Source organism: Gordionus sp. m RMFG-2023, chromosome 2 (assembly GCF_954871325.1).
Source record: "Gordionus sp. m RMFG-2023 chromosome 2, tfGorSpeb1-WG-v2, whole genome shotgun sequence".
NCBI classification, from domain to species: domain Eukaryota; kingdom Metazoa; phylum Nematomorpha; class Gordioida; order Chordodea; family Parachordodidae; genus Gordionus; species Gordionus sp. m RMFG-2023.
In genome coordinates this window covers 25859903-25989483 of record NC_088776.1, presented here as the reverse complement: position 1 = coordinate 25989483, position 129581 = coordinate 25859903, and the positions used below count along the sequence as shown (strand labels likewise).

General features: G+C 26.5%; 2 protein-coding genes and 1 long non-coding RNA gene across 7 annotated transcripts; 1 reads left to right on the top strand and 2 right to left on the bottom strand.

The window, feature by feature from the left end:
- The first annotated feature begins 42964 nt into the window (after nt 1–42964).
- LOC135925070 (uncharacterized) lies at nt 42965–85083 on the top strand. 5 transcript variants are annotated; one of them, XM_065460229.1, is made up of 38 exons: nt 42965–43316; nt 44507–44747; nt 45653–45757; nt 46034–46118; nt 46286–46378; nt 46514–46680; nt 46837–47049; nt 47210–47492; nt 49036–49155; nt 49483–49736; nt 52099–52390; nt 54278–54349; nt 55999–56155; nt 56290–56524; nt 58745–58818; nt 58877–58997; nt 61212–61669; nt 61935–62143; nt 62238–62630; nt 64526–64701; nt 66542–66661; nt 67834–68166; nt 68570–68779; nt 69050–69147; nt 69222–69347; nt 70997–71150; nt 71305–71364; nt 71468–71512; nt 73616–73842; nt 73951–74130; nt 76252–76574; nt 77753–77898; nt 78718–78998; nt 79130–79637; nt 82312–82466; nt 83627–83887; nt 84108–84262; nt 84568–85083. In XM_065460229.1, the coding sequence occupies exons 1-38, from the start codon at nt 43251–43253 to the stop codon at nt 84701–84703; spliced, it is 7332 nt and encodes a 2443-aa protein (XP_065316301.1). In that variant the 5' UTR covers nt 42965–43250; the 3' UTR covers nt 84704–85083. The 5 variants fall into 5 exon arrangements, with proteins under 5 accessions (XP_065316301.1, XP_065316303.1, XP_065316302.1 ...); XM_065460231.1 differs by having other exon boundaries at nt 71468–71542; nt 79130–79601; nt 82315–82466; XM_065460230.1 differs by having other exon boundaries at nt 71468–71542; nt 79130–79601.
- Nucleotides 85084–88874: 3791 nt separating this feature from the next.
- Nucleotides 88875–107455, bottom strand: LOC135924217 (uncharacterized). The gene is made up of 9 exons (XM_065459264.1): nt 107391–107455; nt 105875–106014; nt 100054–100125; nt 97909–98041; nt 97735–97825; nt 96460–96843; nt 96363–96403; nt 96195–96295; nt 88875–89221 (listed from the first exon to the last, which is right to left on the bottom strand). The coding sequence occupies exons 1-9, from the start codon at nt 107396–107398 to the stop codon at nt 88875–88877; spliced, it is 1317 nt and encodes a 438-aa protein (XP_065315336.1). The 5' UTR covers nt 107399–107455.
- Nucleotides 107456–108613: 1158 nt separating this feature from the next.
- LOC135924614 (uncharacterized) lies at nt 108614–109718 on the bottom strand. Its single transcript, XR_010571339.1, has 3 exons — nt 109697–109718; nt 109517–109579; nt 108614–109178 (listed from the first exon to the last, which is right to left on the bottom strand). It is a non-coding gene; the product is annotated as an uncharacterized LOC135924614 (long non-coding RNA).
- Between the last annotated feature and the right edge of the window lie 19863 nt (nt 109719–129581).

The window sequence follows — 129581 nt, the reverse complement described above, 5'->3', positions numbered from 1 at the left end:
CAGTTAAAAAGCAAGTAAAGAATTATAAAAACAAAATAATAAAATAAAAAGAGAATAGTAAGTAGATTTGAGAAATAAAATATTGAATAGTGTTTAAAAACCACGATTTATATCTAAGCTTCGAGATTTTGTAAAAAGTGGGCCCGTCCTTTCTGGCATTGGCGAAATCTTGAGGGTTAAATAATATTCTTTGGGTAAAATCCTTATTTTGCCGTTTTTTTAAATCGGTTAAATAAGGACACTACTATTGAGTTATGGTTTCCAAAAAGAAGGGAGAATATTATTTATCTCGGCTATTTGGTCTTTTGTTTATTTCAATTACCTTTTTCGATTATTTCTTTTTATATTGATATGATATAGTTAAAATGTTTCTATTTATGAAATTATGCTCAGAAATAATGATGGTTTTAGATTTTCTACAGAAATTCTCGGAAGTTCATTTTTTTTATTTTTCTACAGTTTATCTAATGTAGAATAGCAAGATTCACGGAATCTAAAATGAAGTCAATTGAGGTCAGGGGCCTGAGCATTAACGAATATGGCTTCATATAAAAATGACGGTTTAGGTTTGATTAATAAATAATAATATAGGTTTGGTATGAACCTCTAAAATCCAGTTTGAAAATTTTGTCATACAAAACTCTTTATGAGTATTCCATTCATGGAAACAACGAGGAAAATATTTATTTATTTATAGGATCAAAAAAATAAGCATTAAACTTGTTTAATTGAATTAGAAGCCAGTGTGGGTCGGCCTGTGGAAATTTTTCAAATGCAATTTTTGTCTGTAATTTTTTTTGACCAGCCATAAAATTTTTTTGTACAAGTTGTCTAACCCTGCCCATATTTTTTATGGAAAATATGCATAGTTGTCGGGCTTGGCTCAATTTATTTTTGCCTGGCTACAATGACTTTTTGATAGTGAATAGACAAGGGTTAAAATTAAAAGATTAGAGAGATATAGGATAGGGTTAAAATTAAAGAGTTTGGGTACATGGACGAACTTTTTTACTAAAATTGCAAGCATCTAGATAACAAAAATAGACAGAAGATGATCATAATTCTTACTGAGTGTGAGCTATCGTTTGAGAAAGTGAAGGAAGCTGCAACTGAAGAACAACTTTAAACAAGAAATACTCTTTTGAGTGCAATAATCGAAAAAATTGATGACTGGAATTTCGTAAACTTGGGTGAAAGAACACAGTAAGATTATCAAGTAGATGTTACAACGCTTAATGAACAAACTCCCAGCACCTGGGGAAAAGGAAGGGCTTTTCTTTTTGCTAAAATTTATATCCTAAAATAAAATGACTACGATAAAAATGAAAATATGCTTAGCAAATAATAAAATGATAATAAAAAACGCTCTCCAATATTAATAATTTAAAAGAAGGAGGAGTTCTCAAGATTTTCAGGAAGAAAGTGATAACGATTGCAGATTTCAAAATAGAGGGAAAATATTTTTAAAATTCTCTTAAATTATATTTTTAAAATTCTCTTAAACCAAATTATATAGATAGAATAAATTTAAGAGAATATGGTAGCTGGCATTTTCAAATAGCAATGTACAAAACTCTAAAAATGGCGGCCAATATATCAATCAAAATTGATTGATAATAATATTTGAAACAGTTATGATATCAAAGGGTTCACAGATATTTTAAGTTTGGGTGCCAAAATTTTTAACGGTTCAGGTTTTGTAAATAATACCCGTTTAATGATTCAGATGATAGGAATTTGAAAAGTTTTGTTTGATTCTATTTGTAGGTTGGAAGAGAAGAGTTACCAGGTCAAAATTATCAAATTATGAAAAAAAATTTCCCCGACCCAAAGTCTCTCAAAGTGCCAGCCTTTGCCTGGTTAGGGAATATAGCTTATTTGACTCTTTCCTTTACTCTAATAATTATTACTTTATCGTTCTTAAAAAGTCAGTATTTTATATTTTTCAAAATTGGTAATATTTCATTCTTATTAATTTTATCCTAAATGAAACATAGTTTAAAAAAAATTAGGTCCGACTCAGGTAAATTTAAAAAATATAATACGGCCTGCAGGTCTCTGTATTTATATTATTCGCATAAAATTATCTATTTTTTATATGCAATTTTTTAAAATTTTATAAATGTTTGGTCTTTCTAATCAAATTAAAGAATTACAAAAAAATAAAGCAAATCACTACAAAAAGGATCTAAATTTTCGAATTAAAAATTACCAACGTTATTGATAAACTTATAAAATTAGTGGCAAGGCCTATTATAATTTTGTTTTACTAATCGTTTCTCCCTTTATTTCAGCAAGCCTACTTCTTTCTATGGGTAGTCCTCATCTGGCTAAAAATGCCCTCCGATGAGGCATTCTAGTACTCAAGGTTAATACATTTTTACATATTTCTTCTGCTTTGGTCATTTATCGTTATTACGAAAGAATTCGACCCATATCTCCTCTGCTTAGCCAATTTATTTTTAAGTATTACAGGAAATCATAAAAAATAGAGAATATAATAACTCTTCAAACAAGATATCAATATTTATTTGTACTTTTAATATAATTATTAAATTGCAAAATTCATCAACTATTGTTTTCTTTTCCAGAGTTATTTTATTGATAGGATTAGTAAAATTATATTTTGATTGCAAATATTGTAGAATTATTTTAATAAATTTGCTTCGTTTAAAAGGCCATCAATTAAGGTTAAATTTACAAAATTTAAATCGCGTTTTTAGCAATATAGCCATGAAATTTATTCCCTATTTTAAGCTGTAAGGTCGAACAATGGTGTACCATTATTTTGTCAATCTTATTAATAACCAATCTTCAGATTGCAACTATATATTGACAACCATTAATACACTTCCTACGTGAAACTATGCCTCTGCGATAATTTCACCTCCTCCCTCCACTACTTGGAAATTTGCAAAGTTTCATAATTATGATTTAATATCAAAATAGATACCCCTACATCCCCTCCAATAACTTTTTAAAATAATGACTAATGATTTCTTCCAGAAATAAAATTTAAAAAAAAATAATTTAAACCCAATATTATTATTATAATATGTAACCTAGCTTAAAGATCTGCAAAAAGAAGGCATAAACCCATCCAATAAAATTATACTGGAAAAAGCCGTCAATTTTCTCTATTCAAGATAAAATTAATTTTCTGTTTCATGTCCATATTTTCAAAGTTATAAAAATAAATTTTCCGAGAAGCATCATCTTTCAAATGAAATAAAAATTTTCTAACTGTGTCATAGGTGGGCTTAATTTAGATATTTAATTGCTTTTTAGTATAAGCTAAAAAGTATTTGAAAAAGGACATGTTTTGTTTTAAATGTGGCTTTGTTATTTTTCATATTTTATTCCCTTTTATCAATTCTTTTTTTGGATTTTTTTTTCTTTTTTTGAGAAAATTTTTTCTTTTGCTTTTTTGGCTATTTACCCTGGCCTACTATTTAGTATTAAGCCGTCCTTTGAGACGGTCTAACTTCTTTATTTGTTAAAAATAGACTAAATTAAAAAAAACGCCCTTCTAAACACAATTGGAATAAATGGATATGATTAGACCTGTGCGCCGGCCGGCCACCTTTTTTGGTTACGCCGAAAGCGCCGCCGTTTAAGAAAATCATGCCAGCGCGCCGCCGATTTTCATATTCTAGTAATTGGTCAACATCACTCCTCTTGTAATTTTTTAATGTCAATCAGGATATTGATGAATTTTTATTTTTTACTATTTTAAAATCATAATTATATTAACTCATTATAAAATTCAATCAATCAAAAATCTAAAATTTCAGAAGTTACCATAATTTTACATATTTTTAAAATGGATGTATCAATATTTAATAATTCTATAAATAATTTTAGTATCCTAACTCTGGATAATAAAACATCCATAGTCTGGAAATTTTTTGCAAAAGAATTAGATAAATTATTACCACTCTAAGATATAAAACTGCAGAGGTTGAATTTGAATTCTAGGAATATCAAAGAAAATGTCTAAGTGCAATAGATTTAATATAAGACATGTTAGATCTTGACAGCATTGATCCATACACGGGTACCCGTTTTCAAATTAGCAATTCCAATGATAATAATAACAATAATTCCACGTATATGAATACCTTAAAATTAAATGTCCCAAACCCAACACATTGGCATAGTATATTAATTATGCTAGAAAGCATATCTGGATTAAATAAGGATTTAATTAATAATGTTTTGAAAAGAATTGGGAAGCACTTTCTCAAATTATGAATCTGATCTGGTAGAAGAACTATTAGTATTTCTTTCAAAATTTAAAGAAACTGTCGAATTTCTTTCAGTACAAAAAGGGCCTACTTTAAACTTGGCGTTACTTTTTAAAAGTGAAATTGAAACACATTTAATAGTAAATGATAGTGATAGTTCTGAAATTATTTCACTTAAAGAAAATATACTAAAAAAACTTGCGTTACGATTTCCGGTTTATAATCTGCAAGTAATATTATATAAGTATATTCTTTCTCTTTTAGATCCAAGATTTTAAAAATTGACAATTGTGTCAAAGTATTTAATAGAGCAAAATTGCTCAGCTTCAGAATTTATAATAAAACATCTTAAACTTATAGAGAATGATGATAATCAGGTAGTAAATATAGCTAATGAGGATGAAGATGAATTATTAAATTCAAGTTATTTGACATAATTGGCAAATAAACATTCAATAAATATAAATTATGATTCCAAGTTAGGTAACTTAGAACAAGAATGCCACAGTTTTCTATGAAAACGACATTCACAAGATATGGACGTTCTAAATTTTTGGAGAGAAAAGAAGAGTGAACTTCCCAATCTTTCCAGGCCCGACAAAAAATTCTCTGCATTCCGCGGCGACTCTCTACCGCTGGATTGACGTTAAATTCAAGGAGATCATCATTATGTCCAGAAAATTTAAATAAAATAATTTTTATACATGATATTATAAAATTACTAAATCGATTTTGGATATAATAAGTTTTCTATTAAATGAATATTAAAAAATATGCCGAGATATCTGTAGAATAGTGTATATTTATTATTTTTTTTTTAAAATTAATAAGCAATTAAAAAAATTTATGTTATAAAAATTTATAACTGCGCCGATTTTATTGACGGCGGCTAAAAATGCGCCACCAGCCGTCGATTAGATTTTTGAAAATTGCGCCGGCCGCCGATAGTTTTGTCGGCGCACTCAGGTCACAGGCAGGGTTGCCAGGTAAAAATTTTCAAAAATATAAAAATTGCTAAAATAAATTTTTTTCCAGGCCCGGGATTTTGAATTGACTTAATTATCCGCTTATTATTTTTTATAATTAGTTTATATAAATACAAAGTCGGTAACTATTTTTCAAAATAAAATAACATCTTGATTAATTAAAATTTATTAATTAAAAAAAAACCAATGATCTTTTTTAAATATAAAAGAATGTAAACAAGATAAAATTTTATATAAAAAACGATTTTAATTTTACAATTAAAAATATATTTTATGCGAATGTCCCACAAAACGACCGCAATTGGAAATCTACCGTGTGTGTGTATAACATTAGGGATGTGCGCTTAATTATCACGTATCACGTTTAAATACATAATAAGGTACTCTAAAAATAAGAAATAATACAGATGCAACTACAGTTGCGGCAATTGTAATCACTTATCTTGTAGTACAATCACAGAGATACTTATCATCACAATGTTGGTAGAATCTTTTTCCCATAATATTTAACGAACTCTAATATAAATTACAACTATACTTGTTGAACAAAAATGAGCAAGGCTATCATCAATGTTTTAAGACCTAAATCCAGGAGGTCAATTCTTGACGATTTGAAAGATGGTCATACAGATGCAATTCTAACAGATACATCTAATAAGGGAAATATTAAAATATCTCCCTTTATACTCCGCTATTTCAACAAATTTAAGGTCGTTTCAATAAAACTCTTAAATTTTTTCCCCTCAAATAGTGAAAAATCCAATGACAAAGCTAACGATATAATGGTAAATATAGCAGATTCGAGATTATCAATAAATTGCATGTCAGTTTTCTGATCTGTTAATGCCTCAGTGAATTTGGTAAAAACAGAGTGTATTTACAGAATTGAGTCAGCACAATGTTGGTTGCGATATGTTCCTATTACCCGCCATCGATAAAATTTTAAAATTTTATAAACCTTTAAAAAAATATTTCTTAAATAAAGATTATAAAGCTGTCCTAACATTTTCAAAACTTTTTTCAATAATGAATGGCAGAGATATATTTAGGAATGATTTCACATGTAGGAAATCTACTACATGCTGTTAATGTGTAGTTGCAATCAGAAGAATCTTAATAAAGATTCACAAAATTATTCTGAAGATGTGTTCATTACAGTTAATAATTGACAATAAATTTCATAGAGCCATTGCTAAAACTTAATTATATTTTATTTGAGATTTAAATAATAGAACTAAATATTTACCGTCGTTATTGAGATATTTATAAAATTCCTGGCATAACATATTATATATTTGTTTAATCATTAGCTCGGCCTCTAATGTTGTTAAAGCAATCCGATTTCTCTCCTTTTTCCAGGTAGTCCTCATCAGTCTAAAAATGCGCTCGGATGAGGCATTAGAATGAGGTAAGGAGAAGACATACTCGCATATTTTTTCCAAGCATACGGATTTATCGTTATTACGAAAAAATTCTACCCATTTCTCCTCTGCTTTTAGACCATCTAACTTTAAGTATTTTGGCGAATAATAAAAAATAGAGAGAATTACAATCTCCTCAAACAAGACATCAATGTCTTTCGGTATTTTTAATATATTTATTAAATTATAAAAACCATGAATTGATGGTTTCTGTTTCAAGGTCATAATATTTATACATTTGTAAATAGAGTTATTAAAATCAAATTTTGATTGTAAATTTCTAAAATTGTCTTAATAAAAATATCTGCTTCATTTAAAAACGTATTAATTAGAATATTATTTGAACATTTTAATATAATATTTTTAGCAATAGCGCCATAAAATTTATTATCAATTTTTAACTGTAGAGATGAACAGAGCTGTAGCGTGATTTTGTGAATCTTTTTTAGAATATTTTGTGCAACTGAATATTAACTGCATGAAGTAGATTTCCTACATGTGAAACGAATCCTAAATATGCTTCCGATTTTTCAAAATTTTAGGACAGCTTTTAAAGTCTCTATTTATGAAGTATTTTTTTAAGGGTTTGTAAAATTTTAAAATTCTATCAATGGCAGGTATTAATGACAACCACCTGATATGGCCCCCTTTCTCTTTACCTCTAGATTAAAGGCTGTATACAGAAATATTCACAAAAGGTATTGGTGGGGTCGATTTTTTGCCGTTATTTTACATATTTTTAGGCAGGGGTTAGAACCGAACCCGGAGAAGAAAACCCGGGTTTTTAAAAAATCTGAACCCGAACCAAACCTGAACCCCGTTTATAAAATTTTCAAAACCCCAAACCGAACCCGGGAATTTTATTTGAACCCGGGTTCAACCGGGTTCAGTGTATTGTTTAAATTAATATAAATAATTTAATTGACATTTTATTTCCATTTAAGTGAAGTGTTACTAATTTTACACAACTTAATTCATTTACTAATTTTTAAATTTTTTAAAATTTATTCTCAAAGATTCCTATTTGATTGTTAATAAATTTTAAACAATTAAATTCATTTACGCTTATTTTTAATTTTTAACTTATTCTCAAAGATTATTAATTAGTGGAAAATGAAAGTGAACAAGTCAAAGTAAAAATTATTATATTGGATATTGTTAATTTAAAGAAATACGTCTAATTTTTTTTAAATCTATACATGACTATGCTTTGTATTTTTAACTATATTTGCCTATAAATTTTTTTATTTTTTATACCAAATTTATGTCTAGTATTTTAATTATGATTTAAATATAGAATATTTTTTTTATATTAATTCAAAAATTCTTAAACCCGAGCTGAACCTGGAACCAAACCCGGGTTCAAAATATCTCCCTAAACCGAACCCAACAGAATCCACTTACTTTTTTAACCTTAAACCGAACCCGAACCGATCCCGGGCAAAAATCTTGCCGGGTTCGCATCCCTGTTTTTAGGTCTCTATTAGGTTAAAACTACTTTTATACTAATTCTTATCTAAGACTAGGTTTATAATATTCCTTTAATTTTAAAACCAATTTCAAAACATGAATTAAGAAATATTCATTTTATATCATGATAGTAAACTGATAAATAAATTGTTGTAAAAGGTTAATTAATATTCGCTCATTTTTTAAAATTAAAATATATTTATTGCATTTATAATTGCATAAATGATTTTTTTTATCCTGCAAATATTATATGGGAAAGGGGTGGCTATCCTCAAAATTGCTCTGTTACGGCTCAGATTAATGGGTCATAATGGAATCCAATACGACACGGGTTGATATAAAATTTTATTGATATACTTAGATTATATTATAAATATTATTTGGATGGATATATAATTTCCTTCACATGAATTATCTCTTATGCAAGGAATGAGCATCTTTAAACCTGCAAAAATTATATGGGGAATGGGTGGGTGGCCTCATACAACCACTCTGTTACGGCGTTGTTCATAATGGAATCCAATACGACACAAGTTAACAGCTAAGCGATTTTAAAAATCCTTTAATGAGATTAATTTTTCTTTATTAAAATCAATTAATAAATTAAATATTAATAAAATCAGCTGTTAAATCGTGTCAGATTGGTTCTCACTATAAATCTAGCCTAAATTACTCTTGTCATCAAATTCTTCATAAATATTATATTTATAATTTTAATTACTTTATTTTAAGTTGTGTATTTTAATTCAAGTCATTATCTTAAAAAATTTTAAGTAAAAAAAACAGTAAGTGAAGAGTAATCTTAAAATGTTGTAACCAATATTTTTCATGTGTGTGGGGAGGGGGGGGGGTACACATTTTTTATAGCTCCCCCAAACTCCTTATTATAATTACAGCTTTTTGATTTTTGTTTAAAATAATTTTCCTTTAACCCAGGAACATCGTTGGACCTTTAAAAAGGAAGTGCTAAGTGGTAATTTTTTAAAAAAACTCATGCATGAAAAAAATACTCAGGAATAATTTTTTCCATCTAGTGACAACTGATAGGATTTTTTCGAGTTGGACCGTGATTAGACCATGGTGGTTTGGGCTTGGATTAAACCTTTGTAGTTTAGTCAAATCGGATTCGCGATTCGGTTTGCAATTGAGTTTTAGCTCGTTTCGGTTGAGGATAGAAAATTTATATATTTTCATTTTATAATTATCAAATAAATATAAACATTATCAACATTGGCGTATCCAGGATTTGCTATGGAGGGGGGGGGGAACTTCTAGGTGAATTTATCCTCATAAATTTTGTTGGAGACCTTTAAGTCCACTTATTGTAGTCCTTTGGCTATATTAGATTTTTATAAAAATAAATTTGGGTTTTCACTTTTTTTTTGTTAAAATGCATTTCTTCTAAAAATTTTGAATTATAGTCGTTATTTAAAAGTGATTAATTTTTACTAATTTTTCTTTCAAATTCTTCCTTATAATTTTGGGGAAGAGGAGATGGGGGCTGTGAAATTCTTATTAGCCAAGATGATATTTACGAAAACAGGAGAATTTGCGACCCCCACTTTGGTTGCGCCACCGAGTATCAAGAAGTTTTTGAATCTATTCAAGTTTTATTTAAATGCAAAACTAGTTTCTACATTTTATTGATATAAATAGAATGTAGGTATTGGAGATCTGCAATGGACCGGTTTTTACGCCCGTCCTTTATTAAAAAAAATTTAACCCATCCGCCCATTAGCCTAAAAATTTTCTATTCCATGCCGTCCTTGAAACTTAAATAAGCTCATTTTTTTTCAATTTTTTTAAAATCTAATTTAAAAAAATTATTTAGTTTGAGCGCTACACCCCTACAAAAAAATTTTATAATTTAGGAAGTTTGCTATATTAAGCAAAAAAAATATTCAATTTAAATTACGGATAAGGAATTTATTTGATTTTATAAAATATTTATGTAAAAAATATGATTAATATTTATTGATATTATTTCTAATTATAATGCAAAAATAATAATGAATCCACATTTTCTTAATTTACGCAAGTTCCTATTTATTATATTAACATTCCAATAATATTAATTCCTCGTTAAGAAGTACTGGTTAATCTTGATAGCTTCGATAAATCTTTTTCTTGTCGTTTCCACCAAAGTTGGATATTCTTTTGAAATATATCCTCTACTTAAGTGTGATATTAAAGTGAAACCATTAATAATAAATTTTAAAGAAGTAATTTAAATTAATTGTTTATAAATAGTAAACTTAAACTAAACTTACTAAAATCTTGCTAAATTATCCTCGCCACTTTAAGATCTAAATATTTTTTGATGTCAATAGGTAAGGTGCTATTAATTTTGACGTGATATTATCTATTTCAAACATTCCATTTATAATTTAATACCTTTAATTGAATTCTCTTTGCTTTTGGAGAAACGGGTTAAATCAGATTTTCACCCATGTTTTCGATATCAACACATCCTCAGATATCGATTGGTATTAATAAATGTTGAAATTTAATGGAGCATTTTTTTTAATATTTACATAAATGATTATAAATAACAATTAAAAGTTGTAAATATTTTAACCCGCCCACCCGCCCGTCCATAGTGTAAATATTTTTCTTAACCTGCCCGATCGCCTACCCGTTCTCTAAAACCCGCCCAATGCAGACCTCTAGTAGGTATGCTCTTTCTTACTAAAGATTATTCGGCAGTAACGATGTTACAGGGTTTTCATAAAAGAAATGTGTCAATCGTAAAAGGAAAAGTGCCAATCAAAAAAGGAAGAGATCTAATCAAAAAAAGAAAAGTATCAATCAAAAAAGTATAAGTATTGATCAAAAGGAAAATTCCCATTCAAAAAAAATCGTTATTTTTTTAAATATTTAAAAAAATATATTTTACTTTTTCTTGTGAATTTTTCTTAAATTTTTAGTTTTTTACTAGATCTTCAAATCATTTTTAATTCCTATATTTCTTAATCTTTTTTCTATTTTTTTTTCTTCTCATTTATGGGTAGATTAGGTTTATGAGCCATAATTACTATTGGTTATCTTTTATTTATTTATATGTAATATGATTAGTTGAATTTTATTTATTTAATTTTTAAATAATTTTTTGTTGAAGGATATTTTATTATCAAAACCATTGGTTGTTAATTTTTACACAAATAAATTTTTTAATTGTTAAAATAATTTTTTTAATAATATTTTTTGCGGACCCGATAAATAGAATCATAAATACCCAGTCCATAGAGCGTCTTTGGTGTGACCTCAAAGCAAAATATGTTAAATCTAGGAGGTCATAGTAAAAGATTACATCATATATTTATTTAAAGAAGAGTATAAATATAAATCTATTGAATATCTTTAATCCTTCATTGCACAGCTGAAAAAAAATCCCTCGTGAATAGGTATGGTACCTGTAAAAACTCCTTCCTTCACTCCTGCCAATACTTAATCGGAAATTTATAGCAGTAACTAAAACAAATGCACTACAAAAACCCCTTCAATTTCTTTATTAAATAATACCAAAAATTCATAACATAAAAATTCATAGTCATACAAAATAAATAAACAATAATTATACACTACATTGTGGTGATCCACATTATTTCATACTATTCATATTGATCATCATTACGCTTCTGACATCCATCTCTCCACACAAAGGAACATCTATTGTTCTCCTTTCCACTCCCCTCCCCAAGGAAAAAATTAATAATTTTCGTATCAGAAAAATGACTGACATTTAGTATATTATATTTAATTTATTTCTTCTTTTTTTTCAACGGCTACAACAGGGCCACCCTTCACAGGCCCAACGTCCCTTTCTCTCTGGTGGCCCTGTATCGAATCGTCCATTTAAATTGTATCAACTTTCGGTACGCCTTGAAAACGTTCAGGGAATTTATCGAATCACCTCCTTTTATGATGATTTATAGTATAATATCTCCGATACATTTCAATATATAATCGCTGAAAAAATGTTAACAATAATGACATTTACATCGTGGTATCCATATTTATAATCTATGGAGCAGTAATATTAACATTATAATATACAAGCAAAACATACTAATTAATTCCTTTTAATCCATTTGGAAAATATGAGTTATAATATACATGGGGTCTGATTAATGGGAATTAGGAAATAATGATTTTACATATAATACTGTAATGTGAACAAATGGTTTATGTGTGAAATGCAATTTCTTTCCTTCTGTCATGTAAAAAAAAAGTACATTTTTTATAAATATCTCTTAAAATAGATAGAAAAATCCATTTTTAGGTATTAAAAATAATGGTGAAAATTTGCCGAACAAAGATTTTAAATAAAATTACAAGGAATATGTATAGACATAAACTTAATATTTGGAGGAAAAATATATAATATGTAGAAAATAAAATATTTTTCATCTAGGAATTACTCAACATCCTAAGAAAAATGTACCATTTCTACCTAACCCTGCCATCACAATTAGCACGGATTCACAAAAATGTAGAATGCAAAGTAATACAAATTGAGAATATAATGGTCTATATGGTATACATGTAGAGAATTTTTAATATAACATTCAAAATATAAAATAATCTGATTTTTTTTAAAAAAAATTACATGTTCATAATATATACAGTAAAATGTGATGTGCTATAAAATTATTACAAAGAATAATAAATTGTAATAACCAAAATACACCTACAAAAAAAAATTAAAAAAAAAACTTTCTCAAATATTCAAACTAAACGATATTTCCACCTTAAGGCATACGCATACCCATCAACCCTTAAGGCATACCCATCAACACATGGCTGACCTTATCCATAAAAATATTTTCCTTTCTACAATAAAAATAGTTTAATAAATGCACATAAAAAATTTTATAATATAAAATTTTATAATTTAAAAAAAATATATATATTAAATATAAAGATTTCATAATTTAAAAAAAAATATATATATTAAATATAAAGATTTCATAATTTAAAAAAAAATATATTAAGCACCATATTTTCCACCAATATATCATATAAATCCGTGCCAAATTTATATATATATCAAAAAAACTTATACCAATATATCATATAAATCCATACCATATTTATATATATTTATCAAATTCATATTTTACCCATAACCCCCCCCCCCCCCCCAATATAATTTTTTATAAAGTGAGTTATTTTAATTTATTTATCTTAATAAAAGTAAAATATAATTACAAAACTATTGATAAAATTAAATCATAAATAAAATAAAATTAAATAATTAAAGCCCAATACAAACAGTGGAATATTATATGTCGGTAGATTTACAGTATATCTAATTTTATCAATCTGTGTGACAAATCTCGACTTGATTTTTTGGGAGGAAATAAAATAAACATGTTTTAAGACAATTTTTTATGCATATTCTAAATCCGCTGTCAGTTTTTTTCTAGTACGTCAGGTTTTTTTTATTTATTTTAGGTTAAAGTGGCCAAAAAGGTCATTTTTAACACTTTTTGAAGGTTTATAACTTCGGTTCTAATGATTCCTACAACTAAAAAAATATCTTAATTTTTGCAGCAAACCTTCCTTATTATTATTATACATTTTTTTTATAAAATCCTTACTCAATTTTTAAACAACCTATATTTTTAAAATTTACCTTTATTTATAAAATTTTTTTTAATATAGCTTACATTTAATATATTTATTTATTGTGGCTTTCGTTCTCAAAATAATTAATGAAAGAAATTAAATGTTTATGAAAAATTAAGCGCGAAAAAAACTTATCCTTTCTTCCTACTCGTTATTTGACATTATTATTTATTGCCCATACTACGGGTTCAAGGTACTCCATTGGAAAATCATATATTTTGATATAAATTGATTAATAAAACAAATATTCTCAAATACATCTAAAAAAGATAAATATTAATAAATTATATGAAAAAATTACCAATTATTGATTTTAAATGAATATTGCTTCAAAAATGCTCAATTCAAAAAGAGTATAGTACAAATTAAAAAAGTGGGTACAGATATCTGATTTTGGTATAAATTGATCATAAATGCATAAAATATTACTAAATACAACTAAAAAAGATAAATATTACCTTAATTTTCCTTTAAAAATGCTTTATGCAGAGAAAATTCAATAAAAGTGTACAAATTAAAAAGTTCGAAAATATCTGTACCGACTTTTTTAATTTATAGATTTTGGTTGAATTTTCATGGTATAGAGTACTTTTGAAACATAATTAGAATTAATATATAATCTTGAGCATATTTGAAGCAAAATAATATAAAATTTATCTTCTAAAGTTAATAATTTTGATAGTAATTTAAATTGAAAACTTAAGACCCCCAAAACGAAATTCTTTACTATTTTTCTCAAGAACCAATCTATAAAAAATTATAAAAATTAGTAAATTTATAAAGAAATATAAGTTTAACACTATCACCAATTTTTAGGGATTTTTATTCGATACTTTTTAAAATATATCCGTATAAAGACCTAAAATTTACCATTTTTGAGATTTCGAAAAGTTGTCTTTATACGGTAATATTTTTAAAACTTGACGTGTAGAGAAAATTTGGAAAATGGATTCGAACTCAGCGTCAAATTCTGCACCAAAACTTGTTTTTATGTTCTTCTCCCATTGTCACACACTGTTATCATATGACAATCAAATAATTTTTACCAATATAGCGAATTATATATTTTACAGAAAACTATAAAATATTGATAAGGAAATCAGAAAATATCTTTTAAAGACATTGTGCTATGAAAAATATGAAGATTAATTTTTAATATCATTTTTTTATTTGAAATAAATAGATGGCGTTAAATTAATGAATGCAAATTGTTACTATATTTATTATCAAGAGCATTCATTAGTAAAATTTGTTAAAATATTAACTGTAATATATTCTCTAACTGTCAAATATGTCTGTAAAAGTGGAATTTTACCTAGTATTTAATAAATTTCTTATACTTGTTTGGAATAAATTATTACCATGCTTTTATATTATTTAGTCCCCCCCCCCTAAGGAAAATCCTGGCTACGCCTATGTATTCATATATCATATAAATCCAGCCAAATTTATATATATATCATAAATATAAGACTTATACCCATATATCATATAAATCCATACCAAATTTATATATATAATATATATCACATTCATACATTAAATCAAAAAAAAATATCCTCATATAACATTATAGATATTATTCTGACTTCATCATAATTCAATTCCTTTAATTTCAATGTATTTCAAAATGTTATTACATAACCCTGCAGACACATTACCTCATATTTTCACCAATGATATCCTTTTAAATCTAAATATATCCTATATATGTTTATCATTAATAATTAAATATATCATATGTGTAATTCACATTACACCATATTTCATAAAAATAGTTAATTACTTCAAAATAAACAACATTAGCACACTCCCAATAGATCCCTTAATAATATATCAACCTTAATAGATACTGGATTACATTTACAAAATAGCAGAGTATCTAGATATAAAAATGTGGTATCTGTATCTAGATAGATTTTTGATTAAATAATCTGATCTAGATATTATTTTAGACATTGTATCTGTATCTAGATCCATTTAAAAAGTATTTTTTAACAACTCTGCAAAATAGAAACATTAATTAATAATAAAGTCCATCTCTTTAAAAACCCAAATGCATAATTATATAACAAATATTTTATTATAAAAATCCACTTCTATATATATTTTCATAAACCCTCAATTACACAAATTTATACCTTAATAACACTTACAATCACTAATTTAATATTTTTCTAACCCTATATATACATATATATCCCTGCTTATTATAATCCCTAACGTTTAAATATTCAGCAATTTTTTCTGTCCTGCATTACGTGAGGTCTGTTTTCCGGATGATGGAAACCTATTCGCCATTCATTGAGTCTTAAGGCCTACCAAATAATAAACAATAACTTATTGTCAAACTTTGGATGTAAAAATGTAAAATTAGACATATAATACCACAAATATCATTGTCTTAAATGAGCCAAAATGAATCAAATATCATTAACTCTTAACAGTAAGCCCCTTTTCGAAGTAATATATAATTATTATACCTTATATATATAATAAATTCATATTTTTATTTTTATTTTCAGTCCTAATACTCATTATACTTTCTATCATATTCCTTATTTGCCAAATATCTAAAACAAAATGCTAAAATCCCTTAATCTCTACCCATATCAAAATCTCATTTTCCCCACACTTCTTTCTGACACATCGTATTAGAGATCTGCAAAGTTAGGCCCGGATCGTACCCGTCCCACGGGGCCTAATTCTATTTAAAATAATCGGGTTCGGACCGGGCCTAATATCTTTAAAGAAATTTCGGGCCGGGTCGGGCTGGACCTTGGAAATTTTATTAAATATATCTAAATTTATCAATTTTATATTGAATTTTTTATGTAAAATAAAAATTTTTGATTTAATTTATTGAAATTAAACGCTATATAACATATGTCTTTTATTTTAAGTAATTATAAAAATTAATATCTATATTTAAATAAATTCATGCCTGGCCGGGCCAGTAAATTTTTTAAAATAAAATTCAGGTTCAGGCCGGGCCAGCAAAACTCTTTTAAAAAATATTTCGGGTCGGGCTTGAAAAATTAGGCCCGATGTAGATCACTACATCGTATAGTAATAATTGCGTTATGTATCAAAAAATAAAATTCCAAATATATGCAAAAATTTTGGTTTTTACCTTTTAATAACGAATAACTCTTGGGTTTCGAATCCTAGGTCACGGTCAACACTAACAAAAATTTAAAAACTAACAGAAATTAGAGATTAACAGAAATTGGAGGGAGAGTCCTTTCAAAAATAAGGCTACGCAAAAACTTACCCAAAAATTAAAGAACTTACCAACAAAATAAGACTCATAAAAATTAAGAAATAATTTTCTTCAACAAATATAAGGCTTAATACCAACAAATTAAAAGGTAAACGTTACAATTTTTTTATTCAATATTGTTTTGATAAACTTCCAAAAATCGTAAAAAAAATATTCAAAAATTTTATAATGATAATTTTTTAAACACAAAAATCATAATGATGAATAAAATTATTTTTCAACAAACGATAAAAAAAATAATGATTTAAAAAAAATCAAAGTTTTCTCATTAAAATGATTGACATTTTTACTAATTTTATATAAACAAAAGAAAATATTGTGAACTACGACAGTACCCTCAGACCCAAATTTAGAAACACTATTAATTTATAGCATTCATATTTTTAAAATATGTTAAATAAATTATAAGTTAATGACTTTAACTTTTTAATAATTTAATGTTATTAAATCACTAGTATATAGCCCGTCAAAAATGACGGGGAATGAGAATTTTCTTCTTACTTTTATGATAGTTGTTACCTGTTACTTGAAAATAATATTGAATTTTTATTCTTTTTACCCCCTCCTCTTTCAGGCCAGGTTCAATCAATTAAAACTATGTGTACCAATATTATTTTTTAAATATTATACTGATCACTTATACCTAATATTTAATATTAAAAAAATTTCCAGGCAAAGTACAAAGCCATAATAATTTTAAAAAATTTTTCTGAAAACTTACAAAATTGTACTAAGACTTATCTATGAACACTTGACGAATAACTGCTGAGATTATACCTGAAAGGCTATTGTATGGAAAGGAAGTGTAAAGGAAGTCATTTATTCTAAATAAACAAGTCAAGAAGAGTAAGTTAAATTTATTATATTAGTTAAAAATACAATTTTATATCAGGGGCGTCGCTAGCCTTTACAATCTCAAGGGGCTCAACTAAAATTTTTTTTATAGGGGGTGCCAATTTGCGGGCCTTCGGCCGGGTTTTATATTAATATATTATACTTTTTTAAAATAAGTTAACTCTGAACAATTATTCAGATTTTCATATTTTGTCATTTATTATATTATGCATACAAAATAAACTGGCATATAAAAAACCACATAATGCAATAATATAATTCTTAGCAACTTACATTGACAAAAGGTTATCAAACTAGTATAACTCTCTTTTACCATTTTAGACAATGTTTTATACAATAAACTTATAAGGAAAAATTTTATAGGTCTCTACCAAATCAACAATTTTTGAAGAAAAGAGTATAAACGATTAATCCAAATCATAAAACTAGGTGGTTAGAGCTTCCTTTTATATGACATGATGGAAGTTAGATAAGTAATCGAGAAAATTATCGTGAGATATTAAATTTCTAAAAGATTATCTTCCATTTTAAATGATATATAAACGACTACACAGTTGACCATTATTGTTAATCTAAAATATGCAATCATATTCTCTCAGCCGTTGTTTTAATAATCTTAAATTACATAGCAACACAAATAATATACACTGGTTAATTTGCAGTAATAGCCATGACACTCACGATGTAAACTTATATCAGAATTTATTATGTTAGATAAATTGATAAAATAAAAACACTAAAAATCTTTGAAAGAAATAATTATGCAAATATATTGCAGCCTGGAGTTATTTATACACAGCAATGTCATATTAGAAATGAAATATTTTCTAACTATAAAATAAGGACCAGAATGATATGATTAGTGATGTTAAAAGTTACTTTTGAAACATAACTAGTTACAGTTACTAGTTACATTGGCAAAAACATAACTAGTCACAGTTACTAGATACATTTTTACAAAAGTAACTAGTTATTAGTTACAGTTATTTTCAAAAGTAACTAGTTACTTACTTTATACATCATTCATATGCGCATTATTTATTTATTGAATGCATTTATTTAATATAAAAAAAATTAGGATAAACAAAGTATAATCAGTTATTTAAAATAATATACAATTTATTTATATAAAAAAATATCGCAAAATTGAATATTTACATCGAATATAAAAATATATATTTGCATTGAAAAAAATTTTTATTTTTCATAAAAATTAGAATCTAATAAATGTTTATTTACTTTTAACAACAAATTAATTTCAAAGTTATTATCTAGGAGACGTGCTCGTTTATCTCCAAAAATGAGCTTATCTAGACTGAACAAGGGCTCTACGGGAGCACTTGATGTTAGAACAACATTATATAATAAAGAGTAATTTTAACTTTGGAAAATCGTTATATAAAGAAAAAGTGTTGTTATTAGATTTGATAAAGTTTTTTATAAGTTCATTATCCAGAATATTTTGGCGCTTTAGGTCAAAAAATCCAACTACATCAAGTGATGTTGGTTTTGAGCATGATTCATTCGTCTGGGATTCACTTTGAGGTATTAAGGTATTTATTAAATTTAAAATTTCCTCCTTTTTTGCTTTATTCCTTTCTTGCCTAATCCAAGGCCAGTCAGTTTTAAATAAAGGGTGAAGAATTGCAGCAATGTTGTTGTCATTATCATAAAGATTATTAAACCTATAACATGATATTTTTGTTAGACTTGGTTCTTGTAAGTAATGATTAATAATTTAATATTAAATTCTAAAATAATCTGTCTTTGTTTTTCCTTATACTAAATTAAAATTTTTTTTTATTACGTATGATATGAAGTTCCAATGCTTGTTACTTGACGGAAAAAAATATATTGTGCTACATTTGTAAATAAATATAATATTAAAATTTATTAAATTACTTGAATTTGCTTACAAAATTATGAAGCCAAGCAGCAATGTAACAATTTAAGAAAAGAAAATCAATTTGAACGGGAAATTATAACAATCAGATATTTTCACAAAATTTTAAATTAATAAATTTAATTTAAAAAATTAATTTAATTTAAAATTAATTTATCACAACATATTAAAAATAAAATTAATTATTTGAATATATCTTTAAAAGTAACTAGTTACTTTTCGCAGTTACATTTCAAAAGTTATAACTAGTTACAGTTACTAGTTACAATTTTAAAAATATAACTAGTTACAGTTATTTTTTAGCCAAAATGTAACTAGTTACAGGTAACTTACCTTAACATCACTAGATATGATGAAACAATTAAGATTTTATATATTGTCGATATTATATTTTAAAATAATAGTAGTTTGTAATAATATCAAAAATATACTTGTATTAAAAAAATTCGAAACTGTTTTTCGAAAAAGAAAAAAATAGAAAAGAGAAGAAAATATATCAAATTTATTACATCTATTGCAGGATGAATAATAAAATGTTTAATTAAAATTATTTATAACTAAATAGATGGCGTTAAATACTTAAATACAATTTGTTATTATATTTATTATCAAACCATTTATTAGTAAAATTTATTATAATATTAACTGTAATATATTATATAACTGTCAAATACGTCTATAAAAATGGCATTATATCTAATATTTTATAAACAACTGTATATAGTAGAGGATTATAAACTATATCTCTACTTACTTTTTATAAAGAAATATCTTATACTTATTTGGACCTTGAAAATATTTTTAAGGTATGATAATAAAATTTAAAAATAAATATACAGTTGATTAGTCATTTTGAACTCGGCTAATTACAATATTAAATTTGTCAATTTTGAAATAATATATGATTATATTTATTTAATTAGGGTTGTATAATAATTTAAATAATAAAAGTCAATTAAACTACAACTGTTAAAGCTAAATTAAAATTTAGTGAGTTATTGATACTATATTTTTAATACAGAATTTGATTGCAAGCTGACATAGTGAAAATATAATTTATATGTATTTATCTAATCTAATAATTAAATAGTACTCATTTAATAAAAATTTAAATAGTTTTATTAATTTCTAAATAATAAAATTAAATCTATATATTACTTAATGGAATTATAAAAGAAATCATTCAGGGAGCTAAAAAAATTCATTTTTAGTTCAAGGGGATATTAAGGAGCCATTAAAAAAAAAATTTTGCTTCCGGGGGCTCTTCAAATTTTTCCCCCTAGCGACGCGACTGTTTCATATATTGTTTTGATCTATATCTAAGAGTGGAATTTAAATTTGACTAGGGCTAGAGTAAATGAAGGCGGATTAAAGTATTTCAAGTTGTAAGAAAATTATAAATAGGTTAACCATTATACTATGAGAATCAAGGTACAAATAGGTTAAATAGGTATATTTAACTAAATAATTATAAAAACCAAAATATAATTTTTATATCTTCTAACTAATTAATTGGTAACAAATCATAAATTAACTAAACGAAATAAAATAATCCTATTAAATAAGATCCTTGCTCATGGATCAACAATAAAAAATAATTTTTATAATAATAAAAAACTATAAATTTGTATTGGATGATACAGTACCTCTTTTTTTCAGTTCTCGCTTGTGAGTTCCACACCTTTAATAATTATATCTGGGTTACAAGGTTTGTTGGTATTCTTGAGGAAAAAAATTGGCATAATTATTATGGAGGATAGGGCCTCTATAGTAATTCACATTCGCTCATTTTGGGCAGGTCCATGACCAACGTGCTAGATAAGATAAGATAAGAAATTAGATTAAAATATTTTATTTTAAGATTTTATCGTCATATCTAATAATACACTTAATATATTCAATCAGAAATGGATAATCACGTAAGAAAATATTTATATTACATGGGTAGGTCCTCAGGAATAAGAATCTAGATACAGATTCTAGTATTTTTTTCAAAATATCACAAAGATACTTGCATCTAATTATCATTACCAATTAAAAAATAGTTTATAAAATACAGTTTTTATTATTTATTTGTGAAGAACATAACATATTCATTTAATAAGAATGAATATTTACAATAATTAATAAAATATTTAATGATGAGTTAATATATCAGGCATTTTGCATAGATAGGGAAGGGAGACTAGTATTTTTAATGGGAGTTGAAATATTAATTTGTAAAATATTATTTAAAATAGATTTATTATTTTATAAGATAATCAAAATTTTCAAATAATTTAGTATTAGACCTTTGCCATTTTGGCATACATAGCATTTTACTAAAACTAAATAGCCTTTCAATTGAAGCTGATGAAGATATTACAGTATTATATTTATAAAAAAATTTCCTTAATGGAAAGATAATAATTAAACATTTATAATGTATTTCAACTTTAATATAATTTATAACCTCCAGTTCAATGTTATTTGTATTATTGAACTCAGCAACACTTAAAGACCCTTTTCATGGTCATTTAAACAATCAAATTATATTACTTTAATGATTAACTTCACAAAACATAATTTGTAGAAAAAGAAATACATGAATGCTTGACCCACCAACAATTCTCATTAGATATTAGCCTACGTTAAAACCCCAAGTTATTATATCTCAGAATAGCAAATCAAAGTCTTTCAAAATCAACTGAAAATTCGAACAAATACACCTACCCCTCCCCCCTCTACATTCTTTACTTAAAACCAATATATCATTTAACAAAAATATCCGGAATCCCATATCTAAATTATATTTTTCCCCTAAAAATGGTAAATCTTTATACATTTTTATGCAGGTGTAAAATAATCTACAAACATTATATGTTCGATAAAATTTTTCTGTGATATCTTATTTATTAGAATGACATTATTGCATGGTAATATTGTAATAATGGCAATAAAAACAAAGTGGCTATTTAGGAAAAATATCAATAGCAAATATGCTGTTCTTGCAATTTTTCGAATTAATTTTTGATAGACAATATATGGAATTTAGCTTTCTTTTTAAGTTATAATATAATATGATTTTAGAATATAATATAACAAAAAATAATTTTAAATTTTTTTATAAAATAATAATAAGCCATTTTGCGGATTTAATATTATTGAAATTTAAAATTTAATTATAAATATTTTTAATATAATTATATTAAAGGATTTAAACGATTTATTATGAGATACAAGAAAATTCAACTATTAATGTATATTTCTTTATATTATTGAATATATCTAATAATTTAATTTTTTTAAGTTATTTATATCTTAGGAAAATGAATCTCACTACAAATAATAGATAATATATGAAAATTTTTACCTAAGCATTTGCAGTTTACCTTAGCATTTGCAGTTTAGTCATACCCATTTTTTTTCATATCAAATTATTTCATTACAATTACTATTAAGAAACAAATATTTATACTTATCATTAACAATTTCCCTTCCTATACATTTTATAATATAGATTTCCATATTTCTTAAATAATTCTTTGCATTCTCATCATATCCTCTCTCTCCATGCTTTATAAAACGAATTAATATATCTGACAAATTCTTTACATTGAAATACACATTTTCAATAGGATTAAGAAGGACTCTATTATTTTATTTTATGCCCTCTCCTTTCTATCGATTCTCAAATTGTATGGTTATGATGAAATGCAGCATTATCCATCCCCATATTCATGTCCCTTCTTCAAAATGATTTAGTATTTCATTTACTGACTGAAGTTTATAACAGGAGCCATCAAGAACCTCGAATCTGAATATTCCCGCAATCATGAAAGCAGCAATGATACTATAATTCATTGTCTTTATCTTATTTTTATTAGCACTTTTATTTATTTATGAATATCCATATAACCATCTCATTGATATTAAAAACCCGCTCTCATCAAAAATAAATTTTTTTATTATATAGGCTACATCTACAAACCAATTTGCGTATTCTTTTCGAATCTCGATCTATATTTATGTTTTTGATGGCTTCTGCAACGTTTAGCCAATTAATAAATGAAATACTATATCATTTTGAAGAAAGTAATATGTAGAATATTCTTTTTGTTATAGATAATGTTCTATTTCATCATGACCATAGAATTAAAGAATCGATACTTGAAAAGAGATGTCATACAATAAAATATTTATCACCTACCCGAAGCTCGACCCGAGCCTTCAGACATTGAAAAATTTTTCTTGTGTCCTACCCGAAGTCCGAACCAATAAATATATTAAAAAATACAAATATCCTTAATAATACAGATATCTTTTGTTTCACTAAAATGTCGATCAGAATAACTGATTTTGATATGTCATTTTAATATGTTCTTTATTATATTTTGTAGAAATTTTTTCATATATAAATAATTTTATCATCTTTTTTCGACAACAATAATGCTTATTATTTTTATATATTCACATTTTATTTTAATTTCGACTGAATTTTAACTTTACTTTTTATATTTAAACTCAATAAAATTTATATTTATACAAATGAACTAATGTGCAACTTTATATAATATTGATTAGATTATGGGGGTTAAATATACTTTTATTTAAGGTGGCAATATGTGAATAAATACACATAATTTTTAATTGTTTCTTAGATATTATAATATTTAAACTATATTATATAAATTTCTTTAATCGGGCTCAGGTCGGATCTAAAAACATGTGCTCGGTAGTTAGGCCTGGAGATTTTGTCCATAGATTACAGAAGGGTTTGAACCTCTATATACCAAATGCTTATACTTAATATTATTTTGGCTAAGATTTTAATCGGGCCGCTTTTAAGAATCGACCAAAACGGGCCGATTGCTCGGGCTCGGACAAAAAAAATTTTAAATTCGGGTTCGGGTCGGACTTGGTCCTAGAAAAAACTACTTTGCAGCAGACCTCTACCATGCCCATTGAATTTCAATTAAAGGTTTTGTCAAAAAGCAAAATCCTAACTTAGTTAATTCGTTTTATAGAGCATGAAGAGAGAGGAATATCTGAGGAGAATGCAAAGAATTATTTTAGAAATATGGATACCTATATTCTAAAATGTAGAAGAGGGGAGATTATTAATGATAATATAAAATTTTGTTACTTACTATATATCGAGGTGCGTACGCAGGAATTCGCTGTGAGGAAGGGTATAATTAAATTTTTTTATAAAAATCATTTTAGGAGTTATTTAAGAATATCCTAAGTTTCATAACTTTATTAAGACTACTATAGTATTGAATTGACAATTACTAATACACAGTATATGAATCATTATAAAATAAATATCTCTAAAAAGAACTTTGTAAAAAAATATAAATTTTTTAATTTAAAGCATTCATAATTTGAGATATAAATTTTAATTATATTCTTTAAAAAATGATGGAAATATACATGAATGCACAAAAATATTTTTAAGAATTATTTCATTATATAAACTTACAAGTATTCATGAAAAAATTTTAGTGTAAAAAATGGGAATTTTTTATTAAGTATACATTAATTTATAATACAAAATTCAATCTTTGAGGCGGTTCCACGTCAATTCGGCGCGGAAAATTCGGCGCACGACAATTTGGCGCAGAAAACTCGGCGCGGCGTCAATTCGGCGCATCGTCAATTCAGCGCGGCGACAACTTGGCGCAACGTCAATTCGGCGCGGCGACAACTCGGCGCAACGTCAATTCGGCGCGGCGACAACTTGGTGCAACGTCAATTCGGCGCGGCGACAATTCGGCGCAACGTCAATTCAGCGCGGCGACAACTCGGCGCAACGTCAATTCTGCGCGGCGACAATTCGGCGCAACGACAATTCAGCGCAACGTCAATTCGGCGCGGCGTCAATTCGGCGCGTATCTAATACAGTTGCAATTTATTATAAATTTATTAGTATAAAAAAAAGGATGATTAAATAGAAATGATTTTGAATGTTGGTCATATTAATTATTTCTTCGTATTTTTTTTTACAAAAATCTCAATTTTATTTACTAAATGTGTAATATCAATAAAAAAAAATTAACAACCAATATTTATACCGATTTCCTTGCTGGACCAATTTACCACATTATAAGTTAGGGGAGACTGGGGTTAGTCGGACCGATTTTTATAAAATTGGCTATAACTCCTGGTTTTTTAGATAATATAAAATAAATATATGATTAGATACTTAAAACTATACTCTATAAAGGTTCCTTATAAAAAATTTTAAGAATATAATCATTTTTTTTTAAATTTTACTTTTTGTAAAAGAACAATTTTGTCCAACAAGCCCCAATAGCGGGTAAATTAAGGCAAGTTATATATAAAAATTGAAACTTAATTTTGGTTAATTTAATAAAAATTTTGTATTTTTTTCATTATTAACTGCCATAATTGACGTGTATGGTTTAGCTAGCCCTGCTAACTCTAAATTTCTGGATATAATAAATACTCATAAAACTTTCCCAAATTATAAAAACTTCATCAATATTTTATTTCTTAAATAAAATTTTTAATAATTATTTCAAAAGATTTTTTGTCTATAGACGTAATCTAGTAAAAACTATATTATGATAAAATTTTAACCTTCTGGTGTATTTAATTTTAAGATGAGATTAAGTGGTTTGTCAAGCCCCGGTACCTAACCCCAGTCTCCCCTACTTTGATTAGTAGCCAATATTATTTAAGCGAGATTTTGCGCTAAATGTAAGAAAAGTTTGGAGTTCTATCTCTAATCTTACATGTTATTATGGTTAAAATCTTAATCGACCCAAATCGGACGTTTAACAACACTAATGTTGATCCAATAAAATTTAAATTAAGACTGATTCATTTTTTAGATTTATTAAAAATCCTTAAAATAATTCTATTAATCATTTAAAATATATATTATGTTTAACTAATTTTTTCTATTATAAAATAATCAAAAACGAATTAACGCACAAAGGCAATTTCGTGGCTGTTTATGATTGGTATTTAGGATTTATGCTAAGAAATCATAATATCTCCTTTATGTCCAAAATGTTTATTAAATTAACCTATATTAAGTTTCAATTTTTATATATAATTTGCTACAATTTATAAGTATTATGATATTTTTAACAATAAAACAATAAAATTATTCTATACGTATCATTATCATTGGCGTACGCAGCGGGGGGGGGGCAGGGGGACAAACCCCCCCCCCCCTTCCAAAGCCAAAAAATGCAGATGCCGGATAAATTTTTCAAAAATATTATTGTTTTGTATTTTATAATATTTAATCCATTCTCTTTCGTTTTAAATATATTTAATTACATTTATTTATCACATTCATTTACTAAGTTATTTTATCAATTAATTTCGATTTCAAGTTTTTCTTGGCGTAATATTTGTCTATTTTCTAGTTAAATAATAATTATGGACATAAAAAATTTTTTAAACATACTGATGATGATGAAAATCCTAGTCATCTTACAAAAAAGCAAAAAAGTACAAATAATTTTATAACATTTCATAATTAGCCTAGAAGTAAAACATAAGCTTCTTAAAAAGGTAATAAAGATACCTAAGATTAATATTTTATTTAATAAAAAGATTTATATTCTACCCCTCAAATTTCACACAAACTTTATGTGCTAATTGAAAGTTAAAATTTCAAAACAGCTAATTGCATGGCCCGTAATTACATGGTCATTGGATTCAGGAAGCTTGAATTTCAATAATAATTATAATGAAGGTAATTTTCATGGTCTTGTAAAATTTCAAGCGTTAGGAGATTCTGTAAACAGAATTATTTCTGAAACTCCTTGTCCAACAAGGAGAAAGACATTGCAAAAAGCTTGTCCAACGAGGTGGAGTCTTTGCCATCAAAACAGCTTCTATAGAGTTAGAAGAGTTGATTATTATGCTCTTACTGAAAAATCACACCTGAAGGAGATATATTCTCAGCAAGCATATCATTGGTTTCAATACTTACTTTTTTTTCTCATTAGAATATATATTATGTATTTTTAAAAACATAACATTGACTTGATTGAAATGATGAGAATAGCGGAGAGCATATTATTAGAACTCAGGGAAATTAGAGCTAATGTTATTGAAGAATTTCATATTTTATATGTTATTTTTGAGTCAAAAGCAGAGCTATATGAGATTAACATTTGCTCCCTCTTGCATCGAGGCAATATCGTCCTAACATTAATATAGGGTCAGTAAAAGAGTATTATAAAATAAATGTCTTTATCCATCTCTTAGATACATTTATAACCCAAATAGAACGGGTTTTAGTTCATCAGGCAGCACTTAGCAGTCTGCAGATATTACTTCCACAAAAGCCTTACCAACTTTTTTCAGATAGTAATAGAAAAATAATAAAATATTTATCAGATTTTTTCATGAAGATGTTAAAGTATCTTATGATGCCTTATTAGCTGAATGTCAACTATAGTATATAAAAGATTAACTATGGTTGATATAGTCCCAAAAAATGCTTTGAATGCTTTGCATCATTTCAAACATCTTTAAGATTATTTTCCCAATGTATAATAAATTATATATATTAGCAACACTTCACATTAGTATGCAACTAATGAGAGAACATTCCCTTCTTTAAGAAGAATAAAAACATACCTAAAGGAGTACAACTTCTGACAATATATTGAATGGTTTGGCCCTTTTGAATATTCGTAGGCATTTGAGGCCAAGCACAGATGAGATAATTGAACTATAAACCCAATCTCAATGAAGATTGGATTTTACATATAAATTTATAATATGCTTCTTAATTATTTTATGTGCGAATTAATATTTTAATTATATTTTTTCATGATACTTTTTAAGTTATTACATACAAAATACAATTATTCCTAAGAAACTTGTGTAATAATTTATATTTTCAACATTTAAATTTATACTTTATATATAAATTTTAAAGGCTTAAATTTAAATTTCTATTTTGGGTCATTTATTTTATAGTGATTTCTGATTTATATGCTGGTTATATTTATTTATTTATAATTCACATTTATATTATAGTTTTTCATATGCCGCCGGTTATATCCGTTTAATATTTTTTTAATTCACATTTATTTTATAGTTTTCTATATGCCGGTTTATATATTTATTTTTTATAATTCACATTAATTTAAAATTCTGTATTAGAAATTGTTATTAGTCCTAAAAATATTTATGCTTTATATTTTTAAATAACAATGATTTTTTTTAAAAAAATTTTAATCCCCCCCCCACGCCAAATTCCTGCGTAAGCGCATGATCATTATTAATAAATAAAAATGCATTTCAATTTATTATGGCTAAAAAAACCAATGATTTAGGAAGCCCCTTGAATTTGCCTCACCCCGCTATTGGGGCTTTTTGGATATTATCTTTACTTTTTCAAAAAGTAAAATTAAAAAAAAATGATTATATTTTTGAAATTTTTATAAGGTACCTTTATAGAGTATAGTTTAGGAGGTATCTAATCATATATTATTTTTTATATTATCTAAAAAAATCAGGAGCTAAATTTTGTAAAAATCGGTCCAACTAACCCCAGTCTCCCCTACCTTATAATGTGGTAAATTGGTCCAGCAAGGAAATCGGTATAAATATTGGTTTTTAATTTTTTTTATTGATATTAAACATTTAGTAAATAAAATTGAGATTTTTGTAAAAAAAATACGAAGAAATAATTAATATGACCAACATTCAAAATCATTTCTATTTAATCATCCTTTTTTTATACTAATAAATTGCAACTGTATTAGATACGCGCCGAATTGACGTTGCGCTGAATTGACGTTGCGCCGAATTGACGTTGCGCCGAGTTTTCTGCCCCGAATTTTCCGCGCCGAATTGACGTGATACCCTTTGAGGCTGAGCTAATTTTCAATGATTTTATTAGGACTCCATCTGCGTATTAATAAGTATTTACACCCATTCAATCAACTTTCAGAAGTTTCTTATTAGTGTTGTTAAACTACTCTATTTGAGCCGATTTTTAAAAATGGTGAACACAATATTTTATCCAGAAAATTATTACGCAAGCCTGAATCTTTTGCTCATAGATAACAGAAAGGTTTTGACATCTATAAGCGAAATCTCGAGACTTAGGCAATATTTTTCTGATTAAAATATTAAGTTAGCCGTTTTTAAAAATCAGTTAAAATCGAGCCATTTAACAACACTACTTCTCATGTATGTTTTTATTTTTGTAAAAGAATAAAATGTTCTTTCATTAGTATATTATATAAAGTACCTATCGCATATTTTATTATATTATCACCCATATTTAACACCCTAGTTTGCATTCAGCTAGGAATGCATCTTGGGATATTTTAACATCCTCACAATAAAACTCTAACAAGATTTGAAATAGATTCGGAAGGATTCTGTGGTAATAATATTTGCAGATTTGTAAGTGCTGACTAATTAATCAAAAACCTTTCATTCATTTGAGTTATAAAAGTGCCAAAGAGGGAGATAAAGAGATTTGTTTTATATTCATCCACTGACCCTATATTAATATTAGAACGATGGACTTGCCTTATTGGTCTATGTACATAGAGCTCTGCTTTTGACTCAACAATGACATGTAACTTATGAAATTTAAACATTTGCTCTAATCCTTAAGTTCCAATTACTCCCACTCAAATCGATGTCATTCTTTTGAAATATTTACTTTCGTTTTGCAGTGGAAATGTTTTAAATGAGGAAAATCGATATAAATTCATAGAATAAATTAGAAGCATATTTATTTCTGCAGTGAATATGATAAATAATGCAAATTGAATATATATTTGATAAGATGTAGGATTCCGTAGTACTTTTGAAAAATATTTTAGCCTGCATCTGGATTTTTTGGCTTGGGGCGGGAGCCCTTTCTTTGTTGCGTACGCGCGTGTTACATTGTAATTGTAATGAAATAATTTGATATTCAGGAAATATTAATAAAAAATATTGATTGTCAAAGATAACTTTTAAAAAGATTTAAAAAAAGATCAAAAATGAAAAGAAAAAAAATCTATAAAATATTGAGAAAAATAAAAATTAAAAATGACTTAAAGATAATTTTTTTACCTTTTTTGAAATGGGAATTTTCTATTTTTGATTGAGATTTAAGTCTTTGGAACTTTTCCTTTTTCATTGACACATTTCCCAACCCTTTGGAACTTGTTCTTTTTAGATTGATACCTCTTTTTTTGATTTCTTTTGATTTTTTTCCTATTTTGTGTGACACTTTTCCTTCTTGATTGACACTTAATCTTTTTTGAATATACATTTTCCTTTTTTTTGATCAGACCATTTCCTTTTTTTTAATGGGAAACCCTTTAAATCTACAATGTAAGTTCAAACTATAATAAAATATATAAATTAGATTTGGGAAATCCAGATGCCTAAAATATTTATAAAATCTCACCAGCCCAAAAGAATAGCAATGCATTCATTTTCGAAAATTTTTTTAAAGTCAATGTACATCAACATGAATATTAGATAAATAATATTTCAATTTATGAATATGCTATAATATATGTATTATATTCTAAATCCTGCTAAACTAAAATTAATCTACCTTCTTCTAATGGTTATATTATATATTATCCTTTATTAAAAACCATTATTTGCCTAAATTAACTTGTAAATATTGTTTAAAGGAATTAAAAATTCTAAGCATCTACAGTTCCGTGTAGACAAGTATTTTTTAAGCCAGGTGATTCCGTAATTAAGAAGATAAATATATTATCAAGCAAAATTATAAAATCTATCATCTGTATTGGCCATAGTTCAAAAATGGAATATTTTTTGAAGAAAATTTTAAATCAAATCTTGAAGATGCTATACTATTCTATATTCTATATTATGTATTATTTATCATATGTTAATATTCCTGAATTTATCAATTTTATGCAAATAATTTTTTGTTTTATATATGTATTCAAAATTTCAGACCAAGGTCGGTTTGGTCTTTATATGTTGCCTTTGTTATCGATTCTGCACTTCGGTCTTTGAAAATCTTTTAAACCGAAACGTGACCGTCACACGACAAATTTTTTATTATTATAAAGTTATATTACTTAATATAATTTTAATTAATATAAACTTCATTATCATAATACACAATTAGACTGCAGTTATAGTGCAGGGTAGATATAAATACAAATAATAATTTAGGTTTAATTAACGAAAAAATGGTATAGTATATTTTATGGATTGATATAGAAACGTTTAAAGGCTTTATTATACATTCAGCGAAATTCAATTTTTAAAACAAATCATTTATAAGCTCCATTTTTTAAGCTTTGAGACAATTTTGACGGAATCGTACTCAAGCATAGACAGGTATAAATTATTAACCTCTGAATTTTTTTGCTTTTGTGCATTTTTTTGATTTATATGAAACATCTACAAAAATGAACAGAAATAAAGAGTAGTTCCAAAGTTTATGATGAAATTCGCAGAGTAGGAACTTTATACATGCTGGCACATGATTCTAACAAAATAAAGTCTTTTAAAAAACTCTATAAATTATTTTAGTTTTAAAAATTAGCTAAAAATCTAGGACACAAAGTCCTGAATTTATAGAAGCCTTACTCACAAAATGTAAATAATGTTTAAAACTGATAAAAATATTAAAAGACGAGTAAAATGAATAAGTATTTATGCAATTCTATTTTCTATAAATTTAAATACCATAGAACCCCTAAACGTTCCTGTTTCATTGTCTAATTTATTAGTTTTAAGATGTTGAAAACTGAAAATAGTTCTCAAGAACAAGAAATGAAGAGCTATTTATTTTTATATTCAAGGGAAAAAAAACTTTTTTATTTATATTCGATGGTGTAACTTTTTAAAATAAGATAATATGTTGATTTTTTGCAGGTTAATATTTATTATGCTTTTGTGGGCGAAAGGAGAAGAAAATTATCATAATTATAAAAATCATTAATCATAGAGGAAAATTTGGTATTAATAATATATATATATAGTAAAAATAAGACAAATTTTTTTAGAAATAAAATAATAATATATTTTACTAAACATATGCTAATTTTAAAAAAAATGTTGGTTAAGGTTTTTTAAAAAATTGGGTGCTATTTATTGACAAATTAGGGTGCTAAGCCATTTTTCAAAATTAGTGCTAATTTTTCAAACAGCAAAACGCCTGCTTTAATTCTTCTATAAATATTTTTTAAATATATATATTATTATTAATTAGTGAAGTTGGCTGAACGATTGAAAAAACGAATTCTAAATGCAAATATTTAGTAACTATATTAGTGCATATGAGAGCTTTAACATATAAACCTAAGATTAAAAATAGATTTAAGGAAAAGCATTTATTCTGTAAATTATATCAATGTTTAGTTATATTTTATATTAATCCGTTTGTAAATATTATAAAGTAAAAATGTTCAGAATGTAAGATATAGAAGTAATACGTATTTATATTATAAATTTTGTCAATCAGCTTTGCCAACCACAAAAAAGTGAAAAATTATACCAACCCATAAAGTAGTGCTTAATTAGTAAATTTAATTACAATTCATTTAGTAGGTTTAATGGGGGGGGGGGGATGGGGGTGGATATTGATAAAAATTTGCCAATTGCAGCTTTCGGAACAGAAATATCTAGTTTCTGCTTATATTCATTATCTTACTTATTAGTTTTTTAAACAGTTCCATCAACCATAACCAAATTATAAGGAAACTGATATCACGCCTTAGCGAGAAGCTAGCCTCAAACTTCCGGAGATAACCCTTAGTGCTTCAACCAATTTGATAGTTTAAAAAAAGTCATTATTGGCAAAATGTGAAATTGTCAAGATTAACCAACATAATAACCATAAAAGCACTTAATATTTGGCTCGCCCTAATATTTTGTGCCCAAGAATACTTATTAGTTCGTCAATTTATTTTGCGTATCACTTGATAGAAGTCGAGTTAGCGAGATAAAAAATTATAAAGTTATGTCATTAGCTACGTCTTAATATTGGATTTTAAATCGCAAATCAAGAATCAATTATACTCAAATACATTAAGGTGATATTTTTCCCATTAAGAAATATCTTTGAATCTTATGATTTTAAGATCTATATAGAAATTCTTTTTTATTTTTGTTTATTTATTAGATATATAATTAAATCTTATATATATAATCTCCATAATCAAAACATGATCGTTTTCGTATCTTCCTAATGTATTTAAAATTTAAGGAGACTATATATTGTAATTTTATTTTTTTTGCTCTCTACGAGAGTCGAACTCAAGCCTCCCGTTTCAAAGTCGTATGTTTTAAGCATGCACCAACTTGAATATAATTAAATTTAAAATATTAATTATATATACATTAAATAATAGCTGATATTTTTAAAATTCTGTCGTTTATTACCATACTAGCTGACGCGGTTGAAGGGTAATTATTTAGTTTGTGTGTATGAATGTATGGTACTAAATATACTTTATTAATAAATTTTATATAAATATTAAAATTTAGGAGAAAAAGAGGTAAAATTGTTGCAATGTATACCGTGAGCATGTATTAAAAATATCGAAATTTAAATTTGTGATGGAAATCATATTGGAAGATGATTTAAGATTTTTTAGTTTTAAATATGGGTTATACATTGGCCTGAATTTTTTTTTTGCAGACATAGCCAGGCCTGATCAAAAAACCAAGTCCCATGAAACTTTCATAAAATTTTGTCATTTATTTTTATTGTAATTTAATGAAAATGTCTTAAATCTAATTTTATATTTAGAATAAAATTTAGATTTGTGATAGAAATCATATTGTGTAAAATATAAAATAGAAATGCTTGAAAATTTTTTAATTTTAAATATGGGCTAGTCATTGGCCTAAAAATTTTTTCTTGCAGATATCGCCAGGCCTGATTAAAAAACCAAGCCGATGCAACTTTTATATTCTGATTTTATTTTTAAATTAATTATAACTTTTATATATTTTATTTCAGTTCTCAACTAACAAAATTATTATGGTCTTTGGCGGGCTTGGGAAATTTCCCAACAATATGGTTTTCAGAGATTTACCTATCTTCAGACTTGGGAAAAAATTACAAGTTTGAGAAAAAAATTTCAGGCCAATGTCTGGTCCATATTTAATATTAAAAAATTTCAAGCATATCTATTTTAAATTTTACCCAATATGATTTCTATCACAAATTTAAATTATATTCTAAATTTAAAATTAAATTTAAGATATTGTTATTAAATTACAAAAGAAATAAATAGAATATAAAATTAAATTTAAGACATTGTTATTATATTACAATAGAAATATATGGCAAAATTTTATGAAAGTTGCATGGGATTTGGGTTTTTGATCAGGCCTGGCTATGTCTGCAAAAAAAAATTTCAGGCCAATGTCTACCCCATAATTAAAATAAAAAAATTTCCAAGCATCTCTATTTTAAATTTTATTCAATATATTTCTATCACAAATTTAAATTTTATTCTAAATATAAAATTTAATTTAAGACATTATTATTAAATTGCAATAGAAATAAAAAAAATTTGGGAAAGTTGCATGAGACGTGGTTTTTTGATCAAGCTTAGCTGTGTCTGCAAAACAAAATTTTGAGACCAATGTCTAGCCCATATTTAAAATTCAAAAATTTAGAAGCATCTCTATTTTTAATTTTATCCAATATGATTCCTATCACAAATTCAAATTTTGATATTTTTAATACCCTTAATGTTCACGGGTTACATTGCAACAATTTTACCTCTTTTTCTCCTAGTTTTAATATAAAGCATATTTAGTACCATATACACAAACTAACTAATTACCCCACAACCCCGTCATTCTTGACGGGTGTTATTAGCTAGTATAGTTATAATCTCATTATATTTTGAATCGAGTTATATTTTCAAAATTTTAATATGATACTGAATCTCATACTAAGTCCCAGCCTTTAAGCATGATATTTGCCAAACTTAAAATTATTCCAATAGGTTGTAGCGTTGATTTTTATAATTTAATAGAAGGAGTATAAAAAGTAGTCAACTAGATTTGTGACATCTTTGGAAAATGTGATACGAAATAAGATAAATTAATTTTGGTGAAAATAAAAACGATTATAATAAATATTTTCTTACGCTCAAACGCTTGGGTAAATGGAAAGAAAGAAATCACACTAGCCGATCGAAAATTTGCCAAAAATCTAACATAGTCAAAGGTTTGCTTATGTGGACTTATAGAACACTAATTAAATTTTTGGGAAAACACCACCAAATATCCCCTACCCCACCCCCTTCCTATTATGAAAATCCTGGCTACTCCTACAATCCCTACCATATTCCATAAAGAAGGGAGGTTTAACCCCTAACTAACCATTTTCTACTAAATTTTAGTAATAAAATAAATCAATGAGGGGGGAGGGGGGGTCATATCTAACCTTCCATTTTACCACTCTTAACGTTGACATATAAAACAATCTACTCTAAGAACGTTAATCTAGGATCTGCCTAAAATGAACTAATGTGAATAGGATCATCCTCTGCATAATTATGCCGGTTTTTTTTATTAAGGATTCAGCAAACCTTGCACTCAGAAATATATAATAAAGGGTGAAACAAATCCAACCAAAAAACTCGAAAGGAGAGAAAATGAAGGGAAGGAAGAGTCTGAGAAGAGAAGACCCGCCCCTTGGGAAAATTTTAATTTTATTTCATCTAAGATAAGGGTAATATAAATAATGCAATTAAGGAATGTCTATTTCCAGATAAATAATAAATAAAAATAGCAGATACGTTGTACTAGTACGTTGTTTCCTATTATAAACTAATAATTTAAAGTTGCAAATACACAAATTTCTGTTGAACATTATTCAGATTAGGTCAACCAGAGACTTAGGATCAAAATTTTAGGCCCAGTGTAAAGCTGAGAAGTGCTCTAAGTAAAAAGGAATCTTGTAGTTCATTTTTAAGAGTTTCTACCTATTGTTTAAAAAAATAAAGCTTATGGTATGGAACAAAAAATTATAGCTATCGTAAATATATAATTATTATATTTTAATTGCAATAAAAAGATTTATAAATATATATAATATTCATAATCTCAGATTTGACAGGTCATATGCAGGGCTGTAGTCAGAGTCTTAGCTCGTCAGATCAAAAAAATGCAGGCCCCCTCATTTTAAAAAATTGTAGGCACGACTACCCTTTCCAAAAAAGTCGAATCTTTTAATAATAGTATTTTAGCATGTAAGTAATTGAAAAACATTTTTATTAGTCAAACCATACAAAAAATTAAGATTTTATAGTAAGCGGAATTCATCTTTGTTTTTTGAATAAAATTTTGATTGATATTTTGCGCATCAAATCTAGCATATTTTAATGAATTTTGCCAGATGATTAATTGAATCATCGACTACAAATTAGTGGTTGATTCTTTATTCTTTGAACTACCTTTGAAAAATTATTCACACCCAAAATTTTTTTATCATTCCAAGCATATTTATTTTTTGAGAATAATAGGCATGACTATTGAGAAATAGAAAATTCACCCAGTAAGCCACTCATATTTTTCATATTATTGTTAAAAAAAATTACATATGCAAGTTTTGATTTTTCAAGTTTTGTAAAATTAGTTTTGATCTTACTTTTTCAATAATCAATTTATCCAAAAATTTTTGTGCTAAATGATATTTTTAATAATATAATTGCAATTAGACATTTTTAATTAATTAATACTTTTTAAAAAAAGAATTTTTTTATTTAAAAAAATGCAGAGATAAAAATATAATATAAAAAATTTTCTTCTTTTATTTATTAAAAAAATAAGCATTTTTTTATTTGCCTCCCCAACGTTTATTTTTTAAACATAAAGTTACAAAAACATTCTCAATACATGATTTTCTCTTTATTTATTTTTTAAAAAATAAGCTATTTTATATTTGGTTCCCCAATGTTAATATTTTTTAAACGTAATATAAAAAATTGCACCAAATTTTTCTTTTATTTATATTTTAAAAAGTAAGAAATATTAAATTTGCTTCGCTCATGTTAATTTTTTTTATAACATAGTAAAAATAACAGTAATTTTTTCTAACGTAAAAATAATGTTAATTTTTTAAAGCTATGAAAATAATATTCATTTTTTTTTAACTAAGGCAGCATTAACATTGGTATCCGAGATCCGACATGATTTAATAGCCGATTGATTTACAGTTAAGACAATTTGGAATGATTATGAGGCATTTCAAAAATTTAACGGAATCTAATGATATTGCAAACGCTCTGCCCACCCGATTGGAAAGCCGACTGTGAATTTTTATTAGATCTCGTCTTGATGTATGCTCTATCTGAAATATCCAATCTTTATTTAAGGCACTGCTGAAAAATCAATAAAGCGAACAACGATTCGTGTTCTACAATCGTTTACAGACATGCTTGGTTAACTACTTTAATAGTTCCTAGATAATGTTTTTTAATATTTCTAAAGGTGAGCATATGAAAATAGAGAACTAAGGAAATAAATAAAGTTGGATTATATTGAAGGATAACAGAAGGCACTCTGGTATCAATGGAAATCAATTGGTAACTGCCTTAATGGACAATATGCAAAATAGGTTAATGGATGTAAATTCCGATAGTAATTAAAAATTCTATATTAAATTATACAAATTAATCCTTTTAGCTTATCTGATCTGGAATATTTAGAAAAAAATAGCTTCACATTTGTAATGGGAAAGGGAAACATCTTTGTTTCCAAATAAAGCTATATGTGGGGTTTGCAATAAATGAGATGAGGGAAGATATTGATGTTAATAACGAAAATAATAAATGACCCATGATTTGAAAGAGTTTAAAAAATGTATTAACACCATTCCGCTTAGTACTGTTGATTGTGAATGCGGCTTTTATCTTATGAATGTCACTATGACGGATTGAGTGCTAGTCTTATGATAAAGAATATTTCCAGTTTAATAATTGATATATATTAAAAAGTGCTGACAAGTCGCAGGTCTACAAACGATACCCAGTCAAGTAGTATTGTAAAACAGTTCGTTTTGAGCTTTTTAAGAACGGCTAGCAATATTTTATCCAGAAAAATATTACAAGCCTGAAGATTTTTCTCACAGTGGCACAAAGGCAGAGTTGTTAAACGCTACTTTTAAAAGTAACGCGCTACCGCTATCGCTATTTGTCAAAAAAAAGTAGCGCGCTATTAGCTAATATTTTTTTAAAGTAGCTTTAGCTACCTTTATAGTAAATATATAAAAATCAACATTTATAAATATTAAAATATAGTTGGTTTTGATTATTAAAAAATTTATGTAAAAAAAATAAATATTTATGGTGATTTGTTGCATTTTATAAGTTTTTACCTTCTGTTATGTGTCCAACTACTTGCCGTGGTACATATATATGATATTTTTGATAACTCTACTATTAGAGCATTTTTTATCACTTTAAAGTTATCTGATATTTTATTCATTAGTGTCTGGCGACATAAAATTGTTGTACCAGGGGATAGAGTTTTAATCATCATGGTAAATGATGAATTATCAACCAAGAACATTGGCTGAACTGCATCAATTATAAAATTAACAATAACTTTATCAGCCAATTTCTGAGAAATATTGGCATTTGTATTATTAATTAATTGGTTTGAATTGAATTATTCTTTTTGGATGTAGAGTCGCCTATACCAAAATTATTTAGATGTTTCTCCATTTCCTTAAAACTATTGGCATGAACAGTCTTATAAAATAAATACTATTAGAATGTAAAAATGACAATTTACCTTTAGGTGTTTCTTGAGGTTATAACTGGATTTATTTGAGCAAATATTTTTTTTTACATTTTAAACAAGTAAATTTGAAGCCAGTTTTGGTTTTTATATTTATTTTTAGGGATGTACTGATAATTTTAATCGGATCGGGCAGATATTTCACCCATTTTAAAATATCGATTATCGGCCAATATTATAAAATTTTCCGATCCCATATAAAATGGCGTCGTTAACAAAAATAAATTTTTTTAAAAAAGTTATATCTAAAATCAATTTATTTTTATAAAAAAAAATCGAAATCCATTTTTATGTATATTTTTTTTAATTATAATAATTAATTAATAAACATTCTGCCATATTGTTATTTTTTTTGCGCATTCTGTTTATTAAAGTGTATGATAATCTCTTCAGAATCTGTTTTTAGTGAAGCTGGTGATAATATTTCTTAAAAGAAATCTTCGATATATTAATGTTAAATATTATTTTAGATATTTATTTCAAATTTCATAATATATTTGTTTATTACTTATTATATAAAAATGATTTAACAATAAAAATTTCTTATACACTTTTAGAATTGCAATTGAATTGAATATAAACTATAACTGATCATTATAATATATTTAAATGACATAAGTTATGGTATAGTTAAATTATAGATGTTATACTAATAAAAGTATATATTAAAAATTAAAACCATTGGTATCTTTACAGAATACAAAATTAGATATAATATAAGATCAGTAATCGGCCGATATCAATATAATATCGGATGGGATCGGCCTCAAAAAGTGGTATCGATACACCCCTATTTATTTAAAAAAAATTTTTAAATCTAGGGAATGGGAAATTTGTATTATAGCTATTAAGAAAATTTTCTTCCCTATCTTTATTTCATTAATATCATTGTATGAATCACTTTTAACGATTTGGATATCCACAGGCAATGACATTTTAAATTATTAATGTTTTTTAATTTTTCCCACCACATTACAAATTAAAAGATTTGCAAAGAATAGAAATCCCTCTTCTTTTTTTAAAACACATTTTATTTAAAGTTAATTAAATAGATCATAGGGATGGAAAACTCTTTGCGTCTGGTCTGAGGTTTCATAAATTATGAGATTCAATTTCAATTTAGCTACCAGTTCTATTTATAAATCATATGGGTATTGTATGGGTTGAATCATTATTAAAAAATAATACTACAGGCAAATTTTTTTATTTTAATCATATTTATTTACAGATTCTATGAACATTAAATCTCAATATTGATAGTAATAAACCAAACATACACTAAAGAATTTAAACTTAAAATCAGCCATCACCCACCTTATTAAATTATACTGTAGTTGGGTATAGGCTCTTTTCTTTGCCCCACTCCTTTTTAATAAGTCTATAGAGGTTTAAGCAACATTTTTCAGAATGTTATGCCTACAAGTATGTGCGGCTTGCCCACAAACCTGTAAAGGGCTTCTCATATTTTTATTCCCCGATTACTTTAATAATCCAATTAGATGGAAATGAGAAAAACCTAGCGTAGCCCTGTTGTTCAACGTTGAGAGGGCGAATGCGCTTTATCAAGTAAATTATTAACACGTGATTTAGGTTTAAAATACAAATAAAAATATAAATTACAAATTGAAAATATATTTCAATTTCAAAATTATAATAAAAATTATAATTATTTATGATATTTATTTTCATGTTTATACTTACCTTCATTATATTTTTTAAAAGTAGCTAAGTAGCGCGCTAAAAAATTAAATAATTATAAAAAAGTAGCCGCTATTAGCTATGGCTACCAAAAAAGATAGCGCGCTACTTTAACAACTCTGCACAAAGGTTTGGAATCTATTAGCAAAATCTCGAGGTTTAGGCAATATTTTTCTTGCTAAAATAACGAGTTAGCCGTTTTTAAAAATCGGTTCAAATCTAGCCGTTTAACAATACTACAGTCAAGGATATGTTAGGTTAATATTTTTTGAAAATATTGAAAAAGATTATGGTAAATATTGTAGTTTTTTTCAACATTTTTTAGATCTATTCCCATTTATTATAATTATTTTTATATAATTATAAAATGTAATATATATATTATATTTCAATTTTTATATAATTTTTTAAATATATTTACACGAAATTTGGAAAAATAAAAATTCGTCTCTATTTTTTGCCCATTTTAGCGTGCCCTTTCTTATCTTTTTAAAATAATATCGTAACCCCGCCTAAATTTTAGGACACACATAAAAAATTTAGTTGACGTGTCAGTCAAAAACATAATTTAAATTCCAGCTAATGATAATTCATGTTATAGGACAATGTAAAGGAATTTATAAAACACTGACCAAATTTTATGAAACCCTCTTTTATTATTGTATTAACCATATTTCAAACCGACGACCCTTCCATATCATAATTCTATCAAATAAGTTGGTTTCTTAGTTTTTAAATAGTTGCAACATTACACCCACCCGGATTTGAATTTAATTTTTAAGATGGTAAAAAATATTTTGATTTTTTTCCCCTGGACTTTTATTTTGGATCATCTTTCTTACGGCCTCGCCTGGGATTTTTAAATTTCGTGCAAGTAAATTGTTTCAAAGGGAGGTGAGGTAATTGTTTAGCCAACTTTAATGGAGCCCATATAATGATATATTAAAAAAAACAGAATAAAAATAACCACGGGAAAATCAATATCTAAACATTTTCATAGAAAGGGGGAAGGTATGAGGGCCAAGTCTCTAAAATATTTTTAACACCCCCCCCCCCCGCCCCCTAGATAAATTCTGGCTATGCGACTTGAAATCGAACATAAATGAATATTAAACACTGCACAATACATTTATTTTTAAAAAATCGGCATAGAATTTTATATTTTTTACCGAATTTTGTAGAACCTAAAATTATATCCTGCCCGGTCAAATTATAACAAAAATTATGGCCCGGCATTTGATTCACGTCTGAAGGTCAACTTATCCAAGTTGCCCTCATTATTGGATCTTGGATGTACTAGATTATAATCGAATTAATATTCCAATGTCACAATATTTATTATTTAAATGAAATTTGAAACATAAAAACCTGTCATTAAACCTACTCAATAAAATATAAAAAATTATTATCTAAAAAAATTGAACTAATACATCCCCATTTTAACTGCTTCTAAGATACAATAATTAAAAAAAAAAATTTTTTTTATTTAAAAAAAGCCTAATTTTGTTTAAAAAAAATATTAAAATAAAAATAAACCAATCAGATATAGATCATTTGTATTAAAATAAAATAAAAAAAATAAAATAAACAAAAATAAACAAATATGATGTATTGAATGATTATTTATTTATATTTTGATTTGTTGTGTAATTTTTTATTTTTTTTATGAAAATGTTAAAAAGAAGGAAAAAAAAGTCAATATATCAAAGAAAAAAATATTTTTATACAAAAATTCAACACAATTTATATAAAAAAAGTGAATTTATAACGATTAACTAATAATGAAATATTCTTTTTATTACGATATAATTAATAAAAATTATATGGGCTCGGTAATAGCGGTTGTAGTGCGATCTATATCAAATTCTTTAAAAATTTTAGTATCAATTTTTATATATTTTATATAAATCTACATATTATCATCACATAAATATCGATAATCTATATCATAAATTATTCAAATAATGACATCACCAATATTCTTATTATGATTGTATATATGAAATGAATAGCAAATATGCTGGAAATGGTTCTAGCCTTGAAGATTGTCACACAAATATATTTGCTTTAGTAAGTGGCATATTTTTATTATTGATAGTGTAAGTTCATCTTAATTATTTAAATATTAATGTTCTAATCTTAAGCATTTATTTTATGCAACTATTTAAATATATATGCTATTATTTTTTAAAATTGCCTTTGAGTTGGATATTGGAAAAAATATTTAAAAGCTGACATATTATCCTTTATTTATTTTAATCAAATTTTAGCCCTATTCTTAAATAAATCATAACTATGATTGTTTTTTTTCAAAGAATATAATTATTACCCATGCATTATTTAATAAATACAACTTCAAATTTAACTTTCATGCTGACATTTTTATTAAATGATGAGAATTGAAAGATATTTAAAAATAACTATTGAAAAAAATATTATAAATTAATAGATTTTCTTTCAGTTATAATTTATATAATTAGTCAATAAATATTCATTAAAATTTATTTTTAATTCCTTTATAAAATTACTTGATAAAAATAATTTAATTAGAAATCATAGGTTTTTGCAAATTAAGTTATAATATAAATTATTGAATAAGTAAAATATATATGTAAATACAGTATTATTTATATTAGAAATCATAGGTTTTTACTAATTAATTTACAATATAAATTATTGTATAAGTAAAATATATATGTAAATACAGTATTATTTATATTATTTTTAATTAAATAACCAAAACAAAAATCAACAAGGTCAAATTTATCAGCTAAAATTTATCAAAATATAAACATATAAATCCATCATTTATTCTGTAATATTGTTATAATTAAATGGCAGAAGTTTATTTTATAAGGAACTATATAAATTTTTCCATTCATAGTATAATTTCTATTTATCTTTGATTTAATCATCACAGGATTCATTATTTTGTCTATTACAATTTATTAAACAAGCAACTTAAAGATTTAAAATAATATTTATAGATTTATATCAGATATGTACACACTTTAAGATTCAGCTAATTAACACAATATTACTGTTAATTAACATAAAACTCTCTAGGGGTTTTAATATTTCTTAATACTGGATATTTATATTTATAATAAAATGTAATTGTTAACAACTTATAAGCAGTAAATCCAAATTGACTTATATAATTTTTATAAATTCCAACAAAATTTATTTTGTTTATGAAATGTTCAATATGAATAGATAAATTTATATTAATATGTAATTTAAATTATCATATTTATTAGGCCGATTTAAATGGTTTAAAATGGAAAAAATACCTGTATTCTAAATCCCTGAGCCCCACAAACTCTTCTTTATTTGGTTTATCCCCATCTTTCCACACGATCGATAAGAATTTCAATCAACCCAATACAATTAATAATGAAAAGAACTATTCCACCATAAGATTATCGCAAGATCCCCTGCTGTCATCTTACTGCAAGTGTTTGGAATCTAGTGTTTTATGTGTTTGGAGACTTAGACCTGGTATTTTTTAAAATAAAAAATGCATTTGCTAGGTATTATAATTATAATTTTTTAGGAAGCTATTAATTAATTTTCAAGATTTTTATTGACTTGGGCAGTATTTAAAATAATGGGGAGTTTAAAGACAATTAAAATAAGAAAATAACAAATCGATAATATTAATTTCGCTAGGTGGCGTATTTTATTTTTAAAAGTTTTAATTTATTTTTTTGACAAAGTTAAGTTTAAGGATTGCCACTCAACTGAATATCATAAACCTAAGTTTTTGGTGAGTAATCCCAAACGTCTAAAATTTTTAAATTACTTTATTTTATATATAATTTAAAAAAACAATAAATCTACCTTCCAGATTAAATATTATATTTGTCTTCTGCTAATTATTTGTTAAAATAGAAAATAAATATTTATAAAAAGAATATAAAAATGAGAACTTTTTTAGTCTATGCTTAAGTTGAGGTTGATTCATTCTATATATAGGATAACTTTTTAATAAAAATCCTGGACAATTCTTAATTAACTGCTAGTGTTGTTAAACGGCCCTTAAGATTTTAGCCAAAATAATATTATGTAAGCTTCTAGATTTGGCAAATAAAGATCACCATTCTGCAATCTTTGAGCAACATGTCAAGGCTTACATAATATTACTTTGCTTCCGGTCGTTTTAAAAACCAACCCTTTAACAACACTAAACTGAACATTTTTTAGTGCTCAATATTTTATAAATACTGCCCAAAACATTAATTTTTTGATAAACAAACAAAGTAATCATAGCCACATTAAAGTATTTATTTAATGCATAAATATTTAGAAATAGAGAAATACTTTCGTTATATATTCAGCAGTCTTATTCATAATTTATTTTTTGGTTGCAAATAATTATATTATTTTTCAAAAATATAAAATAGGTGATAGTCTAGATTCAAATTTCATCGATAGGCCCAAGGAGTTGTGGATATTTTGGCATGGAGATGAACCTGATTTTTCTATATTAATTCATCGAGATTTAAAAGGCATATAAATATTATTTTAATAACATATACCATTTCATTATTCAATAACTATTTTAAAAAAGGAAGAAAGATAGATAGATCGATAGATGAAAAGAAAGAAAGAGAGAGAAAAAGAATATAAAAAATGGAAGAAAAATTTAGAAAGAACAAAATATATAATTTAATAAATATGTTTGAGCTATGTGGAGAATCGTTATATAATTGTTTTATTCTACAGAAGAATGCACTTATTAAAATTGATGGGAATAGTAATTTATAATAATATTATTATTAAAGAATCTGAATTTGGCAATTGGGACAATGGGTTGACTTATGAAGGCAGAACTCTCTTGTTCAAGGCTTTTCATAACATAATTGAAAGGTTCTAAAACATTCTTAACTTTTATTACATTATTTATACATTTTTATAACGATTATTATCAATTTGAATGATTTTGATTGTGTATATAATTTAACACTTAAATATCCTTATAATAACATTTTAAATGTTAAAAACTATTTTTATTTACGAATTATCATTCTTTGCAGATACCTGATGATGCGAGGATTCTTAAGGTTGGGAAAATGGTTTGTGGAACCTAAAATAAAAGGCAACGATTCAGACCTGCATAGTGAAGATGGGTTAAAATTTATAACTTTAAATGTTACTTGTTTAATAGCAAAAAATAAATTAACTTTTGATTTAATAAATTATTTTCTAAAACACATGCAAATAAATATAATTATTTTTATTCCTAAAACAAATTATTTTAATAGGGAATGTTATAACTCACCAACCAACCAATTGGCCTTTTCTTTGGCATTCTTCCTTCACGGGGAAAGTGCTATTTGTGCTAGTCTAATCGTACAAAAATTTCCTTCCATATACCGTCTTATTCTGCCCGAGAATTTGGGACATACTCAACATTACAAACCATTAAATGGTATAATTCATATAAAATAAAATATTTTCCTAAAAATTATGAATGAACGATTTAAAGAAATAAATTAATACAATTTTAAGATTTGATTATATATTATCTTTTAAAATACATTTTAGTATATTTAATGTTTTTTTCAATAATCCTAATTATTTTTAGTAATAATGTGCCCTTACGGTCTCTCAGGCATACTGACTGGAAAATATTTTAAAAGTTCGGACGCGGGAATGGAAGATTTGCTCGAGGAATGGCAGAAATTTTATCCTAATATCCAATCCGATAATAACTCCTCCCCAAATGACAGTAAATATCCCCCCAGTCAAGGGAAAAATTTAAATACTGGATCTTTTCAAGTGGCCGAAATAATGATAGGTTTAAAATTTTTTATTTGTATATAAGTGACAAAATTTTATAAAATTTAAAATTGAATTATTATAGTATGCTAATTTTATTATTATAGATGTAATATTAAAAAGTTACATTTATATAAACAATAAATTTCCCACAATTTTAAATTTTTTTTAAATATTAGCGGACAAATATCTGACATATTATCCTATATGGTACGTGTCTCTAGTTCAGGGCGACTGTAACGATATTATCAATCTGGACAGCGATGAATATCTAACACCCATCTATACTAAACCTACGTTTGATTCAGCCAAGGATTTAAACAACACTAACAATAATTTAACCCCGCCTCCATCTCCTGCTAATATAATTAATAAGGGAGAGTTTTTAAACATCCCACTATGTGCAGAAGAGGCCTTTATAAGATCGAACAATAACTTTAGCGAAATAAACTTTTTTTCTGGGTTAGTTTTAGTTTAATACATTTCTTGCATAAAACACTAATTACTATAGATTCATATCAATACCACTTCTTCCAATACTCAAATACTGCCAGATATCAGGCCAATGCCACAATACCTGGCACCAATATATAAAATAGGGCTGTGCCGATCCACATATTTTTCATCGATCCGATCCGATATTGGTTCAAACCGTACCTATCCGATATTTATATTGATTTTTCACCACCCCCCTTTGAACCAAATGTAATTAAGAAATCAATATTTTTTATGCAAAAAATCAAATTTACATTATATTTAATTTTTTTATTTCTACAATAATTAAGAAAAAATTATATTATAATAGATAAAATATATATATTTAATAATATGTCCATTTTATGTTGGTATGAATTTTAAAATTGTAATTTTTAATATATAAAATTATTTTATAAAGATTTTTTTTAAATAAAATATTTCCATAATTCAGCTATCAATATTTAAAAAATTCTTTTATTTAAAGTATAAATAAAAAAATTGGCATTATTATTTTAAAATATTTAAAATAAATAAAACTTTGGGTGTTCCTTTCTATTTTTATAAAAAAAACTTTTAAAATACTATAAATCTATTTTAAAAAATTAATAAAATTAAGGGGTGTTGTGCATTTGCATTGTTTAAAAAAAAATTATTTAGAAAATATTATTAATGTAAAATAAATATACATAACATAAAATAAAAAAAAAGAAAAGTAAAAAGATCGGATCGGGTTTTTATAGATATCGGCCCGATCCAATATTTTTGTAAAACTCTAAATATCGGTGCCGATCCGATATTTAATATCGGCACAGCCCTAATATAAAATGCTAAAAATATTCAAAGGTTCGCCAATGAATAAATAAAATAAAATTATGAATTTGAAATGTTTTTCAAAATCATACTAGTTTTTTTTTAAAGAAAGACACAAGTCAGACGGAATTATATAATATAATATAATTTTCATTTATTAGAAGTGATGGAAAGTATAATTTAAAAACATTTAAAAAAGTAAAATATCAATGTGAAAAACAGGGAAGCCCGAGATTGGCAACTTTGAAAAATATTATTTTAATAAATAAACAATCATATGACTTAAAAAACTAACAATTTTGACTAAAAATTGTAAAAATATATTATATATTATGCAAGAAAATATAATTATGATTGCATTGAAAATTTATTCAAATAATCTTTAGGAATAATTTGGTATCAGTCCATTTGCAAAAAATAAAAATAAACAGCCCTATACCGATACTAGCGTCATGCATCTTTGCTAATAACAGGAAAAATATTATGAATTTAATTATTAAACGTTGATATCTTGTCATTAATATAAGTTAATTGGTAGTTACTAACTAATTGACTATATTATATTTTAAACAAACAATCCTTTTTTTATATGTTTTTCTTAACATTCTTTAAAATTAGAACTTTACTTATCGATTTATGTTTTTTGAAGAAAAAAAGCATATTAATTTATAAAAGTAAAATACGAATAAAAAAATAATTCTTATTTTGGAAATTTAAGATGTTTAGATTGTCGCGATCTTAAATCTGGATACCCAACCAGGCATGATAACACGGAATGGACTTTTGTTAACGCTAGTACCTTTAAAAAATGTCGTTGTCGAGAAGCTATGCAATTGAGGTAAATTTTTTGATATATCTCTTTTTATTTATATGAAATTATCAATAAAATGTTGTACCTAATTATGAAACGCAATTGATATTTAAATAAAAAGTCTTACCTATTGTCAGACTTATGATGTATTTTATCGAAGATTATACTTTCAGCTCCTTTTTTATTATCTCAAAACCACGTATAAAATAACATATTCCATTATTAATTTCTTATTCTCATCTGAATACTTACTGGGTATATAAGATGATTATAAAGATAAAAAGGTAAAAGTTTTTCAAACGTTTTATTTTTCGGGAATTGAAGATTTATATTATGCATATGATTAACTACTAGATCAGATCACTATCATCCACCCTGTCACAAAGCGCGTTTTAACTTCCCCTTCGGAAAAGAGATTACTCCGAGCATCGAGAAATTACAGTTTAATGTGACGTCTCATTTTCACAGGCGTGGATGTGTGCCCTCTCTATCTCATACACCACAGTTTAAGCATCGACAAAGGCCACGGAAAAGAGTTACAATTATATCTCCGAAAGATGAGATTTACTCATCTTCTACAAATGTCATAAGCATTACTAAACATGAAGGTAACATAGGATCGGTTTATTCATAATTTTAATTTTTGTTTATAAAAAATGTATATTATAATTTTTACAACTATCTTCGTTTGAAAAGGTAATTACTAGAAATTAATAAAAATCTTGTAAGATATTTTTTATCAAACCTTTTCGTTAGCTACAGAAAATAGTTTTGATTAGTGTGTATTCTTTTGAAAAATAAGTGTTTGTGATAAATATTTAAACCGAAAATTTCGGACAATGACATTTTTTTATTTCGTCCCAGTTCCGTCCAATTTTCAGAACATTCTCGGTTCCGAAAAGATCTAAATTTATTTCTTTTTCCCATATAAATCACTTATTATATCGATATTAATATATTAAAAATTTATATTTATTATGCTGGTGTTGATATTAAATTTAGGTGTCAAAAAATATCTTACAACCAGTTTTTAAACAAAAACTAGAACCATCGGAACCGCAAAGAATCAGAAGCTTTAACACCTAAAATTTATAGAAACCGGAACCAGACTGGATTTTGAAACTTCCAAGAACTGTTATTGGTTCTAATGAAAGTGTAACTAATTTAGGTATATTTTTATTCAAAATGTTGTGATTCATTTTAGAAGGTTAATTTATTGCTCCAATTTTTCTAAATTCTCTTCATTCCTTGTTCACAGGGATGGGACTTTGGGTATATTTTGTAATGCAATTATGATTCCGAAATTTATTACTAAAATTTATAAGCATCATATATAATTGCATTGCAGTTTACTTCACCTGACAGTACCATTGTAGTATTGTGATTAAGATAAAATCTTTTTTACAATCATATTATAAATAAATTTAACTAGAGTTGTCAACGATTTAAATGATAACTTAATTACATTTCGCTAGCATCTTTACCTTTATGTTAATCTTTTAAAAGTTTAATGCCATTAGTTACTATACATTTTTTAAGTACCAAAACCATTAATAATAAGAAAAAAGATTGTATAAATTGTTTCCCTTTTATTTCATCAATCCATTATATATTTATTGCGCAGATCCCTAAATTCAAAAAAATTATTGCACATTTTTACTAATATAGTAATAATCTTTTTTTAATTATTTTTTACTAGTAATTGTTTTTCAAAGTTTATCTGATAAAAAATCTCAGCACTGCTTTTTCTGTACTGAACACCCATCTAATAAATTATTCACAACCAGAACCAAGATTTTTTTCGTCCAGCTTTAAAAACCTGCTTGCTCTCAACAACTTAGAGCCATTACCCTTTTTTTTGGCCCGGGCACTGTCCTTTTCTTATTAATTTTTAAGCTCTGCCAGAAATATTTTTAAATTTTTAGATAAAAGCCTGCCGCAATTTTTTTAGGTCTATACCTGGTCCCTTTCGAAATATTTAAAATATATATAAATTGAACGCATTTATTTGAAAATAAAATCACTATTTACTTTATTCTTATGATAGATTTGTTCTTATGATAGATTTGTTCTTATGATAGCTTTGTTCTTATGATAGATTTGTTCTTATGATAGATTTGTTCTTATGATAGATTTGTTCTTATGATAGATTTGTTCTTATGATAGATTTGTTCTTATGATAGATTTGTTCTTATGATAGATTTGTTCTTATGATAGATTTGTTCTTATGATAGATTTGTTCTTATGATAGATTTGTTCTTATGATAGATTTGTTCTTATGATAGATTTGTTCTTATGATAGATTTGTTCTTATGATAGATTTGTTCTTATGATAGATTTGTTCTTATGATAGATTTGTTCTTATGATAGATTTGTTCTTATGATAGATTTGTTCTTATGATAGATTTGTTCTTATGATAGATTTGTTCTTATGATAGATTTGTTCTTATTATTAAATTCTAATTATTATTTTATTTTGTTAGAAAACATTATTTTTGAAACTTATTTTTTCAAACTCGAACCCGGCAAAAAATATTTATAATGGCCCGGGCTTGGGCCCAATTACAGGGCTCTACTCTAATTTACCAACAAAATAATTGCAATATAATTTTATTTAAAAAAAATTATTTGAAATTTGACTTTAAAAAATGTTTTTTATATTTTTAATTACTTAATATTTTATATTAAATGGGTAATGTTGTTATGTGAAGCAAACTATTATAAAAAAAAGAGTATCTATTTATTAAATAAATAAACTTTTATACTTTATTTTCTAGAATTTTTCTGAAAGTTCTGGAAAAATTATTTTGTATTTCCCTTCAAACATTCGTTCCATTCCCTAGTTATAAAATCATTTTATTTTTCGTTTATCATATAATAGCCAAAATATTTTTTTGTTTAAATTATTTTTTACATTTTATATTCTCTTCGATTGTTTTTTTAGTAAAATAATTTTATTCATTTGTTTAGTTGCATCTGAACATGATCCGACTTTTACCCATTGCGATTCAAACTCCCAATCAACAATTCAACCCCTTCGCCCGACTCCTCCATCTTCATTCATGTCTCATCCACCATCTGAATTTTTAGATAGGCATCCCTCAAACCCTTGTCATTTACCCTATAAAACAGAATCAACATTGTCACTAACTTCAAACAATCCAACTCAAATTTTAGATCCGGATCAGTTGAATTTCTCTCCGCTCTATACGGATACCTCAGTCTATAAGAGATGGATGCGCGCTGGGTTGAAAAATTTGAGGTTATTCTTTTCATACATGTTTTTTTTATTGTGACATTTCGAAGAATAGATAGTTTTAGTCATTCTATATTTGTTTGATTCAAAAATTTCTTAGATAAATTTATATAAAATAATAACTGATAAACAATGCAATTTTATTTTAAATTAAAATATATGCTTTTAGATAAAATGATTGCTCATTTAAAAAAATCTAATTTAAACAAATATACGTTCTCCATTATATAAATTAAAATGCAGTTTCCTTAAAATAGTAATTCTTATATTTGGTAAGACGGATGCTCCTATTATTCCAAATCTTATAACCAGTTGTTTGATTGCTAGTGACCTATCTAAGACCATTTTTCAGAATGGCTATGATATTAAATCCATTCACATTTTCACATGTCTTTTTTCTTCGATTGAAATTATCAGATTTTTATTTACTAAAACGTAATATATGATTCATTAGGTTTTTATGATTGATAAAGTATTTTTGTTAGGTTTTTTTTATTTAATAGCAATTAGTGAGAAATTCACAATTTTTTAATTAAAATGTGCACTTCCTAAACTTTAATTTTCACATTTCATAATTATTTTTAGTTTTTTAAATAAATTTTCACATTTTTTATAATAAAATATTTCAAAACATATCAGCTTTAGTCCCAAGTATATTATCATGATATAATTAATATCAAGTTAAAACTCAAAAGCCAGTAATTTAAGTAAAATATAACAAAAAATACTTTATCATAAAAACTGAAAATTTCCATTGATCAAATCAATCATGTAAAAAATTTGAACTGTAATAATTTTGAAGAATATAAATAAAAGCTTTCAGTATATGGATAGTAAATATTTCCAAAGTTCTAGTGTTGTAAACGAACGCGTTCATGAACGAACTTCGTTTTTTTTAAAAAAAATGATGTACGGACGTTCCTTTTATTTTTTACTAACTTTGAATGTGAACGTGTTCCTTTTTTCTGACGAACGCGTTCGTTTTCACTTTCGTTCAATTTTAGAAAATCATCTTATTTTATTCATATGAAAATAAAAAATATTAATCTATTGACTTAAAACTTTTAATTTTAAACTCGGTTTAACAAAAATCCTTAAATGAGCATTTGAAGATTTTTTTTCGCTCAAAATTTGAATATTTTGAGCAAGCTCAAAGAAGATTTTTCAACAAATTTTTTTACAAAAAAATATTTTTTCTTTTGCTCGAAAATCTTCTTTAAACATGCTCAAAATTTTTTTACGAAAAAATCTTCAATTTTTTTGATCTTCATAAGAGTAGAATCTTTTAAGATTTTAGAATTTTGAGCAACTGTTAAACCCTGATTTTAAATATGGCTAATATATTGTGTTAAAGAATATATAGTATTTATTTATATTAAATTAAATATTAAATGAATTTTAAAAAAAATTTATTCGGGAACGAACGGGAACGCTTTTATGAACGTGAACGCGTTTGATTTTTTTTGGAAATGTTTACATCATTACAAAATTCTAAACAATGAAACATGGGTTAGGTATATGTAATTATCTTATATGCACAAACATAACGGTTTGTAGGACTATTGTTAACCTCCAACTCTTGTGAAAGATAATTTCTATATATGTGTTCTCACATGTTTCCTCTTATATTTTTTTTGGGGGAGTCCAAAGTATTATTTCTCATTATAATCTTCAAATCTGGTGCTAGTGATTTTCAGTCACTCATCTTTAAAGTATCTTATAAAAAAACCTGAAACCAATTTAAAAAGCGCCTTTCTATTAATAAACTGCATGTTTAATTTCTTCTCATAATTAAGGGGGGGGGGGTTAATCACGTTAATTGCACCAATGATAAGGATTTTTATCTTTAAAAATTAAATATATATTTAAATTTATTTACTATATTATTTTTAGAAACGAGAACTCTTCTTTTAATTGTAATGATGGATCTGCTAAACTAAAGAATTCTAACAATTTATACGAAAAGTTTGATATTCTGTTACATATCATTTATTTTATAGACAAGTGAGGGGCATTTTCAGACATAATTAGAATACAAATACTTTCATTTTTATTACTAAAATATAACTTATATTAAAACATAAATAATTTACGAAATAAAAAAAAACTAATATATAAAAAATAAGATGATTATAATAGGCACCCGGTTAGAAAATATTCACAATAAAATTAATGGCGGAAATATTTAGAGGTACCACGCCCACCAAAATATTTATATGAGCTAGGGTTACTCTATATTTAAAAAAGGTCTATATAGCTTTTTTTAGAGTGTCCTTTTGCACAGGGATCCGAACCCTTAAACCGGTATACCGTTATTATTTATCGAATCTGAACTATAAATTTTGTCATACCCTGAACCGAATCTTTTAAATGATTTTTAAACCGGTTTAAAGCTTTTAATATCCTAACTGTTTTAAATGTTATTATTAATTAGTTTTGAATGGTCGGTTAATATCAATCACCATTTCTTTTATGTGCAATGTAAAAAAACATTAGCTATTATTTTGTATTTTTAGTGATAAAATTTTAAAAATTGTATTTCTGCTTTATACATATTTTAATAAGTTTATATGCCAAAAAATTATAACCGGTTTTAAAGGTTAAAACTAAGCCTTTATTATTTTTACTAACACCGAAACCTAACCGATATTCGTTACGGTTCGGATGTCTGCTTTTGCAAAAAAGGACACTGAGTTTAAAAAGGAACAATACATGACTAAATACATATATCATTGCTCTTTTATTTAAGCAAATTAAAAAAACCAGTAACCCAAACGACTTTGCTTTTAACAATAACCAGAAAATTAGAATGTTTATATAAAATAATTTTTTCATACCTAAATTTGAATAACTAAATTAATCGAACCTATGCTAGCTAGATTTATAGCAAGCACAGTGCGGCATATCTAGCGATTTAATATTGCTAGAGTTTAATATTGCTTTATAAATATGAATGATCTATAAATTCCAATCATGATAAGTTAAAAATTATTAATATTTATCAGAAACATGCACACTAAGAGTTTTAATTATTTGACCTGGATTTAATTTGCCCTTATCTTTGCTCCCAGCCCTCTTTTTACGACCTCACTCTTTTTTGAAAATTTGGCCAAAATAATATTAAGTATTTTGTAAATAGATTCAAAGTGAAATTAAGTATATAAGCTAATAAAATGTTTCACATAATAATTTTCAATTTATTTTAAAAAAAATTTGGGTCTGGTCAGGTTAATATACCTTATTTTTAGGCCTAACCCAAACCATGGTTGTAATTTTATAAGTTCGCCCAGATTTGTAAAATCTTTACGGGCTAAATCTTCGGGTTTCTGGTTTTTATAAAGCAAAATTTATATTCATTAAATGATCTTATAAACTGGATTAGTTGTTAAATCATTAGCATTTTGCCAAATCGCCTTTACTTTAAATCCAGTCTTAGATTTAAAAAAACGCATATTATAAACATAGCGAACAAATTGAAATAAATAAATTACACATTAATGTATAAAAGAACAAAATGGTGTGTAAACCACAAAAATAACACTTATTTTAACAGTTACATTTATTTACATTTCTGTATAACGAACTAAACTTTATTATATAATATTTACAACCAGCACTTTTTCGGACAGCAACAAGGAATCCATGGAAAATTCTAAATATCAAAAAATAAAATTTTCAAGTGCCTTATCTTTTGATCCATACGAATTCAATGAAGAATTTAACAATCATAATTCCAGACAAAATTCAAATAATCCATACATTGAAGGAAAGGTTTTTATAGTTATACCCAAATATACATGATTATTTTCAAGAGTAAAGTATCTATACCTTTAAAGCTCATTGTTAGTATAATGCTAGATTTACTTTATATTAAACTAATATCCATCTTATTCTTTCAATCAAAGAATTGTCAAACACAACAAAATCCGACCAGCGTCAACGGGTCATACTTTCCTAATTATAGACCCCCTACTTCATCGAATCAAATGCATTTTGTAATATCAGATTCTAATAGCAACGATATGTATCGATTTACTAACACAAATATCGAACAAAATGCTTATAACGTTAGCAATTTTGATAATCAAAATATAAACAATTTCAATAAAAATCAACAAACAACCATACCACCCAGCCAAAGTAATTTATTTTAATACATATTTATACAGTATATTATAGAATTTTTTAAAAAGCCATGATGTACATCTAAATATGGCTATTCTAATTTTTATATAACTCAAATTAAGTGAATTTTTTTGTCATAGACAAACAAATTTGATGATTGAGTTCTTATCGCAATGTTTGAATGAATTATTTATCTCCCATTTTCTGATTTGGGCAGGTCCTGAAAAAAAAAATTTAGAGAGAGATGTAGATTCTTTATAAAATAATCTATCTTAGATACAGATAAAAGTATCTTATTAAAAATATAATAAATATATAAGATATTTGTACATTTTGCTAAATACGAATATCTCAACTTTTGATAAAAAAAAGTTGAGAAGGTCAAGATTATCCCATGGTTCACAAAAAATTAATACTAACCAACAGAAATACATGGAAAAATAAATATATATATAAGTTTATTGTTTTAACGAGCTGAAAGATAAAAGTCTCCTTTCTAATTACTTCTTTATTCTCCACTAACGAATTATTTATTCTGTTCTCTCTGAATGAATAACAATTAGGTCTTGGCAAATTTCTCATTGTCTTGATTTTGGCTTTATAACTTTCTTTTGTTCATTGTCTTTGCTTGCCAACCTCTTTTTTCAATATATATCATATGTTTCAAAAAGATTAAGGTTCAGTCAAGATGTTTACCATTCTAAAACACTATTATATGATTTTAAACCAACCTTTAATCGTTCTTGCTGCATGCCGAGACCTTATCCTGTCAGGATATATAAATATTAGATGGAAACCATTCTTCAATTAAAGCAAATGACTTATTATTGCCTAAAAAGAGGATATTCAATTGGTAGTATAGAGTCCTGCAGAGACGACTCTGGGCCATGATATCTTCACTAATATATATGCCTGGGCTATGGCCCTAAAATATATTAATGTTATATTTCCTTCTTTTTTGCCTGAATATCACAATTATGGAAAAATAAACTCAAGGTGGGAAACATTAATATTTCCTATCATATTTTATTTAATAAATAGAATAAAATATATAAACATCATTAAATTATCAGTTATTTCTGAATATTTAAATAATGCACAATATTAAATTTATCAGAGACCTGAAGAGGTACCATTTGCATGAAAAAATCCCCTGACTTTTTTTTAAATTTTTTGTCCTGTCCCGGATTTTTAAAAAATATTTACATTTATTTTTAATTTTTATAGCTAAAAACAGCGATTTAAAATATATCGCCCGGCCAGGGTATTATTTAAATTTTTTTTAGCTCCGGACTGGGTAATTTAAAAATTAAAATACAGCCCTACCCGTGTACCAGGGCTTAGGGCCGGGCCTGCAGGTCTCAAAATTTATAATAAAATAAATATTTCCAGTATATTATATTTCATAATTCCATTTAAGTAGGGCCATAGGCTTTTAAATTTTGTCATCAAGCTTCAAATGGGCTTGGGTCTAAAAAAATTGATTTTGCATTAAAATTAAAAAACTTTTCATTTTTAGGAGCGAAAATAAATTGTGGTTCGAACAGCGCATTGATAAACTAATAAGAACTAAACTGTGCTTTTGAAATTTATGTCGCTTTTTTAATGACAAGTTTCTTTTTTAAAAAATAAGACTTTTTTCAAAAACGTAGTGTTGTACAACATAGTTAGCATAGGAAATGGACATATGTTTCTGAAAAAGGACATAACAAGTCTGAAAAAGCTATACTTTAAATATAATTTATATTGAAATAATACCTAGATATATTGTTATAATAAATTAAGGAAAGTTTAACCAATTCATTTAATTTTTAATTTGAAAAATTCTGCTATGACAAACAAATTTTAACTTGATTTATGTGTTTTCTCTGTCAACGTGTCATTTCAATTTGAATCATGTATTAAGCACGTTTTTATGAAAAATCTGTTTTTGCTGGAAATATATTCCGATATGCATAAAATGCCTACCCTATAAATATCAGAAATTTGCGATCCAAGTCATTTTTATTTTATATAAAAACAAGATTAGTGGTTGAAAAGTCTATGACAAAATTGTCTGAAATTTTGGTTGGGTATATAATTCCGACAAAATCAGATTATTTACATAAATAAAAGTGCTTAAAAATGGTTTAAAGTTTAAAAATGAACATATTACTTGAGAAAACTTATTGACGCTAACATGCATTATAAATAAAAATCACATTCTTAATAATTTGACATTTTAAATATTCAAAGATGCGAGTCAAAACATTTTCAGCACTTTTGGCATAGTCAACAAATACCAAAATACAGATCCCATTCAATTGGAGGTATTATAAATATATGAAATTTTTTAAAATATATATTATTTCCCAATTTAATTAACAGAAAATCGGATCTCCTTCCTCAAACTCAAATATATCATCTTTGAGCAAAATTTTGAATTTACCTATTGGTTCAAATGTTGCTTCGCTCAATACATCTAACATTTCTCTAAATGGCATTATAAGTTTATTTTTTATTTTTCATCGAATTCATATTATGTATCTATACTTGGCAGAGAAAGAGATGCACCACTAATACTTCTCAATACCACCGATACTTATAAAAAATTATATATAAAATTAATGTATGTGATTTATGGTTTGTTTATTATTTATTCAGGATTTTAATCGCGCTTGTGCCAGAATATTTAAACATTTTGTCAAATGGTATACTTAACAATAATTTATTTAATTCATCAGAATATTTATATTCCATAATAATAATGAATATATGATATTTAAAATAACTAAATTCAGTTTAATAACCATCTCCCGGCCTGCATTCATTTTGCCTTGCAATCTTAATTTTTTAATATTATAAACAAGAATTTTTTTTCAGCATTCAATTTTCCTATTTTTTCTTATTCAGAAAGGCATTAGCAAAATATTCAAAAAAAAAATTTGAGAAAGTAAAATAATTTGTTAAATAAAAATCTCAAAAAATTTAATATAACAGAATTTGGTATCGGCCGCTTGTATCTGTAAAAAAGTATTGGACAAGTATCGGTGTATCTCGCTTTTAAGGCTTTCAATTATATGATATGATACATCTAATAAAGTAGACGTGATATCATATTGAAAATATAAGTATAAGTTTTGTAAGAGTACAGAGCAATAATAGTTTATTATTTTTAATCATATTTTTATTTAAATACATTAAAAAAATATATTTTAAACATTTACTAGATCTCATTATATAATATTAAGATGTTTTTAATTGCATGGTTCAAGTGTGGTTGATGCTTTAAACATGTTGAAGATGAGGAATATTATTAGTATATATTCTAATTTTTGAAATATTTTAATTTGTAGGTGCACTTCGCATATGTTTAACTAGTATTTAGAGATAAAAAGTGTAAAGGAACAAATTACATATTTTAAAAATAATTTTTTGTGCTTTAATCCTAGTAAGAGTAGACAGAACACAAACAGTATCAAACAGATTTAAATCAATGGCTAGTACCATCTAAAATTTGTGAAGAAACCTGAAAAAATAAAAATTATAAACATATATAATTTTGTGATGGCAGCACGGGAGGTGGGAAGTATTTTTAACAGGTCAGATCTTTTCAAAATACTAATTTCAATCACAAAATCCATGGATATATTGCAAAAAAATTATCTAACTTATCAGATCCTATCGAATAATGACTGTCACACCTATAAATAATTAAATAACAAAACAAATTGGAAACGTTTTGTAAATTTTGCGTTCCACGTGTCGATTCTTGATTGAACGGGATTCTGAAATAATTTTGTTGTTGATAAAAGAGAAATAATCCTAATCTTCAATCAACTCTTTGGTGTAGCAGCTGCAAATGTTTTTCTTTTTTGTCTTTGGTATAGCAGCTTCTGTAGGAAGAATGTTTTTCTTATTTAGTCTAGAAATAATTTTGGACTAGAAAAATTGGAAAATTCGTTTTAAAAAATATTTTAATGATAAAAATCCTATAATGTTGATATTTACATTTAAAAAGAAATGGCTTGTCATATATTTGAGTATTGTTTATTAGTGTCACAAATATAAGATTTAATAAATTGATGGAAAATTTTAATATTATAATAATTTTGAGCATAAAAGAGGCCACAATTTTCTTTTCACTTACTAAACCCCTTAAATGATATTGAAAAGATATTTGTAGTAAAATGTCAAGTGATTTGTAGATAATTATTATGTTTAATTGAAATAAAAAGTATTGTTTTAAATCATTATTTCTGCACCCTGAAATTTCAAATATTGCACTACAAGTTTAGAATTATAACCTAAAAGGCAAAACGCTATATATTTTTACTCTTATTTATTAACTAAACTTCACTTTTAAATCATAGTGACTTCCTAAAATAAAATCTTTAAACTATACTTTGAAATTATTTATTTTCAATTAAAATACAATAATTAAATTAATATATGAAATATTGAACGCAGAATTTGGTATAACTTAACTGATGTATAAATAAATTAATTTTGTGAAAATATATAAAATCATGTAAAATAGCTTCTTTTTTTCGCAGGTAACCACCACCGGTGGTGTGGTTTCTGTCGCTTCCACTATCTGTGATTTAATTTCATATAGATTAAAAGAAAATACATATTTTTAACTCCTCTATTACTATTATACCAAAAATGTTTTATACAAAATTATACGAGCCTAAATAAATTCGTTACAATTATTTATTAGCTTCCACAGATTTATCCCGAATATTTCCAACTCCACCCTCCCTCGAGAGCAATACATTATATTCACCTTGCGCCGCACCTTGTAACTTTCTTTTGCAAACCCCAAATGCTACGTCCGGCTTTCAGGCTATCCCCGAAATAACTACTAGCAATAACTACGACAAACCTTTTACCGAAACATGTCATCAAAACAATAACGCTCCACTACTTAATAATTCCGCGATTTCTTATAACAATAATTATTTATCCGCTAAGAATGACTCTTCCTCCATCATCGAAAAAATCATCGACGAAAATCGACCTCTTAATTCCAACAATAGTTTCTCTTGTGGGAACACTACTATAATTAAAACGAACAAACCCAGTAGCTTGTTGTGGATTAAACGGAGGAGATACGAACGAGACAACTTCTTGGGACGTAAACTGAAAGCCTTGCGTCACCTTATCGCTCAATCTAAGGTTCATTTATTACTTTTCATATTATTCGATTTTTAAGTACAAGCGAAAGAGAATGTTTAAATAAAATCATAAAACAAATTGCCTATTTATTCTGTATGGAAAATTATTTTAGCCAGAATTGGAACAGGATTAAGTGCTTTTGTTCCAGGTCCCGCTACAAACCCCCAGAAAATTATTTATCTCAGACATTTATTTGTTTGATACTGTAAAAAAAACAATTTAAAAAATTGTATTACCTATTATACAAGAATACATTTATTTTAAGGTTGTGGTAGATGAAATTGAAACGTTGGATGTGCTAGTAGGCTTTTCTCCATTTTCTAAAATTTCCAAAGAAGCATTGATCTGTGACCAAATGATTCAAGATATGGTAGACGTCACTTGGACCATGCACAAATCTTTGCGTTCTAAATCACCATCCAAAACTAGACCACCTAGGCTCGATTATGATATAGTGCCAGCTACAATTGCTCAGTATATATCAAAACCTATTTGATTGATTTTTTTTATATCAACATTTCAATTTCTTATTTTAAAAATACTATATTGTATCTTCATTTTTCCACAGAAAAAACGAGACCATTATTCCTACCACTCTACCAGTAATTACCTTTAACTCTACCCTTCCCATCGCCTCACATTTCAAGAACGTCCACTCTCTCCTCTTTAGTCTTCATTGCGCCTCCCTCCTCGATACTCATTCAGATTCCAATTTGCGTTCTTGCTCACTTTGCGCCTGCAATGGATCCATATGGGCTCGGCCCCAATTGGAACGTGGTCCTACAGATTTCCAACTTCTAGCTAACCAATCTCAGGCCTTGTTGGACCGATTAAGGTCGTTGGCGGACTCCAGTAAAAGGGCAGGGAAAGCTATGGAAAGGCTTAAACGACTAGTAAATAAAATGGCTATAGGAGAACAAGCCAATTGTAACACGCCTCATTATGGGAAAATTATCAATGGGTGAGTATGACTAATAATAAATTTAAGAATTAGAAATAGATAAACTACCAATTCAGTTGAGAATAAACTTAACCATATTCGAGTCGTTTTTTCATATACAAATCATTAATTATTAGAATGGAATATTTATTTTTAATTTTTTAAACTTATTCTTAAAATGTACTTAACGAAATTTTTTGGTTTAAGATTGAATTGAAAATGTAAATTAGTCTCATGTAATAACCTTGTATAATATAATTATATTTCATGTGATATATTGTTCTATGATACATAATTTTTAAATATATTATATTTATTCTTAATTTTTATAGATAATAATAACTATTTAAAATATTTGGCCCGGCCCGGGTCTTTAAAAAAATTTTAGGCCCAGATTAGGTATATTAAAAAATATCCGGGCCAGCCTGAAGTTATCGGGTCTGCAAGTCTGATAAATATTGAAAACCTTAAGGCCCGGTAATCGCATTTTAAAATCTAGGATCTTTAAATTTGATATTTTACAGCCTGGCCAGGATTATCAAAATTTTGTTATTTTAAATAATTTCTCCCTTATTCTATAAATTGATTCAAAGGGAAATTGAATATACGAGCAATAAATGAATGTTTTAAAAAATCCATTATAATTTTTTTTTCAAACTGATTAATTGATATTATATTATTTAAAAAAAATATTTAAGTTCCTATTTGGGTTAGTTAGAAAATCATGATGCATCTTTTAACATTCATTTGCTGCTCATATTTTTAATTTATAAAATACGGCCAAAATTTTTTAAAATAATGAAATTTTAAACATCCGGGCCAGGACTAGGCAGTAAAATAAACAAAGAAATTTAAAAATCCAGCACAAACTTTAAAGTAATTCAGGGGCAGGGTTATTTTTAAAAAAATCATGGCCAGGCTAGGCTTTGGGATATTTCATATCCTGACCATGTTTATAAATTTAAACTTTACATATCTGTTAAATATAATCATAATATCATAATTCCCCTCAGATTTGTTAATATTATCGTTTGAATAAGTGTATCACGAATATATTTATAATACAAGAAAATTTTATAAAGACTCTGAAATCAGATGAAGAATAGTTTGGCCAGATCTGGCCGGATATTTTTTTGTAATTTATCTGGTCTTGGACCTCCGAATTCAAACAACCTCTTTGAAGTAGAGTAAAAATCCCAGGAATTTTGGGATCAGGGGAAATTTTGGGAAAAATTTTATAAATTTTTTATATAATTTTAAATTTTATGAATTTTATATATAATTTTAAATTTATTTATAAATCTTTATCACTTGAGAACTCTGACATTGAACTGCCTAATGGAATCTTTATTTTTATATTCATTGAACATCTATTTTTTTAATATGTACATAATACTTTTAACAATATTTTCTAAGGAAGTATTATAAGAACTGATAATCGTAAGTATGATATTGCCACTAATATTTATCAGATTTAACCATATTAGAAACTTCGCTGTTATATTGCAAAATGTATAGTTTTTATTAACACTTTTTCTACAAAATAATAAAACCTTATAACTCCGAAGGTCTTTCTAGACATGTTTTAATTTTTTTAAAATCTTTCCATCACAAAATACATTATTTGATGGAAACAAATATTTAATAAAGATTTCAAAAGGCTCAATGGGTATGGAAATGTATTACGGAAGCATTTGAAGTTACCTCGAAACGAAATATTTATGGGTCATATTAGTCAATATTTAAATTTTGACCTATTACTTTTAAGAATATTCAAATTTAAGATCAATGTGTCTTAATGAATTAGAAATAAGAGGCATGAATCTAAATATTCGGAAATCTTTGTATTAACACATCATTTTAACTTAGGAAAATTGGGGTTTTTCTGATTTTTCGTCAAAAATACATATTTACAGGGGATTTAACAATGAAATAAAACCTTACCAAAACCACGCGCATGACAATAAAGAAAATCTACGCCACAAATGTATATGCGGTTTCGATCCCGATGTCAATAGATCCTCTTCTTTTGAATCCGGCCTATTCTTCGAAGATGAGATGTTAGTTAATGGTGAACGGTCTAATGATTCAGGTTACCATCATTTTTATTAGACTATTTTATCATATTTTGAATCAGAATATAATAGAATAGATGAATTATTTTTATTCAAAACATTTTATTTATATTGATATATACGAACACTCAGATATAAAATGATCTTTGATCAATGATAGAATTGGTAATTAAATCTATCTCGCCATCTACTATTTTATTATTATATTAGAATATCTGATTAAAAGTACTACATCTATTCATAATTTTTTACCGATCCGATCCAATATTTGCTGATATCTAACATTAATTTTTTTGTCAATAATATAATGGAATAATAAAAATATTTTGTAAATAAATTTGTAGGGTTTGTATTTATAAGATATAGACTAAATAATGTCTTATTTTATTAAATTATAGCCCCTTAAAGAGTAATATTATATCTACAAATGCTTACGTAATTTTGTGGTATTTATTTTTTTTTCCTTTGCCTCTCGAGATAAGGGCGTTGCAAATAACGCATTTTGCAAAATTATTTTTATCTATTACGAAATTTAATTATCACATTTCTGACATAATAGAAAAAATTAAAGTATTATCAAAATAATATATTGTTACAATCCAAAATTATACCAAAGTTATTAATTTAACAAAATAATATATTGTTACAATCCAAAATTATACCAAAGTTATTAATTTAAATTCGTATAATTTTTATTTTCTATAATTTTTTTCTCTTAATATATATTTTTAAAATGACCACTAATAATCAAATAAAATATTTAAAAATAAAGCAAATAAAAAATTAATCAAATTTCCTGATTCAATTATGATATATGAATAATAAATTAAGTAAATGAATATAACGATATATGCCGGTTTTTAGCTAGAAAAATTTTTAACAATTTTATATTTGGTTCATTCCGATTCTTATCTTTTAAAAAATTAATTTTGAACGAAATATTCAATTATATTCTATTGAACTTTACTGTTTAAATTTTATTGTAACAATCTTATGAATCAGAAAATTCTTATATGTATAAAAACAAATCATAAATAAAATTATTTAGCAGATTCTCTTTAGTCAATAGGTGAGAAGAATTAGCATAAAATAAATACAAATTATAAAAAATGAATACCATTGGATAATTTGATCACGAGATTAAAAATTATATCATTGAATTGAAAAATTTTAATTTATATAAATTTTATGCCAAAGAAAACCTTCGTCTACGATACCAAGGTCTCGGGATCAAATCTGAGACCAAAATTTTATCCCTTTAAGTATCTGGTATAATAGATTGATAGGATTCTATTATTAATCAATTGAATATGATTAATTTTAGAATAGGAAATGCCCAACAAGATTTTGATTTGCAATTTCATTAGGATGGCTACGATTTATATCATTATTTGTTGTATATTATCTTAAATTTAATTAAAAATATTTACGGATAGTTTGTTTTTATTTTTTATTATGATTATAATATTACTATATTTACTTTGAGAACGAATGTATATGTTAATTAATTTGTTTTCAAGCTCTACAATTTTTTATGCAATTTAATTGTTTATTGGATTTAAAAAACCTAAAATCTGAAGAGGAGTCTGTTTCTTCAAAAAATGCTAAAAATTAAGATTTGTATTTTATAAAAAAAAATTGACGGGCTAGCCCTCATTAACATCCTTTAGTGACACCGCTGGATGCTTATCTGATACCTACCAAGGTTTTATATAATAATATCTAAGAATATCATAAATTCGGTGTGGTTGGTTTTTGAATATTCGAATTTTTTAAAACTTAAATAATTTTTTTCTCCTTTAATATTTATTTTTTGTCCCTAAATTCTACCATTTATACTTTATTATTTTTTTTTAGGAATCGTTCCGTTTAAAACGTACACTGCATATACGTCTTTCTTAAACATAGTCTACTCCATTATCAGTAACAAATTTACTGAAGATGACCACAATATTTTTAATGATATTCAAAGATCTGGTTAATATATACATATATTTACTCTTCATTTATATTTGATTAGCTTTGCCAAATGATATTATGTGTAAAATAATAATATAAGTATTATATATTTCTACTAACCGCGATTTTTAAAATTTAAGTGTAATTCCCGAAAAATACCCGAAATTGGTCTTCCTTATCTTTAATATAATTATATTGCAATTCTAATAATATCTTGAGACATTTTGGAAATACAAACATAATCTACCGAAAACATCTTATGTTTTAATAATATTTTATGCACTAAAATAATGCTTAATATTTAATATTGATAATTTTATGATAAATAATCATGCAAATTATTATAATCTATAGACTTATACTCAACGATATTATTTAACTTCCACTTGGATTTCTATTTTGGATCACTTCTCGTGTTCAATTTTTTACTATTATAGTCCTATTTCGTGTGGAAAAGAATTTCAATCTTATAATTTAAATTAGCAACATTATTTATTGTCGTACGTAACAGCATATATTTTCATGACTATTTTTAGTTTTTTTTCCTAAAGGAATACGAAATATCATGTTAATTCTGACTATTCAATCGAACGCCATCCGAAAATGGAATCCATTTATATATATAGGCCACTCATACTTGGTTATTTTAACATAATCATTTTTAGTCTTTATTTTACAAAAATTGGATAAAAGATTATAAAATAATCTCCGACTTACCAGGTAGAAGCAATGATTCACAAATTTAATATAATAGATACTGTATATTAAACTCAAATCATTAGGAGTGGCCGGTATATATTAATAAATTCCACCTTCGGATGGTATTTTATGGGCTCGTCATGATAATACTATCATATTCCTATATAAAAAATATATTACAAATTGAAAATGTCTCTTTTCACAAATATATTTTGTTTAGAAAAACTATGAACAACCAGAAATTACCAAAATAAAAATCCAGTGGGAGTTAATAATATCCTTATGTAAATAGATTTAGATTGTCGACATTACACATTATCTTAGTGAGAATAAGAGTATCATTAAAATATATACTAAGAAGTTTTAAAAATTGTGGATAAATTTTCATAGAAAATAGCATGTGATATTAATCTGCATTATTGAATTAACAAAGAATTAATATCGATTTTTATAATTTCAACATTTTTATTGGGTGCCTCAATAAATGACAGAAATCTGTTTGACTGATCCGGAGACCGTTTGCATGGTTCAATCTTTAGTCGCCAGCGACCCTTATGGCTCAACTGTTTTGTCTCGCTACTCCCCACTTAATTTTGATATTACGCATATGACTAATCAACCATCAGCCCTGCGTTGCCCGCATAATATTCGCTCCATGTTGGATACTAGCCAGTTGTTCGAATTCGTGCTTTCCCACTCAATCCAATCGGGAGAAGTGGACTCCAATCTTTTCGACGAAGGAAAAAACGTCAAATTCACTAAAAGGGGAACCATTTTTTCGCCGTATTTATTGTTCACAGCTCATTTCTGGCCTTTTTTATATGGTAACCTTTATTTCCTATAATTCTTTTAAATGATATTTTATGAATGGCATTCACACTATAAAAAGTAAGGTAAACGGGTTAAAAATTAAAAATATTTTATTTATTTAACTATAAGTATTATTTGTTTTGATCACTTTCTAAGTGTTTTGACTGCATTCCCACTTTTTTATATGCAGAAATACTATGTCGAATTAAGTATATTTTTTTCCATCTGTATTTTGTGATTCACATGTCAAATCACCTGCCAATACCATTTCAAATATCAAAGGACTACCATTTTAAGCATAATTATAAAGAATCTCTTCTTGTTTACTTTGATTTCAAAATTATATATCATTTAACAATAAAAATTGATTGCTTTGTCCTTATTCACCAATTAAAACGAATAATTTATTCTAACAAGATTCGGCACCACCCGCAAATCGTGAATGCGTAAATGCGGCCAATTACCTCAGAGCCGCTTTACGCGATTGCGTCGAGCGACGTCCCGAGACAGTTTGCAGTATCCCTGGGTCGGCTTCTCGCTTCAAATCCTCCCATCTCCTTTTTGAACAGGCCCGTCAGGTGTCCGGACCGCTCACTTGGCAACATTTTCACAAACTAGCTGGCAGAGGTATTGTATTAACCCCCCCCCCTCCACTTTTTAGATAATATTGTTTTTTTTATATATCTATCATATTTCATTTTAATAAGAATCTACATTTTATTATATACTTTAAATCACAAATTAATTACATATTATTAATTGAAAATGGTCACAATTAATTGAAGCCCATTTTATCACTCTTATTATTTACCTTTATTTGAAAGCAAATTTTATTATATCAACTCATTATGAAATTCATTATATTGAAAAGAAACTTTAACTCTTTAATAATTTTAGGAAGAGTCGAAAGGTGCGAGCCCCAGCCAATTCCTCCTATTGTTGTTGGTTATGAACATGAAAGAAGTTTAGTATCACCATTAGCAATCAATTTTTGGGTATTAAACTTATCTCTTTAAAAAATTTACTATAAAATTATATAAAATAATACAAATTAATAATTAAATCACAGGAATTTTGCAATTTCGAACCGTTTAGCTTGCCCAAAGAAGTCAACTTTATAGTCGTTGTACCCGACAATGCAACCTTATGCCAGATAACTAAACGATTTTTTGAAAATCTCAGTTGTTCATTTGAAGTATTTTTTCTCTCAATGCGTCATTTCATGACAAATAGACTAAAAAATGTTATCTTTGACAACCAAACTTAAAAACTAATGAACTTCATATGTTGATTAAATGGGTTGTAAATTTTATCCAAATCAAATATTTAAAACTAGCTTATTTAGATCCGGAGTTATAAGCTTCCAGGGTTGGCGCAATCTTGATAATGAATCTTATAATCTAAAAATATATATGATAAGGTCACAAATAATATATCATTTTGTAGCTCTAAATTCTCCTTCGGAAAATAAAATTCAATGGTGAAGTATTTCCCCTTAAACAATCTTTTTTAATATTTTGAGCAAGCTATATTTTATGATACTAAATCTCACTTATATATGTTTATTTACCTTTATATTTAAATAATTAAGTGGGAAAAATGAAGATAGGTTCTGAATTTTAATTTTAAGAATAATAAAATAGTGTATAGATGGCGCTACGATTTTTAGTGTTAGGGTTAGGGTTCGTAGCCTCCTTTAATTAAACGAAATTATTGAGGTATTAGCCCAAATTTCGTATGCACCAATTTTGGCCGTCTAAAATGTACAAATATTTTTCAGCCCACCTCTCCATTAATACTAAAATATTCCTGGTCTTGTTCCTAAAGATCTCAATTCCTGTCTATTAGTAGTAAACCATGTTATAAAAACATAACTTCATTATATTAATGTAGTGTTTTTTTTTAAAAAAAGAAGTGGTAATTATGTAAAGAATAACATTTAAAAATGACTATTTTGCGTTTTTAAAATGGAAATATTCTCTATTTAATATTTTAAAAAAAGTAAAATGATTTAGCGTAGGATAAATGATTAGAAAATATAGATCAAAAAATGGAAACATGTTTGTTTATTTATAATACATGCCTTACACGAATATAAATTTTTTTTCTGCACCCTCATTTTTTTATCCGGAAAACGAAAAAACGGTATTTTACCCATTAATAATAATCTAAAATATATTTCCAAAAGCCACAGGACACTACAATTTATCCCATCGGGAAATAATCCACAAAATGGAGTACAACTTAAAAATAAAGTTTTAGTTTATGTTTCAATAGGATGCACTTAAATCGATGGTGCCATTGATATTTTTTAATTTCTATTAATGTTATATATAATGTAATTTATTTATATTCAAAAACAACAATATAGGCGTCATCTATAAAGCATTTTTTTATTCTCAAAATTTTAAAAACCTTAAATAAAATTTAAAAAAGTATCTTCAACTTTTGGCCAGCTTTTATTTTAATATAAAGGTGTTATACATGCTTGCTCAAAATATATAAAAAAATCTTTTTCGCGGAAATACTTCAACACTGAAGATATATATTTTCTAAAAAATGTATTCCTAATTAGAATTTTTGTAGACTACAAAATGATATATTATTTATCTCATTTTCAACAATATTTTTTGATTATTTTCAGATTCGTTAAATCAAGATAGCTCCTCACCTGGACTTTGAGATTCGGGTATAAGTGAGCTAGAACTCTTAAAGTCTTATTTGGGTAAAATGTACAATCTAACCAATGTACAAAGATTCATACATTATCAAGAATGTTGGTCAAAACAGCGGTCGTATTAAACTTTTATTCTTATAATTAATATAAATTTAAAAAATTTCTAGCTGTGCAAAATGGGTAAACACACTCCCCTGACGCCATTTAATAAATCCAAAGACGATTATTTTTTAAGAGTTGGTCAAAATTTTCAACTTAAAACGGCATCTATGCGTGATATGTCTTATCTTTCACTATTTCCTGATTGGATCAATTCTTTAGGTAATATTTTTATGGTTTTGATAAAATACTGACTTTAACTTTAAAATTTTTTTAAATACACTTTGCAAATATACATACATATATATATATATATATATATATAATATAATTTTTTAGACTTTACCAAAAATATAATATCTTGTTATCTTTCTAGGGAGTCAAGATGTTATGGAAAAAATTCGATGTTATTACATTGCTTTTAAATATCAACTGGGTAAATTTAATTTATACATAAAATTTTTTAAGTTATCAAGTATTATCTATTTACAATTTAGGCCATATTTTAATATATTTTTTAACTTTGAATTTTTATTTAGCTACCTATCTCCACAATAATCAAAGATCATCTTTTATAGAAGAAGGTAAAGCAGTTATACATCAATTATTAGGGGGTATGATTTGCTTCTATAAATCATAATATACCTTATATATAAAAGCGACAATATCTATATTAATATATTCTCAAATTAAAATTTAACATGTTAAAAATTTATGTTAAAGTAATATACATGTCTAAAATTTATATCTGTATCTATAAAATAATTTTATCCATTCACATATATGATACCACTCTGCCTCAATAAAAACAACAACCTTTATTTCTCATTACGCATAATGTTTGAAATTAAAAAAATGCATATGACCCAATTATTTTTTAGGAAGCCTTAACCACATTTATATAGTACACTCTTTTGCCTATATAAAAAACTTTAAAACATTTACTTTCCTTTGGAAATATTCGAATTATTATAAAATTAAAAGTGGAGGCTAATTTAGTAAAACCCTCCACCTAAATTAAAAAACTTTTATAAGGTTTAAAATTTATTTAAGGCACCCTGTGCTTAAATGACCCTTATTATTCTATCTGAAAAAGTTATTTTATGGTTGGGAAATCTGATATTATTTTATCCCCACATCTGTTAGATATCTACAAATTTACTTTTGTACAAGGACGATGCGTACATAACCCTCTCATAGTTTCCCATATTTCTTATTTGATTAAAGTTGAGACTTCGATAATTCCAATTACAGGTTTTTTCCACTCGAAAGCCCGCGTGTTGGGCAAAAAAAATTGGGCCAATCCGGATTAGGTCAAAATATTTTTACAGGCTAGGTCTGAAATTTGCAAAGAAATGTAAGCTTAGAATTAGGCAAATTGATGTCTTTCTGTCATTGGGTGTGGGGGACAACTTATCCAATATTATTTTTAATAGCAAATTACGTTTCGGGTCAAATACGCGACCTCTAATTCCAATACTTTTATTCTATTATATAAATATCATTTTTTGTAGATTTTAATGAATAAATGGGGCTTTATCCTTTTTAATGACCTATTCCCCTATATAGAATAATATCTATTGATAAACTAATAAGGTATTTTTTAATAGGTCTTGAAATTTTACTATGCCATTAATAATACATGATCTACACACTTCCCAGTCATGTTACCCTTGATAATTACACTTTTGGAACACAGCCATCAACTTCCATTTTTCCTTTAACATACTTCCCTATATAAAAATTTATCTATTGATAAACTAATAAGGTTTTTTTAATAGTCTTTAAATTTACTATGCCATTAATTATTCATAATCTCTAAGCTCTTCCCAGTCATGTTACCCTAAATAATTACACTTTTGGGAATTACACAGCATTATTTAATCAACTCCCATTTTTCCATCTCCTAGCGAGATTATTATTTATCAATGTATTCTCTCTTGAATCGGTTTTCTACTACTATTTGAATCAATTTCTCAGAAATCCAATTTTAATGTTTAGTTATAATGAGCAATTAAATAAGTTAAAGTTTTTTAATATTAAAGTGTAATAGCATGACATTTAAAAACAATTAAAATGAGTTTCTATTCTCGATTAAATGTTGCCACATTTTATTTAATCACGCCCCACTTTTTGATCTTTTCATAATTCTAAATTGGCTGGAGGAAAATGAATTTTTCCAAATTTTACATAAAAGATGATGCTATAATTTCCTAAAATTTCATTCACCTTCATATATTTTTTTAATTTAAAAGTGATGATTCAAGAAAAAATTAAGATGCTCGTTTTTTTATTTAGGCAGGATAGTATATATTAATATATAAAGTAGAATAAGAGTTTTATAAAATGGTGTTCTAACTTTTTTTTATAAATTCTTCCGTAAATGATAGGCCACCTTTCTAACACAAATTTTATTTTTGTTTTGATAAAATCAGTGATTTTTAATTTGAAAATGACTGAGAAGTAAAGAAAAATATATATTGGAAATATCTCTTTTTCATAGGGCTGATCTTATACAAAGAACATTAGATTTTATTTCTATAAAATTTTTATTTAACAAATTAACCCTTACAATACATATAGTCATTTGAAAAAGTTGAATATTACAAATATATGCTTACTACTTTACTTTTATGCTTAAATTCTTTACAACTTTAATCATTGTTATATTATGTATCTTATTGAAGGCTCTACGAATCAAGAAGCCTCACTGTCCATAAAAGTCGCTGCCCGGCACTTTTTTGAATCTTTTGCTAGCCGCTCTCTCGTTGTATATGCCATTGATCCTTATTCCTTTTTCAAAAATTCCCATCGATCACCGGCAGTCAATATTTCCGGTCATAGTATAGCGCGTTGTTTTTATCAAGCTTTAGATTCGTTACCCGGTTCCTATAGGGATAGAATAACCTTTAAGGTACTTGAAATGTCTTTTTTTTTAATAATTGAGATCAAACTACTTCCCTTAAATGAAAATTTTGTTTATTATGTATTTATAATATATATTTATTATTTGCAATATAAGATTATTCCTATTCAATCCATGCTCGATGCGTTAAGTTGTGATCGTTCTATATTTCGAACCTTTTCTCTTTCCATATACGCTAGCATCCGATATTGTCAGCCAGTCATTCAAGGCCCCACCAAAACCTATACTGGTTTCGGACCTAGCGTTCACAAAAATTGCGTATTGGAAAAAAATAAAGTTAATCCATTACTTATAAAATTATATATTTCTATACTTAATGTAAAATAAGGGTTTATTTTCTTTTCTATTTATTTAGATATATAGAAAAAAGATTATTATGCAATTAAGGGAATTGTGTGAGGGAAGATTAATGCAGTGGTGCCTTTTTCCAGTGATAATCGGTTAATTTTAGCCTACTCCAAAACGGCTTAGCCAAAAAACTACTAAAACTAATTAATCAAAAATTAGGTCCTCCATAGTTAAGTTAATTTCAATGTAGCAACTTGCGAATGTAGTAATACTATGAATCTTTATCCTTATGCTACCTCAAAGTTTATTAGATATCTCTCGTGCGTTAAATATCCCTAAATATAACTTGGAAGGGGGGGGATACCTTGTCGGAGCTTAATAAATTATGGTATCATCTTTTACCCTTTGGTATGTATTTTAACTGTTTTTATCAGGGTTGTGCATCTGACCGAATTCGGTCAATTGACCGTTATTTGACCTGTGAAATATGGTCAAATTTAAATAAAAGTTTTTTAAGACAATATTAACTTTTTTTTATATATAATAGTAAAATGAATCTATAATATTAATTTTTTAAATTCATTGTCATTCAATAACTAATGTTTCGATCTCTGTAGCAGAGTTTTATTCTAATTCATATTCAATATTATCATTTTCTTTAATATTTTTAATCATCGATTTCTATTTTCGCAAAAATATTAACCCAAATCGACCAATTTCTTTCCGAAGAAGTAGAAATATAAGATGGTGACCAACGCCCATTCCACTAACTTGAGGCCAGAATTTGATTGTTTCTTATGGAATTTGCTGCTTTCCACATAATATTTTATTAAACATGCCACCTTTTAGTTCTGAAATTTATTATATCACCTAAAATATTTTGATCACTAACACTTGTAAAACATCTATTTCTTGTATTATATCACATACTTTATTAAATTCACTACTAGTAAGATGTTCCATTAGATATTGGGGATCCAATAAATAAAAATTGTTTGCCGTATTTGATCAGGGCAAATATTTCTCTGGTCAATTTACCTACCTGCCAACCCTGGTTTTTATCAATTTTTTAGTAAATTAGCTCATCATATTCTTGGTTGTTGTATTTTGTTTGAGGAAAGAGGTGATGGTATTATTATTGATATCCGGCATTCCCTAATTTCTGGTATCGATAAATTCTCACTATCTTTAGACTGTTTCACCACTAGGATTTTTTTAACTAGACAAGCTATAATATTTTATATCGATTAAATTATCACACTATTATGGCATACGTATTTTAGCGAAATCATTGGATATTATGGCTCGTGAGAGTTAGAATTTTTTTTATATAATTCACTAACGGATGTATATACATTCTAGTCATAAAATTTTAAATGTAATGTTCATTTTAGCATTCTAATAATGATGAATTATAAATAAAATTTTATTCGAATAATATTAATATTTCATTCCAATATATTAGACTATTAAATATATTTTATTTTTAAAAAAATACGACTAAAATATTAAATTAACAATTTTAAAAATTAAAATAATAATAATAAATAATCATGCCTTTTTTAGAATATTAATGTCGAATTTTAACCTGAAGCAAAAAAGATTATAAAATACAAAGATCTCAACAATTTTATATATACCTTAATGGTCATCTCTATAAATGGCTACTTTTAGCCTAAATTTTTATATTTTTAAAAACCCTAGGCCTCAAAATCAGACATTTCATTAACTAGGCTAGGAAATTTCTTTTATATGACAAATATTTCAACTTAAATAATCCGACATAACTACGGCTCCTTTTTGGGAACACAAATAGTCGTTTTTAATTATATTATTTAAAATAAATTTTTATTTAAATACTTTGTATAAAGATGATAGTAGTAATAAACAGAAAAAAAGATCACAAATTTTCATTTTATAACAATTTATTAAAATAGATTCCCTAATTTTTAATTCACTAATTAATATATTATTACCGCATATTTTTTCAAATTCTTCCTTTTTACATATTTTATCAACTTATTCCTTAAACACCCCCAATAAGCTTATTTAAATGTTATAATCCTGTAGACGTGTTTAAAAATTTTAATTATATATATATATTATTAGGCTACAAATTACTACAATAACGCCGACGACTCTACTAGGCTTGTAAAATTTTACGCCCCGCCTTTCATCCTATCCCCCAAAAATGCATTTTTAAATCCCGCCCTTGCCCCCATAAATAAAGGCAATTTCGCTAGTTTCAATGACATGTCCTCTTCCAAAAACATTCCCACCCCGGAAAATTATTCCACACAGCACGCAATTTCTTCGGTACTTTATTGCGGATATTGTTTATCTTCAGACCAAAGATGGTTGTTGGCCACTTTTACCGATGAAACAGGTTCCATGCTCGAGAGTTGTATGGTTAATATAGACGTGGCAAACAGGTAATACAAATCCCATATTATATATGCTTGACATCTGTGAAGCCCAGTCCACGTTTTTTTTAAATTATAATATTACCGGGCAAAAAATTGGGGTGGACAATTTATACATAAAAAATCTAGTCGGACCTCTCTGATTTTTAATTTGATTAATATTCTTTCAAAGAATAATAAATAACAATATTGAACTTATTTCTTTTAATTTTATTAAACTGCCTATCAAATTAAATCTCTAAATAAAATATAAGCATAATTTGTTACAACTTTCATCTCCAAAATATATTTCAGAAGTTAAGAATTGTTTTTAATGTTTCGTATATTTATGATTTTTTTTAGTAACTTATTAGTTAATATTTATTTAATTCCAAATTCGTCAGCTTTCTTTAAAAATACAAAGTTGACTTGCTGGGCAAAAAAGGTTTTATGTATGCTGGCAGAATAAAATTTCCTCTTTTTAATGCATTTTATTTTTATAAAATTATAGTAGTTGTAACTTTATGATTTTCTTGTCCATATTTATATTTCACTGTGAATTGACCTTTGGACACAGTAGCTTGGTAAAAAGAGTAATATTTGGGTTCAATTTGCTGATTGTATTTCTAAAAAATGTCTCTTTTGGTTTTTTTATTATATTTATGTAAAGGATATCGCACGAATATTTTATTTAATCAAAATTTAATGTAGTGGCAATGTTTTCGCTAATTTTAAAAAAAATTAAACAATTTGAAAAATTTTGAGACACTTCTCTGGATGAATAAATCTTAAATTTGATGCCATTTATTTGAATTTATTTTTCAGCTCTTTGGAACAACAATCAACTTCAACATAATATGGTATTTCTCTGCATTTCTTAATTGGTTTATATTATCTCTCCATTTCCACTCTCATTGTTGGATCACAATTCCTTTATAGCTTTTGGGTGGGAAAGCAATGACATTTTTTTGCGAGCCACTTAATTATCTTGACCTCCTCACCCACTTTATTGCTTATTATTCATAAGAAATAGATAAAATATAATATCAGTGTAGAGAGATATTAGCGCCTTAATTGACATTGGGAAACAATTAAGCATATTCATTTGTTTGAAGAAATTTAACGGGCTAGGCTGAACTTTTCGCCTTGCGATTTATCGGGCCTGGCAACTAACTGATCATTATTTTTTAAAAAAAATATGAATCTAGATATCGTAAAAAAGAGATGTCTCTGCAAAAAGCTGCTTTAGAAAAACTTTTAAATTTTGCCGTTTATAAAATTATATGTCGGACCAACCATTCTTGGAGAATCATTATTGGGCGTGTTGGTCGTTTGGGCCACGGAGAATTGAAAGGTATGACAATATTCACAAAACTTGCCTCGATTTTTATAATTTATTTGTTTACATGTTAAGTTTTCGAAATTTTGAATTATTTTTTTAAACATTTTATAGGGATATATTGATATTTTTTTATCTCTCTGATTTTTCGACTTTTATTTGATTCGGTTATCCGCCGATATTATTAAATTTCCCGATATAAGTAAGAACTTCTTTATACAATTTAAAAGTTATGTTTTTTTATTCTAACTAATTGAAAATATGTGAAAAAGCTAATAAAATATCATATTAATCTTTATAAGGATGATTATGATTTTAAAACGAAATAATTTAAAAGATTGAAAAGATGGGCTTTATTACTTTCTAAGCGATAAAAGACTTTTGAATCAAAAATTTTACTGTATAAATAACTGATCAATATTTATATACCTTTTACATTGATGATAAAAAATTGATAGTAGTATTATTTTAAATGACTTATGCTTCGGTTATGGTATACTATTATCATAGGTGGTAGTATACTATTAAAATATAGATTGATATATTAAAAAATTAATATATATTAAAGGAAACAACGAAATCAGATTAGAGATATTAGATCGGTAATCGGCCGATATCAATTTAATATTGACAATATTGAGTCGGCCTCTAAAAAGTGGTTTTGATACACCTCTACAATTCATAACAATCTTGTTATTTAATATTGATTGAATAAATAAATCTTTTGGTTTTCACTGAAGAGAATTATTGCCATAATTTTGACATTATTTCCAAATAATTAAATAGACAAGCATTAAATTAACTTATCGATATTATTATATGGAAAAACATAAGTTTGGTGCGATTTGCTCAGTAAACGACATATTAAACAAATCAATTACAATTTGACTCAATCCTGCAAACCCTGCCATTTGAAGAACAAACAAGTGGCTCCTTGCGCTATTCTCAGCGCATGTCTGGTGTCCATTCAACCTAACAATAATCTGAGAGTTTTTCCGGATTCAGTTGCTCCCGAGCTGGATAGAATGGGTACAAGCAAGTACAGTCCCTTGACAACGCCGAAAGACATCTCCACCACTCATATCCTTGTTTTCCCTATCTCGGCCCATTCACAGGTTTGTATCATAACCTTAAAAACAAAATGTATTTATTAATATTTTTATATTTGATTTATATTATTTAGATCCTATTTTGCAGTTTATTTTTTATTAACAATTTTTTGCATGTAATTATAAAATAATAATAGTCTACTATGAAGATGGGCTTAGAAGAAGACTATTTATATGGCTTGTCTCATCCCACCGATGCACATTATGAATCCTCAACTCGTCAAAATCAGCAGAAACACAATTTCAAGGAAGCGAACGGGTTCGATACATCCAGAACCAACTCTAACTTATCTTCCTTCACATCTCCTCCCATTGCAAACCCTGATATAAATATTACAAATCAATTTACGAATGCAAACACAAACCATAATTCTACGGCATTTTTTAATGGCGATAGACACATTAACATGAATGCTTGTAGTAATGAAACTCATTTTGGTTCGAATAATATGTATCAGCAGAATACCATGATCAATAATCTAAATGATAATGATATCGCGAATAATAATTTACAGATCCCTGGTGGCCAGATTGGTGGTTTTGAATACAATTATAACGTCAATCCTGACTCTTCCAACTTTCAGCGACGATCTAACGATCTTAATAACGGTAAGCAACTATTAGGAGTGGGGGTCGAAGAGGAAGGTTTTAAAAAATACTTGTTGCATAAACAAATTCCCTATATTCGTTTAAAATAACCCATCCGGAATTCTTTAACATTGATTTTTTCTAAAATAATTAGTTTGTTTTCATAATAGACGCAATTTAAATTATTTTACAGCTGATCGAGTATGTCCTTTTATTAGATTTTTTTATTAATATTAATTTTATCTTTAATTTCAATCATAGTGATAATTTTAAGAATTATTAATATTGAATTATTTTTAAACTTAATCAGCTGTTAAATCGCATCTCGCACACTATAAATGCAATCACTGGACAGCTGATTTTGTAATTACATTTTTAACTTGCCATTAAACGTTTCCCAGGAAAAACATTTAACAGCGAGAAAATGAAACCATCAAAGGCTAGCGAGATAATTAAAAATATAATCGGCAGCCAGCGCCCCGCCATTTTTTAACCACCGTTCATCTAAGGTGGTGTGGATTGGTGCAAATAATTATGAATATTAAATTATTTCATTTTATAAATGCTAATTGATTTTTTTTAAGAAAGCTAAAAAATTATAAATTTTAATTTTGTAATAAAAAAAATTAATAGTTATCAATGTAAAAATTTTTATTCAAATTTGCCAGACATAGGGATGATTTCCTTGAATTCAGTGTCTACCTGTTGATAGAGAAAACTTTTTCACAAGGCTTGCAAGTTGCTGAAACTATTGTTAAAAGCCTCGATTTCACTCACTTTAAATTAACATTGCCACAAGGTTTCAAATTGAACCAAACAATGAAGGAATTGTTTCGCTCTATGCTGAAATCTAAGCTATTACCAACACTAGCATGAACACAGTTGGCTATCATGTAAGGGCGCCTAATTTTATTCTTTCCTTTTTGGAAATTTAGTACATCTATATCTTGCGGGTGACGGTTTCCAATAAAAATATGGCATTCTTGTTCCAATTCAATTTGTGTTTGTCATCGAGTACTTGCTAACTTTGTCAGATACTATATTTGATATATCCCCTAGGGTTTCATTATCTACATTTATAATTTTCTATAAGTTCAAGATGTTTTTTAATAAATTCAGCCAATATATAATTTTATTCTACCGTACATTTCTGCACGATGTTTAATTTTAGAAATCGGGCGCCTAATAAAGAAGCCAAAACCTATATAATTTATGAATAAAAAAGTACATTCAAATACTAATTATATCGCTAACAGGGAATTTTAAAGCTAATTTTTTTTGAACATATTTTCCTTAGGTGAAATAACCTCAGAACTAGTATCAAAATGGGCTTCTAACTTCTGAAGAGTAATGCCAAAAAGAAAAACCCTTTTTTGATGGAAGCAATTTAGCTTCTCAAAATTTTGAAAGAAATATTAAGAGCTCTACCGGTAGATCCTGCATAGTTTGGTAATTTAAGATTATGTTTTTTAATTCTTTCTAAAACATTTTTACTAGCACCAGAAATATTTTTGATGAAAATTAATATACTATGAGAGACATTTAGTTTTAATGTCATTTGAGTGTTTACATCAGACTTGCAGGAAATCTAAATTTAGGTCTGGTCTGGATTTCAAAACAATTTCCAAGCCCGGCCTGAATTATTTTTAGGTTTGGCCTAAGATTTTGAAAAAGTTTATCTTCAAGCCCGACCCGGGATAAAATATTTTCTCCCGTATTGTTATTATTCGATCCCACCCGGAATTTTAATAAAATTTTATTTTTTTTGTAAAAATTGAACTGACCCTGATTTTTTAAACTCCGGATCTGCTCAGATTTTTAAAATCATCATTTTTCGTCCCATTCCGGGCCTGCAGACATAGTTGGAGACTTCCGCGAATATTTGTATCTAAGGTAATAGATACACGATCTGTTTGTTTATGTTTTCGTATTTAAAAAATATATACTATTTAAAAAATTTGGTTTGGTTGGTTTATATATCTCCCCATTTTCACTCTTACACAAAATTCCTTTATAGCAGTTGGTAAGAAAACGATGATATCACTTTTTTGTGACATCTTTATGGCCACTTGTGAAAAAGGAATAAACATTTTTATAAAGTATCTTGTATCTAAGATACTTATATTTATCAAAATGCAAATAGTTTATATCTTGTATTTTTTTGATATTTTATAAAGAATATATATCTAGTCTTTTTTTAAGACTTTCCCAACTCTATCTGCAGGTCTCCGGTTATTATTGAAATCACCAATTAGAAACGGTGTCATTGTAAAGATCAGTGCTATGATGTTAGATCTATTTTACCTATAAATATTTTTGAGTTGCCTAGTACTCATATTCAACCTCCGATATTTTATATCCTAAAATAATTATAGCTTCACTTATTCTCTTAATTCGATTTTAAATAAAAAGTACCTCTTTCTAACACCATTATAACCATGACGATGATCATGTGTTTGAATAAAAAATTTAAAATCATTTTATTAATTTAAACGGAGAAGTATAATATGTAAATTTGTATGAAAACTAGATGTAACATTTTGAAAAGATATTTTGTACGCCGGTTCTGGGCTGCTTGATCCTACTTTGGCACAAAAATGGTGGAAAACGGCCAGTCGGATTACGGCTATACGTATACCGCACTTTAAAAAAATATTGACTAAATGTAGGAATCCCTTATTAAAGATGTTTTTTATTTTAATGTATAATCATTATTAATTCAAAAAAAAAGAAGAGGATCTTGACGAAGATCTATTGCTTCTTAAAGCCTTCAACGATCTCCCGATCGACCAATTTCTTATGATGGACGTTGATGATGTCATAGCTATGCAAGACGTCGAGGATACAGTGCCCATGCCTTGTAGACACAGCGGACAAATCAATAAAGTACGCCTCACTTAAATTTAATTCTGAATATATATATTAAAAGGCAACCTTCTATTTCGTTTTAATAATCTTATAATTAGGCCTGTGCCCATCCACATATTTTTCACCGATCCGATCCGATATTGGAACAAAACCGATCCGATACCAATTCGATATTTATATTGATTTTTCTCCACTCCTTTTTGAACTAAATTTAATTAAGAGATCAAGGCTTTTTATGCAAAAAATTGAATTATGCAGTTAATTTAATTTTTTTATTTCTACAATAATTAAAAAAAGTTTACGGATATTGGGTAGTATTAAATGAATTTTTCATTATTTCTCCCCGTGAAATTAAAATTCGGCAGATAACGCATTTTGCAAAATTATCTTTGTCTTTTGTGAAATATTTTCATAATTCAGATACCATATTTAAAAATATTCTTTTATTTAAAATATAAATAATAAAATTGACATTATTAAAAAAATTTAAATTAAATAAAACTTATTTGGATGTTCCTTTCTATTTTTATAAAAATACTTTTAAAATACTATAAATCTATTTTAAAAAATAAATAAAATTTAAGGGGTTTTGTGTATTTGCATTGGTTAAAAAAAATTATTTAGAAAATAATATTAATGTAAAATAAACAAAAGAAAGTAAAAAGATGGGGTTTTACAGGTATCGGCCCGATCCGATATTTTTGGAAAACGCTAAATATCGGTGCCGATCCGATATTTAATATCGCACCGCCCTACTTATAATATACAACAACATCAATAATATAAATTTTTTTAAAAAATGAATAGATTTTTATATGCTATTCTTTACGAAATAAAATAAACATTCTAATTTGAGCCTTAATGAGTTCTTCTTCTTTATTAATCTCCTGAGTAGATCACTTTAAAATGAACAAATATCTTACACGGAAAATTAGTGTTGTTAAACGGTTGTTTTGAGCCGATTTTTAAAAATGGCTGACTCAATATTTTATCCAGAATTACCTAAACCTGAAGATTTCTACCATAGATAACATAAGTTTGAATATCTATTAGCGAAATCTTAAGGTTGACGCAATATTATTATATTGAGTTAGCGATTTTTAAAATCGACTCAAATCGATCCCTTTAACAACACTACATAAATGTAATAATAAATATACACACATATATTTTACAAGGCGGCGAACAATGTAACGCCAGTTTCCATGTTACACCCTCATCCTTGCTCCTCAGCAGCGACTGGCAATATCGGCACCCGCCCTCCAGTGCCCGATGAGCCTCAGGACTCGTTGTTCATGATGATGACATCATGCCTCTTGCAGCAACAACCCCTGGCCTTAGGCTACTACGTCTCCACCTCTCCAGTCTATCATTTTCTACCTCGCTGGTTCGCCTCTGGCCTAGATCCTTGGCCCGTCACCCGCGTCTCTTTCCTCAATGTATTAAAAACAATTTTAAATATAGTACTAATTTTTTTTTATCCCGTGTTGAGAGTTGAAATGAATTGTTCATCAAACCGTAGAAAGGTGATCGGGCTTAGGAATTATAGCCATCAACATCTGCACTGCTCCCTCTGAATATATTTTTAAACTTATCTGGATTTACTAATTATTGCCTTAATTTTTTATTTAAAAACTGTTACTATCCAATAAATATTAGTCTTCACTTCACATCAACAGTGCTTCCGTCATGAAAGATTCAGAAGAAGTTGATTATAACAGGGGAACCAATTTTAGCAGTCTAAATTTCAATACTAATAGTTCAAGTTCTGATAATCACTCTTTGGATTCTGGACAAACAACCGATATTTTGAGGTTAAATATTTTATGGCATCTTATGCTATTTTTATATAATCTTATAGTATTTTAAAACCAGTTTTGGTTATATAACATTTTACCTCATCATTTCAACCCGGAAGTATTTCATTTTAAATATAAAATAGTTCTAAAATGATATTTTGCATGTTAAAATGCGACACATAAAAAGTTTGAAATGATATTTTACAAGTGGAATTCTATAATTTTTTTTATCTAACAAGACATTTTATTATTTTAAAGCTCAATGATTTCAATAATTTATCTTTTATTTGTTTATATTTTTTATCACTTAAATATAATAGATTCGTGCTAGAAGGTTACAATAGATTGTCTTGGTTAGTCGTAGACCCTTATACGAGGGACAGGACTTCTTGTTTACCTATTCACATACAAATACTGCTAAATATATATCATTTATTGGCAACATTTAAAAGCTAATCAAAAGAATATCCCTTATAGATCATTTGTTTATTTTGGTGTTCGAAGCAAGTTTAGTATATATTTTTTTAAATAAAAAGAACAATGCAAAAAAATTTAAAAAAACAACAAAATTACAATTTTTAATTAGAATTAGGACAACACTTAGAAATTATATAAAAAATTTCAGGTCTGGGTTACTTTTCAAATCAATTTAATGGTACTTTTCAGATAACCTATATATATCAATTTTATTAAAATTTGTGTTTGATTTTTAATTTAATATTAAATTAAAATATTAATTATGCATATCCCATCCTATATAGAATTTTGATATCCGTTTTATTATTTATTTATTTATTGTATTTAAATTCAATTCACACAAAAACCAACAATAAATATAATTATATTATTAATGTATTTTTTTCATACATTTAATTTATATATTTTTTGATTTTGTACATATATAATTATTGATTAAAATAAATACAATGACAAAGTAGTACCTTTTTTATCTAAAAAAATTTATTTCATGTCAAAAAAATTTTTAAATATTATTTGATAGAGTTGATTATGTATGATATTGTCTTGCAAAAATATCCTAATTAAATAAACTTTCTTCTTTTCATGGCCCTTTTACAGGTTCACTCGGATACAAGTTTCCCTTCTAACCCCCTTTCTTTATTTTCCACAATCTGGGCATCACCACTAGTTTAATCTAACATTATTTTCACCCAACTTGTCTTTGGTTTCCCTCCTGGTCTTGCTCCCGCCACTTCTACTAGACTACATCTATTCATCCAATCGTCCTTTTAGACACTTGAACGGAAATGTTCATAGAAGGGAATGAGCAAGTTTTACGATCGGAGATACCCTTCCTGACTTCATACTTATTTGTTGACTTTTACAACCTGCCGAGGAAATGATGATTTTTTTCTATCCCTGATTACAGGGAACCTTCTAACCTCCATTATCCGTCGTATCATGCTGTTACTCTCCCGCCATTGGTATTTATTAATCATGTTAAATTTTATAACCATTCACAAAAGACTAAAGAAAGACGAAGCATTAGTTTATTATTCTAAATTATATATATTGTATTCGAGGTGGAAGTATAAATTTGAAACAAGATCTTTTTTGATGAATTGAAAAAGGATTTATAATACTGGGAAACCAATAAAAACAACCCTTAAGAATTCATTCGTGTCATAATGGTTACTCAATTGACTGAGTGTAGTTTTTTTTCCATTCTCTAGTTTATAATTTATAATACTGTATAAATATAAAAGGAGTTGCTCTTAGATATTTAATACTTCGATTATTTAAAATGTTCTGCGACACATCCAAACCGAATCCCGGGAAAGGGCCTATGTGGGAAAAAACTCGACCTAATAAACTGCTTGAAAAAAACTGACGGTAAAAAATCGGCGGAATTAAAAAATAAAATATGTGGAAATCTATATTAAACATCTTTTGTATAATATAATAAAAGCTAAATTGTGTTGATTTCAGTTTTTTGCATAAATTTAATTCAAAATTAATTGATTGTTCCGAATATCTTACATCATGCATACTATTTCTATATAATATACCTGTATTAACAAATATTTAATATTCCAAAAGAAAAGGGGAAAATTAATCTATCTTAATAATCGAAGTTCTGTTAGCCTGAATTTTAAGTCCACAGGATTTTTTTGGCAGTTTTTTCCTTCATGTTTTTTTTACCCTAAGATTTTTCAGTCGTGTTTTTTTCCCGAATACCATCCAAACCATAGAATTAACTCAATGCCATTATCAGGTTTCTCTTTGATTATAATTTATTACGTTAAATCGCACCTAGAATATATATGCCATAATTACGATAATCATAACATTGTAATGGAATTAATTTCTAAAATATTTTCCTCCATAATATATAAAGTAAAAGAATTATAAACAATTATTTTTTTGAAATCTAAGTTTTGGTAATAACCCTTATAATAAAAAACAATCAAATTATTTCATTGTATTTTAATTTTATCATAACTTTTATTTTCTCCTTGAAAACGTATTCCTTACTTCGCACAATCAAGCAAAATATAATTTTTTTACTATTAATATTTAATGCTAAGAATTTCGTATTCTATTCTTCAAAGATTCAAGCATTTAACAATCTCATTTTAAAAAACGATGATCATAACCAATATTTCACTCAACTTTTAAACACTTTTATCCATTTTGAAAACACTTTGCCTCTTAGCAATGGTACTAACCAGGTAAATATTAATTCATTTCATTATAAAAAAATTAACCCTGTGGAACTACGCATTTTTAGGTCTCGTTTGATTTCATAAATTTGTTCCCCCACCATTTTTAATGATATTATTTATTTAAAAAATTTGGTAATTCGAAATCATTTTGTAATTTATATGGTATCATAGAAATGTTGAAAATATGCGAAGTGAGTGAAAGTTTAAATGACACATCATGTGATTTATTAACTAGTTAATTGATGGAATTTGAATTTAATAAATCAAATCCAAATAAAAATATTTATAAAATCGGCTTAAATTTTTATGCGCGGCCTTTTTCCAAATTACGGCCCGGTACCTGAGCCCTTATCAGATAAGGATTTGATACGGGCCTGCAGGTCTGATATAATATACAATTGATTACTAGATTTGTTCAATTCCCAGAAAATAGAGAATATTCATTTAAAAATTGTTACCTATATAATAATTTTTTTTTGTATTAGGAATATAAAAAAAATTCTACAAATTTATTAATTTTTATTTTCTAAATAAGGTCAACTCTAGTTGTGCTTCGGATTTAAAACATTATTTCATTCAAAACGATCAGTTTGATATCAAGACATGCCCTTGCCCAAATTGTTATCTTGAAATGTCTCAAATAAATCAAATTTTTTATATTACAAGCGAGTCGAAAATTCAAAATACAAGCAATTTATATAATGTATCAGTAGATTGGATTAATCAATTTAGCATTAAAATATTAGGTTCTATCGGAAAAATGATAACAGGATTAGATCAAGAAAGGACATTGATAATATCAAAATATATAGCTAAAGATGATACTCTTTTTTCATTTCTTTTCGATCAACCACTTAATTTTAATAACACATATTCTACCAACGATTTTGAAATAGTTCTAGTAGTTTATGATGCCCACTCTTTATATTCTATGGGGTCTTACAATAATCAAGCAACTAATAATTCTATAATTGAATTAAAGATGTTTGGGGATATGGGTCGTATAGTGTCACGACAAATATTGGATCCAAGCCAATGCCATCTATATAGAATATGCCTACAGGCTCAATATAAAAATCTAGAAAATCAAAATTTTCATAGATTTAGTATAATGAATGTCACGCTTTTATTGTTTTCATACGAAAATTGCTTGTACGTGAATTACGCTAACATACCTGAAAACGAAAATAAGAATCCATGGAACCAGCGCAAAAATGAAACATATGATTATATAGGATTACATCTATTTCCTAATAATAATTTAAAAGATATATTAGATGGATCTAACAAAATCTTCTACATATTAAACTCTTTCTTAAATCATTACAAGTCTAGAGATATCATTGACAAATTATCTATATTTTCTTATGTAATTTGGTTAATAAATCTCATGATGTCATCAAAAAAATTCAAGAGTAAGTATTTTTAATTATATTCTTCTAAACAGAAGATATATTATATTTTACAGAACTCTCACTTTATTTGTAATAATTTTTCAAAAGGTCTTTTGAAAGTTATATTTCTTTCTTTCTTTCTTTCTAAGATGTTTTATCATATTGGAATTAATTTCTTTTGTAAAATTTGAAGTATCTTAATACAACTTCCTTTTTAATAGAGACTGACATTGTACCTATTTTTGTTAGGTCCGACCCTTTCCAAGAAAAATTTTAAAATGTTTATCTCGCCTAGGCCTATTCAAAAACGTATTCGAATCGAATAGTGCATTAAACGAATCGAATAATTTACTATTTGAATTAGTACGAATAATAAAATCTACTATTTGTATTCGAGAAATGAATTTTCTTAATAAAATAAATCATACTCAAATATATTGACAAATTTTTTTATTGCAAATTTGATTTCAAACAGAAAAAATTATAATAATCCGATGACAAATAAATATAATCAAGTTATAAACAAAATTAAAATATTATATTATTCATTTAATTTATAATTTTAAGCCAATTTTTAAGGCAAAGGGTTTTTCTTATATTTTCTTCTTTATACGACATGCGGTTTTTTGACAACAAATTAGTTCCAACTGAGAAAAGTCTTTCACACGCAGTTGATGTTCCTTGTATAGATAAATAATCTCTTGCCATTTTTGAGAGTATGGGGATCCTATGTGCATTTGTCTTCCACCACATTAATGGATCAGTATCACTCTTTGATCTTGGCTTACTCAGGTAAAAATCGATTTCACATAGTTGAACATAATTTTGTTTAAAAACAATGTCAAGCCTGTTTTGTTGACTTTCATTCTTATTTTGGCAGTTGTAATTATCAGCAGCTTATAAAATAAAATGATATGTATTTAAATGGGGGTAAATTAAATACCTGTATATCTATTGTAAATCTCTTTAAATTTGTCCATTAACTTGGATATATCAATATCATAATCAACAGATATTGATTTAAAATATTCTACTTTAAGCCTGGGATCCAATATTGTAGCTATTATTGCATCATCTGCAGTTAAATTGTAATAGCCCAACAATTTATCACATGCCACTTTGAAATCATTGTTAGAGGTTTTATGGAAACAAGGTTTCTCATTTTTTAAGTGTTCAAGAATTAGAATATAATAGGGTATAACCAAATTATAAGTAGGATAATTTTCCCCACAAACCATATTTGTAGTCTCATACAAAGGCAATAGGATAGATTTAATTTTTACAAGATCGTCCCATTCCTCCTGTATGTTATGTTAATAAAGTATTATATACCTATTTATAAATTTTAGTTTACCTCTGATAATTGTTTTTCTTGAAGAATTATAATATTAGTTATAACTTCATTAACTAATTTTTTTATAGCAGGCTTTAACAATAAGCCCCTTTCAATCATTTGGTAGGTGCTATTCCACCTTATTTCACAATCCAATTTGGGTTTTAAAAAATTTATAGGAGGATGTAGTGAAATACATATATTTTTTAATAAATTAAATTTTTTAGGAGAATTACGTATCATCCTAATAATGTTTCGTAGTTTTAAAATTGATGGATTTAAAATTTCTTTGGATATTAAATTAATAACATGAGCAAAGCATCGAATGTGCCCTATTTTTATTGATGGATATTTTAAAGAAAATGAATCAATAAATGTTTTATTATTAGTAGCATAAAAAATTTTATTCTCCAAATTATAATTTTTAATTATTTTAATAAAGGCTTTAAATATGTTTTCACCTGAATGTTGTTCATTTATTGGAGCAACATCCAAAATTATGTTATTTATTTTAAAATTATCATCAATAAAATGGGCTGTTAATTCTAAAAAAGGAACCTGAGTTGGGCTAGTCCAAATATCAGATGAAAAATTAATCTGACTCTTATTTTTGGATATTATATCCTTTACCAACTGTTCTTTTTCTGCAAATGTATTATACATATGCAATTTAAGAGTATTGGAGCATATTGATTTTATAGAAGAATCAAGATCATTTATAAAATTTTTAAAATCAGGTGAATTAATAATTTTAAAAGATAAATTATTATTAATAAATAATTTTAGTAAGTTATCTTTATAATTTATTTTTTTAGATAAAGAAAAAGATGATATAGGTTTTAAAAAGTGTCAATTTTATTCCTGTTTTTACAGAGATGTGAATGAAACCTATTATAATGATTAATAAGAGGCGATGTTGTTTTGCCTTTGCATTTAATAATGCTCTTGCAATGATTGCAAGCAGCCTTTTCACCATTGAGTTGATATTGATCCCATATAATCGCTCTTTTTTGTGAAGAAATTTTGTCAATATCAACCATAACTATTTCATCAGAATCATTCTCCTCTAACAAATTAGGCTAGCTAACAATATTTTATTATAAAGATATAATATATTTTTATATACCTTTGGTTTGTATATATTTTTATATACTTTTGGTTTGTGTAATTTTTAATAAAATTAATTTTGAAAAAATACGGGAAATTAAAATTTTTGCTAGTCTTTTTATAAACACCACCTGTCAGATTGGCAGGTTATCAAATAGAAATGACAAATGTTAGATTTATTTTTTAAAAAAGCAATTTATTAAATATTACGAACAATTCGTTTTATTCTAATCGAATAAATGATTATTCGTATTCGGATAAAACAAATAATTTATTATTCGTATTCGTAATTATTCGTATTTTTTTTGAATAGGCCTAATCTCGCCGATCCGAGATCCCCCCCCCAACCCTTACCCCCCCCCCCCCAAAGATCCGAGTCCTATCAAAGATTTTAATTTGGCAATAGACCCGAGTCCGATCTTATTCAATTATTTTTTATTGGTCTATTGAAAACTAAATGGGGATAATTACAAACGCTTAAGGTTAATTGTTAAACGGCTCGACAAACCCAGAGAATAGATAACAGAAAGGTTTGGACATCTATTAACGAAATCTCAAGACATACATAATTTTGGCTAAAATATTGGGTTAGTCGTTTTAAAAATCGAGTGGTTTAACAACACTACTTAAGGTTGATCAATTTTTCAGTTATTCTTGAAAATGATTTTCATTAAAACATTAGAAAAATAAATTAATTAAATAAATTTTAAAATCAAAGTCCGAGTCCAAGAAGATGTCTATCCGACCAACCCAAGTTCGTCTGGATTGGATTTTGACCTGCAGAGCTCTACTCTATAATTTACAATTTTTCTACTAATCCAAATTTAGATCAGCAGCGCATTTAAGGTGAGGCATTTTACCCAGGGCGTAGATTTCCCTGGAAACTATATTTTGGGGTTATTTAAGGGGATATTCCTCTTTAAAAAATATTTTACAGGGAAATGTATTTTTTTTTCATGTTTTATTGAAAACAGATAGACCACTATTAACATGTTATTTAAACAAGTATGATATAATTTCGTTTATTTTGTTCGTTATCTTTGAAGATGAAAGCGATTGCATATAAGAGCTTGAACAACTAGAATTGAGTCATTTATCATTTTCAGAAGTTGCTTCTCCGAGATTCATTCTTATAAAAACTAGTTTTCTGACCTTATCAATTTTTTTAAAATCCTATTTCGAAATTGCGAATTATCAGTAAAAATGTAAAGTATTGCTCCTCAAAAATATTTTTATTTTAGGTTATTAATTATCAAAATACGTGCCCAGTAAGTTGGATTAGGCAACTTAAGGAAGCAATCCTAATTTTATCTCAAAATATAGTTGTTTTTCCTTAAATGGTTGGATTTTATTTATTTTGTCTTTTTGCCTTTGCTAATATTTGAATTAGTGATCTGCATCGGGCCTAATTTTTCAAGCCCAACCCGGCCCGAAATTATTTTTAAAGAATTTTGCCGGCCCGACTTAAACCCGAAATATCCTTTAAAGAGTTTTCCGGCCCGGTCAGAATTTATTTAAATAAAGAAATTAATTTTTATAATTACTCAAAATAAAAGATATATGTTATATGGCGTCTATTTTCTATAAATAAAATCAAATATTTTTATTTTACATTAAAAATTCAACATAAAATTGATAAATTTAGATATATTTTAAAAAATTTCCAAGGCCCGACCCGGCCCGAATTTTTTTAAAAAATATTAGGCAAGAGCCCAATTTCACGGGCCAGGTACGTGCCGGGCCTACTTTTGCAGATCTCTAATTTGAATTGCATTATTTTATTTGCCTTTAAAAGCAATTAAGTGCATGAGCTGCACACCCGATGTATTCCATATTTCAATATTTATTTCTTACAAGTATCTGTTCTTTCTTCATATTATTTGCATCATCAGTTATATTTATTTTTGTATTTCCTATTTCTTCAATTGATTTAATAAATTTATTAGATAGATTTCTATGTATGCATATTGGTCCCTATTTCATTTGATTTATAGAACATGTGGCTTGGGGTTGCTATAATAATATTTATATTGCCCATCACTAATGAGGGTCAAATTTTTATTTTTATCTATTCTTTTGAATACTATATTTTTAATCATTTCATATTCACTGTTTAAAAAAATTTTTACTAAGTAAATACATGAAGGTATTTTAAATTTAGGTTTTAAAGATGGAAATAATTTTGGAAATTGGATAATTTGACATAAAGATGGTGCAAATTCAATATAAATATATTTACTAGGCTAGGTAATTAATTAAGACTAGTATTTTGTGAAATGTGAATTTCCAAAATTGTAAATGAGATAGAACAATAATTAATTTAGACGAGTATTATGTTGTAAAATTTTATAATAAAAATTAAGGTTGAACTCAAGGAAGTTTACGTCCCCTCATTAGAATTTCTATTAGTCTGTCTATAAACACATGATCTGTCAGATTTGTTTTAAAAAAAAATTAACCCTTAGAGGTCTGAAAATGAAAATTTTTTTGTCCGAGTCCATGCACACATTTTTTTTAGTCCGACCCGAGCCCGAATAAAATTTTACAATTTGAGTTTGAATATTATAATATTCAAAAAAAAATTTATGTGGATTTATTCATCGCCACCTTAAATAAAAGTTTATTTGACGGCCATAATCTAATCAAAAATATAAAATGCAATCGAATTTAAAAATATAGAGATTATATATCTCAAAATTAATGATTAATAGAGTTTCTTATAAAGTTTATCCATCCTTAAGCAAGATCCTTGATAGTGAAGATCAACCAACCCTTTTAGACCACTCCACGTTAGAAAAGGGTGGTCAGCTACGTTGGGTTAGATTTTAGAAATCAAATGGAATCTAGTTCTTTATCTGCCATTATTGGTTTAAACTGAACCCATCTTACTAACAAAATAATTAGATTCTGTTTAGTTATTAAACCCGATCTGAATGCAGCCTAACACTTTTTCTTAAAATTTGGATTGTAGACACTAATCTTATATATGTTACTGATTTGGATCACCCCTAAACAATCTCTAATAAATAGTTGCTAGATTAATTAATATCTATCTAATTAAATAGCCCCATATTTTCATATTAAAAATATTACTTTAATGGATGCCAAATTAAAAAAAATTCGTGAAAAGATTGAAATCAATGAATATGAAGTAAGGGAAAATGCCAATGGCAAATCTGAGGTCTCACAAAATTCATACTAATATTTCTTTTGATGTATAGTAGTTTAATTTATTACAATCAATTGATGATTATAATTCAAAAATAATATTGCTTAGAGCCCTCTAATAACTTAGTGATTGCAAACACAATATTTTTATTATGACATCAAATTGTAAACTAATTTTTTTTATATTTTATGATAATTCAGATCAATTCAATATGACTAAAATGGTAATGTCGACATTCTTAAAATACGAATCTGTTATATATCCTGATCGTGTACTAACAAAAGTGACCGTTGTTTTATCACATAATAATAATAACAATGTAGTACTTTTAATAGTATTATGCCTTAGAAAGATAGGTGCATTTCGAAAAAATACAACAAACCTCAATTATAATATGTTTGAATTCGGGATAAATGATAATGAGGATACTTCCAAATCTTATGATAATTTATACTGGATAATTGGGATTTGTGGGACAATAATTTTGATAATGATTATTATCATAATTATTGTCATAGCATTTAAACTGAAGAAAAAGAGTGGTTTTGATGAATGTAAAAGAAATAGATCCTTCCTAACCTACTTTTTTTCCTGTTCGGTTTTGATAAACTTATTTATAAAAAGTGGTAGCGATCAAAAATGTTCTGGTAAAGATGCCAATCAATCTACTTCCTTACGTTACCATTCGTATAGACACGAGAATGGCCATGAAGAACTTTTACAAATGGTAAATAAAGTAGGAACAAATAAATCAGTAGAGCAAAATTTAATGGCTATAATTGTTGACGAAGACACTACTATAGTTGAAAATGGGAATATATCTATATTTGATCCACTTATATGTAAAACCGATGTAGTTTATGAATTATATTAGACTCGCTTATCGTTTATCAGTTTTAAAATATTTGAATTTTTTAACAATATTTTTGTTAAATATCTTAATTTGTAATTTGATTAGTCATGAAAATTCATGAATTAATATATGCCGGGCATAATTTTTATCATTCAATATGAAGATAAGTTTTTCCCAGGGTTTTATAAATGGCTGAAAAATTGGAGATCAATAATAATGAAAATATTTTTGCTCAAGCAGAATTTTTGACCCAATTTTACCCAAAATTCCAAATCTTTTATGAATAAATATTTTGCGATTTTTATGTATAAAAGTTTTTCATGATGAAATTACAAATTTTAAACAAAATTTATTCAATTTAGTTAATCTATAAAAAAAAAATTATCAAAATTTGGGCGAAAGAAATCTCAAATGCTCGTTTGACTTTTGTTAAACACTGGTTTTTTCCAAATGTTTCTTTCTTATAATTTATTCATTTATAAAATATTAATTTATTTATAATGCTGGTATAAAATTTTGCGCAAAAAATCATTATAAAAAAAATTTATTCTTGCAAATAGTTTTCATTCTCGTTTATATTCAATCGATTGCATCAAGCTTAAAAGAAAAATGTTCCAATATAGGCAAAGATCTTGTATTACCTTTACAGAATATTATTTAAATGTATAGTTCTTAAAAATTGAAGCATTTTCCTAATTCAGATAATGTATTTTATGGCAATATACAAATTAATAAACCTTTTTTTAACGAAAAATAATTTGTTTTTCACATTTAAAAAAAATGTTTTAGAATAACACAACACTAAACGCTTCTGCCCAATTTTATCATAATAAAAATATTATATAAAAGCGCAATGAAACAACGAAATGAACCCTGAAAATACTAATTTTTAGTATTCGACTTTAAGGACTAATCTTTTTCACCAAAAAATGTATAATTTTGTAATGCATATGCGCTTATAATTTTTTTTTAAATATTAGACAACTTTTGAAAAGGTTTTTAATTTATGTCTATATGATTTACCCTGCAAAAGTATCATTTTTATAATTTTCCTAAAATTAGAATTAATAAATTTCCCATTTAAATATATTATGTAAAAGAAAAAATTGCTAATTATTATAAAATAAAGGAGGTTATGATGCTTTAAAATTCGATTTTAGGGATATTTAACGAGGTTTAAACGAACCATTTATTTCCTAATATAAATAATAAAGTTCACTTTAATGAGGTTACTTTTTAGGGCTCGCTTTACCCCTTTGGGGTGCGTGGTTGATTTATTTTGGCAAAAGAAAGTTAGATATATTTTTTTTGAAAAACCTTTTTTTACTGTTACTTTTTTGTTAAGCCCCCAGAAATAATTAAATATAAATTATAATTATAGCTTGATTATAAGAAAGTCATATTTACCTGAATCATTTATTTTCACGTGCAAATCACCAACTTGGAACGAACTATTAACGAGGTCCGATGTTAATTCGCAATCAGCTATCAAAATGTATTTTACTGGACTGCATTAGTATAAGGCAAAGATAAATGAATATGATATGAACTCAAAATAATAATGTTAATACGCACTTGATATCGTCTAAATTACTAATAGCTGAATATATCGATTCCTAATTATTTTTCAAAAAAAATTATACACATGTCTATATTTGAAACATTAAATTACTTGCGTTGAATTGGGAAATGATTGTTTGGAGATTTTGTTAGAATAATTGTCGCCATACTTATCACTTGCTATGAGATTTAATCTGTTGGAAGGTTGAACGAAATCAACGCTGCACGAAGAACTCATATTACCGCGACCTTTATTGATTTTGCCATTAGGATAAGGCGGTAGAAAGTTGTGGCTCAAAAAATTCCCTAAATTTATCTTTTTAAACGTTGCCATGGCATTACCCATATTTTTAGATGGTGATGTTATAGTAGATAGATCTGCCTTAAATCTCATCGTTGGCCAATACGAAACAAAATTACTGGTAGATTTGGAATTCGTTAGTCCATTCAATGAGTATTTAGATACTAAATTTTTAGCAGTGGGTATTCGCGTCTTCTATAATTTAATTTTTTAATATAATATATATTTTAAGTGGGGTTGGCAGTAACGCAAATACGTCTATTTAATACCAAATACAAATACTTTATTGTATTTAGTATTTATTAGAATATTTTAGAAAGTATTTAGCATTTATATTTTAAATACCAAAAAATAAAAAGTATTTTATATTTATTACGATTACGATTTTCAGACGAATACAGATACTCTTTTTTTTATTATAAATTGAATTATTAAATGTCACATTATTTATTTAAATTTGTGACCCGATTTAATTCTGATGTTAGGTGTAAGATAAATCAATTATGTAATTCTTTTATCATGAATTTCATATGCAATATAAAGTAAACAAGAGTCAATTTGGATTTCATTATTTTAATTAAAGTGTTTTTAAACATGATTATTTTATCAAAAATGGCTTTATTCTTAGGGCTTATATTATAATGACGGATTTTGACTGAACATTGGATTAATCAATAATATTTAAATCTTCTACACTATTTTATTCATTTTAAGCGAATAATTGATAAATCCTTTTTATAAACTAAGAGTGAAGATGGGAGTGGGGGGAGGGGTAAGTCATGAGGAAATTTCTCTAGAAAAATTTGTATTCCCGTTAATATCATTATAAACTATTAAAAATTATAAGCCAATGCTCCTATGTCTAATTTTTTTTAAAAAATAAGGCCTACACATTTATGGGGGAGGGGGGAGGTCCAGAAAATCCCACCTACACTTACGCATATTATGTTCGAGATAGAAAAATATTCGCATTTTGCAAAAAAAAACCCAAAACTTAAACTCTGAATTTTCTAATTTTATTTAATCATTTCACAAGAAAAGTTTAAGAAGACATAATTCAACCCATAATTAAATTCAAAATTTTACAAATTGATCCAAGATTTTCGATTTGAATATGAATCTAGAACTACTACAATAAAATTCTAGTTTGATAACAAAATCAGGAGGCATGTCGTAGCTTTATTATTTTGTTTTTCAAAATAAAATTTTTATGAACATAATGATAAAAACAAATTTTTTTAATGTTAATTTAATTTATACAATGTAAAAATATCTTTTTCAAAGGTCACGTCAGTGAAAGCAGCATTTATTCCCGTTATTAAAGACGATTCCAAAATTTGATTTTTAAATATGGCCAAGGCAAATAGACACCAACTACTACCATTGTCTGAATCTTTTTTTAAAATTATCAAAACAAATTTCAATTTAATAAAAATAACATTTCAATTAAAATTGTCAGGTATACTTGAAGGATAATCACTTTACATTAAAAATAAAATTTTTGAAAAAACTATTATCGATTTTTCCCAAACAATGTTGAAAATTCAGCTTCATTTTATAAATAATTTTATAACATTGCTTGGGGGAGAGGGGGGAAAGTAATATTGGGGTTGGTACGATCTTATTCCATAATTCCCCAAATAATAAACTTTATATTCTTTTTTGAATTGATAAATTTATCTGGTTAATGATGCTTACTACCTCAAGGTACTACCTATCGAATTTGAATTTTGTTTATTTTTCATTTGGATAGGCACTACCAAATATATTTATAATATATATTTGAAAAATCCTGATTTTTGAAAAGCCTCTATGGCTTAGTCGGCAAGAGCTTCGCTTACTGATCCCATGGTCACCGGTTCGAATCCCAGTAATGATCATGTTTTTTTTCTTATTCTAACTTGGTGGTTCCATCCTTGGGGGATGATATATAGGAGGCCGGGCTCGACCACGTGATTCCATTATAATATATTAAATAATAAGGGTCTTATTACATTTTAATAAATTTTGGTCGGTATTTAGCAAATTAGGTTGGTATTTAGAATATTTCCAAACATTCACTTGGTAGTAAGCATCATTAACCAATTTATCTCAAGTATCAAAATTTAAAACTTTGTAGAAGGCTAGGGGAATATTGTTGGAGGCGGCTGGTACAATCTATTCATCCCGTAGTAATGGGCTCCCAACAATTCATTTAGTGACCATAATATTTTTTCAAAAACAGATCTTGCACATTAAAAATTTTGAAAAAAAGGGAGTATCAATTATCTTCTGCTATCTAGGAGCTAAATCTCCAGTCTTACATAATATTATTTTGGCTAAAATTTTAATCGGGACATTTTAAAAAAATCGGGCCGTTTAACAACACTGTATTCAATAAATTCTACATTAGATAGAATTACGTATAAGACCTATAAAATGAATTTATTATAAAAAATTTAATAGCTTTTATTTCATGGACATTTAATTTTGGGGTGTCGCACCAACCCCTACCCTATATCCCTTAAGTGTTTATCCTAATTTTATTATTTTAAACAAATATTATCAAGATTATTAATTGATTACTTTAGACATAGTTTGATCAAGAATTATTCTTAAACAAATCAGCTTATAGAAGGTTTTATTATTCAAATAAAACATGATGTTTATTATTTGGGTTCATGGAGATATGATGCATTTCCTGGATTGACCAGTTTTTATTTTTCAAATCGTAACCATAACTGGACTGTATATTAAATCTTAAAATGAGATAACTGGAGTTCTTGTGAAAATCTGAATTAAAGTAGTTCTAAAGGAAATGCGAACTGATTATAATTTGTTTTTTTTTATAATATAGAAAGTAGAAAATAGACCAATCTGGTGTAAGTTTTAGGCTTTTTGATCGCATTTTCTTACTCTTTTTTGTCACTTTTTAAATATAAGGAAAGTCTTAACTCAAAGCCTCCATTCGACTTCAATATTAAGCCTTTGATCATTTACACCATATTTTCAGAAAACATTATCAAAAGTATATATAATTTATTAAAATTATATTATTATTTGTTTAATTATTATTATTTTTGATAGTAGTAGTATTTTCTAAATAATTAAATATTAAATAAATTGTTTTTATTGAAGTTGATATTTTATTTGTAATAACATCTCTAATATCTATATTATATATATAAAAGATTCAAAAATAAAACAAGAGGTAATAATTATAAAGAATAAAAAAAATTTATGTATATATTTAAATATATTCGGGCCAGGTGCACAATTAATTTTTAGACGGGCTTTTCAGGACAAATAAAAAAAATTAGTTCGAAATCGGGTGGGACAAATTTTTTTAAAAAATTACAGGTAGTGCTGGAAAATTAAGGTCCTATACAGATCAATATATAAAGATATATAAACAAATAAACTCACCAGAAATTTTGGCTTTGATTTTTACCGATTTAAAGTGTTCTTTTTCTGTCCACAACAAAGGTATTCTTATATCTATAACAATAATAAAATCTATATATTAAATTATGATTTGTAGAGCAAACATATTTTATCAATTTTTTTTAATATAAAGAAAAATATATGAAAAAAGTTTTCACTCTCCAATCAATGTTAATTTATAATATTAACGTATTAACTTTATTTTAAATAAAATAAAATTTAATAGAAGAACAAACATAAAGGATTTATATATGCCTAAGGAAGGAACGTCTTCATTTTTTGTATAGCTTTTTTGGGCATTAATGCCCTTTTTAAAAAACATAGAACAACTTTTCTTTTTTCAATCTAGTTAGAAGAAAAAGGATGGACATAATCTTCCTAAAAAACGTCAATATGTTTGTGAAAAAGGACATTATTATTTGAATGTAATTTATAAATTAAAAATCACGCTCCATTAAATTGGCTTAACGATCTTTACACAAATTATAAATACTTTTGCCAAGATTCAGCAGAAAACCAGAGTGCGTAAAGTTATAAGTGAATCTACATCTTAACCAAATTTTATAATTTTCTCGAATCGATTTAAAACCTTTTTCTTAGTGAGTTATATTAATAGCCAGAGTTTGGCATGCAGCTATCGTTTAGAGAAAATATATAATGGTCACATTACGGCAGTGGCGTAGACAAGGGGGTGGGGGTTTGGGGTTGAAACCCCCCCCCCCATAACCTCCGAAATTTTTTAGAAAATCTTTTTTTTAGATTTTTTTCTTATTGCGAATAATTTTATTTAAAAAACGGTTTCAATTCATGAATAAATTTCTCATAATGAAGGGAATTTCAAGGAATTATTGAAACTTTTATGTAATAATAATGATAACTATATAAAGCTTTTTGAAAGCTCTGCTAAAAATGCCACCTACCCTACCTTAGTCCAATTATTCAAAATGAAATAATAGCCATATGCAAATAGGTTCATATTGAAAGAAATTTCTTCAAAAGTGAAAGCATCACCATTTTTTAGTATTTTGGCAGATGAGACTTCGATGTTGGTAGCATAGAGCAATTATCCATAGCAGTAAGGTTTATTGATATGGAATCAGGTGATTTCAAAATGAACGAACACTTTGTTCAATTTATTGACTTACATGACACTAAATCAAAGACGTTAGCTAATAAATTTTAGCATCCATTTAAGACCTAGATTTAAATTTAAATCTAATGAAGGATATGATAGAGTTCCCTGATTGGTCACGTTAAAGGAGTGCAGTCAAGAATTAGACAGCTTTATCACATCTCTATATGTCACTGTAGTTCACATTGCCTAATTTGATGATATATGAGGCATGCGAAATTCGAGACATCCGGAACAGTTTACGTAAAAATATTTTAATTTAATTGGAATTTATTGGATTTTATTATGTATTATAGGTATCTTTTTAAAATTCTAATATATTTTTAAATATAGAAACAATATCGTCGGTTTGTGACTTTTTCACACCACCCAAGAAGAGGCAGCCTTTTAACCGAACGTTTATGATATTGATTCAAATAATCAAAAAAAAACTAAAAAGATTTTGCACAACTATTTATTGAAAGACAACAATCAGTGAGACTTTTCATAGAATTATATGAAGTTACTTTTGCAGCTAGTTACTTTTGCAGCTCTCGAATTCTACATATCAAGCAAAGTATAGGATTCCGCAGATGCTGATAATCTTTTGCAGGCTATTACGAAGCCACATTTTTAATATCAATTCAATGTGTATATTTTTTATTAAATTATACATATGAAATATGATTTTAGCAAAATGCTACAAAAAATTGATTTGGATTTAAGGGAGGTTATGAATAGGGCAATGGATAATGTTGAAATATTAACAAATATCAGAGATAATAAATGAAAATTTCATGAAATATACGAGAAAGTAAAGGAGATCGCTAATATGTTTGGGATTGAAATTTTTAAACCTAGAGTAGTTTTTAGAGAGTCCAATCGCTTAAATATTGATGCATCTACGATTGAGGATTTTTATAAAATAAATATTTTATTCTACATTTTTATTTATTAAATGAAAGATTTATTAGTCACAATTTTATTTTAAAAAGCTTTTATTTTCTTCTGTCAGTTGAGTCTGAATTGTTGATTACACTTGAAACGCGAGAGGATATTAAGAAAATCTCATTTTATTCTAATGATTTATCAGGATCGCATATAAGTTACTGTGATGTCGTATTTTGGTATAAAAATCTTGATAAAATAGAATAATCTTTGAGTCCAAAAAATGCTTTGCAGGCCCTTTCCATGTGTAATTGCATTTTAGATTCTCTGCCTATTTTTAATAAAACTATTGCATTTGCAATATGAATTATTTATATTTTGATTCATTTGTATTAATTATTTAATTTATTTTTTTTAAATAATACCGTACAAGAATTACTTATATTTTATTTAAATTATATTTTTTTAAAATAATACCGTACAAGAATTACTTATATTTTATTGAATTATATTTTTTTAAATATATTTGTATACAATAAATTTTTAATATAATAATCTATATAAAATTTCTACATTTTGAAATTTATTTTATTGTATTTTATCATTAAAATAAATAAGGGATGAAGTTATTTATACCATATTATTTTAACAATAAATAAAATCTATAATGAAATTCTCTAAAATTTAATTAAAATTATTAATTTTAACACTCAATAAGTTATATTGAGTGATCATAAAAATGGAAAGTTTGGGGGGCAAATTTTTTTCTTTTTTCTACACTGGATAGATTAATTTACAATTTATTAAACATTGATAAAATTTTTAGAATAACGTTTCCAGCCGCTTATTAACCATAAATTTGGCCAAAATTCTGTTACTAATATTCTTTCATTTATGCTGGCTACTATATGGTAATGTTGTTAAACGGCTCGTTTGAGACGATTTTTAAAAACGGCTAACTCAATATTTTAGCCAGAAAAATATTGCCTAAGCCTTGAGATTTTGTTAATAGATGTTCAAACCTTTGTTCCTTCTACAAACAAAATCTTCAGTCTTGCTTAATATTATTCAGGATGAAATATTGAGTTAGTCGTTTTTAAAAATCGGCTCAAAAAGAGCCGTTTAGCAACACTAATAGTTATTTGACACTAATAAAGCACATAATATTAGCAAAATTTAAAAATAGGGTTTGGGAACGAAGCCCCCCCCCCCAAAAAAAATATTAGCCCCCCCCCCAATGGATAAATCCTGGCTACGCCACTGTAATACGGTTATTTGAAGAAAAAGAGTTTAACATTAAATCTCTTCGATATATAATTAAAATAATTGTAAGTTAACAAAATAAGAATAGGATATATAAATAATTCTTATGTATGATTAGTTTGGACATCCGGGGACTTCCTGAGAGGAGAAAAAATGCGTGATTTATATATATGGTAAATTTCATATCAAATCAATCGAGGTTTCAACCCCACCCACTCAGAATTTTTTATAAATTTTGTATATTGGAGTATATACTATAAGAAAAAAAAAGAAATTTTACTTCCTCACTACTTACTCGCTAAGATTTGGTCGTTTAAAGAGCGGAAGAATGGTATATTTTTGACAAAATGCACTTTAATTTTCAAATATCTCAAGAATAAATTAAGTTAGAGCAATCAAGTTTTATCATATAGCTTAATAATAGATCTTTAATATGACTTATAAATAAATGTGATAACAACCCTATTAATACCAAATACCGTAAGTACAAAACATAAAATGGCCATAGAAAAAGAGGATAATTTTTTTCCGTGGATGTATAAACTGTTTTATAAATCCTAAACTGGGTTGAAAGCGGGACTAGGAGTTATGAGCATTTATATGGCTAAAATTGATCAAATTTAACATAAATATCATCATATTTAAATTTTATGGATTACTCTATTTAGCTAAATAATTTCTATAATTATATGTAGTACAATCAAAATTTTATAATATTATATAAAAAATAAAATATATCAATTCATACAAATGTAATGGATACATGCAGGGTTTCAAACTGAACCGCCAAACCGGCGTTATAATTTTCTGAACCGTATTCGAACCGTTATAAAGAAAATATAAAAAGAGCGAATCGAACTGTTTTTTATAGCGATTCAAAACTATTTTAAAAAATAATAAATTTTAAATTATTAAATATTTGAAGTTTTAATTTTCGGGGGCAATTTTTAAATTAGTGATTTCTTTTCAAATTAAAATTTTTTTATATTATTTACATATCGATCAATACCAAGTTTATTGTTTTTACTTTAAATACTCAATAATAGAGATTAGGCAAATTACCAGTTATTTAGATAAGATATAATCTTAAAATCATCAAAACTATTCTTGGTTAAACTAACAAATTTATTCTTATATTTATATATATCAGTTATTAATTAGCTTTTATAATTATACTTGCAAATAATTTCATAATTCTATCATTAATAACTACATCTAATAAAAATCAAGTACTGATTTTTAACATTTGAAGAAAAAGAGATCGCCAAAAAGCATCTTTTTAAAATTTGGAACTTGATACAAAATTTAAATAATCAGAATATTGAAATTCTAGATGTGATGCCTATGTGTTCATATTCGATAGATAATTTAGATGATGATTTTGAATATTTATTAAAGTCGGAAAGCTTTAATAAAATAATTCTCTTGAAGAAAATTATAATAAATATATAGAAATAGAATATATATAATTCGATCATTTGATAATATAGAGAGATTAGAAAAAGATACTAATATTTTAAATTATTGGGAAAATGTAAAGAATAGTATGCCAGAACTTTATAAGTTAGCTATAATTGTGCTAGTAGTTCCAGTCCAGCTACACAGGTATCCATAGAGCATTTTTTAGTTTTAAGTTTATACTCTCTTGGCAGAGAATTAAATTAAATCCTGAAATATTAGAAAATATTTCAGTTATCCGTTCTAATTCTCTTTTTAAACATAAATAGTATAAATCCCATTATATTTATGCGTTATTTTATTCCTCATTGTATTTGCGCATGTTTGTTTTTATCTAATTTATTTATGAAATATAAAAGATTAATGTGTCTATTTATATTTACTAAGTTTAATAAAAAAATATCTATTAGATTATCAAAGTTAAATTAAATAAGAAATTATATAAATATAAATTAAAAAGATTTTTCTCTAAGATTAATGTATATGGTTTATGATTAAATTTTTTTAAAAAATCAAATTTATAAAAACCGGAACAAACCGAGAAAAACCGTTATAAATTATAAATCGAACCGAACTAATATAAATTTTTTCAAAAAAAACCGGAATGGAACAAAACCTCTATTAAATTTTAAACTAAAACCGAACCTAACCGCTATACTTAACGGTTCGAAACCCTGGTTACATGGCATTCTTAACAGCTTCAAAATAATAAAAATAATCTATTTTTTTGAATTAAAATATTTTACTTCCCCTTATAATAGGAGAGTTAATTAAGTTATGTACATAACTTAACCAACGCACATTATTATTACTTTTTGACCTACCCTGCGAATAGATATATTATACTATTTTTAAACCAATCATTATTGAACCGAACCCATAACTTTTTACATAACGGTTCAGGTTGATATTAAGTGCTTCATGGTCTTCTCTACATCAGGAAGTCATTTTACCAACTCCGTGATGCAAAAATTTTTCAGGAGAATTTCGTGTTAAAAACTCACATTTTGGCTGTAAAAAATGATATCTAATTTGATTCTATACTATCGCTAGAGAAATTTTAGAGAATTCTTTAAAATGAACCTGAAAGAGTTATTTTCCCAGTGTATTTGTAAGTTGATCCGTGAGAAGAATTCATTTTTGAATAGTGTTCGTTCTTATATTTGGTAGATTCTATACTGTCAGATAAGACGATACTACGATTATTTGTTAGAGCACCAAATCTATCGAATATAAATAATATATTACATATACTATTATGTTAATGTTATACATGTCGTACTGGATATTTGATATTTAGAATTTCTCAATTTAAAAGATTTACTGAGGCTAAATTTTAAAATTGAAAAATCTAATTTCACCGGAAATATATTCTAACATGTATAGAGAATCTACACTCTAATTTTCAGACAATTTTGCCTAGAACTCATATAAGATTAAAAAATACAGAAAAATTGTACTGCTAAAATTATCTTAAATTTAAGGGGTAGGTATTCTATACATGCTGGAATGCATTTTCGGTCAAATCGTATTTTCGAAATTTAAAAAGCGCCCTCAGTAAAACATAATTTAGAGATTCCAAAACCCCATGAATTCCATATCCCAATACTAAATATCTATACAGTATGTGGATTTATTATATAATGAATTAGCTTTTGATTAATTCACTTGGAATACAAAATAATTATAAGATGGATTAATAAATTATATTTATAAAAAATCCTCCTTAAAAATATAATAATAATAGTAACCTATATTTCCTAAATCTACCTAAATCAGGAGCGTAACCAATGGGGGGGAAAGGGGGAAATTCCCCCCCCATCGCAAATTTGACTATCATAAATATCATTTTAAGCTAATAAAAATTTTACCCCCCCCCCCCCACCAATCAAAATTTTACAAATATTTGAGTATCAATTTTCCAACATATTATTCAAAAATATTAATAAAATGGAAAAATATTTAGTCAAAGAGATTGAAATCAAACGATAATTTATAAATAAGGCTGAGCATGAAAAAAAGTAATGTGTCGTCAGCAGCGATATCATTATTGAATTCAATTGATCAATCAGAGTTTATCATTGCTGCTAGTTTCATCAATAAATTATTTTTAGCTCACTACTTTGTATAAATTTACAAAAACCAGATTTGGTTCAGGTTATTGATTTGGCGGAAAATATACATGAACAGGTACATACAATAAGATAGAATGTAGAAAAATATTTTCATAATATTTATCTAGACGTTGAATCGAAGGTTAAATTTTATGATATAACACTAATTAAACTTCGTCTAGCACCTAGGCCATTATTGAGATGAAAATAAATATTGGCTCAACTGAAGAATATTATAAAATATCCATTTTCATCCCTTCTTAGATACTTTTTTATCGCAAATAAAAGTACGGGTTTTAGATAAAAAACAAGTCCTTAGCAATCTTCAAGTTTTATTACCCAAAGATCCTTCTTCATTTTCTAATGTCACTATTGGTAAAATTAAATATTTAGAAAAATTTTATTCCTATGAGATTTATACTGAAATAAATTTATTCAGTGAATTCGAAATGTGGTATAAATATTTATACGTTTAGCTATTTTACCTGAGCATGCTATTGATGCGCTCAATCGGTGTAAAGAAACCTTGGCTCAATTTTCTAATATTTCGAAGTTGTTTTATATTCTTGCATGTTTGCCTATTACAACATGTACGAATGAAAGGACTTTTTCCAACTTGAGAAGGTTGAAAACATATTTACGAAGTACTGAATCTCGGCTAAATGGGTTAGCTCTGTTAAATATACACAGAGATTTGGTTCCAACGACAAACGAAATAATTAAAAATCTTGTATTTGATAAGAAGTTAAAAAAACTTGTTAATTTAATTATTTTCTAGTCAATATTTTAAACACACTACTATTAGTATTTTCAATAAAAAAATTATATTCTACTTATATTGTATGAGAATTTAAGCTGAGGCTAGTTTTTAAAGCAAATTTTATAAAAAAAATAACATTACACTTTATTTCAACTTTACATTTAAAAAAACCTTTACATTTAAAAAAACCTTTACATTTAAAAAAAACCTTTACATTTAAAAAAAACTTTACATTTAAAAAAACCTTTACATTTAAAAAAACCTTTACATTTAAAAAAACTTTATTAAATATAATATACCTAACTTGAAATAATAAAAAAGAGGCTTGTAATATCCTATCCATAAGCACGAATTAGTAAATAATAGTTTAAAATAGAAATATAATTCCCCCCCTATAAGAAAATCCTGGATACGCCACTGACCTAAATCATAATAAAATATGAAACTAAACATAAAAAAAATACCTTCTTGACTCATAATCATAAGAAGCTCTTAACCGATTATTCAAACGCCATAAATACTTATTTAATAATATAAAAAATCACAATAGCAAGTGGTTTTTATGTTATATTATTTCGGATATAAATAAAAATTTTAATTATAATTAGTCATTTATAAATAAATTGTGATATTAATAATCATAGTAAGTCTGTGCAATGTCTGTCAAAATAAGATAATTCCTTGTAATTATTTTATTTTTGGTAATTTTAAAGGTAGGCTAAAAAAATTTAATATATTTTTAAAAATATTTGGCAGATAAGGTATTGTAATTATGCTTTGAGTTTAGAAATTTAAATATTTTTCTATTATTTAATAATTATTACCTATTATTTCTTAGGCTAGAGAGTGAAGTGATAGTTGTTTCATATTTATGTGCATTTTTAATTTCGTTGTTAATCGCTACTGCATTCATTTTGTTTTCATCAAACTTCTTATCGGAGGCAATATATTTATTCAATGCAATATCGGTTATACAAGTGTTTTCACATTTTTCCATTAAGGGTAACGGATAAAAGTTAGCGTTAATATCGGTGGAATAGCAATCGTTATTAATAGAACTACATGAATGGATATCTAGGTTGTTTCCTAAGCCTGAGTCAGTAGTAGAAGAGTTTGAAGATTCTTTGCATTCAGTGTCGTGGCAATAGTCTTTTCCGACAAGTCTGTATTTTGAAGCCAAATCTGCGCAAGGAGACTTGATCGCTGTTAAATTACTATTAATTTTGGATTTATTATGGTGTTTGTTGAGTTCCATAAACGTACTTTGCTCCACAGACGGATAATTTGGATTACTCCTATAGTTTAAAATTGGGTTCAGTGGGCTAAATTTTTCCTCATCCATGTAACTTAAGTAACTCCTAATTCTGTAATTGGAAACGAATAATTCCTTGCAGGCTTCCATATATTGAATTCGATTTTGTCCGCAGATTCTAATTATTTTGATTAACCCATCTCTATACTTTAATTCCAGTTCTAAACAATTTCGTAATTCTGAATTCATTCCTTCGTTTACCTTTTAAAATATAAAATATTTGGATTTAAAAATTTTTCATTCTGAACCAAAAAAATTTATAAGAATATTTTTTCTGTCAGTTTTTTTCCTGAAAAATTTAGTTATCATTTTATTTTAGAAGCGAAAACATCGTTTTCGAATTTATTTATTGAATATTTTTATATTTTTCAAATCCGGTGCGATTTCCATTTTTGAATTTAAGCTCCACAGCCTACCCAATTTTTTTTCTGAATTTAAACCCGAGTAGGCCTCTTTGTTTAAAAAAATTTAAGATATCATTACAAATTACATGAAATAGATAAAGCTTAATTATTATTTTTTAATTAAATTTTCTTTACCTTTGCATAGGGATAAGAAAAATGGAGGTATTACAAACTTGTTCGCAAATATTCCGAATGTTGCTAATACGAATTACCAAATATTATTGTGATTCGTTTAGTCAATAAAAAAATATATTATTTTAGAAAAAATCGATAAAATTATAGTTGTATTCAAGTTGTTTTATACTTTCATCATACCTTCAACGGCGCATTGAAATATGGACTGGACAATACAAATAAACATTTCTAGGCCTTTATAAAATAAATTAGGAGTTAATAAACACTTGAAACTATTAATAATTTAGTTAAGATAATTTAGATTCTTTGATAAAATATTTATAAAAAACGCGAAATGAAAAAAATTGGCAAATATAATTTTATTTTACTAGTAAAATATTAAATCCTTTTATATTGAATGTATAAATCAAATTCTGTATTTATTTATTATATTTTTTTTCTGCCATAGAATAATTGGTTTTTTATTTCTTTTTCTTCATTTTAAAAAATATGTATTAATTTATTTTTCAAATATAACATTAGGTGATTTTAATTTATAGCATTTCCTATCTTTTATTTTCTTAAATTTATAATTAAAATTATTAATAATTTTCAAAAAAATTGAAATTTTTATCAATTTTTCTAAATAAATTGTAAATAAAGATTCATTGTTTCAACTAATACGTAAAAACCACTCCTGAATATCACTTTTAGGCGAAAATCCTATTTTAAGAGCCAAATTTTGGGTAGTCTTTTTTATTGATCATAATATTATAACACTATAATTTAAACATTTTGCAGGGTTGGGGTCAGCAGGGTCTGGTCTGTTCCACCACATCTAATTAATTATTTATTAATTTTATTATGTGTGATGTCACATAAGACTAATTTTTCTTCCATTATAAAACAAGCTGTATTAAAGATGATTAAGGACTTTAAAAAATCATATCGATTTGTATTTTTAATAATATTTCAGTATCCTAAAAAAGATTTTCAAAACTATAAATTTTAATATATTCTAGAGATGCTTTTGCAAGACCTTCATATAAATTATTCTTTATAATCTAATCATAACATTTGTATGAAAAATTTCAATTAATTGGAAATTATATCAATAGATTTCTTTTTTTGAAAAAGCAATCAAATTGTTTGTAAGCAGCATTAGAGCCCTGCAGCTCGAACTCGGGCTTAAAAATATTCCATGCTTAGGTTTAAAAAAAATTATTCAAACGGGTTAGGATAGGCTCGGGTTTGAAAAATATAAAAATTAACATAGAAAATTATAAGTGTAGCCTTAAATTTCATTGTAAATTACTTTATAAATAATTTATATATATAACCCATCATTCTTAATATAATTTTTTATTATACAAAATTTTTACAAATTTAAATCAAAGAAATTTAAATGAATATAAAATATAAATAAATAAATAATTGCACTGAAAAAAATTTACCATATAATTATTTGCACTAAAAATAAATCATAATATTATATAATTTGTATAGAAAAGATATATAAATATAATAACATTTATTTTTCATAAAATTTGAGCTTGATAAATTTTAATGTGACTTTAATAATAAATTTTTTCAAAATTTGTGCTAGTTTTTTTCCCCTTAAATAAGCCTCACAACACTAAACAAACGTTATTTAAATGAATTTTACTTAGCTGTGAGTTGATTTCTCAAAAAACAAACGTTATCTATAAGAATTTCATGTAGGTGTGAGATTATATTGAATAAATAGTAATTTTAAATTTGAGAAATCATCTCATGATATTATACATTAATCAACATATTTTTATAATTATATTAAAAGTAACTAGTTACTTTGTTGTTACATTCTAATAAATGTAATTATTTACAATCACTAGTTATATTTTTCAAAAATTTTCGCAAAAATGTAACTAGTTCCTTAGTCCACTTAAAAGTCATCACTTCTCTTTTTTTTATTAAAATAAATGATAATTTATATGTGATAAAGACAAAACAAGATTTTTACATCATAAAAACATGTTTAATTAATTTTTTTTAATAACAAATATTAGGCCGGGCCTAAAATAAAATTCCTGGATAACCCTCGGGTCTTGTAGGGCTTTAAGCAGTACTAGTTTTTAATTTTTATAAATTATTTTAAAAAACCATTTCCTAGAGAAAAAAATATTTTGAGTGTGGTCAATTCAATTTTTCGGCAAATTTAGCACGCTTCCTTTTCTTTTATCGGAGCAGTGACCACTGTTAGTAAGTATTGCTTAAAAGTCGTTTTCTTTATTTTATATTATGATTTTTTTGTGATTTTATAAATTGATGTGAGAAGAAAATTAAAAATATAAGAACCAATGTCATATTTATATTGATTACATGGATAATTAACAATAATATAATATATTTTTTTAAGATTATAAAATTATTGGATTTTGGATTAAAAATATTTTTAAACATCTAACTACAAATATATAATACGAATATTTAAATAAAAACACATTTTTAAAATTAACCTACATTACAATACTTTTAACATACTTTTGAAAATAAAGGGGGGATTAAGCATGGTAAACTTTCACTTTAAATTTTTCAACATTTTTTAAATATATATAGATAAAAATTGTAATTTAGATTAGAAGAATTTTTCACATTTATATTTGATAGTTGAACAAAAACAACATTGAAATTTTAAATAAAATTTATGATTTTATTCTATTATCTTAAGATATCAATGCGAAAAATCTCAATGTTATTTGTAAATTGTAATATATTATTTTCTTTTCTTCCTTATTATATTATATAATAGGTAGGACAATAGAAGAATATTAATTAATCAATTTTTTATATACTACTAAAAAGATTTATTAGTTATTATAAATCCTTTTAAAAATAGGGTTTATCGGGATGAAGATGATACACTGTTGTCGTTTGGGAGCGAAGAAAGCTTTACTTAGATTTAATTCAGCAAAACCATTTTTTTGGTTAATATTAAATTAAAAATTGACTATTAGCAGTGAAGTCACTGGCGCTGGCTGTGATACTTTTTTTTGGATATTCTTTAATAATATTATTTGTTGCATAAATATATTAAATGAAATATCATAAACGTTAATTTCACACCTTTCTTTAAAAAATAATATTAAAAGTGTGAAATTAATATTTTTTCATAAATATAATATAATAAAAAATATTATACTCACATACCATAAAATTGAGATCTGCAAACCCTGGCCCATTTGAAAGCCAGGCACTGATCAGGCCGCGGTTTTATAAAAAAAATTATGGGCAGGGCAAACAATTTAATAACCTGTAAGATAATTTTCGGGATAAAAATTTTGAAATATTACGTAATATTTTGATTTATACTATTTAAAAATAAATTACTATCCTTATTTCTTTGCCAAAATACCAAATCTATAAATAATATTATAAAAAATTCGGAAAAAATTATGATATTATATGATACGATTACAAATGCATAATAGAGATACAAACACGACTGATTTACAAAACGGTTGTTGTAGAATAGAAATAAATAGCCGTAGAAGCTGCATAAGAGCCATAATTGACATTGGGGAAAAATTAGATATAGTACAAACGAATTTAAAAGGCCTGGGGGGGGGGGGGCTTTTCGTAAAGCTTATACTGACCTGACCTAACTTTTCTTAAAATTGGTACGGGCTGAATAAATTGATTAAAAAATCATAACGGGTCGGGTTAATTTTTTTAAACGGACCGGGTCTATAAAATAATTTTTTGAGCCGTGATAGTCACCTTGTGCAAGCATTTTTGACAGGTCAAACCGGGCCGGGCTTTGAAGATCTATGCTATGTAATAAATAATTTAAGTTTTTTAGGAATTGGGATTCGCTCCACACTAATACTTTTATCATCAGCATACCTTACTAATACTTACATTATCACCATTTATTTCTACCAGACTACGAGCATAACCCTGACCGCATTATGGATAATACAGACAGATCCATCTTAAGTTCTTTAGAAATGAAACAAATTTATCTTAACAGTGAGACCCAATTCGTCCTCCTGGGATGCATCTATAGTCACTTTAAGTAACATATCTCTTAACGAACGTTCAAGTAGAAGAGAATTCTCATTTCACGATTTTAAAATCCAAAATAGGTTACGAATGACTAGAAACCATTCCAGTTCTAGGTCTGCATGGACGGTATTTCGGGCAAAAAAATTTTTAAAAACGGGCAGGCGAGTGAGCGGATTAAAAATTTTTTAAATTATGGGCGGATAGTGGGCGGGTTAAGAAATTTAAACAATGAGCAGGCGGGTTAAAAAATTTAAACCATTTAAGTAAATATTAATAAAACATTGTTCCTATGAATTTTTTGGATATTAAAAATTAAAATGTCCTTTTTTGGTATCATAGAAACTTTTTTCTTAAAATAAATAAACTTTTTTCTATATTTAAAACTAAGGTGGAAACGACAAGAAAGAGATTTACCAAAGCTATCAAGATTAGCAAGAAAAATATTAGCAATTCCTGCAACTAGTGCTTTTCTGAACGAGGATTTAACATTCTGGAAGGTTTTCAGAACAAAGAAGAACGTGTTTGAATCCAGAAAATGTCGATTCATTATTATTTTTGCATTATTAATTACATATAATATCAATTTTATATATATATTATTTTCATAAATATATTTGATCAAATAAATTATCCATAATTTAAATTGAATATTTTTTAATGCTTAATATAGTAATTTCCTAAAAACTTTTGTAGAGGTGTAATGCTGAAATTTGATGCTTAAAAAATTGAAAAAATGGCCATAATTAAATTTTATGATAGCAGGCTTGGGTTAAAATTTTTTATAAATAATGGGCGGGCGGGTAAGGAATTGTAAACTAATGGGCGGGCGGGCCTATTTTTTTTTGAAAACTATGGGTGGCCTGGATGGGTAGGTTAACAATTTTTAACATTGGATGCAGACCCATATTTCTAACCTCGGCGTCTTTCACGCCTAAACAACTAAGATTGTCAATAGCCCTTCGCCTGAACTGTGATGCAATAATACCTACCAACTGCACAGACTATGGACTTCCCATTACATTAAAGTCCACCACCTCGCTGCATATATTCTCTAGAACGTTACTCTCATATTTCGGCCATCATTAATATACATTTTAAGTTTCTCAATAAGGCCAAGTTCCTTTCCATCTTTGATGGTATCACACTTATCCCATGGACTCTCTCCCCCTTGGGATTTCATATGCCTAATCTAATATACATGTACAGTCATTTCTCAGGCTGATATCTCTAAAAATAACAAATATTTCGACTTTTTTCATTGTATAAATTTTAGGAATTTATGGTGAGGCCTTCTCACACATAAAAATTTGAAGGAAACAATATACCAATATTCAGGCGAACCCAATGGAGGATATTAAATTCGAAAAATTATTTTATCTGGCCTTAAAATCACGTAAGCTTTCTTGACTCATTGAAATGATCTCGCTTTCATTTTTTAATCATGTTTTCTTTAATTTTATTAATTGTTTCTATCTCTTTTTTAAAAAATTTTAATGTTAAATTATGTTATATTAATATTATAATAAAATATATGTTATATATGTTATATATTAATATTATAATAAAATATATTATTTAGAAAATAATCTAAATTAAATTTTTATATTCTTTTTCAATGATTGATAAAGAGGGTTAGTACTCTATATTTTGCCGCGTCAAACACACGTTAAATTGGTGCAGAGGAAGAAAAATTTGTTATTCACATATATTATATTGAGGAAATTTATTTAGATAACAATGATTTTCAATTAAAATTTTCATTAACATCTTTATCAGAAAAAAAATCTTAATTTCTATTATTGTTAGTACGATAATGCACTTCAACCACGGTGGAGTGTTGCGTTATGACTCAAGATCGACATTAAATTATGAAGTTTTGATAAGGCTATTCTATTGTCAATATAATAAAAATGGAAGTAGAGGTAAATAAATGTAAAGAAGGTAAAGGGTCAGACTAATTTTAATTTAGATTACATTTTCCTTTTTTGCTAATTTTGATTCCCATTTTTTTAAAAATTTATTTATGTGTAAATAATATTTTTAAAATATTACAAAATGTAAATTGTATATAATTAGTATAATAAATTAAATTTCGGGAGGGAGGAGGTCAAAAAAGGGAGCCGTGGATGGCGATATAATTAGATTTGCATATATCAATAGATACATGCTGTCGAAGATAGAAGCCTTCCTGTGGGTCACCAGTGATGGCGTGAATTTTTTTACCAAGGGATTTGAAGAAGGTTAGGGTATGATTGCCGGAAAAACTGGTTGTGTGGGATACAATTGGTATGAGATTACAATTGGTTAGGGAAATGTATTTGTTAATTTTAGAGTTTTCCGCTCGCACGAATGAATTGTTACTAAACGAGGGAGCGAATCGCTATATGCAAGTGTAATCCCATGCTAAAGGAGTTCCATTACTCCAAGGTATTAAGGTCAGCCCATCTGTCCGGATACTATTTTTGAGAGGCCACAGGGTTCGAGGGTTGCAGGGATTTGAGCTAAGCGTAGAGCTCGGAGAATAGTGCCGTTGACTGCATTGTGCCGAGAGTGTTTACCTTTAGAGAATCGATAATGAAGAGGGTGATGTCCAAAACATGTAAGAATTGATTGGAAGTTCTTTTTGTTTATGTGTGGATGATGGCGTCATTGGCTTAAAGGGAGAGCAGGGGGTTGTAAAAATGCTTGATTATGATTAGCAGAAATTTATTGCTGTGTATCAACTTTCTTATCCAATTATACATTGACGTTAGTGATCCAAATCTTTTTCGTTGAAGTCAAAAAAACATATGAAGGTCAGAGCCTTAAATTTAGTATAATTCTTTATAACTTAATAAAATGAAATATAATATTGTGTAATTTCATATAACTTAATAAAATGAAATATAATATTGTGTAATTTCATATAACTTAAGATTCATTAATTTAATGACCTTGACTCTGGATAAAATTTGAAAAAAATTAGTTTGCAAATTTTGAAAAAAATATAATCATAAGGAAAAAGTATAAAAATTTTGTTGGGTGGTGTGATTTGAAAACTAAACTTAATATTATATTAAATTTAGAAAAAATAATAAATTTCATTATTAACGCGTTAGGTACTCTTTGTTTTTCGGATAAAATAAGTTATTTAATATAAGATTCCTATTCCATGGCTTTACTCTTCTGCAAAAGCTCAAGCAGCATATTGTAAAACGTGTAAACTCATTGCGCCAAAATTTGAGGTAAGGGATTAACATGAAAACTCTAATAACTAGTAATAAAACCATATGTTGTTCTTAAATAATTTAATAACATTATGCACATAAGTCGCATTCATAATCTTGTAAATGTCCTTAAAATAAGTTTTAAAATGTATGGTTTCCAATTATAAAAATAAAACAAGAGATAATTATCAATTAATATTTTGGTTAGATATACAAGGATAAGAGGCCGCAAAGATTCTGATCCTTTAAAATTAGGCTTAACTGAAAAAAACGAGTACAATTTTCAAGAATGTAATAGAATTCTTATTAATAATAATGAAGATCACAAAACTTTTTGAACTAAAAAATATCCATCAAGAAATGAAAATTCGCTCATTATTTCCGGGAGAAGCCATCGATTTAAGCAATAAACTAATCTTAAATCAAGTTATAAATAATATACAAAGCGCTCTTATTTCATATTATTAGTATAGAAGAAACTTCAAATATTAAAATTAAAAAAATGTCACTTGCAAATTGTGATGAGACACTATCTTCTTTCTTCGGTTAATTCTTTAACAAAACACGAAAATTAAAAACAATTGCTAATGATTTTTTAGGATTAATCAAATCCACAAATTTAATCTAAATCTAATGGCATTATTTTTATTTTTTGCCTTTATACTATCAACCAAATGGATTGAAAAAATATACTAATTATGCACTAAACATTAAGGAAAGTGTTTAGAATTAGTGCCTTCTGTCTATATTTATTTGTAAGTTGGCAAAATATTTTGTTTTTTGATAATTATACTGGCTACTAAATTGTATCATAAGGCAAATTTTTTGGAGCTGATTATTAGAATTAATCATAAGCGGGATATTGCTGATGGCCGAGTAAAAAAGAGGTTTGGATGTGATTCGCCCCACCCCCCTCCTACAAATAAAATAAACAATATCTTAATTCCCAAAATTTTTGGCTATGTCATTCATTAGGTATCAAACAATATATTAAATATATACATAAGTTTAATATAGTATCCAAATAAAATTTTGGCCCCAAACCTAGCCCCAGGAAAAATTTTCCGCCCCCCCCCCAATTTAAAAAAAAAATTTTGTAATTGATTATTTTTATATTTTTAAAATAAATTTTAAATATTTAGTCAAAAAACAATTTTTAGTTTGTAAATTTCTTTTATTTTATCATTTTCATGTGTGTGTATGTGTATAACATATAGGTGCTTAATTATCACGTATCACTTTTAAATTGTATTGTACTTATTTCAATGATAATTATTTTATTTATTATAGTTCATTCACTTTTTATTATAATATAACCAGTTATTTAAAACAGCGGTGAATATTTTAGAATTGTGAAGAAACAATCATTTATTAATCCCTATTTCAAGTTAAACAAATGTTAAACAACATCACAACCTTTACAAACTACTAGCATTACTACATCAGAAAATCCTGAAACTGATTCTGCTCATAGTTAGTATAAATTTCTATTATGTTTTGTTACTTAGTGATGAATTATTTGACCCTGACTTATATGAGTAAAAACTAATCTCTATAGGGTTGTCAATACTTATATATTGTCAAAAAAGTCATCTAATAATTCAAGTTCAATCCCAGGCGACCTCGGCCAGCAGATTGAACCAAAGCATATCAAATTAAACAATTACGTGAAAAAAGATATACATGGAAGGCTAAGGTTATTTTAAAAATCATGGTATAAAGGTCGATACTGATTGGAGTAGAGTGTAGAAGCTGACGCTGCTTTTTGTTTTTCATGTAGAAAATATTCGTGTAGCCCAAGTGATGAATTTAGACAAAAGAGATTCAGAAATTGGAAAAATGCGTTAGCTGCAAATAAGGGATTGCTAAAACATGAAAGCTCAAAGCTCATTTAATTTCAATAACAATTTGGCATGATAAAAATATAAATAAAGATACTGAGATAACAACATTTTTGGTAAGCCAGCAAATTAACAGTAATCTTTATTATCTAAGTCAATATTTGATTTGATGCTATGTCTTAGCATACAGGAGCTACCTTTTCGTGGGACTGGTTCAACAAAAATTAAGGATGCTGCAAATGATAATTTATTCTTCTGGACAATTTATAGCAATGTTTTCATGCACCATTCAAAAAGATCCTGAATTAAATAAAATTATGAAATTTATACCCAAAAATTCCCAATATACATCACCCCAGATTCAAAATATCTATTATGGCAGATATGGTGCTTGAATATATTTCAGATAAATATAACAAAAGTGAGATGACTTTTATTTGTCTTAAGGCTGATGAGACAAAAGATGCATAAGGTTGTGAAAATCTGAGCATAATTATTCGCTATATTTTTTCTGGATAAGTCCAAGAAAATTTAATAGTAATTATTTTTACAGTGTCTTTCTGCTGAAAGCCTTACTACTTGCATTTTAAAGCAACTTATGAGTTAAATATTAATTCAACGAATATAATAAGCCAGGCATATGATGGGGCAAACGTTATGTCAGGCCGAAATTATGGGGTGCAAACCCTACTTCAAAAAAAATTAATAAAAAAGTTCCTTTTATACATTGCTACAACCACATGTTGCATCTTGTAATTCAAAACTCGTATAATAATATTATTATCATTTCTAATTTTTTTAATTTAACCAATGCGTTGTATAATTTTTTAGGCGCTTTAGCGTATCCTGCAAATATGCAGGCCATTTTTAAGAGACTTTTAGACCAGAGGTGGACTGGTCATTTAGAAGCATCTCGCATCATTTATGATAATTTTGAGGTTATTTATGAAGTATTATTTTACTTTTCTAATAGAACTATTAATTCAGAGGTTTCCACTCATGATTCAGTCAAGGCCTCTGGACTTTTATCTCAATGCATTAATATAAATTAAGTTAATTTATCCATTGTAATTTATGAGATATAATAACAATAGATCCACTAAATAAGTATCTACATTCAGTAGGTACTAATCTAGTGTATGCTAAAAATTGTATTGTTTCCACAATCAATATATTAAAAAATAAAAGAAGCGATAATTCTTTTGATCTGATTAGAATTAAGGCTGAAAAACTTTTAGCAAAATTTAATCTCATTCCCCACAAATCATCATGGGTTCGTAAAACGCTTATAAATCTTCGAGATTTTTTAGTCGAGACCAAATTACAATTTGATTGGGAAACAATTGTAGTTCTTTAAAAAAATTATATTATTAAATTATTGATTATTTTGTGTTAATCGTTTATAGATTTACAAAAGATGACTATAATCTTCTATCATGTTTTAATACATTGCCCCCCCCCTTTGGCTCTGATTATTTTATATCGTATAAAATGGCCCGATTGGAATCATTATTAAACTTAAATATGGAAACATTACATCACGAAATGTAAATAGCTAAAGGATTATTAGCTGCAGAAGTTAGAGAAACACATAATTTTGTAAATATCCTTGTATAAAAAAATATCATCATGCATTTAAAGAATTGCATAAATGCTACTCAGCAGCCATCATCATTAATGTACCAACAGCTTTTTATGTGGCCTCTTTCTCTACAATAAAGAGAGTTCTATCAAGCACTAGAGAGGCGATGATTGATAACGCAAGCATAATTTAGTATTGATGGCTTATGGAAAAAAATAACACAAAATTTATCCTTTAATTCATTTATGTTAAAATATAAAAATAAAAACCGTCGTATTATATTATAGTAATATTTTGTATATTCATAATTTTGTATTCATACTACATTAATAAATTTTTAATAAGAATAGCCAAAAAATTTCTAAGAATGCTTAATTATTTGTTTTATTTTAAAAAAATAGTGACCCTTTCAAGTAAGCAGTTCCCCCCCCCCTAGCTAAAAATTCCTGGCTACGGCCTTGTCACCATGATAACTAAGCAATTAACAAATTGAAGATATATGTGGATATTTTTATGCTGAAAAAAACATAATACTTTTAAGAGTTTCAAAGCTTGGGCTAGGATTAAAAAATTTATGGAAAACATTCGAGATCCAATCGTGTTTAACGTCTTCGTCGTCCCCTTTTTTAAACTAGATTGCCTAACGAGGAGGCTTCGGAAAGAAAAATTTTTCCTTGGAGCAAAAGAATAATATGGTGTTGTTTTCCGAAAACTCCTGTAAATCTTATTAAATGTAAATTTATTGCTCTGATTATTATTAGTTAAAAAATTGAATAAATTGGTTGAACTATTTGGAGGAACTGTTAATTTATCATTTTTTGCGGCTGAGTAAAGTTTCGTGAATCGTGGGGTAGGCGATTTAATGCATCGTTTTTTGATGTTCGAAGTACTCATAAATTTTATGTATTTGCGTTTTAAATCATTGCGAATTGGTAAATTTTCTTTATCGCTTTCTTCTTCCATGATTATTTTGGACTTTTAAAAAAGAAAATCATCAAAATACTGATTATATTTTTATTTTATTGAAAATTAAAAAATACTATATAATTATAAATTAAAAGAAAGGTGATTAATTTCGGAATAATCTGAGTGTCTTTTCAAAAATTTATCACAAAATAAAATCATTCTTCTATCAAATATTTTTTTTATCAGGTAATTTATATAAAGGGCCACTTGTTAAAGGAAAATTTATTTTATTTTTTATGAATAAATACCTAATTTTAATGTTAAAACCAATTTTTTATAGTTTTTTCTTTATGTTTTGCTCAGTTTTAATTGTACACCTGTACCTTTTTATTGTTTTTTTTAAATTTAATTTCAAGTTGGCTAGGTTATAATATGTTATAAACATTTTAATGGTTATATTTTTATGATAGAATCTATTTTTTGTTAGCTTGTAAAAAAAAATTAATTTTAATAGCTTTTCATCCTAAGTATATCCAGGATTTTCTTATAGGGGGAAAACAATATTAGACGAGTGTCTCCTCCATAAATTTTATTGTAAGTTTTAGGTCTACCTATTATAGACCTTTGTTGGCTATATTATATTTTTTATAAAAATAATTTTGGGTTTTTACTTTTTTTTAATTAAAATACAAAAAATTTTGAATTATAGTCGTTATTTTAAAAAGTTGTAATTTATCTCAAATTCCTTTTTATAGTGATATATTATCATTTTAATTTTTTTTTTTTTTGGGGGGGGGGGGGGGGTGTAGAAGGTAAATTTTTATTAGCTTAAAATGATATTTACAATAACAGACAAATTTGCCACGGGAGAAGGGTCCTCCTTACCAGCCTGCCTTTCACATTGTAACAGGTATTTTTGATTACATACTTATATTTTGCACAAATTGAGCGTTTTCATTTTGATGTAATTTTTTAATTAAAAAAACATTATGCATGACTAATCCTTTGTTTAAATTAAGGTTGCCTTTTTAATTTTACAAAAAAAAGGATTATCCCAACCAAGTTCTAAATGCATAAGTATACTAATAATAAAATAAATCCCATAATTTATAAAAAAAATTCTAGATTTTAGAATTACTATCCAAAATTTTAGCTAATTTATAAAAAAAAGATATTGAAAGAAGATGATTTAAACACCAAACGGTAATTTCGTACATTATTATTTAAAATGCAATATTTGCGTTTGCCACGAAGCGTTTGTAAAACGCAATTTGTGCGCTCTATTAATCAAGCATGTATCTCATCAAAGTTTCTTAAAAAAATAATAATTTTTATAAAATTCTTCATATCTTAATTTAAGGCTATTTGATTTAAATAGTGCTAGGCCATTTCCCAATTCTAAAGTAAAATTTTTATATTTCCAATTCATATTTTTTTGGCCTCATTGCTACTGGCAATTATAAAAATATTGATATATTCAGTGACAGGCGCATAACCACACCCCCTCCCCCTATCGCAAATTTGCCTGTTCTTGTAAATATCATTTTAAGCTAATAAAAATCCCTCACGCCCTCTTCCCCAAAAAATATATACAATATAGCATTTATAAGGAAGAATTTGAAAGAAAAATTAGTAAACATTTTAATAATAAAAAAAGTAAAAACCAAAATTATTTTTATAAAAATCTAATATAGCCAAAGGCCTTTAATAAGTGGACCTATTGACCTCCAATAAAATTTATGGGAAAAAAATTTACCTAATAGTGCCCCCTCCCCTTAGCAATATCCTGGATACGCCTACGTTCAGGGATGTATTCACTTGGGAAACAAGTTTGCTCAAAAATGAATAACAACATTAAAACAATATGCATACTTAAATTAATTGCACGTTAGCTAGAATCGGCTCCTGGAACTTTTAGAATGGGTTCTGGTTTGCATTTTAAAAGGGTATCAAAATCCAAACTTTAGTTTCAAAAATTGAATAATAACATCACTATTATTGCTTCTACAGACTTACAAGGCCGATGCCCTCAATGTAAAAAGATTTTTAGTATATAATGAAAACCATTCATTTTTATAATGAATATTGTTTGCCTAAAGAAGCTCATTCCTAATAATTACGGCACTTTAAACATCCGATAAATTTTTGATTCCATCAAAAAACACAAATCATTAGAATAATTTCTTAGACAGTTTTTCGGTTGGTAAAGACCTCACTATTAAAAACCTTCCTATAGGTAAATAAAATATGCATACAAATCTTAATTTTTTATTCGAATAGTAAAATTAAAATTAACTAATTGCATTAGTTTGAAATTATTCGAATAATGCGTTTTTTTAAATATTATAAAATAATTTGCACGAAATATTATTGACAAAAAATTTTTAATTTTTTTTATTGCTTAATTTTAAGCAGAAATATTATTATATAATGATAAAGAAAACATGCTACCAAGTTTTACATAATAACGAAATTAAAATATTGAATATTAATTTAAAATGCCATATCAATTTATAAGGCAAAGAGTTCTTATAATTGTTTTTACTTAACTTAAACGTTCCTCTACTACCCACATCATTGGGAGCTCAAGTCAATTACGCAAAGGTCCATCCTTGCATAATTAGTGGGTTTTCATAAGGATGACAACAAATCTTGTTACCCAGAAAATAAATTTAGTTATCAAGAGTTGCTCTAAAGCCCTTCTTAATTTGGTTATTTGTTTATAAGTAGAATTTTAACTAATAAAACTTTTAATCCTCCCACCTCATAACTCCACAATACTAAGGAAGTAATTTAAAGGAATGTATAGGCCATGAGGTAAGATCAGGATTTTCAGGTCTACCTCTTCAGCAAAAGTCTCCGGCATTTTTTTTATCAACACTCTCAGACCTCCCTCCCGCTAAACTTCCGCAATGGAAATCACCCATAAAAATCTTTTACAAAATTTCTCTTGCATTAAAATTTTCAGCCTCTTAACGTTTTTAATTTATAAATAATAATTTTTAGAAAAAGAAGGGGAGATGTTTAAAGACTAGTGGCCACCGTTTAACTTATTTCTATTGGATCAATTTGTCTCAAGATTGGTCAAATTTGTATATTTGTGATATGCACCTTATTTAAGTTCATTTATTGAATATAGCAATCCAATAAAAAGGTATTTTAAATACCTATTTTAGTATCTCTTTCTACAAAAATCACGTACATTTTTTTGTTTAATTAAAATATTACTAATTTAAATTACTAATAAGGCATTTAGCATTATTTAAACAAAAAATTAGAGCTTAGGAGTTTTATTTAATAAACATATAAAGGCATTTAAGATAATAGACAGGTGAGTATTGTCTGGCCATGTATTGACTGCTCAAAATTCATATATTCACACATTAATATGGAAATGAAAAGTATGCGCTTACTTAAATCACCATTTGGTGAAATGCAAGTGATGAACAAATTCAATTGCTAAATAATTGGGAGGGGAGGGGCAGACTGGCCATAAGACCAGGTGGGCATTTTATCCATGAGGTCGTTGGAAAATGTCAATTTTTGAGCCAATCAGAAAAAAATGAAAAAAGAGGCACATCAAAAAAATATACATATTATTTATATTGAAAGTTATTTTAATTATATTTCCTTTTTTACCCATTTATCATATCAATCACTTGAGGATTACATATTGATATTATATGCAGGGTTGCCATGTCTCCCCCCATCAGTGGGAGTCTCCCACAATTTTTTAGTTTACCTACATACATCTCACTCCCACAAAACTCCCACAATTAGAAATCTCCCACAAAAAGCTCCCACAATTTTTTAATTTCTCCCACAATTTTTTTTTTAGCATTTTAATGTTTTTAATATATAAATAATAATTTTGAGAGACAGTATTTGATTATTTTTATATTTTTAAAATATTTTAAATATTTATTCGAAAAATATGTCTAGTTCTTTTATTTTATTTTTCCGCTCTAAAATATATTTTTTATAAAAATCTCCAATTCTCCACTCGACATTTTCAAAATTTTTATGTTAGAAAGAATAGAAGTTAGAACAGTATGTATAATTATTATAAATATATTTTAAATTACTTAATATATTTTATATCGTTATCTAGAATTGCAGTGCTCCACTCGACATTTTCAAAATTTTTATGTTAGAAGAATTGAACTTTTAGAAGTGGATATTATTCTAATCTCTAATTCTTTTAAATAAAGTTAGTGGATGAATAAATAATATTTTTCACTACTTACTTTTATATTATTCCATAAAGTATATGTCAAGCAAAAGATTATAAATATAATTGATATATTATTTAACAATAGCTCAGTTATAACAAACGACAATCTACCAAATATTATCATTTTAAAAATATGTATACCATCATGCAAAATGCATATGCACAACAAATAACGATTAATTATGATATAAATAAGGCCACACGACTTGAACGATTAACAAAGTAAAAATTTGATTGGTCAAAATTTGAAAAAAATGAAATCTCTTTCATAAACCTTACTTGCAAGATTCTTGGACTGTTTACATCTACACAGCATTTATAAATGAATAAAAAACAGAAATAATATGTAATTCAGGATTCAATATCCCATTTACCAAACAGATTTAAGTAATAAAATGTTCTATTTTGCTAATAATTTTATCTTACTGTAAAATTTAAATAATATATTAAGCACTAAACATTGATAAAATTTTCAGAATAAATGATTTCAAATGGCTGGGCCAAATTAATTGATATTTAATATAACTTTGCAAGAATATATTCCCAGGGCATACTTTTTAATCACAATGTGGGTCGAATCTTTTCCCCATAATATTTAACGACGCCAAAATAAGTGCTAACTTTACTTTTGGTAGGACAAAAATGAGCAAGGCTATCACAAATGTGTTAGGACCTGAATCCAAGAGGTCAATTCTAGACGATTTGAAAGAAGGACATCCATATGCTATTTTAACAGAGGCATCAAATAAGGGAAATATTAAAACATTTCCCCTGATCCTTCGCTATTTCAACAAGAATAAGGGCATTTCTATAAAACTATTGAAATTTTAGCTAACCACATAATGGTAAATATAGCTGATTCAGGGTTATCAATGAGTTGCATGTCAGCTTTCTGCGCTGATAATGCCTCTGTTAATTTTGGCAAAAATCAAAGTGTATTTACCGAATTGAGGCAGCACAATAATGAATTAATACCAATTGGCTGTATATGCCATATACTGCATAATTCTTGCAAGAAGGAAATGAATGTACTATGTACTATCTGTAGATGTCGAAGTAATTGTGATGAAATGTTTTAACGAATTTAGTTCATTTAAAATTTTACGAACCCTTAAAGAAATACTTCTTAAATAAAGATTTTAAAAGCTGTCCTAAATGAAAAATTTTTTCGAGGATGAAATGTCAGAAGCATATTTGGGATTAGTTTCACATGTAGGAAATCTACTTCATGTAGTTAATATTCAGTTGCAATCAGAAGATTCTTTATTGATAAAGATTCACAAAATCATGCTACAGCTCTGTTCATCTCTAAGTTAAAAATAGATAATAAATTTTATGGCGCTATTGCTAAAAATATTATATTAAAATGTTCAAATAATACTCTAATTTATACATTTTTAAATGAAGCAGATATTTTTATTAAGACAATTTTAGAATATTTACAATCAAAATTTGATTTTAATAACTCTATTTACAAATGTTTAAATATTATAACCTTAGAACAGAAACCATCATTTGATGGTTTTTGTAATTTAATAAATATATTAAAATTACCGATAGACATTGAAGCCTTGTTTGAAGAGATTGTAATTTTTTCCATTTTTTATTTCGCCAGTATACTTAAAGTTAGATGGTCTAAAAGCAGAGGAGAAATGGGTGGAATTTTTTTGTAATAACAATAAATCCCCATGCTTGGAAAAAATTTGCGAGTATGTTTTCTCCTTACCTCATTCTAATGCCTCATTGGAGCGCATTTTTAGCCTGATGAGGACTGCCTAGAGAAAGGAGAGAAATCAAATTGCTTTAACAACATTAGAGGCCGAGTTAATGGTTAAACAAAATTATAAATGTCATGCCAGGAATTTTATAAATATCTTAATAACGACGGTAAACGTTTAGTTCCATTATTTAAATCTCAATATAATTAACTATAACTATTTGACTTTCTATATTTTATAAAATCTTATTTATACATTTGCATAAAATCAAATAAATTTATTTTTTACATTGTAAAATCAATATTTTGAATATTTTGGCAAATCATAAAAATAAAGAAGCATTACAATCTCCTCAAACATGACATCATATTAAATCTTATTAATAATTATCCGATAATAGTAATAATATTCTTACTTTGGTATTTCTGCAGCATAATTTAGTGAACCTTTATAAAATTATATTCTCTGATTGTAACTGCATATTAACAACATATAGTAGATTTCCTATATGTAAAATTCCTAAATATACTTCTGCCATTTATTTTTGAAAATTTTTTTCAAAATATTAGGACAGCTTTTATAATCTATTAATTTTTTAAAGGTTTGTAAAATTTTAAAATTCTACGATGACGTGTATTAGGAGGAACGTGTCAACCAACATTATGCTGACTCAATTCTGTAAATACACTCTGGTTTTTGCCAAATTCACTGAGGAATTATCAGATCAGAAAGCTGCCATGCAATTCATTGGTAATGCCAAATCTGCCATATGTACCATTATATATGGTTAGCTATGTCTTTGGATATTTCATATCTGGAGAAAATTTTTTTAATAGTTTTATTGAAATGACATTAATTTTGTTGAAATAGGGGAGGATCAAGGGAAATGTTTTGATATCTCCTTATTAGATGCATCTGTTAGAATTGCATATGTTTGCACATCTTTCAAATCGTCAAGAATTGACCTTCTGGATTTATATCCTAAAACATTGATGATAGCCTTGCTCATTTGTTTCTACAAAGTATACTTTTCATTTATATTAGTCGTTAAATATTATGGGGAAAGATTCTACCAACATTGTGATGTTAAGTAGCTCTCTGAATCTTGAACTGCATGATAGGTATTTACCATTTCCGCAACTGTATTTGCATCTGTATTATTTCTTATTTTTGAAGAATATTTTTGTTTTGCAATAGATGTTGATAGACTGCCCTGTACTGATTTATGCTTTGAAGATTTTTGATGCCTCAAAATATTATATTCCCTTCCCCCATTGTATTAACTAAATACTGTAGAACAACTTCCCCGCACTGATTATAATTATTTTTTACATTGTAAATTTAAAATTGTTTGTTTTTTTATAAAATCTTATTTATAGATTAGCATAAAATATATTTTTTTACATTGTAAAATTACAATTTTTTTATAAAATTTTGGAAAATAGTTACCTATTTTATTTTGAAAAAAAGTTGGCTATTTTATTTTGAAAAATAGTTGGCTATTTTATTTTGAAAAATAGTTGGCTATTTTATTTTGAAAAATAGTTGGCTATTTTATTTTGAAAAATAGTTGGCTATTTTATTTTGAAAAATAGTTGGCTATTTTATTTTGAAAAATAGTTGGCTATTTTATTTTGAAAAATAGTTGGCTATTTTATTTTGAAAAATAATTACCTATTTTATTTTGGAAAATAGATTCGATTCTATATTTATAAAAAATAATAAGCGGATAACTAAGTCAATTCTATACGGCCCGCAAATTTTTTTTTTTAGCAATTTTCATATTTCTCCCACAATTTTTATATTACTCCCAAAAAATACCGAATTTCTCCCACAATTTGAAAATTTTGACCTTGGCAACCCTGATTATATGAGTTTTTTTCTTCTTTTTTTCAAAAAAAGAATATTTCCGTTTAAATTAAAGTCAAGTTTAGATTTATTTACATTTTTATATATTATATTATAATTTATTATAGAAATAGAATATAATTCGCTTTTAAATATTAAATAGAGAATTTGACAGATTCGAATTTTATATGTGCAAAACAAATATTTGAGATAATAAAATTTTAGGTAAAAACTTATCCTACAAACGATCAGATCATAATGAAACACTTGGTAATCGTAATAATGAAAATTTATATCATGGAAATTTCCCTGAGAATTATTTCGAAAAATAATAAAATATTCTGACACAACTTAGAGAAGGTCATTTTTAGGAGCAACCGTAGAAAATGAAAATTGAAACTTCTCAATCAAAATCTATGGGGATAGTTTCTATAATTTTATTCAAAAGAAAACTGTTAGTAAAGTTGAAAGAAAGAAAATGATGTTCTAAGTAAAATTAGGAATTTCATATTTAAAAAAATGAGATAGGTTGCAAACGATTAGGTTGAAAGTTGGACATAAAATCTATCCTTCTAAATAATTTATTTGGCCAAATTAAGCAGCGAAAGTTTCAAATAATAGATGAAACATGGGTACAGAATGAAATGCCTAAAAAGAAAATTCGAATAAGAATGATGATGATGATGATGATGCAAGGTGATGAT

Coding starts and splice junctions, on each gene's coding strand:
- LOC135924217 (XM_065459264.1), bottom strand. Junction 98,042..100,053: donor AATCAAAGCCAAAATTTCTG/GTGAGTTTATTT, acceptor TTTTAAAAAAAG/ATTCAGACAATGGTAGTAGT. Junction 97,826..97,908: donor GAAAAAGATATTTTTACATT/GTATAAATTAAA, acceptor AAAATAATAAAG/CTACGACATGCCTCCTGATT.
- LOC135925070 (XM_065460226.1), top strand. CDS start 43,251: ATGAATAGCAAATATGCTGGAAATGGTTCTAGCCTTGAAGATTGTCAC. Junction 47,493..49,035: donor GAAATAAACTTTTTTTCTGG/GTTAGTTTTAGT, acceptor TGGAAATTTAAG/ATGTTTAGATTGTCGCGATC. Junction 69,148..69,221: donor CATTAGCAATCAATTTTTGG/GTATTAAACTTA, acceptor ATTAAATCACAG/GAATTTTGCAATTTCGAACC.